Genomic DNA, 144,179 nt, shown 5'->3' with positions numbered 1-144,179 from the left:
CCTTTGCCTCGAGATCAAACCCAAGGTATTGTGTGTGCCAGGCAAGCACTCCATCTTTGCCACACCCCAACCTGCTGCAATTCAGTGCTATGCCTCTGAACTCCATACTTATGACCACACACCCAACACTAGCAAATGAGCACACCTATGCCCAACAGGCACTAGAAAGGTGACCCCTTAGGTCACTTGCTGCTGGGAAACACAGTGAGGTCCCAGAAGCTCTTCTGGATGCTCCCAAGGTTGAAGATTTGTTTGCTTCTGGGAAAGTATGTCTCTTTCAGACTCCAGCTCCACTCAGACACTGGGGCTCTTTAGCCTTGGTTTACCCACAGAGGGTCATTTGTGCTGTGTGGGCAAAGATGTTTGTAGTGCTTCCATCCCATTGCTGCAGCTGCCAGCCCTGCCCATGGAGTTCCCCGTCCTCTTCAAAACATTAGCTATGCCCAGAAAGGCAGAAGTTGCGGGTTATAATTAGAATTTCTGACTTCTTTCCCAAGGGCACTGGAAATGTGGTTTTGACGATCATTGCAGAAGCTTCATTTATACAGCTGGTAGATCAATGCAGAACACTGTATTCTCACTGCATCTGAAGGGTCAAAGTGTCTGCCTGGCCTGACTGCCCACAGAGGCCCACGGTGGTACCCATGGGATGGAAGGTTAAAGTTACTTGATGAGAAGAATTTGCTCGTGGTTGTGCTTCTCTGTCCCTACAGCCCACCCAGGCCCCCTCTCCAGCCCTGCCCCAGGCCCCCTCTCCCAGCCCTGCCCCGGGCCCCCTCCTCCCAGCCCTGCCCCGGGCCCCCTCTCCCAGTCCTTTGGACTAAAAGTTCTAATGGTTTGGGAGACACTAGTTTTCCAAAATACCAAGGCAACGAATATGACTTTCATCCAGGTGGTAGTGACACATGCCTTTAATCCTAGCACTCAAAATGCAGAGGCAGGTGGATCTCTGTGAATTTGTGGCCAGCCTGGTCTACAGAGCAAGTTCCAGGATAGCCAGGGATACACAAAGAAAACCTTTCTTGAAACAAAGAACAAACCAAACGGAAAAAAATGTCTTTCAATAATTATGATGGTTATTGTTATTGGTTTGTTGAGGCAGAGTCTCCTCTTGTAGCCCAGGCTGTCCTAGAACTCAGTCTCCCTGCCTCAGCCTCTCAGTACTGGTATTATAGGTGTGAGCCACCATGCCAGGCTAAAAGACAAGGCATTTTGCCGTCTGTGGCCGAATGGCCAGTCTGCCATCAAGCCAGGCATTGGCTGTTCCCTCCTGGGCCAACCCAGCACTCTTCCCCTTCAGAAGCACCTCGGCTGATGGCAGGAGCCTCTGTGTGGAGGGGCGCCAAGGGATACATCTGCAGACGTGGAAACTTTCCCAGTTGCATTCTCCCTAAACATTTGACAAGAATTAAAGTTTCCCCAGGGGCACCAATTTCACATATTGAAACCAAACTTTTTTCCTTCTTATAGTCTCTTTCTGTCCCAGTCTCGGAGTCCAAGGAATGCCTTGCTATGAAGTGAAGCCACGTGTGCTGCTGAGTGTGGTAAACACGGCCTGTGCTGCCGGCCCCCGGGTTAAATTAGGGGGCTGTGGCCAGCCCTGTGTTTACTGTTCTGAATGTCTTTCAGACCTGTCACAAGTCATATCCTACTATGGCACCAAGGCCGGCCAAGGCAAAACCTGTTTTCTCTGGAAAAATAATAAAATGGCGAGCTGGGCGCCTTTAAAATGGCTCTGGCTTCATAGTTCAAGCGCTCTGTGAGGAAATGATTAGCCATTAGGTCTTCAAAGTGGCAAGAGGCAGGCAAGGCAGAGGACAGGAAGGAGGAGGGAGGGAGGAGTAGGTCAGGAAGTGTGCTGTGTGCACACTGTCACTCACTGACAGGGGTCACCAGGCCTTCATCTTACTCCTCAGAGTCTGACAGCTTGAAAAACCCCAAGATATACCAAAACTTAGCTGTCAGCAAAGCACAGCCTTCACCTTCCACCTCCGTCAGTTCTGAAGCCACTTTACCAGTTCAGGACAGGGCTATATTCAAACAGGCACACAGGGGCCAGAATGAGCAGACTGAACCTATATCTGTAATGAAGCCACGCAGCCACTGGATGTCAGCAATTGGTGTCATTTTAAAACCATGCAACCAGGCCCAAGCAACAGCCCAGGCATCTCCAGGCAAGTCAGCCTTGGTGGGGGGACGAGGCACGATGCACTCACAGTATTGGAAATGAGGGGCCTGGGGCTGGAGCGAGGAAGGTCAAGAATGCTGCAATGAACACAAACACAAGAATATGAATGTCTGACAAGGCGGGATGCAAACCGCATGCTAGTGCCTGTGTTTGTAACTACCTCCGAAATAGTGGCGAGCCCAAAAACATATTTGAAATGTTCACTGCAAACACACTTAACAAAATAACAGTGTCTCTCTGAAGAATTAAACTTGTACCTTGGCAGTAAACAAGCTAGTTCGTTGGTATTTACTCGGTATTTTGGTGGACTGGCAGAAGTCTGAAGGTTTGCAGACACATTTGCTCCACAGCAGCTTTCCAGATCCAAGCCGAGTGTCCCTGCCCACGGTTCACCGTCACTCATGTCCTTTGTCTACGGTTCACCATCACTTGTGTCCCCGTCCACAGTTCACTGCCTCTAATGATCTTTTTCCCATAGTCACGTTTTTCTGGTCAATCAATGAAAATGATTTTTTTTCTCATCTTGCAAATTTGGGACAAAGTGAACCCACATCCTTAGTGCTGGACTGTGTTAGGCAATGAGTCTCCTGACTTGGCAAAACTCCCTGCTATGTTTCTACTCCAAACCCCTGAACTCAATTGGTGTCTTCCAGTCTCTTCCAACTTCTCTCATCCTCTCCCTGTCCACATCCCAGTGGCATCGGATTCATTATTTTACTCCGTGTATTGAAGGTCAACTGATGCAAGGATGGATCCCAGTCTTGCAAGTATTTAGCGCTCTAAAGGGAGGATAAGGGAAAACCCAAGGAACAAACACAGTGTATGGGTATAGCTTCAAAGGGAAGCACCGACTCCATCTAGAGAGCTCAGGGACACCTTCTTCCAGCAAGCTGAGTGGAAGCAGAGAGGAACACACACACTCAGAGTTGTCCAGGGTGAGTGGGGAGTGGATGGAGAGGAATGGAGTTCCAGGCAGTGAGCATGACAGCATGTCAGGGAGCATGTGGTAGAGCAGAGTTTCCTATTTCATGGTGACCAAGATGGAGAGAGAAGTGGAGAGGAAAAGGGAAAGAGGAACGGGATGGGTCATGGAGTCCTGATAGCTCTTCCGTGGGCACAATCTCAATGACTTAACTTCCTTACATTAGGTTCCACTTCCTCAAATTTCCACCATTTCCTAATCGCACCATGGACTAGGAACCAAGCCTACATCAAATGTGTGCCTTTGGGACCATGAAAGTTTCGAAAGGTCATTTACTAGGCAATGGGGTTGGGGGTTGGGGGTTGGGGCCTTGCTGGGATTGGGCTGAGAAACACCTGTCTTCTTATGCCCTGGGTAAGCTGTGCCCAGCATAGCTTGGGATGGTCCCTTTTCACACCTGTGCACGTGCATTTCTTTATTCTCAATCATGACTGCTGTGGGCAATGTATGCCAATCTATTTATTCCGTATCAAGAAACCTGAACTTAATCTCAACAGTTTAAGGAATGAGAGAAGGGCTTAGAAAAGGGAAGGCATCACATTTGCATTTTAGAAAGGTCACTTTGACCACAGTAGGAGACACACTTTGAAAATAGCAATACCAGAAGCTTAGAGAATTTTTTTTTGTGTGTGTGGCTATTGTACCGGTGAAGATGAAGGTCATCAGGAAAGATGTGTACAACAATGATTGTTAGGTTTTATATGCACAAGAAACTCCAAGATGGGAGCCAGGGGACTGGATGACTCTGACTGTCCATTCACCACTGTATACTGACTCCTAAGGTTTGAACATGGAACTCTGCTGGTGGCCATGAGAGCAGACCCCAGCTGGATGTCACTATCTTGAGCACAGAGCTCCACTGTGCTGAGCAGGTTCTCAGCAAACCGTCTAGGTTGAAGCCACGATCAGGACTGAACAGGGCACGGCTGGCTTGGGGAAGTAGGAACATCTTGGTGGCTGTCAGGTTCTTTGCTACCGCATTGCCTTTTTACTGGGGGAAAGATTTACATCCTGTAGGGCTGAGGAATGCTACAGGCTTGTGAATTACAGCCTCAGAAACTGTTTATCAACACCTCTAAAGTTGAAAAACTCCAGTCGAGACCACTTATGCCTCCCATGTGTGTTGGCACTGCAGATGCTGAGAGCATCTAAACAATTTAGTACTGAGCTTGTCAGAGCACAATCAAACACTCTACTAATGGCTGCAGCGTGAAACCCACCAGGTCCTCCCCCAACTACCAGAAGCAAGTCCAGCCCCAAGCCCCACCCTCAGTACCACCCACAGCAGCCACTTTCCCTGGTTTTGCGGACAAATGCAGAAGATTGCCTTTCACTGTAAGGTTTGCTAAGTTTCCATTAAGGCCTGTGATACTCACTAGGGTGCAGGGCTGGGAAAAGCACTACCGAAATCTACTCCAGCTTCAACGCCAGGGGAGGAGACAGCGATAGGAAGAACTTGTTCTGAGCCTTGGAGAAAGAATTAAGAAGTTTAGAATATACACAAAAAAAAAACATATTTGATTTTTAAAAAAGTAACCTTGATTGATTGATCTTCTTCACGTTTTGTTGATATAGGTTTTCTTTTTGGGTTGTTCTTGTTAGTGGGGAGACAAGGTAGAAATGGCTGGGATACAGTATATTATTATTGCAAAAAAGGAAAAAATTCTTTAGTTTGTGAAACAAATTCACTCCAAGCTTCCTTTAAATAACAGGCTGCTGATACATTTAATCAATCACACACACATGTAACATACACACACCGTACACCACACATCACACACACACACACACACACACCACACATACACACACATACCATACCGCACCACAGACATACATATATATACATATATACACACATACACATACATACACACATTCACATGCATACCACACACATATACAACACACATGCCACATACATACACACATACATATCACACCACATACACACCACACCACACACATACACCCACACCACACCACACACAAACACACACATACACACACAAACACACGTACATACACACACACATACACACCATACCATACCACACCACACCTTAAATAGCGTTTTAGGAATAAAGTCTGCTTTTTTTTTTTTTGGTCTTAGTTTTGGTTTTTCGAGACAGGGTTTCTCTGTAGCTTTGGAGCCTGTCCTGGAACTCACTTTGTACACCAGGCTGGCCTCAAACTCACAGAGATCTGCCTGCCTCTGCCTCCCAAGCACTGGAATTAAAGGCATATGCCACCACTGTCCGTCCAGCTTAAAGTCTGTGTTTTATGGTAGAAATATTTCAGCATTTTAAGATAAAAGCCTATTGGATGAATATTCAAACACATTTGTCTTTCTTGAATAAATTTTTAGTAGGCAAAAGTACAGAGACTTCAGACAGATGGTAAGGTCTGTGTTAGGAGCAAAGAGAGGGACAAATTGGAAGAAGAAAGGGACACTTACATTTAAAAATTGTAGGTGCTGGAGGGATAGAGGCTACAAACGATCATATTTCATTGTACACATGTATGAAGTTCTTAAGAATAAAGAAAACTTTAAAAAATTAATGCATTATTTGTATCTAGAGCTATAGATTATACTAGCAGAGTTGGGCGTTGGAAGGGAGGTAAAAGGCTGCTCAGCATTGTCTTTTGCATGAGGGAGGAGCTGTAGGGAGGACAGTGAATAATCACGGCTTTGCTTGATTGAGATCAGGAACATTTTTGCAGTACTGGGGATCAGACTCATGGTATCTTGCAGCCTCAGCAGTTCCTACCGGTCTTTGTGACAGGTGTTTATATGTAGCCCAGGCTGGCCTCCTGGAAACTGGTATTGTAGTAGTGTGCCACCATCCCTGGTTAGGCACGCTATTACCATGATGTCTAACGTGTGGATGTGTAAGTGTGAGCATGTTCACGTGGGTACAGATGTGTGTGTGCATTTGGAGACCAGAGGTCTGTCTCCAGTATCATTCTTCAAACACTGTCCACTTTGTTTTTGAGACAGGGTCTCTCATTTATGTGAATGAACTGAGTAAGTGAGACTAGCTGGTCAGTGAGTCTCTGAACCCTCCTGTTTCTCCCTCCATAGTTCTAAGATTACAAGCATGTGCAACCATTTATGGCTTTTTAAAATGAAAGTGCTCTAGGTGTAGGGTTGAACTCAAGTCCTAATGTTTGTGTGGCTAGCACTTTACAGATTCTTAAATATTATTGAAAGGCAGCCTACTAGAGAACAACCTAAAAAGTTGAGTGAGTGGAAGTCAGGTGAGCAAGAATAAACCGTTAGCATCAGCTCTTTTCTATGTAGAGATGAGTGAGAGGCATCCCGAAATTCAGTGGCAGGCACGGTAAGCATAAGGCCTAGCTAGAAAGTACATGTATCTTTTTTGGTATGTGGTGTTGATCAGATTTGGGGTGTCCACATGTGGGTAGAATTGGACAATGGGAGAGAGGTAAAATGAGGTCTGTGCAGAAATTGGGGTCCAACGAGAGAAAGCTAGCACTGGGATAAAGAGTTTAGTAAGTACCCAAGGATCACCAGAGAATACTCAAGGAGGCTTCAGTACTCTTGACTCACCTTTCCTGTGCTTTGGGTTCAGAGTTTCATCATGATGACAGGTCCTTGATCCAGCTTTGAAGAAGGCTTTGAAGAAGGTTTAGGGACAATGAAAAACTTGGTGTAAGGTGTAAGATTTGGGGTGATGTGCATGTTGCAGAGGGTTTTTTTTTTTTTAAAGAGAATTGTGAACACACCTGACTTGGTGTGTAGCTGCGGGTGTGAACACATCTGGCCTGGTGTGAAGCTGTGGGTGTAAGCATATCTGACCTGGTGTGAAGCTGTGTGCACACAGGACTTCGGAATCAAAACTCTCATGAAAACTTAAGAACCCCGAATTTGCCAGGAGCTTGGAGAAGAGTTTCCATTGAGTGTGGTAGCAGAGTTAATGGTTTTGCTGTTCTGTTGATGTCAGAGGATTGAATATATTGAACAGTTATACTATCATAGCTAAGATACAGATCTATTCAAATGCAAAATGAAAAATACCCATAAAGAATTAAACAAGACTTTGTTTTTTAAGTTAGATTAAACAGGGGGTGCAGAGGAGCTCAGACAGTAAAATGCTTGCTATGTAAGCCTAGGGACCTGAGTTTAGAACCCAGAAACTAAACAACAAGCCAGGTAATGGCAGCCATGCTTATAATCCTACAGATGAGAAGGCAGAGACAGGAAGATCATGGGCCTTGCTGGTCTAGCTGAATGAGGGACCTGCAGTCTTCTTAAAACATGAATCAGGTGGACAGTGCTTGAGAAAGTATCCAGAGTCAGCCTCTGGCCTCCATGCACATGTGTCCCTGGGTGCATCTACCCACACAGGCATACCTTCAAACAGAAACTCACATGCTCACACAAAGGAACATTTATATACATGCACCCTCCCAAGGTATACTCCAGCATGCGTGCGCGTGCGCGCGCGCACACACACACACACACACACACACACATACACACACACACGGGAATGTCTACCTACACACAAACTCTGCTTCAGTCTGAGCAGCAGAAAGAGAGACATACTCTTCCAGAGGCAAGCCACGACTGATTTTGGTGGGACATAAAGGCAGATGAGCCCAGGTGAGCCGACACAGAACAGCTGAGGTGCATCCTTCCAGGTCCAGAGCTTCCTGTGGGCTGGGCTGAGGTGATGAGCCCCGTGGTACCTTTATGACGACACCTTTCCATTCTACACAGGCATTGGTCCTGGATGCTAAGCTGTTTCAGAGGCAGCTTCAGTTCCTGTCTAAGTTCTGTCCAGGTTCACATGCAGTCACTTTGAGCAGAGATGGTAGCAGCTGTTGTCTTTTCCAAAGCTCAACTGGGCAGTGGCACTAGTTAAATCAAAACATCAAGACAAACACAAAAATAGACATGCCTGCTTTTCTGTCTTGAAAGAAGATGAAAAACGACTGCAATGGGTCCGCACTGCACCTCCAGGGTCCAGGGGACGCCTGGAGCTTTTTGACATGCACCATTGGTTTTCAATGGGAAATTACTTGAAATGTAATAAGGAAATATTTTGCTGAATACATAGATTCATTTACATTTTGTGGCCTGGATGACTAAAAAAGAGCCCCAGCCCCAGCTCCCTGGGCTGCTGTCCCTACTCAAAAAGAGGGATTTCTCTCTTCACCAGTATTTCTGTATCTCTGAGGGTGTTTTCCCTTCTCCTTTTGAAATTAGATATTTTAAGACACTTGGAATGCAGAAGAGGAAAAAGAAATTTTATTCTACTGTGATGGGAGAAAATCATTAATGCTCTGTGGTCCCAGCCCTTACTGCATTCTGCCTCTCTGAAGAGAAAGAATTCTGTTGTCTGGGACCCTGGGGTTTTGTAATGCAGACTTGGAGCAACTGCACCTCAAGATGCTGCTGGAGAAGTGAGGGAAGTGTTGACATTGGAGAGGACAAAGGTTTTCCCTGAGAATGCAGAGTGGAGAGGGCTAAGCCCACTGAGGGAGAGGAGAGAGGAGCAGCACCTGAGGAGCTTGAGCAGTGGAAGCTGAGAGAGGCAGGCTTTAGGCCAACGAGGGTTTCTGTGGTGAGTCTGGGCTAAAGGAGCCTCAGAGAGGATTTGCGATGATTGGCTTTGCTCTGGAAGGGTACTTCCTTCCACATTTCCTGGCAGTTTCCCCTCTTGTCTCAGTAAATGTTGGAACTGATTTCGTTTATGTTTTTCAGCACTGTGGTTCTTTGAGTTGAAACACGTGTGCTGAGGCCAGACAGGCGCTCTCCCGTCATCTCTGATTGCACCACAAGTACCAAAGGCTGGCTCAAGCTTGGCCCGCCTTTCCTGGCTCTTGCCTTGCCATGACAGTCTGACCTCGCATGAGAGACTGCCCCTTTGCTCATAACCCTGTTCTCTGCAACACGTGCTAACCCTCACTGATTCTGTGAATCCCAGCATAAGTGAGAAGGCATTTTGGAAGCATCCATCTAGGGGCTGGGAATATGGCTTAGATCGCTGCTTTCACAGAAGACTGAAGTTTGGTTCGCAGTGCCTGCATAGTTATGCGGTTTGTGACTGTGGCCTGTATGTCTGACTCCAGGGCGCTACCCTCCGCCCTCCTCAGACTGCTACACTACTTGGCGTGGGCATGTTTACAAACACACATGTAGAACGAAGATGAAGCTCTAAAACATCAGTTTAGTTTCCTCTCTTTTCTCTTTCTCGTCTTATTTCTTCTGTTGAAATGCACAGTCTTGCTAAATAGCCCAAGCTGAACTTGAATTCACCATCTTTCCAACTCAGTTTCTAAGGAGTCCTGGGATTACAGGCATGACAAAATACACATTTCAAATGTTCTGTCAATGTCCCCCCCTCTTTTTTCCTCACTTGTAGAGTCCTTGAAGAATGTTTTGAAATGAGTACTCCTTTCAAATGGCGAGGAGATCCTTTCTCAGCAGTCTGCGTAGAGATGTCAGGGCGCTCCTCCGGTTTACCAAGCCCAAATCCGCAGTTAAAACACTTACAGGGGTCCTTGCTTCCTTGCATACATTTTTATGGCCTCCAAGCTAATTGTCTCGTGGCACAGAGCAAAGCAGAGAGAAAAGGAAGCCTGCTGCCCGGTATTATCAATATGCCTTGCATGCGCATGCGCTGAAGTGGCTGACCTCAGGCAGATGAATTAGTGAGAACCCAAAAGCCAAAGTTGGTTTGAAGATGGGCGTGCTGACTGGAACTTGGAAGATTGCTGTGGTTGCTTCTGTTCTGGTGAAAAACGAAGGCTGTTCATTGTGAGCGGGGAGGAGAGGGAAGCATGGGAGCCATGGGGAAGTGAACAGACTGAGGAAAAACCCAGCAGCCATCAGAGAGCAGAGAGTCTGCTGGAGCTCAGGGGTCACAGAACAAAGCCTATGAATGTGGCTGTGCTTTTATACACATCCCAGGGCAGTGTGCTTGCTCACCTTCACCCTGACCCACTCCGTTCCTCAGCACTGGAGAATGGATGGCTTATTCCTTTGGGTTAACTATTTAGTTCCTTACTTATTTTTAAACAAGCTCTCTCTGTTTACAAAGCTCAGGCTGTCCTTGAACTCTTGATTCTTCCTCCTTCCTCCTCAGCCTCCTGAGTGCTGGGGCTTTAGACCTGTGCCACTATACCTGTTTGCTCCTCTCCCCTTTCGCCTCCTCCCCTCCTTTTTCCACCTCCTCCCCTCCTCTTTTCACCTCCTCCTCTGCACCTCCTCTATCGTGCTCTCTCTCTGCCATCCTTGCCCCTCCTGAGACTGTCGCAGTGCATGTACTGATGTCCTTGAAGATGTGCCATTATTTCCTTGGGCTCTGTTTTTATTTTTTTCCTTTGTATGCTTTCACTTACCACGTCAGTTGACTTGTGAATTCACTGATTATTTCACCTGTTCAGTCTGCCTCTGACCCATATGTTGAATGTTCTATTTCAGTCATGTGATCCCCAATTCCAAGGTCCCTTTTGTTTGTGGTTAAAATTTCTGTCTTTTTGCTGCACCATGTTCTTTACTTTGTCCATACCTTACTTTGCTCTTTTAAGAAAGTTGGTTTCAGATGTTTGCTTAGTGAATCCACCATCCGTTCATCCTCATACACAGTTACTTTCAATTCTTTCCCTTTGAGGGGCCATAGTCCTCTGCTCCTTGAAATGCCTTGTGATTTATTGTTTAAAACTGTACATTTGAATCTGATAGTATGGTCAGTCTAGAAATCAGAGTTGACTTACTCCTCAGAGTTTGCTGTTTTTCTAGCTGTTTTATTTTGTTTATTTTGTTTTTAATTATTAGTGTTTATCTGTGCTGGTAATCAACCCCCAGTGTAAATTTAGGGTTTCTCTGAACCTTGGTCATCCACTAGGCCTGTGCAATGACTTTCTAAAGGTCCCATTGTGTGCCTTAGAGTTTCCTGGTCCTTAAATATACAACTCCCAAAGGAAAGAAAGTAGGAAAGAAAAGGGGAAGCAGGTTCCTTTCCATCCCTGGAAGGCACTGCCCTGGCAGAAGGAGCATTCAACAGGGCTGTTAGTCTCTGTGTCTGTGCCTTTGCCACGAGGCATAGCAATCACTTAGCAAAACCCAGATTGAGACATTCAAGGAACAGATTTATCTTGGCTACCTGAGATACCACTAGCTATTCTAGAAACATTGGCAAAGCTGAGTAGCACAGGGCTGGAGACCAAGGCTTGGAGACTGGAGCTATCATGATGCTCGGTATTGGAATGGCCTGAATTAGTCATGATTTGACAGACTGTAACATCCGATTCTGTGTTATCCTCTCGGTATGGTTTGCGCGCAACTATACCTCACGCGAGTTTGGGCAAAGGCCTGGAGATTGAAATAAAGACACAAGAGACCATGGTCATTCGAAAGAGAACAGCCAAATGTCATTTTATTCAGCTTTTGGCAAAACTATTATACTCTGGCCCCAGTAAAGGAATTCCCTCCCAGCCAGGTGGGAACCTAGCGCTGTGTGGGGATTTCATCCCAGGCAGGGGGTTGGGGCCAGAGAGCAGCGGCAGCAGTGGAGAAAGAACCTGGAGCTGTATAGGAACTTCTCCTGGGCAGGTGGGAAATTACCATACCAAAGATGAAATAATGCCCTACAGCTAAATCACCAGGCTATGGCAGAGAGAACACAGGAACAGCAGGAAGCTTTAGCTGGCAGACCAAACTGTCCTCGAGACGCACCCCAGGGAGTAAGGGGAGACTGGGCCCTACAGGTCCCCTTTTTATATAAATTATATAACTAGGCCTGTCGTGGGTGGCATTGGAGTCAGGCAAAACCTCTTACCCGTCATGAGAAAGCATCCAGATCAAAATACATTTTCTGTCTTAGGTTGGGTTAGCTCCCCCAAAACCTTACCCGTCATTGGCTCACTAGTCACCCAGCACCAAGTTCAGCCAGATTTATGCTGAAAGATACTCCAGGGCAAAGGCTAAGAGGACTTACCACGTGGCAATATTGACCTGAGCTTGCCTTTGGCTCTGGAACCATGAAATCATGAAGATGATGCTCCAGCACATACAAGCACTCCAAAAGGAGACTGTGCCTGCTCAATCCTTAATAAGTCTGCCCAAAATGGAGCCCTTTAAGTAAGGTCTCAGCACTGGTGGAAGGAACCTTGGTATAGCTAACTAGAATAATAAATAATAGCCAATTAGTAAATCTTGTACTCCAGGGTCCATGAAAAACAGCAAAAAGCCTTTCCTGACCTAGCAGAGGTCAAAAACCACAACCAATTGTAAAATTAACTGCAGTATTCAATTGTAAATTTAGCTCAATTTGAATGGCCAAGGCATTTGTAACTTGCCCTGAGAGGGTATCCATAGTGTTAGCAGAAGCAACTAACTGATTAAGGGAAAAATCCAGCAGCATTAGCCGCTCTGGCAGCCACAGCAATAGCTGTCAATATCATGGGAAGTGTAGATGGGTAAAGGAAGGGTCCTTAGCACTCGGACCACCACAGCCAGCTTCTCAGGAACCCAGCAGCTCTTCAGTGGGCAGGTCAGTGTCTGCTGGATCTCTTGGTTCTGTCCTGTCTTCAGGCTTCTGGACAGGAAAATCCACAGCACGCACCAGACACTCAGGTACCCAAATTGGATTGTTAGCATCCTGTGGGAAGACACAGACAGCTCCTCTGCCCCAGATTAGTACAGGATCTGGACCATACCAGGTGCCATCTGCTAGATTCCTTCCATTTAACATGAGGCATCCCAGAAGAATTTGGCCGCCGGTGTTGCTCAGCAGCAGTCTGGGAATGAGTGTCAACAGTCAAAAAATTTAAAATGTATAAAATAAAAGAAAAATGGTCCCTGGGGGGTAGAACCATAATCCCCCTTTTTTGTTTTATGTAAATAAGTTTTGAGTGTACGATGCACTCGTTCTACTATGGCTTGTCCTTGGGGATTATAGGGTATACCTGATTTATGAGAAATAGAAAACTCAGAGCAAAATTTAGCAAAGTTTGGATAGCCAATAGCTGCATCTGGACTCGAGATACAGAGGCAATATAAGCTGCAGTTTTCAAAGGCGCAAGAATTTTGTTTATATACTGACTGTCAGTAAAAAGGTTAAATGGAATGTCAGCATATTTCTCTAAGGCCATTTGTACAGCAATCAATTCAGTCACCTGAGCAGATTTAGTATCAACAGGCTGAATGTCAAAATCAGAAGGGATTAGTGTATAAAAATAAGGTTTAATCTTCAGCGAAATTTTGCAGCCAAGTTATTTTTGCCTGGGTATAAGGTGTAATGACCTTATCAGGTAACATTTTAAAGGTTTGTAAACCAAGTTTATACCCTTTCTGAATAACACATAGCATAGCTGATGGGTACGAGATAACAATTTTCACAGGTGACATAAGTTTATGTACCCATAGGATGGGTCCTTCCAGCCAAAAAACTCCAGTAGGACAATGCCGAGAGGGAAAAATTATCAATTCATAAAAGGAAGTTGGATCTGAACTCCCCTGTAGAATGTTCATATAACCATTTACTGCTCTAAGATCTTACAGTAACCTCCATTTACCAGACTCTTTCTTAATAACAAAGATAGGAGTGTGCCAGGGAGAAGTGGATGCCATTACGCATCCTGCCTCTAGCTGTTCCAGGAACTTAATCTGTAGACCAGGCTGGCCTTGAACTCACAGAGATCTGTAGGTCTCTGCCTCCAAAGAACTGGGATTGAAGGCATGTGTCATAACACCTGGCTTTTTTTCTGGGCTGATTAACTGCCCCTTTACCTGCAGGGCAGTTCCTTTAGAAGTGTCCTGACCTTTCATAATGAAAACAATTTCTAGATTTAGCTCCGTCTTGACCTTCCTAAAGGCAGAAACAATTACCTGACCCAGCATGTGAGTGCCAGCAATGTTCCTGAATAACTGGATAAAGACATTTAGATCTCCATTTCTATGGGGGCATATAGCCTCGTGACACAATCTGTTAGCGTTTTTATTGGCTAATTGCTATTATGACCGGCATAGCTGAGTCCATATCCCCAAGGAGCAACAAGGCGGGCATGGCTCCCTGGCCGGCCGCTCGGTACAGCAGCATCGCCAGGGCCACCTGCGCCAAGTTGGCCAGCAGCAGCAGCATGCCCAGGGCGCAGCCGGCCCAGTGCCGCGTGGGTTTCAGGCGCTGTGCCGCCACGCGCTCCGCCTCCAAGCCGCTCTTGCACAGCACCTGCACCTCAGCCAGTGCGCTGAGCTGCAGGCTGCGCACCATGGCCGCTAGGGCCAGCAACCCTGCCACCCCCAGCCTCAATGCCCAGGGTGGCGCCGCCTCCTCGGCTGCCCCACCACAGCCGCAGTCGCCGCCGCCATGGCCTGCTACCACTTCTGGGCCTCAGGCTTTTAATGCTTTTAACTTTACCTGTTCCCAATCAGTAATATTAAAGCCCCCTGCATGTAGAAACCAGGGACTAAACTCAAAAAAAATTAGGCAATTAACTACCTTACACAAAAGAAAACCGTCTTAAGGAACTCTTGTGTTGTCTATACCTTAATACCAGTGCCTTACTTGCCTTGCTTCTCTAAAAGCACTATCAATTGGCCCTTTAACTGGCCCCTTAACACTGGAACAGAATTACTTGCACCCATAAGCCAATACACCCTCATCACTTACCGGCTGGCCAGCCTCCCGAGGGCGATCTCTCAGGGATCTCTATTTCCCAAATCTCGCAGATGGGTCTCCGCAGACGAGTCTCCGACTGTAGCTGCTGCTGATCCCAGCGGTGCCTCCAATTGTAACATCCGATTCTGTGTTACCCTCTCGGTATGGTTTGCGTGCAACTATACCTCACGCCAATTTGGGCAAAGGCCTGGAGATTGAAATAAAGACACAAGAGACCATGGTCATTCGAAAGAGAACAGCCAAATGTCATTTTATTTAGCTTTTGGCAAAACTATTATACTCTGGCCCCAGTAAAGGAATTCCTTCCCAGCCACGCGGGAACCTAGCACTGTGTGGGGATTCCTTCCCAGGCAGGGGGTTGGGGGTGGAGAGCAGTGGCAGCAGTGGAGAAAGAACCTGGCGCTTTATAGGAACTTCTCCTGGGCAGGTGGGAAATTACCATACCAAAGATGAAACAATTCCCTACAGCTAAATCACCAGGCTATGGCAGAGTGAGCACAGGGACAGGAGGAAGCTTTAGCTGGCAGACCAAATTGTCCTCTAGATGCACCCCAGGGAGTAAGGGGAGACCGGGCCCTACAACAGACAAGTCTCTCAGAATGTAACAATAGATTCCAGAGTTTCAAAGAATTCCACCAGAAAGATTTCACCAGTTGTCTAGAGGAATAGGTAGTTGGCACCACTCTCTGCTACCTGCCCTGCTTATTTTCCCCACTATTGATTTCATATAGCCACTGCCAGTGACAGTGTCATGACATAGTTTATGAATAAATGCTTGCATACTGTCTAATAGAGCAAAGTACATTCACATCACAAGACTTGTGGGCATTTCCATGTGTCTGGTTACAATGAAAATGAAGCCAAGAGAAAATGTTGATTCTTATCATTGCTGATTTGTCAGGAATGGGAAGAGTTTCTTTGCTGACTTGGATAAAAGCTCTTGGGTTCTGAGCAGCTATGCTATCAAGTCTGTCTGTTGTTCATAATACAACACTACAAGACACAGCACAGAGTGAACTTCATATGAGCAAGACTGAGCCAGTGACCTAGGCCAGAGCAGGTCTGAGGCAGCAAACTCCAAAAGAGCAGGAATGAGCCAACAACCTGGGCCTGAGCAGGCTTGGGACAGTGAACACCATGAGAGCAGGAGCAGATCCAGAGCAGGGTCATTAGTGGAAGTAGGACTGAACCAGTGATGTAGGCCAGAGCAGGCCCAAGACAGCGAACTGTACAGGAATGGGTGGAGTGGGCCTGAGAAAAGTGAACTCCACAGGAGCAGGAGTGGATCCAGACTAGAGACAGTTGCAGAAACAGGTCTGAGCTGACAACCTAGGCTAGAGTAGGCCTGAGACAGCAAATTCCACAGGTACAGAACAAAGCCTGGGAGCACTGAGTGACCTCCAGGAACATGGAGTGATCAACAGGGTAACTAGAACCATGGCACTGACTGTACCATGAGGAACAACCATCTGAGCCATGGATTTACTGGAACCTAGAAGATTCATTGCCAGAATCACAGACAGCCCCAACCATACCAATCAGATAAATAGATGAGTAGGCGAGGTAAGAACACACACAACAGCACAAAGAACAACACAACACCAGTAAAATCTAGAGACCCTACAACAGTTAGACTTGAACAACCAAATATAGATGAAACAGAAGAAAATGACCTAAAAAATAACTTCAGGAGAATGTTTGAAACTCTTAAAGAAGAAATGAAAAATTTCCTCAAATGGAGAAAAAGACTAACAAAAAATTGGAAGACATCAACAAATCCCTTAAAGAAAGCCAAGAAAAAACAATCAAATATATGAAAGAAACTATCCAAGACTTGAAAACTGAAATAGAGACAATAAAGAGAACACAAGCCAAGGCAACTGTAGAAACAGAAATCATGAGAAGACGATCAGGTACCACAAATGCAAGCATAAACAGCAGAATACAAGAGATGGAAGAGAGAATTTCAAGTGCTGATGATACAAGAGAGGAAATAGACTCATTAGTCAAAGAAAACATTGAATCTAGCAAAAGCTTAACTCAAAATATCCAGGAAATATTAGAAACCATAAAAAGATCAAACCTAAGAATAATAGGTATAGGAGAAGGAGAAGAAGTTCAACTCAAAAGCACAGAAAATAAATTTAACAAAATCATAGAAGAAAACTTTCCCAACCTAAAGAAAGATATGCCTATGAAGATACAGACACTTATATAACACCAAACAGACTGGATCAAAAGCAAAGCCCCTCACCACATAATAATTAAAACACTAAATATACAAAATAAAGAAAGAATATTAAGAGCTGAAAAGGAAAAAGGCCAAGTAACATATAAAGGTAAACTTATCAGAATTACACCTGACTTCTCATTGGAAACAATGAAAGCCAGAAGGTCATAGTCAAGAGGTATACAGACAGTAAGAGATTATGGAAGCCAGCCCAGAGTATTAAACCCAGCAAAACCTTCACTCACCATAGAAGCACACAACAAGATATTCCATGACAAAACCAGATTTAACCTAGCCATAAACCCAGCCCTACACAAAATACTAGAAGAAAAACTCCAACCCAAGAAAGTTGGTGACATCAACATAAACACATACAATTGATGGTCTCATAACAGCAAATCCCAAAGAAGGGAAATAATGCACACATCAACATCACTAACAATGAAAACTAAATTAACAGGAGACATCATTATATAAATGGAATCAACTCACCTATAAAAAGACATAGGCTAACAGATTGGATACAAAAAGAGAACTCATCCTTGTTCTGCATACCTCAACCTCAAAGACAGTCATCGCCTCAGAGTAAAGGGTTGGGAAAAATTTTTCCAATCAAATGGACCTAAGAAACAAGCTGGTATAGTTATCCAAATACCTAACAAAATAGACTTCAAACTAAAATCAATCAAAAGAGACGAAGAAGGACATTTCATATTAGTCACAGGAAAAATCCATCAAGAGGAAATCTCAATACTGAACATCTATGCCCCGAATATAAGGGCACCCTTATATGTAAAAGAAACACTTCTAAAGCTTAAATCATACATTAAACCCCACACACTAACAGTGGGAGACTTCAACATTCAACTCTTAGCACTGGGCAGATCAGTCAAACAACAAATAAACAGAGAAATAAGAGAACTAACAGATATTATGACACAAATGGACTTAACAGACACCTATAGAACATTTTATCAAAACATATAATACTATACCACCTTCTCAGCACCTCATGGAACCTTCCCCAAAATTGGCCACATATTCGATAACAAAACAAACCTTGAAAAATACAAAAAAAAATTGGAATAACCCGATGTATCTTATCAGATCTCCATGGATTAAAACTAGAATTCAACAGCAATACTAATTAATTTCAGAATGCCCACAAACTCATGGAAATTAAACAATGTTCACCTGAATCATCAATGGGTCAAGGAAGAAAAAGATGGAGAAATTAGAGACTTCCTACAAATCAATAAAAATGACCACACAACATACCCAAATTTATGGGACACAATGAAAGCAGTGTTAAGAGGAAAGTTCATAACACTAAATGCATACGTAAGAAAGCTGGAAAAATCTCACACTAGTGAATTAACAGAACATTTTAAAACTTTGGAACAAAAATAAACAAACTCACATAGGAGAACAAGATGGGATGAAGTAATCAAAGTGAGAGCTGAAATCAACAAAATAGAAACAAAGAAAACAATACAAAGAATCAATGAGACAAGAGTTGGTTCTTTGAGAAAATCAACAAAATAGACAAACCTTTATCCAATGTAACCAACAGGCAGAGATAGCCTATCCAAATTAACAAAATCAGAAATGAAAAGGGGGATATAACAACAGACATGGAGGAAATACAGAATCCATTAGGTCATATTTCAAAAACCTGTACTCCACAAAATTGGAAAACATAAAGGAAATGGACAACTTTTTGGATAAATGTCACTTATCAAAATTAAATCAAGACCAGATAAACAAGTTAAACAGACCTAGAAGTGCTGAAGAAATAGAAACAGCGATCAAAAAACTCCCAACCAAAAAAAGCCCAGGATCAGATGGTTTTAGCTCAGAATTCTATAAGATTTTCAAAGAAGAAAGATACCAATACTCCTCAAATTGTTCCACACAATAGAAACAGAAGGAACTTTGTCAAACTCTTTTGATGAGGCTGCAAATACACTGATACCAAAACCACATAAAGACATTACTAAGAAAGAGAATTACAGTCCTATCTCACTCATGAATATTGATTCAAAAATTCTCAATAAAATACTGGCACTTCAAATCCAATAACACATCAGAACCATCATCCACCATGTTCAAGTAAGCTTCATCTCAGAGATGCAGGGATGGTTAACATATGAAAATCTGTCAATGTAATCCACCATATAAACAAACTGAAAAATAAGATCCACATGATTGTCTCACTAGATGCTGAAAAAGCTTTCGACAAAGTACAATGTCCCTTCATGATAAAGGGTCTTGGCGAGAGCAGGGATACAAGGAACATACCTAAACATAATAAAGGCAATATACAGCAAGCCAACAGCCAACTCAGACTAAATGGAGAGAAACTCACAGTAATCACACTAAAATCAGGGACAAGACAAGGTTGTCCACTCTCTCCATATCTATTCAATATAGTTCTTGAAGACCTAGCTAGAGCAATAAGATACCAGAAGGAGATCAAGGAGATACAAATTGGAAAAAAAGAAGTCAAACACTCACTGTTTGCTAATGATATGATAGTTTACATAATTGATCCCAAAATTCTACCAAGGAACTTCTACAACTCATAAACCTTTTCAGTAATGTAGCAGGATACAAGATTAACTCAAAAAAATCAGTAGCCCTCCTTTACACAGATGATAAAAAGGCTGAGAAAGAAATCAGAAAAATATCATCCTTCACAACAGCCACAAATAGCATAAAATATCTCAGAGTTACTCTAACAAAACAAGTGGAAGACTTGTATGACAGGAACTTTAAATCTTTGAAGAAAGAAATTGAGGAGATACCAGAAAGTGGAAAGATCTCCCATGCTCTTGGGTAGGCAGAATTAACATAGTAAAAATGGCAATCTTACCAAAAGCAATCTACAGATTCAATGCAATGCCCATCAAACTCTCAGCAACATTCTTCACAGACTCAACTTCATATAGAAAAGCAAAAAAAAAAAAAAAAAAGATAGTCAAAACAATCCTGTACAATAAAAGAACTTCTGGAGGCATCACAACCCTTGACTTCAAACTCTATGGCAGAGCTACAGGACTGAAAACAGCCTGGTATTAGCATAAAAACAGACAGGAGGACCAATGGAACCAAATAAAAGACCCAGATATTAATTCACACACCTTTGAACACCTGATTTTTGACAAAGAAGCAAAAAATATCAAATGGAAAAAAGAAAGCGTATTTAACAGATGTTGCTGGCATAACTGGATATCACCATGTAGAAGAATGAAAATAGATCTGTATTTATCACCATGCACAAAACTCAAGTCCAAATAAATCAAAGACCTCAACATAAAACCAACAACACTAAACTTCATAGAAGAGAAAGTAGGAAGTATACTGGAACACATTGGCACAGGAGACCACTTCCTATATATAAATCTAGTAGCAAAGACACTGAGAGAAACAATTAATAAATAGAACCTCCTGAAACTAAAAAGCTTCTGTAAAGCAAAAGACATGGTCAACAAGACAAAACGACAGTCTACAAAATGGGAAAATTTCTTCGCTAACCTCACATCAGACAGAGGTCTGATCTCCAAAATATACAAAGAACTCAAGAAATTGGTCATCAAAAGAACAAATAATCCAATAAAAAATGGAGTACAGACCTAAAATGAGAACTCTCAACAGAGGAATCTAAAATGGCTGAAAGACACTTAAGGAAATGTTCAACATCATTAGTCATCAGAGAAATGCAAATCAAAATAACTCTGAGATTCCATCTTACACCTGTAAGAATGGCCAATAAATATCAAAAACACTAATGACAACTTATGCTGGAGAGGTTGTGGGGAAAAGGGAACACTTTTGCACTACTGGTGAAAATGCAAGCTGGTACAACCCCTTTGGATATCATTATGATGATTTCTCAGAAAATTAGGAAACAACCTTCCTTAAGAACCAGCAATACCATTTTTGGATATATACCCAAAGGATGCTCCATTGTACCACAAGGACATGTGCTCAACTTGTTCATAACAGCATTGTTTGTCATAGTCAGAACCTGGAAACAACCTAAATGCCCCTTGACCAAAGAATGGATAAGAAAAATGTGGCACATTTCCACAATTTCTACACAGCAGAAAAAAATAATGACATCTTGAATTTTGCAGAAAAATGAATGGAGCTAGAAAACATCATTTTGAGTGAGGTAACCCAGATACAGAAAGACAACTATCACATGTGCTCACTCATAAGTGGTTTTAAGAATAAAGCAAAGAAACCAGCCCACAAATCACAATTCCAGAGAACCTAGACAACAATGAGGACCCTAGGAATGACATACATAGATCTAATCAACATAGGAAATAGAAAAAGAGAAATCTTTGGAGTAAATTGGGAGCATGCGGACCTTGGGTGGGATGTAGGGGAGGAGAGAAGCAGGGAGGGGAGTAAAAATGTAGAGATCAGTGAAAATCAATAAAATTTTTTAAAAAACAAGACACAGCATACCTTTAATTTTGACATTTAAGAATCTTTTCATTCTTTGAATTTTTTTCTCATTTTCTTACATGTAGGCCAGATCAGAAAAACTATTTCTGTCTTAAGAACCACACAGTAAATATTTTGGCTTTGCAGACTATATGTCCCTGTTTACAACTACTTAAGGCTGCTGTTATAGAAGGAGACAATATGTTAGAATGGCCTTCATTTGATGGCTGGCGAGATGGTTCAGTAGGTAAAGGCACTTGCAACATAAGGCTAATGACCTGAGTTTGATCCTCAGATCCAAAGTAAAGGTGGCAGGAAAGAATTCACTATATAAAGTTGTTCTGTGACCGCTAAATGTAAGCAAAGGCATATGCTCTCAAGTAAACATACCATGTTTGTATATAGACACGAGAGACAGAGAGAGAGAGAGAGAGAGAGAGAGAGAGAGAGAGAGAGAGAGAGAGAGAAAGAAAGAGAGAGAGAAACCACACACAAATAATAACCAAGGACCTAGCTAGGGACATCCCCTTGGACACCTGGGAACCCCTCTAGAGCCAAGTCTCTTGCCAACCCTAAAATGACTCCCTTAATTAAGATATTTACTTCCCTGCCTGTAGGGGTCGTCCTTCCACGCCACCCACATCCCACGAGTTCCATATTGTCCTAGGGGTTAAAGCATAAGACGCACACACACAGATACAGAGTTCCAGTCATCCTCAAGAAGAGAATGCCCCTTTATTCAACTAAATCCAGGGTTAAAATACCTTTGGCCCCAGTAAAGGAAAACTCCTCCCACCCTGAGGGGGCTGGGGAAACTGGCCTCTGTGGGAGTTTTTCCCCAGGCAGGTGGTCGAAGGTTTAAGGCAATGTCAGACAGGTTAGATGGGCCTTGGCGCCTGAGCTTCTTTGAGGCAGGTTGAGAAATTACCATTTCAAAGTAAAATAGATCCCTCAGGCTAATGTACCAGGCTGTAGCAGAACCAAGGACAGAACTAGCAGGAAGTTTAGCTGGTTAGCGTAAACATTATTTGCATCCAGTATTTTGGTCTCAAGGATCAGGGAGAACAGGGTCCCACAAGTCCCCCTTTTATATAAAATATGATGACTAGCACCTTGTCTTAGGTGGTGATGGCCAGGCAGACTCTTTACCCATCGTGGAAAAAGTATTCCAGGTCAAAATACCTTTCTGTCTTAGGTCAGAGTCTCCTCCCATTCAATCCTTACCCGTCTTTGGTTACTAGTCATACATTGAGTCCAGCCAGATTATGCTGAAAGATATTTTGAGGCGAATGCCAAAAGGACTTGACCTGAGTAGTCCTGACTCCGGCTTCATGAGATCATGAATGTCATGCTCCAGCATATACAAGCATTCCCAAAGGAGATTGTGCTTTGGCACAATCCTGGAAACTCTGCTCAGAATAGAGCCCCTTTAAGTAAGGTCTCAATAGCACTGGTGTAAGGTCCCTGGAAAGCTAACTAGAATAAATGACAGCCAATTAGTAAATTTTGTATTTCAGGGACCATGAAAAACAGTAAAAATCCTATTCTGTGACCAGCAAAGGTCAAAAAACCATATCCAATCTGTCAAGATTAACCTCAGTATCCAATTCTTAATTTGAACAACCATGGCATTTTGCAACCTGCCTTGAAGATACCCATAGTGCTCAGCAGAAACAGCTGACAGGATAAGAAAAACTGATAGCAAGCAATAACTGACAAATAAGGGGGAAATCCAGCAGTACAGCAATTGTACAGCAATAACAATATAGCAATGTACAGCAATAACAGTACAGCACTAACTGATAGAACAAGGGTAGGAGCTGGATCACTTTTCAGGAACTCGCCAGCTCCGCAGCAATCAGGTCAGACAGCTCCATAGCAGAGGCTTTGTCCTCAGGCCTCTGGACAGATGAATCCACAGCATGAACAGTACCCAGATGCATGTCAGCATTCCTAGAAAAAACATAAACAAAACTCTTCTCCCAAATTAACATTTAAGAGTACTAAAAAACTCAGTGTAAAAATTCAGCACAGTCAGTACTGGAAATAGGCTGGTCTTGAACTTAGAGACCTGTAGGTCTCTGCTCCAAAGAGCAAATTCTATTGGCCTGTGCCATAGCAACCGGCATAAATATTGGCCTGAATTAGCCAACCTTAAAACATCATTTTTTATTGGCCTGCACCATCATAGCAGGTTTTGTACTGGGCTGAATGGTCAGCTCCAAAACATCTTTTAGAATCAGTTCCACCTGGAACTTTACCAGGGGCAGAAAATAATTATCTGATCCAGTACGTGAGCACTTACACAACTGGACAGAATTATAAAAATTATTACCTTTATGGGGGCACATTGCCTCCCGCCAACATTAGAGAAATAATTAATAGGATCGACATCTGGCTACAGATTTGGAAATCTTTGTCAGTCATCAATCCATATAAAAAATATAAGGACTCTATAAATAGTCCTCCAAAGAGCAATTAATAAAATAAAAATATATGCAACAACCCTAAACTGAAAACTCTCAATAGACAAACTTGAAATGACTGAAAGACATTTAAAAAATAACATTTTTAATCATAGGAGAAGTGTGAATCAAAATAACTCTTGACACTATCTTATCCCTAAAACATGATTAAGATCAAACATTGCTCATAACTTTTACTTAAGAGAAACTCCACCACCACTGGTGGAAATGCAAACTGGCATAGTTTGGATTTTTACAAAATTAGGCAACAAACCATCCCAAGATTTAGCTAACCTCTTTTGGGTCTGTAAAACCTTTGAATCTATCACAGTCTCCACTTAAAACTGCTGAAGCTGCGCTGCACAGCGGGGGGGGGGGGGGGGGGGGGGGGGGGGCGGACACAGACCCCTCCGCTCTGTTTGCAAACTGTCACCTGAGATTTGGCGGGCGGATTTTAACTATTCTTTGTACCATCAAGGCCTGACTATTGTCGCTTTTCCCGGCCGCCTAGCACTCTCTTTTTATCTGTCTGCTCGTGTGCAGCCACAACCGCCATTGTGCCCTGTCCTAGGTCCCTGTGGCCCGCCGCTCACTGGCCACCTTGGGCTAGGGAGCCAGCATATGTGACTGCCTTTTGCGTTGCCTTTCTGCGTCTGATCAGCGCAGCTGTGCCTCCGGACGAGTTTGCACCCGCGGCTGAATGTACTGGCACACCGCTGTGTTTACCCTCCTTGGCCTGTCTGAAATGGCCCCGCCACTCACAGGCAGGGCCTGGCGGCCGCCTGCACTCCCCCCTGCACCATCCAGCAGCCTGTTTCTCCTCAACCAAAATTAAAGCCCCGTGCTAGCAAAGCCAGGGATTGAATTCTCTCATAAAAATTAGGCAAAATATCACCTCAAGAAGCAAACTGTCTTAATGAACTCTCATGTGGTGCCGTCTACCTTAAAATATTGGTGCTTTTCCAAAAGCACTGTCAATTGACCTCAATAGGCCTCCCGGTTCCCAACAAGAACAGAGATACTTACATTTCAAAATCCCAATACACCCTTCTGGCTAACCTTTTTCCTTTCAGGGTGACCCCATAGGTTTACCTTTCCAGAAACTCGTGGCTGCTTCTTCTTCGTATCTTGCTGGGGCCTCCATCTGTTGGGGTCATCCTTCCACGCCACCCACATCCCACGAGTTCCATATTGTCCTAGGGGTTAAAGCATAAGACGCACACACACAGATACAGAGTTCCAGTCATCCTCAAGAAGAGAATGCCCCTTTATTCAACTAAATCCAGGGTTAAAATACCTTTGGCCCCAGTAAAGGAAAACTCCTCCCACCCAGAGGGGGCTGGGGAAACTGGCCTCTGTGGGAGTTTTTCCCCAGGCAGGTGGTCGAGGGTTTAAGGCAATGTCAGACAGGTTAGATGGGCCTTGGCGCCTGAGCTTCTTTGAGGCAGGTTGAGAAATTACCATTTCAAAGTAAAATAGATCCCTCAGGCTAATGTACCAGGCTGTAGCAGAACCAAGGACAGAACTAGCAGGAAGCTTAGCTGGTTAGCGTAAACATTATTTGCATCCAGTATTTTGGTCTCAAGAATCAGGGAGGACAGGGTCCCACACCTGCCCCCATATCCACCCTTCCTCCATCTCAACCATTCCATTCCCCCAAGGTCTCCCCAATCCTCCCCTCCCCCCTTCTCTATCTCCATCTCATTTTCTCCCACCCCACCCCAAACCCCAAGTTCTCAGGTTTTGCCTAGCAGTCTTGTCTGCTTCCAATATCCAGGAGGATAAATATGTTTTTCTTTAGGTTCACTTTATTATTTAGGTTCTCTAGGATCATGATCTATAGGCTCAATGTCCTTTGTTTATGGCTAGAATCCACTAATGAGTGAGTACATATCATATTCATCATTTTGGTCTGGGTTATCTCACTTAGTAAAGAGTTTTCTGTTTCCATCCGTTTGCAAGCAAAATTCAAGATGTTATTGTTTTTTTTTTTTACCACTGAGTAGAACTCTAATGTGTATATGTACCACACCTTCTTTATCCATTCTTCCATTGAGGGGCACCTCGGTTGTTTCCAGGTTCTGGCTATTACAAATAGTGATGCTATGAACATAGTTGAATAAATGCCTTTGTAGTATGATTGGGCATCTCTTAGGTATATTCCCAAGAGTGGAATTGCTGGATCCTGAGATATGTTGACTCCCAGTTTCCTGAGAAACTGCCACACTGATTTCCAAAGTTTGCATTCCCACCAGCAATGGATGAGTATTCCCCTTACTACACATCCTCTCCAGCATAGGTTATCATTGGTGTTTTTGATTTTAGTCATTCTGACAAATGTAAGATGGTATCTCAAAGTTGTTTTGATTTGCATTTCCCTGATTGATAAGGAAGTTGAACATGACCTTAAGTATCTTTTGGCCATTTGAACTTCTTTTGTTGAGAAATCTCTGTTCAGTTCAGTAACCCATTATTTAATTGGGTTACTCAGAATTTTAATGTCTAGTTTCTTGAGTTCTTTATATATTTTGGTGATCAGACCTTTGTCTGATGCGGGGTTGGTGAAGATGTTCTCCCATTCAGTAGCTCACCTTTTTGTCTTAATGACAGTGTCCTTTGCTTTACAGAAGCTTCTCAGTTTCAGGAGGTCCCATTTATTCATTCTTGCTCTTATTGTCTTTTCTACTGGGGTTATACATAGGAAGTGGTCTCCTGTGTCAATGTGTTGCAGAATACTTCCCACTTTCTCTTCTATCAGGTTCAGTGTGGACAGATTTATATTGAGGTCATTGATCCATTTGGACTTGAGTTTTGTGCATGGTGATAGATATAGATCTATTTTCATTCTACAGGTTGACATCCAGTTATGCAAGCACCATTTGTTAAAGATGTTTTCTTTCTTCCATTGTATAATTTTAGCTCCTTTGTCGAAAATCAGGTATTCATAGGTTTGCAGATTAATATCTGGGTCTTTGATTCAATTTCATTGGTCAATGTCTCTGTTTTTTATGTCAATACAAAGCTGTTTTCATTACTGTAGCTCTGTAACAGAGTTTGAAGTCAGGGATGGTAATACCTCCAGAAGCACTTTTATTGTATAGGATTGTTTTGGCTATCCTGGGTTTTTTGTTTTTCCAAATAAAGTTGATTATTGGTCTCTCAAGGACTGTGAAGAATTTTGTTGGGATTTTGATGGGAATTGCATTGAATCTATAGATTGCTTTTGGTAGAATTGCCATTTTTACTATGTTGATCCTCCCAATCCAAGAGCATGAGAGATCCTTCCATTTTCTGGTATCTTCTTCAATTTCTTTCTTCAAAGGCTTAAATTCTTGTAAAATAGATCTTTTACTTCCTTGGTTAGAGATACTTCATGCTATTTGTGACTATCATGAAAGGTGATGTTCCTCTGATTTTAATTTCTTTATTTCTTTCTTGACCCAGGGGTTGTTCAGTAGTTGACTGTTCAGTTTCCATGGGTTTGTAGGCTTTTTGGGGGTAGAATTCTAACTGCATCCCATGGTGATCCGAGAGTACACAGGTGGTTACTACATTTTTTTTTTTTTGCATCTGTGAATGTTTGCTTTGTTACCGATTATGTGATCAATTTTTGAAAAGGTTCCATGAGATGCTGAGAAGAAGGTATATTCTTTTCTGTTTGGGTGGAATGTTCTATAGATGTCTGTTAAGTCCATTTGGTTCATTACATTTGTTATTTCTCTTATTTCTCTCTTAAGATTCTGTCTGGTTGACCTGTCCATTGATGAGAGAGGAGTGTTGAAATCTCCTGCTGTTAGAGTGTGGGGTTTGATGTATGCTTTGAGTTCTAGTAATATTTCTTTTACGTATGTGGGTGCTTTCATATTAGGGGCATAAATATTCAGGATTGACACTTCCTCCTGAAGAATTGTTCTTGTTATGAGTATAAAGTGTCCTTCATCTCTTCTGGTTGATTTTAGATTGAAATCAATTTTGTTAGATATTATATAGCCATGGCCACTTGTTTCTTAGGTCCGTTTAATTGAAAAACCTTTTCCCAACCTTTTACTCTGAGGTAGTATCTGTCTTTATGGTTGAGGTGTGTTTCTTGTAAACAGCAGAATGTTGGATCATGTTTTTGTTTCCATTCTCTTAACCTGTGCCTATTTATAGATGAATTGAGTCCATTGATTTTAAGTGATATTAATAACCAGTGGTTGTTAACTCCAGTTATTTTTTTTTGGTGGTAGTGTTTGTGTGTTTTCCTTGTTTAATTTTGCTGATGGAGGTTTGTCAGATGCCTGTGTTATTCTGGGTGTTGTTGGCTTCCTTGGTTTGTGGTTTTCCTTCTAGTACTTTCTGTAAGACTGAGTTTGTGGCAGCATATTGTTTAAAATCTATTTTTGTCTTAGAGTATCTTGTTTTCTCCATTGATTGTGAATGCAAGCTTTGCTGGGTATAGTAGTCTGGCTTGCATCCATGGTCCCTTAGTGTCTGCAGCACATCTATCCAAGACCTTCTGGCTTTCATGCTTTCCATAGAGAAGTCAGGTGTAATTCTGATAGGTTTACCTTTGTATGTTACTTGACCTTTTTCCTTTGTAGCTCTTAATACTATTTCTTTATTTTGTATGTTTTGTGTTTTGATTATTATATGGTGAGGGGATTTTTATTTTTATCCAGTCTATTTGGTGTTCTGTATGATTCTTGTACCTTCATAGGAATAGCCTTCTTTAGGTTGGGAAAGTTTTCTTCTATAATTTTGTTGAATATATTTTCTGGGCCTTTGAGCTGTAATTCTTCTCCTTCTTCTACCCTTATTATTCTTAGGTTTGGTCCTTTCACTGTGTCCCAGATTTCCTGGATGTTTTGTGATGAGAATTTGTTGGATTTGTTTTCTTTAATCAATGAGTTTATTTCCTCTATAGTATTTTCAGTGTTGGATATTCTTTCTTCTATCTCTTGTATTCTGTTGGTTACACTTGTCTCTGTAGTTTCTGTTTGTTCACCCAGGTTTTCCATATCCTGCCATCTCTCAGTTTTTGTTTTATTCCTTGCCTCCATTTCATCTTTCAAGTCTTGAACTGTTTCAATTGCCTGCTTGATTGCTTTTTCTTGGTTTTCTTGGGTATCTTTGAGAGATTTATTTGTTTCTTCTACCTTTTTGTTTGTCTTCTCCATTTTTTTAAGGGAGTTTTTCGCATCCTGTTTAAGGGTCTCTATCACTTTCATAATGTTATGTTTAAAGTTGATTTCTTCTACTTCTTCTGGAATGGGGTGTTCAAGTCTTCTTGTTGCATGATCCCTGGATTCTGGTGTTGCCAAGTTGCCTTTCAGGTTGTTGGAGAAATTCTTGCGTTTGTGACTGCCCATCTCTTTCTTCAAATGCAGCCAGGAGAGTCTTGGTCCAATCTTTGCTGTGACTGACTGTGTTCTTGGGTAATTTTGTTGGTCTGGTCTCTCTTAGGGCCCCTAGACACTGGAGCCAGTTGTGCTTGTGAATCTAAGGACCCCACAGATGGAAAGGAGTGCCCTCTGGCTGGATCTCCTCAGTGCCGAAGCAGGATCTGCTCCTGGGTCAAGGACTTCACAGACAATAGGGCAGGCTTGGGGGAGGCAGGATCGTTTGGAACAAAGAAGCCCCTGCAGCAGGAGCTTCTTTCCCAGACCATCGGCCCCAGGTGGGCACACACTCACCTGTCTGGATGGATCTCCTCAGCATAGGAAAAGGAACACCTGGTAGTCCAAGGACCCCACAGACAAAAGGGCGAACTTGGGGGGGGGCAGGGTCGTGTGGAACAAAAAAGCCACTGCAGCAGGAGCTGGAAGTGCCCTGCACTCCCTTCCGGGGACCTTCCGGCCGGGCGGGTACACACTCAGCCCCCTGGGTGAATCACCTCAATGTAGGAGCAGGAGCTGTTCCTGGGCAAGGACCTCGCAGACCCAGTACATCATTTTATATGATGGGTTTTTTGTTTCTGGAAGCAGTTTTCTAAACTACCTTCATCTTAATATAATTTCCAGTTATGGATTTGTAGAGTTTACTCTTTAGCGATGGCTATGTTTATCGAGTGTCTCACTTTTTTTTTTGAAATCTAGCTATTGGTTCTTAATAAATGAGTATGACACTACCTTGTACATACCCTGGGTATTGGGACTGCAAGCAAGTCTATTGGCAGAATACAGTCCTGCATGAAACCTGCTAGCAGATTGTAGTCCTACACAAGGTTGGTCTTATTCTAGCACACTGACAATCTCTGAGACCCAAGACACTTTCTCTTCTTCCCTCATATCTTCAGCAGCACCTTCTGACTTCTGACCATTTTCTTGGCATGCCTTTTCTGTCCCAAATAAAGTATGAATTTCTTTCCAACAAGTTCTTGGAATTCAAGATGAGAGATGACCAGTTATTGTCAGCTGTGGTTACAATTATAAAATATGTATTTTGAAGACTCTGGAGGGAGTGAAACAGAAAATGTAGCCTGAAACATAAGAGAAGAGCCTATCAGATGTTCATGGATAGTAATGGGTTTGTGTAGTACTGAAGTTGAGGAATTTCTTTAGTTTGCTGAGTCCCACCTCAGGGGCTTATAATGCCCAGTTGCCCTTTAATTTCTTAGGTATATTCTGGAGTCAACTCTCTTATTGTAAGCTCCTATGATACCTACCTTTTGTGACTTTTATAAAAAGATACTTACCTAATGAGTCCTTCAAAGCACACAACCTGCTCTTTCTAGAACCTCCTCCCCTTGCTTTAGCTGGCATTCTATCCTTTACACCTCATATTACAGTAGTTTTTTTTTTACATATTACATATTTTATGTCTTCAATGTTTGCTGAAGGCATCCTGTTAGTTTGTGGAACACTTTCCCTGGTGTTGGTGGAACAAGGTCAAGTGGAGGAAAATACAACTTAGAGACACGTAAGTTCAGGACACTGCCTCCTTTACACCCCTAGAAAGGCTAAGCACCTGGTGAACCTTCTATAATTGTTTGTGGAAGAAAGGAAGAGCTTGGGAGTCAGAAGACATCTCCTCTTTTGGTGACAGAAAGATACAGCGACACATGGTTACAGTGATAACCTGAGTGACATCCAAGGACCACACAAACTCCTTTAGATCCACACAGGGACAAGCTTCTTTTTGCTCATTATGGCTCAGGTAATACTCTCAACCTTCAGAAGATGACACTGATTCAATTCATGCAACAATATTATGGGACACATGCTACAAGTCAATATCTTACACCCAAAACAGTTTGGTCAAGTGCTTGAGTTTGGTGGGCTTTTAAAACTATTTTGGAATCCTTCCCTACCTCCCTCTTCTTAGAGTGTATGTGTGAGAATATCTTGGGAATGTGATGATCAATATTGATTGTCAGTTTGACAGGACCTAGAATCCCATGGAAATGCCTGTGAGAGATTATCTAAATAAAAGCAATTGAGGTGGAAAGACCTACTGTTATCTAGGCAGCAACATCCCATGGTCTGGGGTCCTAGACTGAAGCCACCTAAACAGTAACACTCATCTCTCTCTGCCTCCTGGCTGCAGATGCTCTAGTACCTGATACTTCAACTCCTACTGCCATGGCTTCTCCACCATAATGTCTGCACCCTCAAACTTTGAAGCAAACAAAGTTCCTTCTTCCTCAAGTTGCTATTGTCAGGTATTTTTATCAGAGTAACAAATATATACATAAATATATATGTATATATTTTACATGATTTACATGTAATATATATATATTACATGATGTAAGTCTAAGCATGAAATTCATTTATGCTTAATGTACACCGGGTAATGGTTTGAATAAAAATGTTTTCATAGTCTCTTGTATTTGAACACTTGGTACCCAAATGCTTTTGTGCAGCAGTTTCTTCTGTGATTGGAACTGGAAGGGAATATGCAGGAAGAAACTAGGTTGCTGCTGAGCAGGCTGATATTAGACCCACCAGGCTGTACTCAGGGTGGGAAGAGAATGGAGCCCCAGGAGACTTACTGTAGTGCTTTATAGGAGGTAGGATAGGTGCAACCTTAGGGTTAGGTGATCAAGCCCTGATTGTGGTGGAGGACTCAATGTTTCCAAATAAGGGTTTGGGAGCTTGCTATCTAATGTGACCTGGTAGAAAGTTGTGAATTCAGAGATGATGGTTTTGTCTTCCCAAAAGGAATGCACCTGTGTGAGGAATCAAAACGTATCACCATCTTGTAAGTAAGTTGTCAGGGTGCTGAGACAAAATGGTATCACTGATGCTAAGCCCCACCAGAAGTATTTCACCTTGAAGAAAAGCTTTTTAAAACAGGAAACCTTTGAAACTGACCAAATTCCCTTGGTTCCTTCGTTCCCAAAAGTCTAAGCAGTAAGATTGCTGAGAGTCACTCTCGAAAAACCAGGCTGAAAAGAAGACTCGAAGGCTTAGCCGCAAACACTTCCAGACCAGCTGAGCTTCCTGGAAGAAGCAGACTAGCTAGCTTTCTGGAGGTTTAGATCAGAGTCACTTGGAAAGAACACTCTCTAACCTCTTGAGCTGCCTATAGCTGTGTAGTGTGCTCCAGGGTCCTAGTCTTGGGTGGCCCTTTAGTGATATAGCTACCTTTGAGTCATTTCTGCTCCCATGAATATCCCTTCATCCTTGTTCCTGTAACTCCATTAAAACTCTTTGGTTCACCATACCAATTCCCTATCTGGCGTGAGTAGAAGTTTGCTCAAGTCTGTCCAGGAATGGTATCACACAGCACCACTTGGTGCTGCCACTGGGGCAGGCCATGGAACCTTTAGGAGATGTGACCTTGCCATAGGAAGTACAACTCTGGGCTTTGAGGGTTTATACCTTCAGTCCATTTCCTGTGCTCTCTGCTTCCTGTGTGGTTGAGATGTGAGTTCTCAGTTTCTCTCGCTCTTTGCTGTCATGCCTTCTCCATCATGGTGGACTCTAAACTTCTAGAATTATAAGCGACAATAGACTCTTCTATAAATTGCTTTTGGTTATTGTTTGGTTGGAAGTGTCACCCCAGCCCTTGGCCTCCATATACCCAAAGAGTCTGGAATGTTTGGGTTAAGGCTTCACCTCAGCCCCTGGCATCCATATATCCCAAGAGTCTGGAATGTTTGAGTGGAAAGTTTCATCCAAAGCCCCCTTCCCTGGGAGTTCCCTCAGTTCAGACTCCACTTTTGAGAAAGCCTGCCAAACGATGACCCCTCCCCAGAGATGCTCAAGACCAGTCCCACAGGGTATTTGAATTGCCCCCCAGAGAACAAACACACCGTTTTCCAATCATCCTTCCTTTTCTCCTCTCTGGGGGCTGGAATGCCACCCGGGAGCGCTGGTATCCAGTAAACCTGGGCTTTTCTAATCTGATTTGATTTAGTCTGATTCAGATTATTGCATTGGTAGAGAGATTTATTGGAATACAAAAACTTTTCATCTGGAGGTTCCACAAAGGGGTTGTTTTTCCCACTAGCCCAGCTCCATGTGTTGGGAAAACATCCTTCTCCCTAACACCTGCTCTCTGCCAGGCTAAGATTGGCTTTGTCTGGGTACATTCTGAGTTCCAAGTCATTGCATTTAGAGGCTCAGGGCCTCATATGATTTTCAGGCTTGACCTGTGCCAGGCGGCCAACCTTACCTGGACAAGGACCTTCCTTCTTCCAGGGGAGAAGGGTCTGCCTTGTGTCTGAGGGTTCCTTCCTCAGGAGATGTCCAGTTAAGGAATTTCTTACTCTCCTCTGTTTTTTTGACCCAAAGTCTATCACACTGGATGCATTGTGCTTGGCTTTGAGTCCCAAGTCCCAGCATGGACACTTACAATTCGAGACCTGATCTCCCAATGCCCTTTTACAAAATCCTTTTAAAATGGGACTATCAGACACCTTATGTTCCTTAGTGTCATTTTTCCCCCGCTGGTATAAAAAAAAACAAATCCCTCAAATGCCCATAGTTTCTGGATGCTGTTCTCCCACTCCCCCTCCCCAACTCTCATCCCACTTCTCTAGCTGTTTGCTGGGATTCTCTCCAGTGGCTCGGTTCCCCTTGTCCTTCTACTCTAAAACTGCATGGTTGTTCCATCCTTATCCTTCTGTGTCTGCTTTGCTTCCTTTATACTAGGCCCATTTCTTGACCCCCTTTGTGATCATATATAAGACAGTTATAAACATACTAGTTTGTAAATAATCTAAAAAATCATGAAACAATTTCAATAATACCTAGAAGGTATTATTTACCATTGTACATTAGTATAGAAATCAATAATAAAAAGTTACCAAGTAGACCTGTGGTGAGAACTAAGAACTAAGAATCTAAATGGTATATATCCTAAAATAGTTGCTAAAACCCGAGAAATTGTTCTGGGAATAGAGATAAGAGAGAAAATTAAATTAAACTCAGTTTCAGTCAAAGAAAATAAAACAACAACACAAACAACCATCAGAGTCAAGAGGGCACAAATGGTTTTAAACACACACATTTTTTCAGCAAAACTAAGTATGTGCCTGACCTCTGCAGCATAGACCAGGATTTTTAAGTTGGTCAGCTGACACAGTTTCCCTAAAAAGTTTTGTTTGTCTGTTTGTTAATATATATGTATAAATAATGTGGCTACTGTATGCTTGTTTTATGTCTCTGTGTGTATGTAAATTTGTTTTAAAATCTGTAAAATTTGTAACTCCAGATTACAACAGCTCTGGAAAAACACAAACATATGGATAGCCACCATTTTTGATCTCACTACCATCTTTGGTAAGAGTACCCATGTGTGCTGGTCCTACCAAGGAGACATTCTGCCTCCAATATACTTTGGTACTAAAATATTCCTCCTAATCTTCTTGCCTCTTCTAGCATTAGTAAGATGTAAATGTTTGGGTAAACTATATGTCTAAATTTAACTTATGTCTAATTTAGATATACCTGACAGGTACCCTGATTCTTAAGTGCCTTTACAGATCTGAGAGTATGGCATTTAACAAAAGAGCTTATGAAAGAGACATGCCAGTTCCTGCAGCATCCTATAGCTCCTCCAAGAAGATGCATGATTGCAGAAGACCTCTGCCTTTAGACTTGCCTTCAGATGTGGCAAAGCCATCCACACAACAAAAAGCTGCCTTCCACCTCACAGCTTCCTGGACACTACACTGGGGGATCAATTGTCTCATATTGTCAAGACAGGTAGATTGAACCCTACCCCAACAGGAAAATCTTCAGGCCTCCTGGGCTCAACAGCTAAAAGAAAGTACTGCTTCTAAGACTAGTATTTACCAAAGACTATGGAAAGACCTGAGATTGCCTGCATAACTAAAGAAAGCTGTCTCATTTCTGCTCATTTATCCCTCTCAGATCTGTCTGATGACATTTGATGACTTAAGGTACTGCTAGTTCATTACTTCATTTGTTAAGTTTCCTGCTAAAAATACAGAGAGGAGTGCCTCTTTCATTAGCTTCATATTCCAGGATTCAGGTGTATCTTCAGAGGTTTAGAGTTTCCAATTTCCTTTATCTGGTCTGGTAAAAACTAGCAGTCACCAGAGCCTATTTTAACCCCACCCATTTTCAAACATGTTTTATAGGTTGCTCCTGCTGTCTAGGCCAAGACAAAGGGCCTTCTAGAAAATGCCAGCATCTGCACTAGCTCCTGGAACTTCACCATTGGTACCACCTCTCCAGGCTCAAATGGGCATATACCCAGCAACTAAAATCCATTTTAAAGGGCATATCTGCTTTTATGTCTCACTCATTCACCCTTGCCTCTCCTGTACCAGGGAATTTCTCTGTCCCATTCTCTCTGGCAGTTAATCATCCTTCCCATGGCTAGCCCCATTCGTAGGGCTGATATAATAATCTATTTTTTCTCCTAGCAACCTGTCTTCTCATCTCCCTCAAGGAACAGATGCCCGAGGTCTCCAGGATGGCAGTTAACCAGATGCCTCTCCAGTCATACCTCCTGCTGAGTGTGAGCCCACCAACTTTCTACTCTCCCCTCTCCCACATTGCCTCATGCCTGCAGGAAGTAGCCAGACTTGAGTCAACACACCTCAACCCAAAGAGTCTGGGATATTTGGTTGGAAGCATTTTCCCAGCCCCTGGTCTTCATATGCCCAAAGAGTCTGGAATGCTTGGGTTAAGGCTTCACCTCAGCCCCTGGCATCCATATATCCCATGAGTTTGGAATGCTTGAGTGGAAAGCTCCATCCCAAGCCCCCTTCCCTTGGAGTTCCCTCAGTCCAGTCTCCACCTTCGAGAAAGCCCGCCAAATGATAACCCCTCCCCAGAGATTCTCAAGACCTCTCCCAAAGGGTAATTAAACAGCCCCCCAGAGAACAAACACGTGATTTTCTGGTCTTCCTTCCCCATCTCCTCTCTCAGGGCTAGAATGCCACCCAGGAGCACTGCTATCCATTAAACCTGGGCTTGCTCTAATTTGGTTTGATTTGGATTATTGCATCAGCAGAGAGGTTTATCAGAGCACAAAACCTTTTCAGTCAGAACATTTTATCATGGCAACAGAAAAGGAACGAATTCACACAGTCTGAAGGGGGAAGTAAATGCAATATTTGTAACAATCTTCTACATAAAATATTGTCATGGTGTGGAATTTTTTAAATTATGCCAGCGGTCAAAGAGTTCGACATTATGAAGCACTTTATACTTCAGATTCCAGGTGTCCCACCTGCATTGTTATCAACTATTTGAAATGGTAGAGTGTGTGGTAAAGCACTGTGGGTGTGAGGTACACCTTTACTCATCACGCCATAGGGAACAGGTAAAGAATTACATGTGGGTGGACTAGGATATTTGAAGAGTCAATGAAATTAGCTGGAAGGATGGTACAGATCAAGATCATAAAATGACCCATCATATCATATGAATACTACTTTCAACAATATCACAGCTCTCCCAAGACCAAACCTAGAAAAGTTCCTGTAAACTTATATTTCTGACCTATTTTAAAGACACTATTCTTGTTTAATAAGTATCTAGATCAATTGTAGATACCACTAATTGTCACAGAATACTAAATATTTATTTCCAAGAAAAAAAATCACACTTGTTGTAACACAAGTGTAAGCTTGTGTTTCCACCACATTTTCCTTACCCAGGAACCTTGGTGTTTAGGTACTGGAAATGGAATGGATGGGTGTTAGTGAATGTTTTCCCTGTGGCCTGTTACTGTTTGGTAAAAGATGCTCTACAGGGACATTTGAGCCAAGTCATTTTCCCTTCCACACAGTCTCAAAATCACATCTCTGCCAAATCCTGGCCTTGGAGACAGGACCATTAGAGACTCCATTATGTGACTTCCCTCTGCTCTGACTTTTGTTGGGCTCATCCAAAGGAAGGCAGTAGAAGGAGTTAAGAGAGTAGGAAAGAGTGATAACAAGGCGACCCTCCTCTCCCCCACACATCAGGGTAATCCCTGGCGGCATCCTTTAACAGTGACTGGACTGAGTGGTTTCTCTTCCTTCACTGATTCTCCTTGGCCTTCTTCCTAAGAGTTTTGTTTTTCAAAGAATCTGAACCCTAAACCATCCACACTGGTTCTCTTAACTTGCTTTGTCAGCAATTACTTTGTTACATGCTTTTCAAAAGGGACCTTGTCTCCTGTGGGACTTTGGCCAACACAGCCGTCATCACCAAACAAAGTTTGCTAGATCTGGATCCAGTTGTCCTGACTGTGGCTACAATAGATAGGTGTTCCAATCTCGAACATCCCTACAACCCCACATCTCTCCTATCTGTACGTGTGCACAATGTGTAGGCAGGACTGCTGTGTCACTGTGACCAACAGAAACAACCTAAAGCGTGAATGGTTATGAATTATGGCTTCACAGGGTTTAGTCTACAGTTAGGGTGCATGGCCCGTGTACTTGGGTAGGACACAATGGTGGTGGAAATGTGTGGCCCAGGAAATTCTTAATGGGCAATAAACAGCAAGATGGAGAAAGAATGCAAGTACTCATCTGCCTTTCTTGTTCTAGGTTTGCCTTTGATCCTCTCTGGGCCTCTAGTCAGTGGGACAAAGGGGTTCACCTCCAGTGAAGGTCTTTGGCCACAGCCTCTGATACACTTCACCAATTTCCTGGGTGATTCTGAGTGACGATGAAGCATTACATCACATCTTAACTGGCTCTTCCTTTTGGTTCCTGGAACACACACCAGCTTGAGCACTTGTCGGAACTCTGTCTGTATCAAGTCTCCCTTCAGCTTTCACATGATTGTCTTTTCTTGTCATATGGGTCTCATTCAAACATTTCTTCAGAGACATATCACATTGGAATTCAATATACCTGACAATTCTGCTTCAAACTTATGATGTCCACATCTCATTACAGCCTTCCCATCTCAAGCCAGTTCTCTGTATCACTCAACACATGTGGAAATCACTTTAATTGCTTTCTGCTCATATTTTTCACATGTGAAGGTCAGCCTGATGAGGGCAAGAGCAGCCCCATCACTCAGCTTCTTATTCCCATCCTCTGTGGTCCTGTAGCAGAACCTGTGGCATCTAAAGATGACATTTTAAAGAAAAAACTTAAATTCCAGCAGTCAACCCATACTCACCTTATCATTCCTATCATTCTAGAAAGCATTTTTGTAGAAAAGAGCCAAAGAGTATTTCACACAACCAATGGATGCTGAGAATTCACATTTCATTTTGTTCCTTGAAAAAGGTTCATCATGCTCACGTCTGTCTGCCAGACACCTTGCAGCTCCCGGACGAGTGAGAACAGTGTTTCACTGGGGAGACTGCCCAAGTCAGTGCTCTGTTGGAGGTTTGTTAGAGATGTTTGTGAAAAAAATGTTTTCTTTAGTGTACACAGCTTGATGAAAAATCTGTTTAAAGGCGCCTGGAACAGGGCCTTTGTGAAACAGCTGAAGTGTGTTTCAGGTGCTCTGGAGACTTTCTGATAGAGACCGAACCTCATAGCTCCCGACTTGGCCACATTTGCTCAGGGAAAGTTGTGTTTGTTCTGCTGGTGGCTCTGAGCAGGGCTTCCTATTCCATGAAGCACATGACCGCTGCGGCAGCCATGCCCACCTGATGTTTAAATTGCTCCCTGACACCAGGGTACCCTACTTGCTACTGAAGCTTTGCCTTGGTATCATTGTGAGGCACATTCCATTCACAATGGTCCTTTCAAGAGAAGACCTGCCACACTCTTAGAAATAACAACAGTAAGGAATTCTAGGGTGTGTTTCAGGCTTCTTGGCCTCTTGTTTCTTGTGATACCAAGTTTATGTAACAGTGGAGAATGCAGTTACAGGTGCCTCCCTGGGAGTGGTGAATGGCACTGAACATGATAAAATGCATCAGGTAGATGTGTCAGGAAGAGATTTAAGCAGAAGCATGTAGCTGGGCTGAAAGTCCTACCAAGATGGCTGAACCATATAGGTGCCACCGTCATCCATTTTTTATACTCAGTAAGAAAGATATGGGTGGTGATGGAGTAGCCCAGACTGAGGAAGAGGGTCAGATAGAGAGAGGAAGGCTTACATGCTGTCCTCATACTGTGAGAGTGGTTCCCATTAGCCTAGTCTCTACAACATCTTTGGAAGAGCATTCCAGGGGAGCCTTTGTTAATTTCAAAAATATTGTAAACAACCATAAACAGTTGGAAATCACACAAAAATTAACTATACTTAGTAACTACACAACCCAAGACACTTTTATGCAATTGGAGTAGCAATTCAGAACAGGAGCTGTGGAGCTTTACATTGAATTTTACTTTCACTATCAAATATATATAAGGTTGAGGAACATTAAAAGATAGTCTTGGTAATGCAAGTTAGAAGAGAAAATAAATTAGGTTCAACTCTTTGGACTCACCAAGATAGCATAGATATGCAGTATTTTCTCTGAATTATCAATTTCTAATGGACTAGACATTGTTGATGTATATTATTGATGTTTATTGCCTGCATATATTATATATAGTTATTGTACTTACTGTATACAGTTTTTCTTATTAGTTATAACTGTTTTTGAAATTTTAGACATAAAGGGGAAATGTGGTGATATTTTATTTGTACTCTACAAATAAAGGTTGCCAGAGAGGGGCTAACCATTAGTTAACCATAAAAGTCTGGAGGTCTGTACAGACAGACAGGAAGTGATATGGCTGGGTGGAGAGAGGAAATGATAGGGTGGGGTGGAAAGAGGAGCTCACTCTTTTTGGGGGCTGAGAGTTGTAGAGGTAAGATCTCTAGAAACTGGCTGCTCTACTTCCTTGATCTTTCCACTTCATCCCCTAATCTCTATCTCCAGAGTTTTTATTATTAATACCAATTAGAACGTGTGCAACAATTGGTGCCCAACTTTATGGCATGAATTCACAAAAAAACTGCTTGCCTGTGTCTTTGCAGCCACTGGCACATGTGGGGGCTCCCACCAGGATCACCACCCCCACCTGCTAGGTTTTCGTTTCTTTCCTTCCAAGCCTCTGAGCGAGTTTGGGATGTCCCTGCTGTAAACTCTCTAAAACAGTCTCCAGCTGCCACCCAAACTTCAGAAGCACCTGGGCTCCTAGCCCACCCTACACTGGCTGCCCTGCATTCATGGAGCTCCTTGCCACACACTCTCAGCTCACAAGCCCAGACTAGCAGCTGCCCTCAGTCAGCCTGTGCATTGCCTGTGTCCTCTGCTCAGATGTCACAGCAGCTGTCCCACTCCACCATCAGCCATTTTGTTAGACAATTGGGAATTCTTAAAGGAGGAATTAGTTTTTAGAAAAGTTTTTCCCATGTTAAAAAATGGAAAACACAATTATAATAAAGTTAGGAATGATTACACAATATATGATTTAAAATTGGAACAATTAAATCTATTAAATGAAGGGATAATTAACTTACCTGGGATTGATATAATGTTAATTATCTTGATAATTCTTGATTTACCTCTAAAAGCTGGTTATTATTTCAGTGTTGCATTATAAGGTTAGAGAGGAACAGCTTAAGGTCTTTGAACAACCAACTGCCAAATGATAGATATCCTCAAATCCATGTGCTAAATTGGTGTGGGAGAATTGTCTGTATTCTGTCAATCATATTTTAATAAAATGCTAATTGGCCAGGCAGGCAGTATAGGCGGGAAACCCAGACAGGAAGTAGGGGTGGAGCAAAGAGACTGGGAGTATTCTGGGAAGCAGGAAGCTCCCTGCATTTCCTGTGCAGACCACCGAAGAGGTAGCATGTAACCTGTCCGGCTGAGAAAGGTACTGAGCCGTGTGGCTAATGTAGATAAGGATAGTGGGGTAACAAAAGTTATAAGAGTTAACAAGATGCCTGAGCTAATGGGCCAATCAGCTTTTAACTTATAGAGATCTCTGTGTGATTGATTCTCTGGGACTTGCTGGCTGTGGGGTACTGGGCGGGACAGAAACCCCAACAAACTGGCCCTTATGTTACACTAAATGGACTCCTATGTCAATGTTAGATTTAAGAAGATCCAAGGAAGCAATCCTCTCATATGGTATGCACTCACCTTTTGTGAAGCAGATGTTAAACTCGTGGCCAACTTGTAATAGAATTATCACTAAAGACTGGAGAGACTTGGTTACAGCAATTTTGGGGTCTGGTCCTCAACTGAAATGGAGGACTTGGTGGAAAGATGAGGCTAAGATCATTGAACAACAGAGTAGGGCTAGAGGAAATCTCCCAAGATCAACTTCTTACAGAGGGAGATTATGCTGATTTACTTCAGCAATAAATAAAATGATACCCAATTCAGAAGCTAGACAAATAATAATTGAATCTCTGGGTTTTGAAAATGCTAATGTACAATGCAATTGGGTAATTAGGCAATTAAAGGTAAGATCAGCACCCTTGTAGGAATGGATTTGAGATATAATCAATATTGAATCTCATGACCATGATGATGATTGGATAGGAGAGGTGATTTCTAGAGGTTTGAAGAAAAATCAAAATGTCAAGTTATTTCAATTGTGGCAAACAAGATCACTTTAAAAGGGATTGTAAGCAGGATGTTCCTAGAAACAATGTTTTTTCTAAGCATAATTCAAACAGAACATCCCTCCCTTCTGGATTATACAGAAGGTGTGGTAAAGGCATGCAATGAACTACTGAATGTAGATCAAGAAGGGGCGGTCAAGTTAACCTTTTGCCATTGGAAAATGCCGTAAGGAGTCTCTCACAAACCCTCATACCAAATTTGGTTCAGTCATTTCCTGTCACTGTGGAGGAAACTCCTCCTGCCCAGAGTAATTAAAGAACCTAATGCCTATTTTGAGAAACCATACTGCTCTGGATGATAGAAAAGCTATAGAAGAGAGAACAAAAATTTCAGGAGAAGTCATAAAGTAAGTATTTTTGGCAAACTTCTATAAATGAACAAAGACCAAATTTAAAAATATGATGTTGTTATTGAAGGGTTGATAGACACAGGTTCAAATGTAACAATAATTGCACCAGAATCTTGACCTCCAAATTGTCCTCTTCAAGAGGTAAATGTTCAGCACTAAGACATTGGAATTGTATCTCAGGTAAAACAGTGTGAGAGGGTAAATGTACAGGGCCAGAAACACAGAGAGAAAAACTAAAGCCATACATGGCTAATATAGCAATGAATTTGTGGGTGCAAGATTTGTTACAAAAGCATAATACTCAGATTAGCATTCCTGCAATCCCAGAAACATATGTTGATTTATGATTTGTTTCTGAGTAGCTTGCATAACACTTGAAGTATTATGGGAGGTAGATATCAGGGAGGAATCCTCGGGTTAAGGGAAGGATAACTAATTATTAGGATGTTTGAAACAGCAATATAGAAATTTATAAACTTTGTATATGTGTGTGTTTACTCATATTAAATAATTTAATTGGAGTTACCCTACATAGAGTATGATGCTCCTCTCAGAAGCTATAGGTTGCCAAATAAAAAGCCCCATGCTGGGTGCTGGAAACTCCCTTTGAGTTATTGATCAAAGATGTTCCAGAGACCCCACCCCAAACAATATAAACTATTGCCATTGCTCTTGGTTACCCACCAAAACTTGATGATAAGACCCTATTGCTGAAGATATTATGCACATTGGTTGTAGGACACAGAGGAATCAAGTTGATATTGACCAAAGACAGTTGGATTTTTAGCAATGCCTAAATATGTGTTTATAGTAAGAATGTTGATGATCAGATGTAACCCACACTTACCTAAAATTATTAAACAAACATTTAATGAATTCAATCCTCAAAAAATTTATTGAGTAAGTCTGGGACAAAGGCCAAGAATCTGTATTTGAAAAATGAGCTCAGTTCATTTTGACATGGGTCAGAGATAGGTTTTATTTATTTATTTATATAACTGTAATTGGTTTATTAATCATTGTTACTCTCTTACTGTGCTTAATTTATAAATTAAACTTTTTGTATACAGGAGATGAAGTTCAAATAAGGCTATCCAGTATTTAATATTCCCTTTGAAAATATTGGAATACATTCCCATTGATAAAAAAGAAATTATGCGTCAATCTTTTATATTTTTGTCTTTTTTGTTTCTTTTTCGAGAAAGGGTTTCATTTTTTTTATTGATTTTATTGAGCTCTACATCATTTTTCTCTGCTGTCCTCCCTGCCTCTCCCATTCCCTTCAACCCTCTTCCAAGGTCTCCATGCTCCCAATTTACTTAGGAGATCTTGTCTTTTTTCACTACCCATGTAGATTAGATCTATGTATGTCACTCTTAGGGTCCTCATTGTTGTCTGGGTTCTCTGGGATTGTGATTTTTGGGCCGCTTTTCTTTGCTTTATGTTTAAAAACCACTTATGAGTGAGCACATGTGATAATTGTTTTTCTGGGTCTGGGTTACTTCACTGAAATGATGTTTTATAGCTCCATCCATTTGCCTGCAACATTAAATACGTGGTTATTTTTTTCTGCTGTGTAATACTCCACTGTGTAAATGTACATTTTCCTTATCCATTCTTTGGTTGAAGGGCATTTAGGTTGTATTCAGGTTTTGGGTATGACAAACAATGCTGCTATGAACATAGTTGAGCACATGTTTTTGTGGCACAATGGAGCATCCTTTGGATATATACACAAAAGTAGTATTACTAGGTCTTGAGGAAGGTTGTTTCTTAATTTTCTGAGAAATCGCCACACTGACATCCAAAGGGGCTGTACCATCTTGCATCCCCACCAGCAATACAGGAGTGTTCCCTTTTCCCCACAACCTCTCCAGCATAAGTTTTCATCAGTGTTTTTGATCTCAGCCATTCTTACAGGTGTAAGATGGAATCTCAGAGTTGTTTTGATTTGCATTCAGAGATAGGTTTGTAAACTACTAATTTAACATCAGAGTCACAGGACTGACTGAAAAATCTAGTGGCAGTGAACCCTACTTGTAGCTCTGTGTGTGTTGGGGCAAGGTGGGCTGAGGGAGGTTGCTGGTTAGAATAGCACCCAATTTCTTTTTTACTGAGTCCATTCTATTGAGAAAAAAACTAGTAACTAATTACACATGTTTGGTAAGGAAAAATGACGCCAGTAAGTGAATTGGGCAAGAAAAGGCAAAAGAAATTCTTACTTCTCAAGTGAATGTTGCCCAATACCTTAGCATGGGAACAGGTTCTCCAGTCTAGAGCAACCCCAATTTTGTGTTTCCCAGAATTCTTCCTTTTTAGGTCATGCTGGTCCCAAGGACTCACTCTAAACTTATACATATAGCATGATAAAATTTTTTTTCTTTGACTCTTTGAGAAAAAATTTCTTTATTCATAGATCTGGAGGTATATGCAGAAAATTGAGGTCACCTGCCAGGTAATTTGTGATTCAAAGGTTCTAGCCCAATGTAGCACTCTGGTGTTCAATTGAATTGCTCCATGTGTCGTAGGCATCAACAAGGAGTGATCTCAGTGTAGTCTCCTTCATATTAGGCCTTGTGATGCTCAGGCCAAGAAAAGTACAACATTCTCTCAATTTAACCATAAAAGTGAATCTTGATTGTCTACTTTGTAAGATTGAGAGATGCCAGCCTCTGGGATTAAAGGAACATATCTCTTGGTGCATCTGTGTGGGTATTTCCAGAGACTATTTGATTATGAGGGTTGTATCTAATTTGAGAGTTTAATTCATTGTCAGATCAGATGTGAGTAGACTTATGGATGTCATGGGGCCATGGAAGGCCCAGTTGGAAGAAATAGGTCATAAGGTGTGGCTTTAAAGGGAGAATAGCTTAGCCTTGATCCCTTTCAATTAGTTTTCTATGTTTCCTGGCCACCACGAGGTTGAGTGACTATCTTATACCATGTCCCTGTTGCCATGATATTCTGTCTCACCTCAAGCTCAGATTCACTGAGTGAGCCAACCATTGGCTGAGATATCTGAAACTGTGACCTAGAATAAATAGTGTGCGTGTCAGGGTGGGGTGTTGGGGGTTGTGGTATGAGTGTGCCACAGCACAAGTGTGGAGGTCAGAAGAAAACTTGTGGGAGTTGGTTCTCTCCCTTCCCCATGTGGGTTCAAGGGATCAAACTCAGGTCTCTGGTGTTGACAGTGTCATCTGGTTGGTCCTATTTCTTCTTTGGAAATTACTCTTAGATATTTGTCACAATGTACATAAAGTAAACTTATAAAATAATGTTTCCCTGTGGCTTTTAAAGCTTCTTTTGTGTTATACATCCCTCAACCCTGCTGCTCTCTCTTCCCTCGTGTTCACTTACCTCATTCCCTAAGAAAGTCCTCCCACTTCATTTTTCCCTTTCATAGCACCTGTGTCCCGCTATTCCCATCTCTAAAGCTCTGTCTTCTCTCCACCCCCACATTGTCCTTTTCTATTTTTCTTGGTTCTTCAGTTACTTTAAGTTATATACCTTTCTTAGTTTATGTTTCTATTGTTGTAATGAAACACCATGACCAAAAACAACTTGGGGAGGAAAGGATTTATTTTGCTTATACTGACATCAAAGGAAGTGAGGACAAAAATTCAAACTGGGCAGGAACCTAGAGGCAGAAGCTGATGATGAAGAGGGGTGTTGCTTATTCACTTGAGTCACATGGTTTGTTCAGCCTGCTTTCTTACAGAACCGAGGACCACCAGTGTGATACTACCCACAGTGGGCTGGGACCTCCCACATCAACCACTAATTGACAAAATGTTCTATAGGCTTGTATACAGCTTGATCTAATGGAGACATTTTTCTCAGTTGAAGTACCCTCCTCTTAGATGACTCTAGTTTGTGTCAACTTAACATAAAATCTGTCATTACAATACAGAAATCTAAAGATTCAGAACTAGGATCCACAAATAGGAAAGAACATGGGATATTTCTCTGTCTGGGCTGCCTCACTTGGTAAATTATTTTCCAGTTTTATCTGTTTTCCTAAAAAATCTCATTATTTCATTTTTCTCCATAGTTGAGTAGAATTCCACTGTATATATGTACATTTTCCTTACTCGTTTAATACCCAGTGCTTACATTTCCTGGGTATTGTGAATTAAACAGCAATGGACATGAAAAAGCAAATATCGCTCTACTAGGATATGGAGTCATTTGGGAATATGCTAAGGAATGATATAGCTGGGTCATATGTTAGATCTATTTTGAGCAGTTTGAGGATTCTCCACACTGATTTCCATAATGGTTGCATAAGTTTGCAATCTCACCAACAGTGAATGAAAATTCCTCTTTTCCTGCATCTTTCCCAGCATCTGTCAGTTATTTTCTCAATCTTAACTATTCTGATCAGAATAAGGCTCTGAGTAGTTTAATTTCCATCTCTCTAATTACTAAGAATGATGAGTACTTTTTCAGACACTTTGTTGCCATTTTTATTTCTTTTTCTAACGACCCTTTTCAGATATATAGCCTGTTTAAAAGTTTTATTTTTTGGTTTGTAAGTTCTTTGTATATCCTGAATACTAATTAATTGATTATCAGATGTATAGCTGGGAAGATTCCCTCCCACTCCATGGGCTTCCTCTTAACTAGATTGATTGCTTTCTTTGATATACTTAAGCCTTTTAGTTTAAAAAAGTCCCATTTTCCAATTGTTGACTTTAATTCCTGAAGAGTGAGTCCTAATCAGAAAGTCTTTCCGGCACTTATATCTTGTAGGCATTGTCCACATTTATTCTAGCAATTTCAGGTTTCACCTTGAGGTTTTTGATCCATTTGGAGTTGAATTTTGAACAGGGTGATAGATATGAGTCTAATTTCATTCACCTGCATGTAAATATTCAGTCTTCCTAACACTATTTGTTGAAGATGTTTTTCCTCCAGTGTGTCTTTTTGCCATCCCTGTCAAAGATCAGGTTGCTATAATTTTGTGATGTTAAGCTTGAGTCTTCCATTCTGTTCAATTGATCCACATGTGTGTTGTTGTGTCAGTACCATGATGTTTTTATTACTATAGATCTGCATGCAACATGAAGGCTGGCTTGTCGGGGTTTATGTCCTGCCCAGTTCCCCACAGCCAACAAGCCCCAAAGAAAATCACACAGAGATTTCCATAAGTTATAAAACTGATTGGCCCATTAGCTCAGGCTACTTATTAGCTCTTGTAGTTTATATTAACCCATTATTCTTATCTATGTTAGCCACATGGCTCGGTACCTTTCTCAACAGGGCAGTTCAATCTTGCTTCTTCAGTGATCTGGGCACACGACAGATGGCACCCAACGTGGGACTCAAACCCACGACCCTGAGATTAAGAGTCTCATGCTCTACCGACTGAACAAGCCGGCCCATCATGTTACAGATGGCACCCATGTGGATAACTGAATCCACAGAAAGCTTGAGAAAACCTGGAAAAGAATAGAGTAAAGCATGTTTTCTTGGTAGCAGCAATTTCTCAGGTCTGCTCTGCTTACTAGAGGTAAGCAAGGCTCTCATCTAAGAGAGGCTTCCTGACTCAGCTTTAGCTGCAAAACCCTGCAGCTCATTAAGAGGTCCTGCTACGAAACACTTAAATAGTGTTGATGAAAAGCTGACTGCATGCTTTTCAGTTTTCAGCCATAGCAGGAAAAAAGCTGTGCCATTTTAAAATGCTGACTTTCTGGGACGTACTGCCAGGACAAACTCTGACTCTTTCAGGCAGGCAGTCCGACTGAGTGTGGTCTGTGAGCAGAATGATGCAGCTTTCTTGCTGGCAGGGACCTTGAGACGCCATAGAGTTGTGGTAATAAAAATGGCTATAGCTGGTACCTCTGCCATGAGACTGGAAAGCTAAGGAATGGACTGTATCCAGTGGTCAAAGCCACGGCTCTCCATATTGCTTAGTAAATTAAAGGCTCATGTGGTCAAAAAAGAGAGATATACAGTAAAGAGAGATTCAAAGAGGAAGAAAACCTATAAATGGTTTACAGTGTGTTAAAAGTATATGCAGGCTAAAGATTGAAAGTCATTAAAAATAAAAAAGAAAGAAAGAGAGAAGTAGGGTGTGGTGGTACACACCTTTAATCCCAATGCCTGGGAGGCAGAGACAGACAGACCTCTGAGTTCCAGATGTGGTTGCACACACCTTTAATCCTAGCACTGGGGAGGCAGAGACAGGTGGATCTCTGTGAGTTCAAGGACAGCCTGGTCTACAGAGTTATTCAAGGACAAAGATATATAGAGAACCTGTCTCAAAAAGTAAAAGTAAAAATAAAAGAAATAGAAGTTAAAATAAAGCCACATAAAGATGGAAAATACACAGAGAATCTTGAAACTATATGCTATTATGCTTTCTTTGAATTGTTTGAATGTTGAGGAAGGAGCAACAGGTGCTAAAAGACTTTTGTTTATAAATGCTGTTGAACTAATCCAAGATAGGTATTTTGAAAATACCTTGGCTTCAAAACTGAAGTCAAAGGTATGTTACTTTGGAGAAGAGATTTTGATTTTGTTTCCACAGAAAATGAGAGGCTGTGGATTCATTCTGAGTTAAGAAAAATCCAGTTTGACCAAGGGAGACCACCTGAGAAATCTCTAGTAGGAACAGATGGCCTAGATATCTGAGTTCTTCATCTAGAACAGGTTCAAGACTGCTGCCTGAGATGATCAAGACTCACAGGATACTCCAGTCAGGACTTGATTATAATTCTAAATTTTCTTTAGGTCCCCATAAGATCATCAGTGCCCCCAACCAGCAGGAAGTAGTCTGGAATACTACACCCACATTCCCAAATAAGGGACTATGGATATTTTCCTTTGTGTTTTTCTTTTTTAAAGAGGGGGAAGTGGTGCGGGAGAATTATCTGTATTCTGTCAATCATGTATTTTAATAAAACACTGATTGGCCAGGCAGGAAGTATAGGCAGGTCAACCAGACAGGAAGTAGATGTGGGGCGATAAGAACAGGAGAAGTCTAGGAAGGAGGAAGCCCACTCCTCCATTTCTACTCAAATCACAGAGAAACACAGATATAACCTGCCACACTGGAAAAGATACTGAGCCACATGACTAACACAGACAAAAATTATGGGTTACCGTAAGATGTAAGAATTAGTTAATACAAAGACTGAGCTAATGGGCCAATCAGTTTATAACCTAATGTAGACTCTGTGATTTTCTTTGGGACTTGCTGGTTGTGGGGTACTGGGTGGGACAGAAACCCCAACAAGCAAGCCCTTCATGATACTGTATCAATGTATCTTGATATGGTGATCCCTTCAGCATCATTCTGTTTGCTCAGGATAGCTTTGGTTACTGGGGGTCTTTTGTGCTTCTGTGAAAATTTTAGGATGTTTCCCCCTATTTTTGTGAAGAATATCATGGAGATTTTGATTGAGATTTCAGTGACTGTAAATTGCTTTGGGTAGAATTGTTTTTTTGCAATCCATGAAAATAGGAGAATTTGCATCTTCTCATATCTTCCTTAATTTCTTTCTTCAGAGATTTAAAGTTTTCATTGTAGATGTCTTTTACCTCCTTAGTTAGGTTTATACTTGAAGTTTTTTGTTTTCTGAGGCTATTATGAATGGGTGTGTGCTCACAATCTCTTTCTGAGCATTAGTGTATTTATAGGCTACTGATTTCTATAAGTTGTTTTTTTATTCTGCTACTTAGATGAAAGTACCCACAATTTCTAGAAGCTTTATGGTGGAGGTTCTGGGATCTCTCCTATGTAATGGCTTGTCATCTACAAAGGAGTCCTGTGACGTCTTCTTTTCCTATTTGTCAGGATGTCTCATCTCAGCAACACGAACTAGAAGAGTGGTAAAAAAAATCATTTCCCCTGTATTTGCCTCAGCCATACACAGCATACTCCCAAGTGATGTGCCAGTACTGTCCCGCGAGGGATGTCGGGATTAACATACAACACAACTTCAAGTTCTGCAGACAAGCCTTTATTTCACTTTCTCACACAGTATATACAGCCCTCAGCAGGGGAGGCCAAGCCTGCAAAAGCAGGAAGCTCATCACCATAACTCAATGGCTTAGGGGTAAACATTCTTAGAAACATTGCTAAAAACAACAGATTGTTTCTGTTTTTGTTCCTGTTTTCAACCAACCGCAAGAGTGCAAAACAGATCAAATGGGGGTGTGAAGGCCTGTTCTCTAGGGACCCAACACCAAGGGCCAGGTCTGGGAAAGCATCCTTCCTAATAATGTTTCCTTTTCCTTTTACTTAAATGCAAGTTTAAAAGATTACTTATTTATGTATGTGTGTGTATGTGTTCATGCTTGCATGCACACATTGTTTCAGATGGTCAAAGAGGCCAGAAGAGGGTTTCAGATCTTCTGGAGTTGGGGGTTACAGGTGGTTGTTGGACACCTAAACATGAGAGTGCTTCAAAATAACTCAGATCTTTTGCAAGAGCTAACTACATAACCCTCTCTTCAGACCATAATGATGTTTCCTTAGGTTGATAAAGCAAGTCCAGTTGTTGCTTCATTCAGTCTGGCCACATCTTGGCTCTTCCTTTGTCACAAGTAGCTTCACCTGCTTCTGTGAGAGTCCTCACATGAACCTGAATGATGCTAAGATAAATGTAATGAAAACCAACATCTACAGGAGTCATAGAGTACAACTCTGGGTCCTGACATATGCATATTTTGAAAACTCAGAACTAGGTAGACAATGTCACACATATTGTCATACCAGGGTTTTCCTCTTCCATCTGTGTAACACTTGCCAGATTTTGAGAATACTTAAAATAAGCTGGTGAACTGGCACAGGTCCCTGTACCACAGACTGTTGAGTAGTTTCAAACCTTTTTCCTGAAAGCATTTTTCACCACTAATCAATTTCCCAGATGCTCAGTTTCCTGGATGACTGAGGCATTCTCCCAGCTTCTACCTACTGCCTTTCCTACCTTGGCAGACTTCATTCCTGCCCTGGCATTGGTCTTCCAGTCATCCCTACCTTTTCATGCATAGTGTTTTAGGAAAAAATAATTTGAGAAAACTGGACTACCCCAATCCTGCTGTCTGCCCAGCATTTCCTACCCAGCCCAACTCTCACAACATCTGATTCCTGTCTTCACCTGTGAAAATGGAGTAAAAGCAAACTCTTCATTTTGTTTTAAATGTTTGAGGCTGGGCTAGAGGTCTACTGTCACCACTTGTTGATTTGACTTGTCTGGTCCCATGATCAAATGCCCTTACCTAGCAGGTGTGGGGTCATGGCTGTGGCCTTTCAAGGCCAAGGTCAGTCAGGAAGCTAGCGAGCTTCCTACTCCTATTTCCATGAAGGTTGTGTGTGTGTATGTGTGTGTGTGTGTGTGTGTGTGTGTGTGTGTGTGTACACAAGCACTCACGTGCCAACACTGTTAGGTGCCAGAAAGATGGCGTGCTATAGCCATCAGCCTGTGAGTCTTGATCAGTCCCAGAAGGGGGTAACTCTATTGACATGCCATATTTATGTCATTACACTGATGTGTGATGCCTTTCTATATTTTATGTGTTGCTTTTATTAGTTAATGAATAGAGCTGTTTTGCCCAATAGCTTGGCAGAGTAAAGCCAAGAGGGAAATACAAACAGAGAGAGAGAGAGAGAAAGAGAGTAGACAGAGTCAAGGAGATGCCATATAGCTGCCAAAGGAGACAGGTGCTGGACCCTTACCATTAAGACACAGCCTCTTGCCGATTCACGGATTAATAGAAACGGGTTAATTTAAGATATAAGAGGGAGGTAGGAATACACCTATGTTATTGGCCAATCAGTGTTGTAATTATTTTAGTTTCTGTGTGATTATTTGGGTCTGAGCAGCCCGATAATGAAGGAGCAGTCTCCACTTACTAATGGCGCCAATGTGGACCAACTACATCCACATAAAACCTGAGAATGCTTGTGAAGAAATTCTAGACACAAAAGAACAGAGTTAAACATGGCTTTTTGGTAGTAGTAATATCTCTGGTGGGCTCTGTTTGCTAGAGGCAAGCAGAGGTGTGATTCCTTTAAAAGAAGGCTTCCTGACTCAGCAGCAGCAGAAAAAAACTGCATGACTCTTTTAAGAGCCAGCTTCCTGGTTCATGCTGGCAGTACAAATGGCTTTGACTTTTTGGGGGAAGTCCTGTTACTGAGCACTTAAATGGGGTCTGTGAGCAGCACAAATTGCTTAGTGGTGACCCTGGAGCTTGGTCAGTGAGCATGTCTTACAGAGGCAGTGGACATACCTCCACCATGGTGGATGGGGCAAAGCCAACAGGCAGGGCTGTGGAGTTGGTCTTATCCATGTCCATTTACCATTAAAAAAAAACTGCTCCTAGTCAGAAAATGATTACAGATACGCAATAAAGAAAGATTCATGCTGTGGGAACTCCCTCAGCCAATAGCCTTTAAGATACCAGCCCACTTGGGCATGGTTTAATACCATAAATGTAGCCGTAAAGCTTGCGTGCTTTCTCTCCTGTCTGCTGTTTTCGGTTCTCGTTCATGCAGAGGACTGTGATCTGTGAGTCTACTCCTAAATAAATAGCTCTTTATCACACTCACTTCTGAGCTCGTGTGAAATTACTTTATATGTGAATCCCAACATGGATGCCTACTGGAATTGGACCAAAAAGGCCCAAATGGTCTGCAGCACAGGTCTCCCACCCCTGCCTGCTGGCTTAATTTCACCTACTAAGTAGCTTTTTTTCCAAAACCCCACCACAGTGGAAGCACTGTGTAGTGACTTGGTAATTTTCTGGGCTTGCACATGCTCCCCCACCTTGCCTCTTTCCCTGCCACAGGGCAACTTGCATAGCTTCTGGTTTGTGTACGATGCATGTTCTGGGCTCCTTCATATTCTGGCCACAAAAATCTCTCACCATGTACAGAATTGCTTTAATTGTTCTAAATTTTTCAAGCAAAGCATATTTGTCAGTATTTAACCAGGCACCAATGCACTAAACCAAAGCAGTGCAAACAGCCCTGTACTGCCATTGGTTACATCTCTCTTCCAAGTCACTGCAACTGCGACACCTGCTGGCAATAGAGATTATTACATCTATAACAATTTACTGAAATGTAGCGAAGGTAAGTAAATTAATAAATTTGAAAGTTATACAATGGCAGACAATATTACTCAGAAATTTAATAACATTTTTGCTTATACCTGGATGGTATTCTGTGAGGCTTATATGGTTTTTCTGATATCCATTTGTTGGTTATTGGTACTTAGCTTTGTTTTTCATATTGTATTCTTAGAAAAATGGTTTGATAACAAGAGTCAAAAGTCAAGAAGGAAGCACTTTTGGAAATGATACAACTTACAGACTAATAATGAATAGCTATCTGACAAGATTAATACCATCAAAAATCAAAAGTTAGCTGAAAAAATTAATACTAATGAAAAGGACAACATTAATTTGACAGACAAAATTCAATTTATGTCAAAGAGTGCTGAGAAATAATCTGAAAGAATTTATAATGTTGAATTTGATAATCAAAATCTATTAAAAAGTTATGATAGGTTAGTAGATAGAGTATCTCTCTAGGATGGCAATCTGCATGCTACCCAAACAATCTCCAATGATGAGATGTTATCTTTAAAACAAAAACTTCACATTTTGGAATCACATGTGCAGAATTAGGACCAGAGGCGAGGTGCATTAGTGAGATGACTAGAAACATATACAGGCCAAGAGATTCAGATTTTATAAAAGACAGTAGAAAAAAAATTGAAATGATTGAGGAAATTATCAGAGCTGATGAACAGGGAGAGAAGGCACAAGGACAGGATTCAACATTGCCAGTATGTGTCAGCATCAGAGATGGCTTACTTACCCAGGGTTTTAGCTTCCTACCCTGTAATCACCTCTGAAAAGGCATCAAGGACTAATGCCCAAAAGGATCCAAAGAATTTAGATGGAAACCTATAGGTATGAGTGATCTAAAAGAAATTAAGCAAACAGTTGTATCTTATAGCTTGCATTCACTATTTATTATGGAGGTGGTAAAGACATGGGCTTCCATCAATATAAGGCTACCCCACATAACTTGCTTTGATTAGTTTCTACAGTTCTAGAAGACAGGTCAAAACTACCATAGAAATGCTATTAGAGAGAAGAGACAAAATTTTAGAACAACGGGGAGAGACAAAAGGATTTGAGACTTCCCAAGATCAAATTGTTGGCAAGGGCACCTATGCTGACACATGGGTTCAAGTTCTTTAAGATGAAAACATCTCGTCCCTATACCACACAGTACACTTAAATGCTTGGGACAGGATTCAAGAACTAGGAAAAAAAATTGAATCATATATTATGGTTAAACAGGGCCAAAGAGAACCTTTTGGTGACTTTTTACAAAGATTAACTAAGAATGTACCAATAGGAGTAACAGACTCAGAAGCTAGATGAGTACTTATTGAATCTCTGGGTTTTGATAATGCCAACTTAGAATGCAAAAATATACTTGGACCTTTAAAGGTTAGATCTGCATCTATGGATGAATGGATCCTGCATACAATGAACATTGAGACATTTGACTATAATACTGGGGCTTGGGTGGGAGAAGCAATTTCTAAAGCTATGAGGAGACATCAAAATGCCAAATGTTTTAATTATGGTAAAGTAGGACATCTGAGAAGGGATTATAGACAAGGAATTTCTAGAAATAATGTCTTCTCTGGGAATGACAAAAATAGTAGGTCTCAATCTTATGGATTATGTAGGAGATGTGACAAAGGCCAACACTGGACCAACGAATTTAGATCAACAAAAGACAGACAAGGAAACCTGTTACTATCAGGAAACTCTTTGGAGGGGTACATGCAGGCCCCAAGTCAAACGTGGTCCAGTCATTTCCAGTCACTGTGGAGGACATGTTTCACCAGGAAAATTAAAAAATACATTGCCTACTGTAAAAAACCAAAAATTTCAATAGGAAATAGAAAACATATTTTGGCAAATTTTTATAAATGATCAAAGATCAAAGCTAAGAGTACATATAAACAACACTGTAACTGAGGGATTACTGGACACAGGTGTGGATGTGACTATCATTACTCCAGAATCTTGATATCCAAATTGGTCTCTTCAAGAGGCAGATGTTCAGTTCTTAGAAATTGGAACCCTATCTCAAGTGAAATCCATGAGATGGATTAAATGCATATGGCCAGAAGGAAAGAGAGTAGGCTGAAGCCATATGTGGCTAACATCACAGTGAATTTATGGGGTCATGATCTGCAGCAGCAAAGGAATACCAAGATTAACATTCCTGCAGTTCCAGAGACTCATGTTTCTGGGATGGTATTATAAGGTACTATAAACAAAAGATACCATACATTCTGGATGTACAAAAATATGAAGCAACTAGCAAACCTTTAGAAGTACCAATGGCCTTTAAAATGGCTAACTGAAAAAGCAATATGGGTTAAACAGTGACCTTTAACAGAAGAGAAACTACAGGCTTTAGAACAGTTGGTACAGGAGCAACTAGATGCTCACTATATTGAGGAATCAACCAGTTCCTGGAATTCTCCTGTATTTGTTGTTAAAAAGAAATCTGAAAAATGGAGAATAGTGACAGATCTAAAAGCTGTCAGCAAGGTAATTCAACCTATGGGTTCTCTACAATCTGAAATTCCTTTGTCATCATGAGTATACCTGCACAAATAAGGACAGATAATGGTCCAATATATGACTCTAAGAAAATTAAGCAGTTTTTTGCTTATTATAAAATAAAGCATATTATAGGTATATCAAACAATCCTACAGGTTAGACAGTTATATGAAGATAAAATCAAACTATAAAGGATATGTTAAAAAACATAAAAAGATGAAAAATACCCTCATAATTAGATTTCATAATGCTTTATTAACCTTGAATTTTCTTAACACTTCTGAGAAAAAAAACAATGCAGCAGAGAGACACTGAATAATAGAAAAAATTCTGAATTAAATCAACCAGTGTATTTCAAGGATATGTTGACCTTACAATGGAAACCACAAGATGTGCTACATTGGGGAAAGGGTTTTGCTCTAGTTTCCTCAGAAGAAAAGCTATGGATACTTTCAAAATTAATAAAGATTCAGTTTGTAAAACAGAAACCTCTGAGAAAGAGAAATGACAGCTCATCCACAGAGATGATAATCATACAGGTGACAGTTTTCTGTTCTTGTTTTTGCAGGAAAATATTCATCTTCAAAAAGTTGAGAGACCTTAAACATCTAGATGGCTAAAGAAGAAAAGACAGCTATCTAGAAAGGATCACCAAGAAAAAAGAAATCTGATTAATGATGCCTTTTCATCTGCATGGTAAAATTTGATTATCTGAACATGCATATAGCTCTACTTAAAAATTATAGTAGGCTTTGAAGTTGAACAATGGCTTTCCTTCTCTAAATTCAAGTATGTTGTTTAAAGAAAAAAAACAGAGTTTCTGTCTCATGTCAAGAGCCATCTGGTATGGAACCAAAAGAAGAAAGAATTTATGAAAAAAATTACTTTTCTCCATACCTATCTTTGGCTCTATCATACCTTTCATTAAATATATGTCTATATAAATAATGTTTAAGTTTTCCACAATGATTTTTCCTAAAGTAATCTTTGAAGTATTCAGGAGGAAGATGGGTTTCCACAACAATGACTCCACCTGGTTGATATGACATTATGATGTGGATAGCTCTGCTTTAAGACTGGTATTGGGTACCAGCTGCTCAAGATGGTTCCAACTTGGTTAGCTGAAATGATGCACCTTATTATAACATTCTGGACAGAACTTCAAATAGGAACCTCAAAAAAACCCCTATTGATTACTCAGAGACTATTTGTAATTATACCAGACAGTAATCTTGAAATTTAGCCATCATTTTACTTTTACAGGATCCCATAGAAAAAACATCACCCCCATCACAACTGGAAGTAATTCTAGAAGATGATGTCTCCTCTCTCAAAAAAGTTTGTCCTCAGGTTTAGGGGCATCAATTAGAGGTTGATGGTAACTGCTATTAGGATGGGGTTTGGAGCAGAAATTATGTAGGCTCAGGGTTCTTTTTGATTAAATAAGGAAAATTGGATGGGATAATTGGTAGATTAGCATTAGCTTATTCACACTTATAATAACAGTGAGTTGTTAATATATAATAACAGTGAGTGAATACTTGTGAGCTACTATTTACAAGCAATTTATATTGGTACAGATTCTTGTGTATCGTTACAAATTCAAATTTTATTGAATATGCTCCTATATCTGTTTACAATATTTGTATACCTAGGCAAAGTTATATTGTCAGATTGTATGCATGCATGCTTCTACCTCTGCTTAAGACATTTTGTATATTGATACAATTTTAGGATATATTTATCATATTCCACTATACATTTCGACCTCTGATCAAGATGCTTGTACATTCATTACATTTTGAAGTCATTGTCCTCATTTGCTGCACAGTTGTTTAAAAATTGTTTAATATTATAATATAAAGTCTTAGTCTTTAAACTATATAGGTAGTAAGAATTATAGGTCAATGGTCATCCATGTTTGTCCTACTTTTAGTTAGACTAATCACGTTCTTTAGATACATAGAAGTTGTATTTCACATAGATAGCTAATCTTCAATCATTTAAAAGAACTGTAGAATATGGCATTTAAATATATTAGGATTCTGTTAATGTGAACACTCCACTTAGAATTTGTTTTCTACTTGGTAAAACTAGCCTTTGGGCAAAGAACTGCACATGCCTTGACCACTAACAAAATTTATGGTGTCCCGACAGTATAAACATGATACAAGAAAAAAAAAAGACTGTCAAACCTTACCAAGACAGGGTAAAATGGTTTTAAAAATTTTTTATGCCTCTGAAAATGCTCTGTCAGTTACTCTAGCTGGTTGTTCCAATTTTACAAATGAGACTTTGGGCGATTGCCCAGGTGGCCAGTTGTATCTGTCATTTATTGCACATTTTGGAAGTTACTTGATTGCACTTCCAGCTTACTCAAGTAATACTATTTTCCTTCTCAAGTCTTTGATGGGGCTGAAGACTAGGTAGTTGTAGTTATTTTCCTCTCATGACTTGGCCAAGCTATTTCTAATACAAGACAAACTTCTCCAGATAAAATAATTATTGAAACATTTAGCATATGTTTCTTGCTTGATATTGTTTATGCTGATTATAATCTAATTTTTGAACTTGATATTTGTTCTTCTTGTACATAGCTTTATATTAGGCTTAGAACTCTCTTATTTTGATAAAAGGGGGAGGTGCTGTGGGAACTCTTTTAGCCAATAGCCTTTAAAATAGCAGCCCCACTTGGATGTGGTCTTTTATACTATAAATGCAACCATATAGCTTGTATGTTTTCTCTCCTGGCTGCTGGATTTGGTTCCTGTTCCCCATTTGTTCAGAGGACTATGATCTGTGAGTCTACCCCTAAATAAATGACCCTTTATTATACTCAATTCTGATTCTTTATTATACTCAATTCTAGTATGGGATTACTTCCATCTTCAGATTCAGACAGAAATAAATGTCTGAATAGGTCATAGTATGTTTTAAAAATGTGTGTAGGCTTGGGAAAGAGAGGAAAATGAGTATAGAAAAATAAAACAAAGCCTTGGAAGAGACAGTAAAAGTAATATAAAAGAGTATAAACAGTCATAGATTAAAGGAGTAAAGGTATTAAATAATAAAAAGAAATAGAGTAAAAAAGCCATGTAAAGATGAAATATACACAGAGAGTCTGAATTATGTATATTATGTGTTTTCTTTGATTTTTTTTACTGTAGAGAGATATTTGATTCTAGGTGCTGCTATGTTAAATCAACATATACATTTTAAAGGTATATTTAATTTCAAAATTTGAGTCTAAGGATATTATTTTGGAAAAGAGGTTCTGCTTTTGTTCCCACAGATGAGAACCTGTGGATTTCTTCCAGGTTAAAATGACTTGATGGAACAAGACTCCTCCCCTCAAAAGGTCTCTGTAAACACTAGAAATATATCACCCAACAAGTAGTAGGAAGCAGTTTGGAGAAAACTATGCACAAATTTTCCCAATGATTGTTTATAAATATTTTCATTTTAAAAGTGTTGGTTATAAATGATTAATGGTCAAAGTCAATTTTAAAATAAAATAAGGGAGATACAATATAGAGATGAATATTTTGCATTGGTATTGTTCATGGTCTATTGATATAAATTTTTTATTGATTTTTTTGACCTGTACATTTTTATTTGCTCCCCGCTTGCCTCTCCTTCCCCTTCAACTATCTCCCAAGGTCCCTATGCTCTCAGGAGATCTTTTCTTTTTCTACTTCCCATGTAGATCTATGTATGTCTCTCTTAGAGACCTCATTGTTATCTAAGTTCTCTGGGATTGTAGTTTGTAGGCTGGTTTTCTTTGCGTTATGTTTAAAAACTACTTATGAGTGAGCACATGTGATAACTGACTTTCTGGTTCTGGGTTACCTCACTCAAAATGATGTTTTATAGCTCCATCCATTTGCCTGCAACATTCAAATGTAGTTGGTTTTTTCTGCTGTGTAGTACTCCATAGTGTGAATGTACCATTTTCCTTATCCATTCTTTGGTTGAAGGGCATTTAGGTTATATCTAGGTTATGGCTATGACAAACAATGCTGCTATGACCATAGTTGAGCACATGTCCTCATGGCACAATTGAGCATTCTTTGTCTATATACACAAAAATGGTATTATTGGGTCTTGAGGAAGATTGTTTACTAATTTTCTGAGAAATCACCACACTGACATCCAAAGGGGCTATACCAGCTTGCATTCCCACCAGCAATGCAGGATTATTCCCTTTATCCCACAAACTCTCCAGCACATGTTGTCATCAGCGTTTTTGATCTCAGTCATTCTTACAGGTGTAAGATGGAATCCCAGAGTTGTTTTTGATTTGGTTTTCTATGATGGCAAAGGAAGTCGAGCATTTCCTTAAGTGTCTTTCAGCCATTTTATATTCCTCTGTTGAGAGTTCTCTTTTTAGGTCTGTACTCCTTTTTGTAAATTGAATTATTTGTTCCTTTGATGACCAATTTCCTGAGTTCTTTGTATATTTTGGAGATCAGACCTCTGTCTGATAAGGGGTTGGTGAAGATCTTTTCCCATTCTGTAGGCTGTCATTTTGTCTTGTTGACCGTGTCTTTTGCTTTACAGAAAAATTTCAGTTTCAGGGAGTCCCATTTATTAATTATTTTTCTCAGTGTCTGTGGTCCTGGGATTATATTTAGTAAGTGGTCTCCTGTGCCAATGCATTCAAGTGTACTTCCCACTATCTCTTCTATGAGATTCAGTGTTGTTGGCTTTATGTTGAGGTCTTTGATCCATTTGGACTTGAGTTTTGTGCCTGGTGATAGATACAGATCTATTTTCATTTTTCTAATGTTGATATCCAGTTATGCCATCACCATTTGTTAAATATGCTTTTGTTTTTCCATTTAATATTTTTTGCTTCTTTGTCAAAGAAGGTGCGAAGGTGTGTGAATTAGTAACTGGGTCTTTGATTTGATTCCATTGGTCCTCCTGTCTGTTTTTATGCTAATACCAGGCTGTTTTCAGTCCTGTAGCTCTGTCATAGAGTTTGAAGTCAAGGGTTGTGATGCCTCCAGAAGTTCTTTAATTGTACAGGATTGTTTTGACTATCCTGAGTTGTTGTTGTTGTTGTTGTTGTTGTTGTTGTTGTTGTTGTTTTGCTTTTCTATATGAAGTTGAGTACTGTTCTTTTCAGGTCTGTGAAGAATGTTGTTGGGATTTTGATGGGCATTACATTGAATCTGTAGATTGCTTTTGGTAAGACTGCCATTTTTATTATGTTAATTCTGCTTACCCAAGAGCATAGGAGATCTTTCCACTTTCTGGTGTCTTCTTCAATTTCTTTCTTCAGAGATTTAAAGTTCTTGTCATACAAGTCTTCCACTTGTTTAGTTAGAGTTACTCTGAGATATTTTATGCTATCTGTGACTGTTGTGGAGGATGATGTTTCTCTGATTTCTTTCTCAGCCCTTTTATCATCTGTGTAAAGGAGGGCTACTGATTTTTTTGAGTTAATCTTGTATCCTGCTACATTACTGAAAAGGTTTATGAGTTGTAGAAGTTCCTTGGTAGAATTTTTGGGATCAATTATGTAAACTATCATATCATCAGCAAACAGTGAGTGTTTGACTTCTTCTTTTCCAATTTGTATCCCCTTGATCTCCTTCTGGTATCTTATTGCTCTAGCTAGGTCTTCAAGAACTATATTGAATAGATATGGAGAGAGTGGACAACCTTGTCTTGTTCCTGATTTTAGTGTGATCCCTGTGAGTTTCTCTTCATTTAGTTTGGGTTGGGTGTTGACTTGCTGTATATTGCCTTTATTATGTTTAGGTATGTTCCTTGTATCCCTGCTCTCGCCAAGACCCTTTATCATGAAGGGACATTGTACTTTGTCGAAAACTTTTTCAGCATCTAGTGAGATAATCATGTAGATCTTTTTTTTTCAGTTTGTTTATATGGTGTATTACATTGACAGATTTTCATATGTTGAACCTCCCTGCATCTCTGAGATGAAGCTTACTTGAACATGGTGGATGATGGTTCTGATGTGTTCTTGGATTGAAAGTGCCAGTATTTTATTGAGTATTTTTGCATCAATATTCATGAGTGAGATAGGACTGTAATTCTCTTTCTTTGTAATGTCTTTATGTGGTTTGGGTATCAGAATAATTGTAGCCTCATAAAAGAGTTTGGCAAAGTTCCTTCTGTTTCTATTGTGTAGAATAATTTGAGGACTATTGGTATTCGTTCTTTGAAAATCTTATAGAATTCTGAGCTAAAACCTTCTGATCCTGGACTTTTTTTTTTGGGTTGGGTGTTTTTTGATGGCTGCTTCTATTTCTGCAGCACGTATAGGTCTGTTTAACTTGCTTATCTGGTCTTGATTTAATTTTGGTAAGTGATATGTATCCAGACAGCTGTCCATTTCCTTTAAGTTTTCCAATTTTTTGGAGTACAGGTTTTTGAAATATGACTTGATGGTTTGTGTATTTCCTCCATATCTGTTGTTATGTCCTCCTTTTCATTTCTGATTTTGTTAATTTGGATAGACTATCTTTGCCTTTTGGTTAGTTTGGATAAAGTTTTATTTGTTTTGTTGATTTTCTTGAAGAATCACCTCTTTGTCATTGATTCTCTGTATTGTTTTCTTTGCTTCTATTTTGTTGATTTCATCTCTCAATTTAATTATTTCCTACCATCTAATTCTCTTGAGTGAACCTGCTTCTTTTTGTTCTAACATTTTCAAATGTTCTGTTAATTCACTAGTGTGGAATTTTCCCAGCTTCTTTATGTAGGCATTTAGTGCTATGAACTTTCCTCTTAACACTGCTTTCATTGTGTCCCATAAATTTGGATATGTTGTGTGGTCATTTTCATTGAATTTTAGGAAGTCTTTAATTTCTTCTTTGATCCATTGATGATTCAGGTGTGGATTGTTTAATTTCCATGTGTTTGTGGGCTTTCTGAAATTAGTATTGCTGTTGAATTCTAGTAAAACTAGAATTCATGGTGATCTGATAAGATACATCAGGTTATTCCAATTTTTTGTTTTTGTTGAGGTTTGTTTTGTTACCAAGTATGTGATAAATTTTTGAGAGGGTTCCATGAGGTGCTGAGAAGAAGGTATAGTCTTTTATGTTTGGATGGAATGTTCTATAGATGTCTGTAAAGTCCATTTGAATCATCACATCTGTTAGTTCTCTTATTTCTCTGTTCATGTTTTGTCTGACTGACCTATCCAGTGGTGAGAGAGGAGTGTTGAAGTCTCCCATTATTAGTGTGTGGGGTTTAATGTATGATTTAAGCTTTATTAGTGTTTCTTTTACATATGAGAGTGCCCTTGTATTTGGGGCGTAGATGTTTAGTATTGCAATTCCCTCTTAATGGATTTTTTTCCTGTGATTATTAGGAAATATCCTTTTTGCCTCTTTTGATTAATTTTAGTTTGAAGTCTATTTTGTTAGATATTAGGATAGCTACACCACATGTTTCTTAGGTCCATTTGATTGAAAAATTTTTCCCAACCCTTTACTCTGATGTAATATATGTCTTTAAGTTTGAGGTGTGATTCTTTTATGCAGAAAAAGGATGGATTTTGTTTTCAAATTACATCTGTTAGCCTGTGTCTTTTTATAGGTGAATTGAATCCATTTATATTAAGGAATATTAATGACCAGTGATTGCTCTCTCCTATTAATTTAGTTTTCATTGTTGGTGCTATTAATTTGTGCGTTTTCCCCTTGTTTGGGATTTGCTGTGATGAGACCATCAATTGTCTGTGTTTGTGTTGGTGTAGCCAACTTCCTTGGGTTGGACTTCTTTGGGTTCCTTCTAGTATTTTGTGTAGGGCCAGGTTTGTTGCTAGTATTGGTGAAATCTGGTTTATCATGGAATATCTTGTTTTGTCCTTCTATGGTGATTAAAAGTTTTGTTGGGTATAGTTGTCTGGGCTGGCATTTGTGGTCTCTTAATGTCTGCATAATGCTTGACCACAACCATCTGGCTTTCATTGTCTCCAATGAGACGTTAGTTGTAATTCTTATAGGTCTGCCTTCATGTTACTTGGCCTTTTTCACTTTCAGCTCTTAATATTCTTTCTTTATTCTGTATGTTTAGTGTTTTGATTATTATATGGTAAAAGGGCATTGTTTTTGATCCAGTCTGTTTGGTTTTCTGTAAGCGTTTTGTGTCTTCATAGGCATATCTTTCTTTAGGTTGGGAAAGTTTTCTTCTATGATTTTGTTAAATTTGTTTTTCTGTGCTTTTGACTTGAACTTCTCCTTCTATACCTATTATTCTTAGGTTTGGTCTTTTTATGGTGTCTTATATTCCCTGGATATTTTTGGTTAAGCTTTTGTTAGTTTTAATATTTTCTTTGACTGATGAGTCTATTTCCTCTATTGTACCTTCTGCACTTGAGAGTCTCTCTTCCATCTCTTGTTTTCTGCTGTTTGTGCTTGCACTAGTAGTTCCTGATAGTCGTCTCATAATTTCTGTTTCTATAATTCTCTTGGTTTCTGTTTTCTTTATTGTCCCTATTTCAGCTATAAAGTCTTGAATAGTTTCTTTCATATATTTGATTGCTTTGTCTTGGTTTTCTTTAAGGGATTTGTTGATGTCTTCCAAATTTTTTTTAGTCTTTTCCTCCATTTCTTTGAGGGAATTTCTCATTTCTTCTTTAAAAGTTTCAGACATTCTCCTGAAGTTATTTTTTAGGTCATTTTCTTCTGTTTCATCAATATTTGGTTGTTCAAGTCTTGCTGGTGTAGGGCCTTTAGATTTTACTGGTGTTGTGTTGTTCTTTGTGATGTTGTGTGTTTTCTTACCTTTTCTACTCATCTTTTCTTCTAATTGTTTTGGTTGGGGCTATCTGTGATTCTGATCATTAATCTTCTAGATGCCAGTGAATCCAAGGCTCAGATGATTGTTCCTCATGGTATAGTCAATGCCACAGTTTCAGTTACCCCATTGGTCACTCTGTGTTCCTGGAGGGCACTCAGCACTTCCAGGGTTTGCTCCACCCCCTTAGAATTTGTATCTCAAGCCTGGGCTAGCCTAGGTTGTCAGCTCAGACCTCTTTCTGTAAATGCCCCTGATCTGGATCCATTCCTGCACAGTTCCCTGGCTTGGGGTTGGTCCTACAAAGATCTCTGGATCCAGTCCACTCCCTTGGAGTTCTCAGGCTCGGGTATGCCCAGATCTGCCCAGGACTTGGCTTAGGCCTACTCTCTCTGAGGTCCTAGAGTCACACCTGGATGTGCATAGATCTCTGTCTAGTTCCGTCCTAATCCCTCAGAAGTCCCAGATTCACCCCCAGACTCGCAGAGGTACTGACTCAGGCTTAGTTCCTCAGAAGTTCTAGACTCATGCCCAGACCCACAGGGGTCCTAGCTTAGGTCTATTCCCTTTAAGGTCCCAGATTCACATTCTACCAGCTGTGGGGTCCATCTCTTGCCCACTCACTCAGTGGTTGCTTCACTGTACATGTTCTCTGGAGCTCACTGCCTCAGGCCTGCTCTGGCCTAGGTCTCTGTCCCAGTCTTGCTTTGCCATTGACTCTGGTCTGGATAAGCTCCTGCTGTCATGGAGCTGACTGTCTGAGGCCTGCCCTGGTCCAGGTCATTTCCAAGCCATTTCTAAGTATATCGTTCAGTCTCCCCATCTTTGACTTGTATCATTATCTTACCTACATGTCTCCCACTTACTCCTTTCCCTTTCATAAGAGTATGTGGACAAGCACTGCTTTGGATTTTTGAGACAGGGTCACCTGTAGCCCAGACAAGCATCACACTTGGCCCTTCAACCTCCCCCTCTCGAGTTCTGGGATTATGGGCCTGCACTGCCCCAAGGAACAGCAGCAGCAAAAAGTCTTAGTGAGTAATTTTTGTGGGGGTGACTAATTTTTGGGAAATCACCAATGTAATTTACCTATTAACCCTCCTCCACCCTTTCCAAGGTGCTGGGGGTGAACTGAGAACTGAGAACTGAGAACTTGTGACTCATTCTCATGTGAGGGATAGGCATGTGACCCCTGGCTGCTCAGCACATCCAGGGAGATGGATCTATTGATATAAATTTAAGATCAATTTGTTACAATGTATATATATATATATACACATATATATATATATATGCTCTTGTTTAAGGTATTATGTTTATATAGCTCATTTTAAAATATAATGTATAATTAAAATTATGGATTAATAGATAGTTACCTATAATAGTCAAACTTGTAGTGATGTTAGATATGTTTTGTGGATATTTCAGATAGATAATCTTCCACACTTTAAAGACCTACAGGATATGACATTTAAAATGTTTTAAGAACTTAGACTTTTCTTGACAATGAGACATGTCTGCTTCTGGCAGCACCAATTACTGCAAGAGGATGATGGGCATCAAAAGGCCTCCTTATGGAGTTTGCCTTCAGTGTAACAAGGCTAGCCATTTGGGCAAGAAACTGCTCTTGCCTGGACTGCTTGATGGTATATTATATAATCTGGACATTCAGGACCCACAGAAAAATGACTGCTGAACTTGCCTTAAGAAGGTGAGACACACACACACACACACACACACACACACACACACAAGGTAAGACAGTCCTTCAGAGTTCCTGGTTTATGAAAGTGTCTGCCAAACATCCTGCAGGACACAAAAGAAAGACAGAATATAGGTAAAACAGCCTTTCAAATTTCCTGCTTCATGGAAAAGTCTGCAAGATACTATGGGCCTATAGGCTGAAGATGGATGCCCCAATGTTACAGAAGAACTCTGGGTGTGATGTTTCTGTCATTTCAAGAACTTTGGAAGTTGCTTACAGTGCACTTCCTTTTTACTTAGGTAATATTATATCCTTGTGAGGTCATTGAGGAGTTGAAGGTAGATAGTTACAGTTATTGTTTTTCTTAGTTATGATAAAGTAGAAGTTATATATATATATATATAAATATATATAAAATATATATATATAATATATATATATAATATATATATAAAATATATATATAAATAATATATATAAAACACTTTAGACTCACAAAGATAGGAAAGATGATAGAGTATTTTTCTTAATTTGCCAAATGTAAATGGACTAAATATTGTAACTATGGTTCTTGCTTGTATATGTAATTTTACTATGTTAAGTTAAAGCCTTCTCTTTTACTTAGACAGAAAAGGGGAGATGATGTGGTATATTCTTCTGTATATGTGTTACTTTCATTTAATAATGAATAAATTTGTTTTGGTCAATGGTTTAGCAGAGTAAAGCTAAATGGGAAATCTGAACACACACACACACACAGGGAGAGAGAGAGAGAGAGAGAGAGAGAGAGAGAGAGAGAGAGAGAGAGTTGGTGGAGTTGAAGAGATGTCACTTGATGTCACTTAGCTGCTGAAGGAGATAGACTCTGGGTCCTTATTAGTAAGTCACAGCCTCATGCCTATAAACAGATTAATATAAATGGTCTAATTTAAGATGTAAGAGTTAATTAATAAGATGCCTGAGTTAATAATCCAAGCAGTGTTGTAATTAATATAGTTTCTGTGTGGTTATTCGGGTCTGGGTGTCCTGGAAATGAAGGAGAAGTCTCCTTTTACATTACACCTCATAAAGAAAGCAGGCTCTGAGAACAATGGGGACCTGCAACTAACTAACCCAGGGTCTTGATAAGGCCATTGACACATCCATGGCATTGTGTACCTCACCTGACAGTCTGAGTTTTTTCAAAGGTATTCAAAGTAGGAAGATTAAATTGCTGGGAGCAAAAAAGGTTGAATATTAGGTAGGCCTCCAAAAAAGAAAATCTAGCATAAAGGAGAGCAAGAATGAAGCTTGGAGAGGCTGGAGATGTCCTTGAAGTTAAGAAGGCTTGCTGCTTTTTGCAGTCAGCTACTTTCTTATACCTCTCAGAGGAATAAGAGGACTGAAGTTTGGTCCCCTCCACCCTGCCCGCCTATTTGAGCAGCTTATAACTGTCTGTAGCTCCAGCTCCAGGAGATTCAATGACCTCTCCTGGCCTCTGCCGTCAGGACTTATTTCCTAAAATCTCTGTTCACCTCTTGAGAGCTGACCTTATTTTACCTGTATGGTTTGGGCAAACATGGCAGAATAAGCAGGCAGTGAACTAACCATGTGGAGAAAGATGACATGGTGATATTTGCCCATGCTTTGAAGAAAATGATTCGTGGTCACTTACAGCACAATGATCAAATGCCATGAAATGCCAATAATTTTTAAAATCAGCATTAAATAGCTGAACTCTCAACCGCGGCTCGTAAAGTCTGGCTTGGCAGTTGTTAGGTAGTTATGGTTAAATTGACAGTCCTTTAGGGAGTTAGGAGATCCAAAATGCAGAGGCCATTAAGGCTTTAGTAATTAATGGTTGGGCTTGTTGGTTGAAGAGATTTTATAGTGCACATTTAAGTTTAACTGCCTGTGAGAAGGTGAACATGAAATAGAGGTTATCAGTTCTCCATGGCTACTCCATCTTTATGACCTGGGAGTATTACAGCTCTATAGCAGTCAAGCCTGAAGCTCTGTGAAGAAGGGACCATGATACTGTTGGGCTACATAAATTTGAAACTAGACAGATCATTACAAAGTAGCACAACTCCACCAAAGATACAAAAAGAATTTAAGAATGAGAGGGAACTACTGAATTTGAAGTGAGGGGACAATAAAGAAAAAGTGTAAGAACATATTTTTTCTGAGACCTCTGTAGAAGAGGGGAATTCACAGTTACTCTTATCTCTACATGATGCATCCACAAGTACTATACTGGTTAGTTTCTGTCAACTTGACACAAGCAAGGGTCATCTAGGAAGAGGGGACCTCAATTGAGAAAGCCCACTGTGGGCATTAATGCTCCTGTGTAGGTGGTTCTGGGAGCTACAAGAAAGGTAACTGAATGTGAACCTGAGACCAAGGACTGATAAGTATCATGCTAAAAGTGAAACAAGTGTCCTGAAATATCCTACATGTAATCCCTTCCTTAAAAGACAAGGACTCGAGTCACAGTGTATCATGGAAGGGAATTAGTTCCAGGAGAGGTTAATATTATAACAGAAAAAAAAGGGAAGTGAGGCTGAATATTTCATTTTTTCTTACCACGGCCTAGATGTGAAAGAGGTCTGAGAAGAAGCAAGGTGTTTCCAAGGTACTGATATGATTCTCAGCTGCATAGAGAGATTATCTGAGAGACTGAGTCCCTCAGTGTTGCCCAGGAGACCTGCCAAGCCTGGAGGGGGCATTTCACTCTCTCACAGATGAGGCTCTATGAACTGTTGACAAGTGATGGATTCTGACCAGGGAGGGGTGGTGAACATCTTCAGCTGTGCACCTGTGGTTGAGTCCATCAGACTCCACTGGACAGCTTCAAACCCATAGTTACACAGATGGCTCTGGTTAATATCAGCAAGTTCCAAAGCAAAACAAAGCTAGATGCTGAATCCCAAGACTCCACAACCCTGAAACAATGCAACTAACTGGGAGCAAGAGTTTGAATACATGAGCCTGTGGGGACAATTTACATTCAGACCATGCCATCATTCCCCTCATGAACAGCTCCTGCTATGATCTGTATGTCACAGATGGATGCACAGGTACAACCCGGCTGTCAAGTCTAAGACTATTGTGTCAGGGAGCAGGAGAGGCTATCAGCAGGGTGGCTTTGCATTTTGTGCTCTGAATGCTGAGGGCAGAGCTGTGTGGGACCACCCCATACAAACTAGATGTGTGATGTGAGGGCGATCTGGCTGTGACATCTGTGACTCTATTGATTGCCAAGGTTGATTCGGCTGATCTGGCTGGCTGGGTGAGTGTCCCCTTCCTCCATTACCGCTCCATGTGTGTCCTTCCTGAAGTTGCATACTCGGTTGAAGAGGATGGTCTTCCCCAAATAGAGGAGGACTGGTCTTCAGTCAAGGGTATACAAGTAGCCGCACTTCTCTGCTAGAACCTCCAAACACACTAGATGTGTATGTGGGTGCTATTCAAAGTTTAAAACTTAAAACAACAGAAAAACACTCCCATCTCATTTTAGACAAGGTACTTACTATATATCTATACCTATAAATATGCAAAAAAAGAGAAACCGTGAGCAAATGGTCCACAGAAAATAAATGCCAATAACCTTATTTAGGGTCACCCATCTTCAAAAATACAAGGGAAGACAAGACGATGACCCACTGCCTGTTAAGTCTGGGAAAGTCTATTCCCTGCAATGTTCTGGTCATATAGAAGCCATCAGAAATACCTAATCACTGGAAATACAAATTTCAAACTGGCAGAATTTTAAAATGATAATTTGAAATAACTTCTCAAGAAACTCAAAGCCCCTATCCTGGCCCATTACTCACCATCTGAGTATCTAATCCAAAGGCACTAATTACTTGGAGATGCAGAAACACAAGGCTGTCCACATGACAGTGTTATGACAGCCTCATTCAGTGTGAACAAGACACCTTAAGGGCACTGAGTTTTCCTAACTTTTTTGCCATAGGAATGTTTTTTTTTTTGATAGAGAAAACAGTGTATTATTGATTTATCTTTTGGTGTGAACTCCTTATTCTCAATGAGGTGTGGAGCTTTCTATCCCCTGAAACTATATAATTATCTCTACAACTAATACAAAGTTATACCTACAATTTTGTAAAGCACTAAATTTTAAGCTTTTATTCAAAGTCAACAAACCAATCATTGAATCTCTGACAATATGTAAAAACCAACTAAAAGTAGTTTTTAAAAATTGAGCATAAGACCTCAAACCATGGAGCTAGTAGAAAAATCACTTCAAGACACTGGACTAGGTAAAGGTGTTTTTCAGACAGCAATCCCCAAAATCAGGCTTTAAAAAAAACAGTAAAGAAAGTATGAGATTACATCAAGCTAAAAAGTCAGCCCCATGTCAACTGATCAATAGAAGGAAGAGATGATCTACAGATTTGGAGATTCATGCAAACTGCCCCTGACCAGATATTAATATATAGGAGGTACAGGATACAGGAACTCCACTCCGTGAAAGGAAAATACAAACTGTGGATGTTTGTTTCTAGAAGGAGGGGACTAGGAGGATCACTAGGTGCTCACATCCATATCAAGTCACTCCCCCTAACACATTTTGATGAACTTGTTCCCTATTTGGACATGATCACTGGGTAGGGGTGAGAGATTAGAGTAAAAGACTAGGTAAGAATAAGAGAAAATGGGCTCCATCTATGAGGTATGGAGAGGCTATTATCCATGCTGGGTGAAGACCTTCTAGTGCAGCTTTGGGATCATCCATGCTCTGGTCAGTAACCCCTCACCTACTTTCTGTAAGAAAGCTCGATAACACCATTGGCTCCCAGGGTGAGTGGAGGTAGATCTGGACTTTGGTTTATTGTGAGGATCTTAGGAGGAGAAAGTAGAAGTTCAAATCTTCCCAGGGAAGGAATTTTAGCAACATAGACATTTCTCAAGAGAACACATCATAATGAAAAAAAAAGTGTTTGACATTAATTACTAGGGGATACCCTGGGAGACATCACCTCAATCCAGTAGAGATTGCTATTGTAGAAAACAGAACATAGCAAGAGCTGGCAAGCGTGTGAAAGAAAAGGACCCATCCATATTGTTGGAAGGTAAATTAGGATAGTTATACAAATTAGGATGGAATCTCCTCAAACAAAATAGATTAAAACAAATAGTATATACTTCAGAATAGCTATCCAATATTATGTAAGTATGACCTCTGGATACACATCTAAGTGAAATGAAATTGGTGCATTGAAGATATATGTGTTCCCATGTTTGTTTCATTGTGAAATATTTGTTTAAGGCGTTACATTTGTTTATGCTGTAGAACATTTGTTTAATGATGCAAACAAGTGTTGCATTCTTTTGTGCTGCATTTGTTTAACTCTGTAGAACTGTGTTACTTTGGCTGCCTAAAACACCTGATTGGTCTGATAAAGGACTGAATGGCCAATGGTGAAGCAGAAGAGGTGGGGCTGGTGGGCAAAGAATAAATAGGAGAAGAAATCTGGGCTCAAGAAGATCAAAGAGAGAAAAGGAGAAGAGGACACGGGGGCAGTGTAGATGGAAGGTTTTCTGTCTTTCTGTGTTCCTGGATCTGTTTCTCTCTGCCTGCCTGTTTCCAAATAACTACTCAGAGGCTTAATACCAGTTGCAATTGTCTGGCTGATGGCATAGGCTCTTAATGGCTAGCCATTTCTCTAAATTAACCCATTACTGTTAGTATATTATTTTACCTTGAGGCTTGTGACTTGTTACCTCATATCTTGCTTCTTGAGTGGCTACATGATGTCTCTCAGATTCTACCTACTCTCTCTCTATATATCTTTGTTTGGACTTACTGTCTAGTTTTATTCTGCTAAGCCACTGGCCAAAACAGCTTTATTCATTAACCAAAAAAAGTAACATATATACAGAAGGACATCCCACACCAGGGCAGGCAGCCAGCCAGCCACAGAGTAAGAAGGAAAGAAAGATATATAGAATAAAGAAAGGTTAAAAAAAGCCCAGAGGGAAAACATAGTTAAAGAGATTATTTAACTTAGAAAAGCTGGCTAGAAACAAGCCAAGCTAAGCCTGGGCGTTCATAAGTAAGAATAAGTTTCTGTGTATTTATTTGGGAGCTAGGAGGCAGGCCTCCTAAGAATAAAAAAAAAACCCAACTACATTGTTTCATGATTATTATTTTAGCATTGAAGGTGTGGAGGAAGCAGAGAGATAATAGAGGTAGGGTTCAAAGACAGAATATACAACAAGGATGTGCTCTAGGGATCCCCATAGTTGGTAATAATATCCTTATTGTAAACTTCAAAATGCTTAAATACTTTAAAATATCTAGAGGAGAGGACTGGGAGTGTTTGCCACAAAGAAATGAAATTTCAGAGGGATATGCTAGTTGCCCTGACTTGATTATTGTACAACATATCAGTAGATAAATATCACACTCTACTGATGAGCTATTGTATATCAATTAGATTAAAGCCAAAACCAAACAACTATATTTGATGTGTTACAGGCCAAATATGCAGAAACTGGACTATTATTTGTTTTCTAAGCCCTACACTCTTTGCATGCGATGGGTTCCTATACAATGTGAGAACACATTGTTTTCCCCGAATCCTGACAATCTTTTCACCTTAGAAAATATAGGACTTTGCTATCATTTTGTTTTTTTCCCCAAACCCAGACAGGTTTTGTTACTATAGGATCCTTATGGGATGGCAAGCATCTGTCATACTCTGGTTCTTTTGTCAAAAAGAAGTCCAAGCCAAGAAACTCTTTGTTTCTTAAGGACCCGAATGGTGGTACATTATGTGTCTAGTAAAACAAGGGACTCTGTACGCTCCATGGAAACCATGGCCTCCATTGTCAGGAAGGATGGTTCTCTTGACCATGGGGTCCTGTGGCACACACTTTACACACACTTGTGAGCTTGCAAAGCATTTCACCCACTGTCTCAGTGAACTGCACAGACTTGATTTCCCTGATGGAATGCTGGCCTTGGTGGGTGATACTTCTTTCCCAGTTGCTAGTTCCTGTAGCCCCACCCCTGCCCCACGATGCTGCCTTCCAGGACACTTCCTAGCCCCCAAGGGAGTCTGCTTTGGCTCATTCCTATTCTCTGTTATTAGTCTCTGTTTGCTATCATTGAGCTGGATGAATTTAAAAAGAGGATTGTGGCCAGTGGCGTTGCGTGTTAAACACTGTTATTTAGAGCATGTAGGGAACACAGGCATGAGGTTGAGTTTGGTCATCCTGAGCAGTGTGGAGAGGGACAAAAGAAAAAGCAATCCTTGTCACCCCAATGAAAGACACCAGTAAGTGCACTTGTCTTTGGTTTCACGCCTTGGTGCAGCAGTTCAAAGTGAGTACATCTAACACTGGTACCAACGTCACCACTGCCGTCTTTCAAGTCAGAAATTTTCCACGCTTCGAGATTTCTGTCAAGGTATTTGTATCTCCTATTCCACGTACGCTTTGATCCTCTACACAAAACTTCACATGGACAAATTATGTGATAGTGTTTTCAACTTACTGAGCATTGATTTACCAGCTGCTATAGTAGGCATTTTAATAATTCATATTTGTTTATTTCACTTCATGACTGTGGAGATCAAAGGACAACTTACAGGAGTAAATTTTATCCTTCTACTATATGGGTTCTGGAGAGCAAAATCTTGTTAGACTTGGTAGCAAAGTCTTTACCCATTGAGATATCTTGCTGGTTCCTGTATTCTATGTATCATCCATTCTTTCAACTTTTTTCACAAAGTCTACAAGGGCTATCTTCTTCCTCATACTTTGCATATAAGAACTCTGAAGATTGAGTCTGAAATTTGCAGTTGTGTGTGTGTGGAGGGGGCAGAGCTAGCATGGCAATGCAGATCTGTCTGGCTTCCAAGCTAAGCTTCCTTCCTGTATAGAACACATAAGTAATGAATGGAGGTGCTGTTGAACATGTATTGAACATGTAAGTATGAAAATGCCATGATGAAGCCCATTGTATTATATGCTAATAAGATTTTTTATGAGGTATTTAAAATCCACTAATGAACAAATACAGAAAAAGAATGCTATTGTATTATCTATGGAAAGAAAGAATACAGTACAATTCAGTATTTGAGCAGTCTGTGTTGTGCTCTTGTCCTTGGGTCTTAACAGGTGGGTTGGTGGCCTCAAGTGATAGAATTCAAACTTGATCCAACCATAGCACTCCCCATTCCATGACCCACACGCGAGCCGCTCCTGCCTATGCTTCCTCCCACTGGCCAGCTTTCAAAGGCAAACAAAACCCATATGATCACTAAAGTCTAGAAATGAACTTTTATTTTAAATCTGTCAAGAACTCCCGACAGTTAGTAATTTTATTAAAATACAATTGTAAAATAAAGAGAAGGCGAGTCTCTCTCTTCAATATAAATTACGTGTTAGCCTTTTGGCTGCTGGCTCAGTGTTGTTTAAGGTGCTTTTAAGGGGTGAAGGGGTCTCTGAGTTCCAGACAATTCAGACAACAGCAATGAAAGAAAAATAATAAATTAAAAGTAACTGTAATTGGAGACATTGCTGGGGATATGCTAATAATATGTTTTTTTTTAAAGTGTGTACAGGCTGGACTCCAAGCTTTGGCACTTGAAAGAAGTCATGTGTCCTGTCATTGGTTTGTGTTCATAATACAGATCAAATTCACTGATTTTTCCCCAAAAGATGGAAAAAATAAAACATGACAATTTCAAATAAAATACAACCAGCATTCGTTTTTATAATTGCAACATAGTAAAACAAGAACACTTTTATTAAAATATTTAATACCAGAATAACTTATAATAGTATGAAAAAGAGTGAAGTATTTGTCCTTGTCTTTCACTGCCACACTCACGTCTGGGCAGAGGCGTTGTGGTGACTTCCACTTTGCATCCTGGGTCTCAGAGTACTGAGGACGCAGTAGCAGAAGCCAGTACTTCATCATACAATACTTCACTCATACGGTCATCACATACACACCTCACCTTGGGCTTCCTGCTACTGCAAACTGCGCTTAAGAAAACAGGAATAATAGACATATAAAATATTTTCATATCAAATTATCTTCATTACACTAGACACCCCACCCCACAAGGCTATGACACAAGAAAAAGTGTCTCACAGCGGCCATCATGGCCATCGTGCCCACCCCGCAGCGAAGAGCGGCCTTTGACTTTTAAAAGCTTTTTGTAAAATAAAGAAAAAATCAGCACGTGCCATGTTACTGAATGTCATTCACACTTGGCAAAAGTGCTTTCCAGTCAAAAAAAATTTAAGAAGTAGATTACATACCCAGAAAAAAAAGTCCCACTCTAAAATAGGCGTCTTTTCACTTTGTTCAACATTTGCTTTGCTTTGTTTGGCGTCTCCAAATTTCTGTAGGTTTCGAGCGTTCCCAAGCTGGTTAGGATGTTTAAAGGCAAGGATGCTCTTTTTCTTTGATAGTGATTGTTTCCACTCAGTGGTAGTGTCAGTTAGAAACAAAATGTTCTTTCTTTTAATGCAAAATTTCATTTACATTTTACTTGAATGTCCTACTTGGCACAAACCAGAGACTGTTCCTGTTTTATTTCCCATATGTTTTAAATTCTAAAAAATCAATTTTCTGCATATATGTATATCCACATACAGATATTTTCCTTCATTTTCTTGTTCTCGTTGCAATACAAATTGTCCATTAGAATCGTGACTTGAAATGAACCAAATGAAAAGCTTAGTTACTCCATATGAAAGCCAGTTTCCATTACAAAGGAACACTGACCAATGCAAGCAAGATCATGTCTTAAAACTAAACTATAGGTTTAGTTTTGCACAGGAACAAAATTCAGCGATTTATATAATAAGGCTCTTTGCAAAATTAAATTAATTTTAAAGGGCATTGGAATGCTTTCCACAGTGATCGGGAAAATAATTTCTGGTTACAGCATACCGTAATTACTAGTTTGAAAGTGTCTCTTCTTAAACATATACATCATGTGAGTCATTCACATCAAGTGAGCTGGCTGCACCTTTTATTTTGGAAGCTGTTCATGGATCAGATACACTAACAAAACCCACACATAAAGTTCTCACTGTCACCCTGGAAAGTACAAAGAACAATTTCTAGCCCTATCAGCATTCCTGGGAGAAGGAAAAAAAAAGAAAAGAAAAAAACACTTCACCTGGGTTGAACAGATTTCCAAGTTTCAATGTGTGAGTAACTGGATTTATTTCAAGGGCTTTCAGCGATTCTGGCTTCGGTCCTGCACCAGTTTGGAATGATGTGGTCTAGCAAGTGTCGACGTCGGCTGTTTGAGGCTCAGCTCTTCACTGTGCCCACGTTGGAGCTTATCTCAGGGAAGCAAGGCACTTACTGTAATGCTAACGCAGATGCATAGTTTCAGTAACATAAAATAAGTTAATATTTTTGATTAAAATGATTTTTTATAATTTATGTGTCTTTTTATAGAAGCAACTGGTATATTTAGGATAGCTGAACTTAGGAGGTTTGGCTGGGAGTCCTCTTCACACCTGCTTTGGCTCTTAAGATGAGGATTTTAGGTAAAAAAACAAAGAAAACACTGACATGCTCAGCAGCACCCCTGGCCACACTAGAAGCGCTGTGCCAGAGGCAGCTTGACTGTCTTTACTTCTGCGATGTGGGAAGACTTCTGGATGATGCAGCTCGTGGTCCCTGGTACTTCGTCTTTTCCCTGGGCGAGGTTTGTTAGGGCCATAGCTGCATTGATCTCTTTCCAGTACGTGTCATCCTTGCTCGGGCCCCTTCTGTTAGCTGCACTGCATGTGTGCAAAAGAGAAGAGAAAGGATCAAACCCACTGCAGTGTGCACTGGAGACAGCATCACAGCAAAGCACCAATGGCCAAGGAAACTTGTTTTGCTCACCTGCCACCTTTATTCGAGCCATTGTCCAGAGTGTCTATAAAGAGAAGCACACATTCAGAAGTTCAGTTACTTGTCTCTGGGACTTCTTAAAAAAGATTTATTGTATCTTTAGCTCTCTTGCTTGTGTGTGTGTATGTGTGTGTGTGAGAGAGAGACAGAGAGAGAGAGAGAGAGAGAGAGAGAGAGAGAGAGACAGACAGACAGACAGACAGACAGACAGACAGACAGAGACGTGTGCAGTTGCCCTTGGAGGCCAGAAGAGGGTATCAGATCTCCACACCCTCCCCCGTCCCCGCCCCCGAGCTGGAGTTGCAGGCGGTTGTGGGTCACCAGTAGTGGGTCCTGGGAACCAAATGCAGGTACTCTGGAAGAACAAAAACTGTTCTTGAACACTGAGTCATCCCACCAGTTCTGTTTAATCTTAGGATTGGTTCATTAATTGCCAAGAATAAAATTTAGTCAGAAAGATGGCTGAAAATTAGTTTTCTTTCTTTCTTTCTTTCTTTTTTTTAAAAAACAGATTCCAGTAGTTATCAAGGCAAGAAAGGTTAATTTGCTGCAGGAGGCTGAGTTGCCGTGGGGAAGGGCTGTACAGAGAGGAGCACTGACCACAGTGGGCCGCTCGATGGCCTTGCTCAGTTTTCGCCTATTAGTAACTACCACACATTACCCCACTACATAAGGCAGATATATTTTCTTCTACTAAAGAAGCTGTTGAGGCTTCCCTAACCTTAATTTCCTGCATTTTGCATTTCAAGCTTGAGGGGTGAGACTGACAAACCTGGATAGTCAGCAAGTGAGCAGCATTTCACAGGGCTTGGGGAGAACGCTTGGGTCTGGAGGACAGTCAGTCTGGGATCTTCTGACCCTGCTGGGTTGGCCTGGACAGCTAAGAGCCTCACCCTACCTTGTTGGATAATTTGGGGTTAGAAAGTCACTCATGTACATGAAATAAAACAGCAATATTTTTTTAGCCTGCAGAACTCAATAATCTTGATTTATAGAAACTTTCTATGAGTCAAGCCTCTTTGGTTGTTGTTTTAATTTTTTTATAAAAATCACATTTATATATTAATGTGGGTGAGAGTATGTGTCAGCCACATCATAGGCACAGATCAGAGGACAGGAATCTGTCCTTTCCTTCCACCATGTGAGTCCCAGGATCAAAGCCATCTTGTGAGGTAAGGTGGCAGGTGCTTTCAGCCACTGAGCCCTCTTGGGGGTCTCCATTCTAAACTCTTCAGCTTTAGTGACTTTGTGCCGGGTTGTATATCTATCTGGTGACAACAAAGCTCTTCTGGTATCTGCTTTCACTCACTAATGACGGTTCAAGATGAATCAGAGCAGAGAATAAGTCAAGGCCTCTGGGCAGGAAAATTGGCAACATTGGGCATTTTACAGTGAGAGGGGAGAGAGCTGAGGACTGGGAGAGGGGAGAGAAGAGAGACAGAGAGAAAGAGAAAATTAATCGTTTGGTTTTTGCTCAATTTTTCCCACAACTGTTGCCAAAAGTGAAGCAATTGGTTATGGGATGTTTAGTCAATGGAAAGATTTGTCAAAAGCAGAGTAAGTTTCATGAACTTACAAACATCGGAGAAATAAGAAAAGACCACATTCTGATGCTCAGGTTCACAGCTGAACCAGTTCCCACGGGTGAAGGGACCGGAACAGTGGAGCTTGGTGACTGCAGAAAAGCAGAAAGCTTGCAGCTGACAGACATGTAGTGTGATGCAGAATCCTGAAATGATGTCGCCTGCCTGTAGAGGGACACGGGGTTCCTCCAGATAAGGAGGAAGCTTAACGTTCTGCAGCCCCAAAGTGGCTAGATGTTGCTGGCACCCACTGTGGCTGCTCCTTAGTCATGCCATGGGGAATGGAGATTCCAGCAGCAGACTGTGAAATTATGAAATTCTACTTACTTGGAAATGAATGTGTTTTACACTTCGGTGCCTCTAAAAATATCTCCTATGTGTAAAACTCACACTCAAATCCTTGTTTGGACATTCTAATTAGTTATTAGTTTCTCAGCTCTCTCTCTCTCTCTCTCTCTCTCTCTCTCTCTCTCTCTCTCTCTCTCTCTCTCATGTGTGTATGCATGTGTGTACAATGAGTCTGTACACATGTGCACATTTGTAGGTGTGAATGTGTGTGTTCATGGTGCATAGAGCACAGGGAGCGATCACAGGGTAACTTCAGTTGCTGGTTCTGCCTTGTTCAAAGCAGAATCGCTTGTTTGCTGTCCTGTATAGCTGACTAGCTGGTTCCTCCAGTTTCCAAGGTTTCTTCTGTCTCTATCTCCTATCTCCCCAGGGAAGCACTGGTTTTACAGATGCTCCTATAAGTGCCTAGCTTTTACATGAGTCCTGAAGATTTGAACTTATGTCCTTTGGCTTGCATGGCAAATGCTTTTATCCAATAAGCCATTTCACTAGCCCCCCCCTTTTTTTAAGAGACCTCACAATGCTATTCTATGCACGAGTCTCAAGCGTGAACTTCACACTTTCTTTAAGGCATGTGGGTATACTCGGTGTCCTAAGGTAGGCCTGGGTCTGAAGACAGAGCTGCATACAATGGTACAGCTGGGAGACAGCTTGCATTTCTATCAAGGCTAAAACTGTCCTAAAGTGAACTCTTGGGGATTTCAGACCAGTTGCAAAAGCTGACTGTCAACACTTGGAAGCTTCTCTGCATCTAGGGTCGCTTAAGTTTAAAGCATAGATGCTTTTGTGTGGATATTCCTGGGGCTTCCTAGTGTGAAAAGGCTTTTTTGATCAAGACCCACCCCTGAGGAGTCGAGTTCGCAGATGAACAACAGAAGGAAATTCACAAACAACCTCCTTCTTGGAAACATTTGTATATTTTCTGGAAAGCGAGAACTCTAAAGATCTGCTAGTTTGGGGACTTCTATTTTTTTGTGCTGAGCTGGGATTTGGGGACATCCCAGCTATTTTAGAGACTGACACCATCTGAGGACTATAATCCCCAGCTAACCCTGGATGGTGCTATGAAATGCTGTGACTTCCTTCCTGCATTTTTTTTTCCCTTTTTCATTTGAACTAGTTGTCCTTTCAGTCCATGCTCAGCATTTCAGGAACCTCGGGGACGTTGTCCCCCATCACCAGCAGTCATGATGCTCAGGTCACTTTTGCTCACACATGACAGTTGATCTTTCGGACTCCCTTCTGGTAGGAGTGCCAGGGGTTCCAGGCAGGAGAAGTAAAGGTGCAGAATGCATAGTGCTGAAAGTCAGAAGAAGCAGAGGCCCAGGCTACAGATATGCTACAGGCTCCTGGGTGGAGCATATGAGCACGCACACAGATCAGGCCCTGACCGACAGCCTTTGCTCAGCGGTACCTCATTCTGCAAGTAGCTTGGCTCAGCTTCCCTAAAGTCTAAGCTAAAATGCCCTTTTAGATTCTAAGACTCTAAAATCAGCTATGCTGTCAATTACCATAAAAGCAACTGGTTGGCAGGAACTGCTTATTGAATCAGCCAAAAGAGCCTGTTTTAAACCAAAAAAAGAAAAGGAAAGAAAAAAAGAGTTGGGCAGTTAGGAAAATCTTAAATGCTGTAAAACTCAACGCATGTTGGAACTTAAGGTAGGGCTGTCCTGTTTGGATGAGTGTTTCCTTAGAAAATTAAGCAAAGAAACAATTACATGAAAAACTCAGTTGCATGGTAATTCAGGCTGTCTAAGCACAAGGCTCAGTAGTCAAGGACCCTTTCAGCGTTCATGAAAGCCACTTAGAAGCATACTAATTTCTAACATCTGCAGGTCTAGAAAGTGAGAAAAGTATGGCCAAATATTTCTCTTCTGTGATATATTTTTTCAAGTTTAATGAATAAATTCTCAAATTAGAAATGTTTTGTTCAGTGTTTCATGCAAGAGTACTTGTGCCACTGCAGTGTAAATAAAGGGAAGGAAAATTAATCTTATGACTATTTTTCAAATTAAGTAATGTGAAAGTCACATAAGAGACATTTCTTTAAATTAAAATGGAAAGAGTGAAAGATATTCCTGGGGAATATAGGAAGCAGGGAGAACGAAAGAGAAACATGAAAATTGTTCTGCCCAGAGGACAGCAACACAGGCCACTTGGACTAGGTAAGTGGAGAGGAAGCCAGAGTTTATAGTCCAAGATAATGGAAGACAGTATCTACCTCACCTATCACAGCTGCCCCATGTCCTTGCAGGGAAACTAAAACCTTGGGGTGTATGTCAAGGGTCTAAAGTGAGCCAAAAACGTCCAGTGTCTGAATACCAGGCTTCCACCAGCAGTGAGGTTGGCAGCCGTCTCTCATGAGAGTTGTTGAAAACAGCCAAGGTTTAGTTAAGTCTGTGCATCCCAGAGACATGGGACACCAGGCCAGCTTCTGGCTTTCATAGGGTTGGGGCTATGGGTGAAAAGAACAAGATCCAACAAGCAGGATGAAAAGTAAACCACCTTGAGGATACGCAACACTGACTGCTCAACACAACAGGACATTATAGAGAGAGCAGCAGCACCCATTTGTCTCATCCCATTGTAATGCTTAGGATGTCTATTTCCCCACATACACACACACACACAGATGGCCTCCATGGTGACTTTGGGCCAGCAACATGACTCAGGTGGTAAAGATGCTTACCATCAAGTTTAACAGTCTGACGTAGAACCCAGAACTCATAGGGGGAAGGAGAACAGACTCTTGGGGGTTTTCCTCCAACCTTCACAACATTGTACTGTGGCACTGATGCTCCCCACCCCCAACTGAATACACATAAATAAATACATATAAGTTTTAAAAAATAGCTATTCTTATTTTTACCTAATAAGAAAGTAATGCAATAGGGAAAGGCTATGCCATAATATTTATTGATCCCTAAAACTAAAAGGTTCTGGATCATAAGACTATACAATTAGCGTGTATGAGCACTGGTGTAGAATGCATGCCCCTCTAATTGTGACTATTCCTTTTCACAATTTGAGATCTTTCCAGATTTAGTCTCCCACTGATTAGGTTTCATTCTGAGTAATTTCTAGAGAAAGAAAAGCATTTAGTATACATAAATTGCACATTAATGCTTTTGCTTTAGTTATGGAGGAGGGTCATCTGTCTATGTGTTACTTTCATTGGTTAATAAAGAAAACTGCTTGGCCTGATATGGTGGGCTGCGTTTGCACCGCCCGGCTAGCTTTACCCCCGAAATAATTACACGGAACTGTATTCTTTTAAACACTGCCAGGCCCATTAGTTATAACCTCTTATTGGCTAGCTCTTACATATTGATTCCACCCATTTCTATTAATGCATATTGCTACTTGACTGTGGCTTACCAGGATGAATTCTAACCTGTGTCCATCTCAGAGAGGAGCTCCAGCGTCTGCCTCATTGCCTCCTTCCCAGCATTCTGTTCTCTCTACTCTGCCTACTTATGTTCTGACCTATCAGACCAAACAGTTTTCTTTATTAACCAATGAAAGTAACACATAGACAGATGACCCTCCTCCATCACTTTTGCTCTCACTGCTAATCGATCAAATCACATGGTGATTTTTATTCCAATTATTTGTAGACAAAATTGAAAGAATTTAGTATTTACATATTCTTTAAAAAGAAAGTAATAAAGAGTCACCATAGAAAACCTGGGAAACAGAATTAAGATAGGATATTTAGGCCGAATAGTAACATTTGTGCACTGGTTAGTTTTGTCAACTTGACACAAACTAGAGTCAGCTGAGGAACTGCCTGTATCAGACTGCCTTGTGGGTGTGCACACCCAATGGGCATTTTCTTGGCTAATGATTGATGTGGGAGTGCCCAGTCAGCTGTGAGTGGTGCCACCCTTAGTTAGGTGATCTGGGGGTATATGAGGAAACAAGTTGAGCAAATTGGACAGCAAGGTAGGAACCAGTTCTCCTTTATGGTGTCTGCTTCAGTTCCTGCCTCTAGGAAACTTTCATTTCCTACTTTGTCTACCGTTGGTGATGGACTGTATATTGATCTGTAAGATAAAATAAATCCTTTCCTTCCCAGACTGCTTTTGGTCATGATGTTTACCACAGAAACCAAACTAGGACAGGGCAGACGGCCTTCTAAAGGATTACCGCTTATCTGTTTTAAACAGGATATTTTGGACATGTATTTTTTTTAAAAAGTAATTTATTTTGTGTGTATTTGTGTTTTCCTTGCATTCATGCCTCTGTGTGTGTGTGTGTGTGTGTGTGTGTGTGTGTGTGTGTGTGTGTGCCTGGCACCTGAAGAGACCAGAAGAAGGTCTCAGATCCTCTGGAGCTGGAGTTCTAGGTGCACTACCTAGAACACATGTTCATGGTGTGCCACCATGTATATGCTGGAAATCAAAACTAGGTCCTCTGTAAGATCAGTCAGTGCTCTTAACCACTGGGCCATCACTCCTGCCTCATCAGCACCTGTCTTGAGGACCTCTTCTGTTTTTTCTTATCCTTAACTATTCTAAAGAATAGTTTACTGTTAGAATTTCCCTAATGTGTAAAACATGGGAGAAACACAAGTATCTTAGATGAGCTCAAAAGCCTCCTCCATTCAATGTAAACCTGAATATGAAGAAAGAGAACCCAAGTGTTGGAGACGTGATTAGAACAAGAGCTAATGTTTACTGACTGCTATGCTTATGTCAACCATTATTTCAGGAACTCTCCAAATGTTCTCTGTTAACAATAACCTTGTGAGTCAGGGCACTAACACCTTTATTCACAAATAACACTAGGGCCTAAAGAGGTCCAACAACTTGCAAGGGACTCAGGAAGTGGGGACTACGAGACACATCTCTGAGTCAGCTAACACTGAAGGTCATGGTTTGCAGCTACAAAATTCCATTATGCCAGTTCTTTGGATCAAATGACCTTTAGAGACTCTGGTGAGCCTAATGCATCGCTAGCCAGAATGATTATGGAACAGACATGAGTTAAACACAAGTTCACCTGCCATGCATGAGGCCCTGGCTTCTATCTGCAGCACTATTGAAACCTAAGTATACCAAACATAAGTGAACACACACACACACACACACACACACACACACACACACACACACACGCACTATTCAAGTCTTTTTCTGTACTTTTTGCTAGGCCTGTAGGCTAAGGACACAAGAACAACAAAAGCTTTCTTTCTGTCCCTATGGTTTAGTCTGTGATCAAGGCACCTGTCCAAATCTCAGAAAAGAAAATCTAAACAAGCTCCCACAGCTTCCCCAGGCTTTAATTGGACGATGTTTTAGGAACTATGCTAGCCTTGTGATCACTTTCCTCTAAGCTGGACAGAATCACTGCTAAATCACCGCAGGAGAGTCATTGTCCCAGCACTTGCAGAAGAAATTGTGGTTATCCTCTCTCGGGGACAGATGGAGTTTTTGCAGAGTCAAAGGAAATAATTTGAAATGATATCCGACCAAAAAGGAAGTGAAAGAATGAAAACACCTACCAGTCTAAGACTCATCCCTCAGGACTAAGCTGCTCTAACAGTTTTGAGAGAGCTTTCCCTTAAAACTTGGGTTTTTCCCCTAAAAAGGCGAGTGACAGTGCGCCACTAGCAAGTCTGCTGCCTCTGGAAGAGTCATGAGTGTCTGGATTGTGTGAGCCAGCAGTGGGGTGGGGCGCACTGGAAACATAATTAGTGAAAATTAGAAAATGAAACCAATCTCATCTTTATGGATGGATTCTCCAACCCTCCCCCACCCCGCCTTGCAATATTCTAGCTAAATTATTCATCTCAGGGCCATTATTAGGTGGCTTCCAAAATCATTTAAGAGTTTGAGGAAAAATCTTTCCAAAAATTGAGCCAGTGTTTCCCTTAGCATGGCTTCCACATCTGGCCCAACATTCTTTTCCTTCCTGCTACCTCTCATGTGGGCTGGCTCCAGCTAAGGCTAATGATGCCCAGATGTCCTGGATCTGTAGTATCCCCACCTCAGCAGCCTTTCTGTCAATGCATCATCCCCTTTGGGTCACATCAGAATATAAAAATTAGAAGCTGCACTCCTCTATTCAGGGCCAATAGGAAAGCTCTTTATCTGGACGGGGAAGCATGCTTGTCAAAACTCCCAGGGATCACAGTATTGTCATTAACAGAAATGGACAGCATCCTTTTTCTTGCAGGAGCACCAGTGCTGTGGTAGCCCTACAGATGTTCTTCTCAGCCCCTTACTGTGGAACACTAGCCATCATAGATTTTCATCGATTTTCACTCCAGAAGAGTACATGGGATTTTGCTGGAAGATCTTTGTTCGGTTCCCTGTGCTACTGTGCTGGTAGGATGCACAACTACTCTTATTCCATTATTCCTGGTTGTCTTTTTTTTTTTTCTAGGATGCATGTCCTTTATGCTCTTACCTATCTGGACGGGTGCATTAAAAGTGCAGGGAACAGGATTTGTGACTTCAAAGTAACCTAAACTATACAGAGTGTCACCCAATGATACAGTTTCTGTTCACTCTCAGTCTTCCACTAACCATTTTGAATGTTCTTGATGCACAGTTGTCTCTTCCAAAGTTGTTCCACCCTTGCTAAGTTAAAAGCTTCCAGTCTGAAACTTTGCTTTGAAGATTAGCACACAGTCTGTGGGAGGGAGGAGCTGGTGGGTGATCAGACAGAAGGTCTGAGATGGTGGATACTCACTTTGCTGGCTTCTTGTATTAGCTATGAGGGTGGTCTAGAGGAGGTCACAGAGACACTAGGTAACATAGGGGCAGAGCCCGGGCTCACCTGATAGCACAGCTGTCTGAGGACTCACCAGCTGTGTAACTTTCTGTGTCTCTACATTTTCATTTAGAAAATGGATCACAGATTCATAGGGTGGTTATGAAGATCACACGACAATATTTGTAAAACATCAGAGGAGATTTGAATATATGTACATATATTGCTCTAAGGGTTCTTATTTTTAATATGCTAACTTCCTATCTCACTTTATTATTTTCCATCTATAAGCAGCGTTTAATGTAGTCACTGAGAAAATCAGCACTATTTAGAGATTAAAATGAAAACCACTGTGTAAAGAGAGAATATTTAACTCCAGGCAAAGCCCATCAACTCAGATTAATGAACTAAGTGTGTGGAATCTATCATCTTCAAAGACAAAAATGGCGTTGCTCTTGCTTTTTTTTGTGCCAGGACACCACAGCACGCCAGGACAAAGAGCCCTGGAGCCACATTAAAGAGCTGCTGACCTCGGGTGTCTGATGGGTTTTGTTACTTCATTTTCTCAAGGGGAATATTGGAGATGCTACCCAAAATGCTTCATGTATGAAAGCTAGGATTCCAGCCAAGTCTCAGAAAATGACTTCCTAGCTCTGCATGAATTGCTTCTGTGTGCTTGCATGCTACAGGAACACTCACTGTCTATAAAAGCACCCACTCTACATACAAATGGGGCAACAGGTTCTGAAACTGGTATGCTCTTAATTTCATTCCCTTCTATTAACATTGCTCCTCATCCCCTGTGCTCTTCCATAGCACAAGGGCTGTTCCCTGCAGGAGCAAAGCTTACAGCTGTTGCAGTTCTAGAAGGGTAATGTCGTTTACTAAATATACACCTGAATGGCATTAGGCTACAAACTTCTAATATGGCTTTCTTTAGCAAAATAAAAACCTTTTAAATGGAAAAATATTCACTTGTAATGATCTGAAAATGGACTGGAACGTCTGGCTCCCTCAGTGCATTTGCAGACTCTTCAGTATCTCTGAAAAGCTATCAAAAAGTATTTTTCCTCTGATATATGAACTGCAGTGTATCTTGAGTTGGCTCAGCCTGCTGCCAGGGTGTTCAAATTCCTCGCATCACCATCTCCAGAAACAATATTTCAGACTGCAGGATCATGGGGTTAAACCTGTCTGATTGTATTAATACCAGAAACGGCACAATAAAAAGACAGCATTCACAATCATCTTGGCTTTTTCAGAAAAATAGCAAATGACAGTTGTGCTATATTTACAGTTCAACTGCTATATTTATTACAAAAGAAAAAATACATTTTTGACACAAGATGGACTCTATCACCAATCTTTCTACATTCCAAATGCATGTGAACATTCTGGATAAACTTGAATCTTAAAGCTGAATTTACCCTATCATTTTGTTCCTGCATTTTGACCTTTAGGGTCTCGTCTTTTCAGTTTTTAAATTGGAAACAGTATGTAAAGTCTGAACAAGAGTGAAGATACACATGAAATGAAAAATGGAGGACAGTATGTAAAGTCTGAACAAGAGTGAAGATACACATGAAATGAAAAATGGAGGACTATACAAAAAAAAAACATTTGCCATGCAAACACAAAGGTTGGAATTAGGATTCTCAGGTAAATATGGGTGCAATAGCACACATCTGTAATCCTACCACACCTACGGCTAGAAGGGAGGTATGGAGACAGAAGAATTCCCAGGATCTCAAGAGCCAGTCAGTCTGTTATACAGAACAGCAAACACAGAAACCCTGTCTCAAACAGAAAATGAGGACTGATCCCTGAGGCTGTCTTTTGACCTTCATGCTCACACTGTGCTGTGTATATACCCTTCCCAGAATTGTTTCTGGTAACTCTGAAGGATGGATGTGAAAAGAAGTCATGCATAAAGGTGAGGCCACTGTCATGTGATAGCTGTGGCTAGAGGTCAGACAGCCTCTATCAAGTGGTCTTCTATGACCTATTTTGACCAAAAGAACAACTGGAAAATCCTTCCTACCTTGAGTCTGTCTTGCTAGAGGGATCCATTATAAATTTTGCCCAGGACTGCACATCCCAAGCCAGGCAGAAACGAAAGCCCCTAGAAAAAAATGGATGAGCATCCACATGCAAATGAGAGCCACTCCTGTTGTTGGATTCCCCTCTGGATGCTATGAATACCATTGGTTAATAAAGAAACTGGCTTTGCCTGATAGGGTAGAACAGAGCTAGGTAGGAAAACTAAACTGAATGCTGGGAGAAGGAAGGCAGAGTCAGAAAGAAGCCATGTAGCCTGCTGGAGACAGACACTGGGAACTTTACGCAGGAAGCCACTCATGTGGCAATACACAGATTAATGGAGATGGGGTAAATTAATATGTAAGAGTTAGCAAATAAGAAGCTAGAGCTAATGGGCCAAGCAGTGTTTTAAATAATATACTTTCTGTGTGATTATTTCAGGTTTGAGCTGCCGAGCAGCCAGGAAATAAACAAGCAACCTCCTTACAATGAATTGGTGCCTACATGGACAACTAAAATCCACTTAAAACCTGAGTGACTTTGGGAAGGAATTCTAGGCACACACACACACACACACACACACACACAGACAGACACACACACCCAAAGAAAGAAAAAGAAAATGAAAAAAAGAAAACAGTTAAGTACAGTTTAATTTCATGGCTCCTTTAAGAGAGGTTTTCCTGATTCAGTGGTAGCAGAAAAAAAAGTTGCACTCCTTTGAAATTGCGGCTTCCTGAGTCATGCTGCCAGCACAAACTCTGATTCTTTCAGGAGGCTGAGCATTTAAATGCAGTTTGTGAACAGACTGCTACAACTTGCTTAATGGCAACATAGACTGGCTGTGTGCCTAGAAATGGGGCTGTGATCATGGCTCTCAGAGGCAACAAACAGCTCTGCCATGCTGGACTGGGCAGGGAGAGCAGGCAGTGTCATATTTCCCCTAGCAATGGTGCCACTTAAGTTCATAAGAAGGGCTTAGTATTTTTAGAAGCACTTCTGGTCAGAAAATAATTAAAGATATGCAATAAAGACAAATCCAGATGAAAAAGACCTCTAAATGAGACACAGTGTATTTAAAAAAATGTACATAGGCTTGGGAGGGAGTAAAAGAGGAGTATAAAGAGTTATAAAATAAGTAAATGGTTTTTAAAAAAGGTAAAGTCTTTAAAGAGACAGAGTACACACAGTCATAGATTAAAGGAGTAAAGACAATAAAATAAATATTAAAAAGTAATAGAGTAAAAACAAGCCATGTAAAGATGATACACGTACGGAGTCTGGATTATGTATATAATTGTGTAATTGTGTTTTCTTTAAATTTTTTGACTGTGAAGGAGCTAAGTACAGAGAGACATTTCATTGTATAGGCTGTTAAACTAAACCAACATATATACTTTAAAGGTATCTTGATTTCAGAATTTGAGTCTAAGGATATGCTGTTTTGGAAAAGAGGTTCTTCTTTTGTTTCTACAGAAGATGAGAACCTGTGGAATCATTCCAGACTATCATGGTTTGATGGACCAAGACCCCCTGACATGTTGCCACAAACACCCCCAAAAGAAAATACTTTGCCCAACAAAAAACAGGAAGAAGTTTAGAGAGAACTATACCCATGTTCCAAAATATTGTTTATAAATGTCTGTTTACATTTAAAGGGGAATATGCTATAGAGATTGGCATTTGTATGGATCTTTGTTTATTGATACAAATTTAAGGTCAATTTGATTAAGGTATTGTGTTTGCCCAGCTCATTTAAAAATGTAATGTATAATTAAGAAATATAGGTAAATAGAGAGTCATCTATAATAGTCAAGCTTGTAGTCATGTTAGTTAGATTTTCTAGATGTACAGGAATATATTTCAGATGGATAGATATTCTTCAAATCTTTCAGAGATCTTCAGAATATGACATTTAAAATGTTTTAAGAACTTAGGACTTTTCATGACAGTGAAACACATCAGTTCCTGGCAACACCACGCTACTTCAAGAGGAAGATGGGCATTGAAGAGGTTCCTTATGGAGTTGGTTAGCCATTTGGGCAAGAAACTGCTCTTGCCCAGACTGCTTGGTAAACTGGAAATGCAGGACTCACAAAGAAATTGGTGAAAATGTCTTTGAAATTTCCTGCTTCGTGGAAAAGTCTGTTGGATACTATGGGCCTGTAGGCTGAAGATGGATGCCCCAATGGTACAGAAGAACTTTGGGTGACTGTCCAGGCAGCAAGATGTCTCTATCAGTTCTAGAGTTTTGGAAATTGCTTACAATAAACTTATTGTTTACTTAGGCAATATTATATTCTTCTGGAGTCTTTGATGGGGTTGAAGAATTGGTAGTTATAGTTTTCCTTAGTTATGATAAAAGATAAATTAGGTATAAATGTTGTAACTGTAATTCTTGCTTGATACCTGTTTTGTTGTGTGTAAATTTTCTATATTAAGGTTAAAACATTTCTTATTTAAATAGAAAAAAGGTGATGTGGGATTCCCCTCTATACGCTATGAATACAATTGGTTAAAAAGAAACTGGCTTGGCCTGATAGGGCAGAACAGAGCTAGGTGGGAAAAACCAAACTAAATTCTGGGAGAAGGAAGGCAGAGTCAGAGAGAAGCCATGTAGCCCCACCAGAGACAGACACTGGGAACTTTACCCGGTAAGCCACTGTCATGTGGCAATACACAGATTAATGGAGGTGGTTAAAATAATATGTAAGCCAATAAGAAGCTAGAGCTAATGGGCCAAGCAGTGTTTTAAATAATATAGTTTCTGTGTGATTATTTCAGGCCTGAGCTGCCAGGAGGCCGGGAAACAAACAAGTGGTCTTCCTGCAACACACTCTGCACTCCTATGACAGATATCTTGTACTGGCTGCACCTGGCAGTTGGTGGCAGATGATGCAGCTGCATTTGACTGTGTTCCTTCCTACTCACCTTGTAAATAACACAACCAGTGTGTGTGGTACACCCTAAAAAGATACAATTGTTATGTCTTTGTGTGCCAGTTAAAAAATAAAAATGAATTTTAACTAAAATAGACACTGACTTCATTCTAAATGTACAATTATCACCTTGTACCCTATGTGTACAATTTTTATTTTACAAATAAATTAAATATGAATTTGAATAAAAGTAATACCTACTGAATACACTGGCATACAGAGCTCACTTCACTATAACCATCTAAATTTAGAATACAGAGAATTTCTACAGGAAAAAAAAAAGAAGGGTAGGAAGTAAGTTGCTTCAACGCAGCAATCTGGTCTTGAAGAGACAAAACATTTTTTTAATGTTATTGTGTGTGTGTGTGTGTGTGTGTGTGTGTGTGTGTGTGTGTTTACATGCAAACATGTGGAGGTCAGAGTAGTACTTGTAGCAGACAGTTCTTTCCTTCTATCATGTGTGTCCTGGAGACTGAACTCAGGTCATCAGCTTTGAAGCCAACACCTTTACTTTACATCCTGGTGACACAGCAAAAGCACCTCATACGAAACAAACCATATTCTTTGCAATAATTTGTGTAAGGCACAGGATTTGATGTGGGATCACATGAAAATGATGAGCAGACTCACCAAGCAAGTGATATCAGGTGAGTTACTTATACACACTGTGCTTGCATTTCTCACCTGTAAAATGGGAGATGATAGCATCTCATTCCTAGGACTGCCTGTCCATCGTGGACAATGTACCGGAAACAGAGCTTCCTGGCCAGGTGAGATATGGAGTTGGGACTGTGGTGTTTTGACTCCTGCCCTTATAAACTCCACTGTTGCTGGCTTTGTGAGGCTGCCCCACATCCATGAGGTACCAAGACTGCTCTTGAGTCTCTCTGTCACTCTTTAGGGCTGTAGTCCATTTTCATGGAATTTTATAAAGAAGAGAATTAAACTCCAGCAGCAGGGGTTGGGTGGGGAGTGCCTCCAAAGGACAGACCCCTGGTTCCTATCTCTGGGACTGATGGCTCTGACAGGAAGAAATACCTCAGAAGCCCTGACATGGAAATCAGAGAGTGACCCAGTGAGAAATCAATGTAGCAATCAGAAGCTGCTGCTTTTAGTCAAACTATGCAGAGATTTCTGGGCCTTCTCTCGAGTGTGGAAACACACGGCAGCATTTCTTTGGTATTTTTAAAAACCATTATTGGGTTCTCAATCTAAGGCTGAGCACAACACATTGTGTCCATGATTTTGCCTTAGTGTGTGGTTGCAATTCTTGTAAGGTTTAAGATTGTACATTCAAGAAAGGTAAAGACACCTGTTCACATTTGCCTTTGCTTAGACATGGACAGATTGGGAACAGGAAAAATGTTCCCTGGGTGGCAAACAATCTACCCTCTTTGTATAACTTATGATCTATTATTATAATTTTTCTATGCCATGATATTTTATACAAGAAATAATTAGTAATATAAATTTAAGGATCAAAGAATTCAAGCTATCATTAGACTACAGAATACTTACTCAACAGGTCTTCTAACTGGTGAAGTCATGGTAATAGACTATTGCAATGTCTACATTCGTGTTTTGAACACAAACCTATTTGGCCCATTCTATCTATCTATCTATCTATCTATCTATCTATCTATCTATCTATCTATCTATCTATCTACCTATCTATCTATAGTGTTGGTGGGGATTTTATTTTTATAGGTCTTTTATTTTATTATCTTATATTTTCTATGGGAAAATAAGGTAACAGAGAGTAATCCACATGGGACCTTCAAGCACAAATTCTTTCTAGGAAGGATAATCAGCTTTTGTAAACCAAAGTAAACTGTTTTTGCTGCCCTCTGTTGGATATTTTATTTGGTTCTTTCTCCAAAGAATAAAGCATGGCTTCCCTCTCTACTGACATGAAGAAAAGGCTCTGTAAATATTTTTTTAAAACAAAATGTTTGCAATTTTTATTTTTGTGATATATATACCACTCATGGGTACACATGCCCACATAGGTGTGTGAAGGCCAGAGGACATCAGCAGTCCTGATCTATTGCTTTCTGTCCTCTTCTCTTGGGGCAGTATTTTTCTGAACCCCTGGAGCTAGGCAAGTGGTCAACAAGCCTCAAAGATGCTCCTGTCTCCGGATCCCACAGCCCTGGAGTTACAGGCACACTCATCAACGTCAGGCTTTTTAATGTGAGTCCTGGAGATTAAAACTCAGGCATTCACACTTGTGCAGCAAGCGTTCTTACCCACTGAGTGATCTCCCAAACAGGGTTACTTTCAATCTGTCTTGTCTACGGCATCCCTGAGAAGTAGCTGGGTCTATCAGGTCTCTGAAGAGGGGAAGAGGCTAGAGCTGCCCTCTGTTGTAGAACATTGTCCTCTAAACATGTCAGGCTTTGCATGGCAATCAGAACGGCTCCAATCACTCTGAAAGACTTTCAATAACCAAACCGCTGATATTCTTTATAAAAGGAGGGGTTAGGGGTGTCCCTTAATCCCCTTTTTTGGAGGGGAGATTTAAGCCATTCCTTCCTATGTTTCCCTTCCAACTGTCTGTGGTGCAGGAGAATTGTCTGTATTCTGTCAATCATGTTTTAAATAAACGCTGATTGGCCAGGCAGGAGGTGTAGGCGGGGAAAACCAGACAGGAAGTGGAAATGATACAAGGAGAGCGGGAGAATTCTGGGGAGGAGGAAGTTGATTCCTTCCACTCCTGCCCAGATCACTGAAGCAGCAGGATGTGAGCTGCCCAACTGAAAAAAGTACTGAGCCACATGGCTAACATAGATCAGAAAAATGGGTTAATCAAGATGTGAGAGTTAGCCAATAAGAAGCCTGACCTAATGGGCCAATCAGCATTATAACTTAAAGAGATCTCTTGTATGATTTTACTCTGGGACTAAACCGCTGGGGGGGGGGCAGAACAGAAACCCCAACAAGCAGGCCCCCTCTTGTTACATGTCTGTCTGCGTATGATCCTGTGTTCTTGGGAGGTGACAGAAATATAGAGCGTGAGTTCAAAGGAAGGAGGAGCTATAGAGTTATGCAACTACAGGGAAGTCATCATCCATGCTAGGGTGAGACTTTTTGATGATGCAGTTGATTTTAGGGTCATCCAACACTTTTAAGTCACCCCTAATATTTGCTATTTGGAGCTAATAAATTCACTGATTCACTGAGTTGGACTTTGGTGAAACTGTTACTTTGGTTTGTTGGTACCCTGGGATGAGTAAACCTTTGTTCATGTCTTTCCCCGGGAACATTCATACAGAATTATGAAACCAACTTGGCAGCTGTTGACTTTAAAGACATGTGCATGGAGCAGAGGGACTGAGATACTAGATTTAGCTGTGAAGGAGGACTGAGTAGTTCCTATACAGGCTGCTGCTCAGTTTTGAAAAGAGTAAGTTATTATTATCTGGAGCCAAAGGAATGAGTACTTCAGTGGTTGGAATGATCCCTCAGGTTCCTACAATGGAAGATTATGCAATACTGCTGGGTGGGAGACTTTAAGTAGTGATTAGATCTCAAGGACTCTATTCTGGATGAATGAGTGGGCTTCAGAAAATGTGTGTCCATCCCTTAATTCTGCTCTCTCTTAATCTCTTGCCCTCCTGGACTCTGTCATGGGATGGTGCACCAAGACAGTCCTCACTAGATGCCAGTGCCTGGATACTGAACATTCCCAGCCAGTGGAACTTTAAAAAATACTCTTGTTTTCTTTGCAATCTGCAACCAAATTGTTAGAATGAATCTAGGAAAGTCACTAGTCTCACTTTATAAGCACAGAGGTAGTAAGAAGAGTAAACATCTGGGATGGTTGTGAAAATCAGAAATAATGTCTGTGAGCCACCCAGCACCCAGGAATGATAAAAAGTGATTCTACACTTGCCTTTGCTAGTTTTTGTAGCAAAAATTGAGGCCTGTTGAAGACTTACCTTGAAATGGAACAGATAATAAAAAACACAACAGTTCTTCATAGTTTGTGTTTGAATAGTCTAAGCCATGTTATGTCTAGGCAGCTGCAGTGTGGAAAATTCTCAAAAGGGCACGATGCATAATTATGGCAGCTTCAGTTTTGCAACAGCCTGGAGAAGGTCACTTCAGTTGTTGAACAGCCACAATATGCAACACATTAGGAAGGAATCTTCAGTGACAGAATCAGTGTGTTAAATAACACACTGTGGCAGTGGCCAATCTGCTGTTCACTATCTGGTTTCACGCCTGAAGCAGTCTTTTGCACCAGCAGCTTGCATACACATCATTCAATCAGTATGTTAGAAAACTGTACTTTAACAAAACAAAACAAAACACTAGAGGTTGGACAAAGGGCGCCTCGAATGCTGGCCAACTCTACTACTGAGTTATACCCCAATATGTGTCCTATTCTGGATGATTTGGCGAAAGTTTCAATTATGAAGACTTTACCTAAGATAGGAGTATGAGATTTGAGAATGCTCACCTTTATAAGCTGCAGTTTAGAATTCTTATGAGGATCCAATTCAGTACTGTACTTTCCTTTCACAAGATGCAAAATTCATACGCAAAGCTAAACAGCTTTAATTGCGCCATTGTTTTATGCTAAGCCAGTTCTCAGGAGCTTTCTGGCTGCAGTAGAAGTGCACGGAGCATCAGATATACCTGACAGTCCACAATGTTTGACCTCTCTTGGATTTTTTCCCCATCTTTGGAAGTTTGGTGTTTTGGTAGAAAATATATAACTATAGTCTAATAATTTTGAACTTTCCTGAGTGAAAATCAAATTATCTTTTATTGAGTGTCTGGTGTGGTAAGTCCTTCTATGTGTTGCTTTTATTGGTTAATAAATAAAGCTGTTTTAGCCAGTGGCTTAGCAGAATAGGACTAGGTGGAAATTCCAAGCAGAAGAGGAGGAAAGAGTAGGCAGAGTCAAGGAGAAGACATGGAGCCGCTTCAATTGACAGATGTAGGAGACAGATACCGGATGGAACCTTACTGGTAGGCCACAACTATGTGGCGATACACAGATTAATAGAAGTGGGTTAACTTAAGATATAAGGCTAGCTAGCAATATGCTTAAGCTATTGGTTAAAGAGTATTGTAAATAATATAGTTTCTGTGTGATTGTTTAGTTATTGTTTAGTTATTGCTTTGTGTGCAATACAAGGTACCAGGAGACACCATGGATATTTAAGTGGGATCAGGTTTGGACGTTTGGAAGATTCCTCTTGCTGTGTTGTAAGACCAAGGAATCAGGGAGGATCCTGGCAGGGAACTAAGGGAGATAGAGCGCGGGATTGGATGTACCTGGAAGTAGCAGTGTAGCTGGAAAGGAAGGGTGGAGACAGACTGGGGACTGTTAAATGACTGAACGGAACTGGGATTTAGATTGTTTCTCAAGACCCTGCCTGGGGAGAATGGATTATTGGTAACAGCATTCTCTGAGTTCAAGAGGAGAGGAAAATGACTAGGGTTCCCTCCACAGCAGGAGCAGTGTTTGATTCCTGAATATACAGAGTATGATGTGTCTTGATTTGCAAGTGCAGGTATAGATGGACCATTAGAAATCGATGACAATGTGAAGGCAAACTGATGTTGCTCTACTTAGCAACATATTTGAAAATAATCTTCTTAAGGCTTTTCTTTGTGGAAATTCAGGAAAAGGTGGATGGATAGATTAATGAATAATTAATAAAGGGTTTAACTGTAGAATAATACATTAACACAAAGAACTGAACAGTTATCCATATGCTCATCTACTATTACTCAACATGTGATTTTAAGTATAAAATATCAACATCTTGAATACTGAATTATTTTAAATCTGTATTAGCCACATACCCTTCATACATACTACATTTATTCTCAGGAGGAAACACACTCAAAGGGTAAAGAGAAAAGAAACCATTGCCCTAAAGGAAGGAAAGACAGAGAAGGCCATCTGGCTGACATCCAGGCCAGAAGTTTTGAGACAAATCCCAGAGAATCCACTCTTTACCTCAATTCTCATTCAAATCCCACATTTGACATGAGCAACTTTACTTCCACCACAAAGGGCCCTTACATTTTTTCAATACTGGATTTCATTCTATGTGAAAAGATGGCTATCTTTGGCAATTGTAAAGAGATATGTATTATTGTTTTAAAGACGCACAAAAGAAAACCATAGAAAGTGTATAAGAATGATGGGAATTTCTGCTGGGAACAAGAGTTTCCTTTGCTGCCGAGTCCAGGTACTGCTTAGAGAAAACAAGGCAGGCATGACAGTGCAACAAGGCTGATGACCTGAGTTCCAGCCCCAGGATCTACCTGATTGATGGAGAAAACCAACTTTGAAAGTTGTTCTCTGACCTCAAAAAGCATGTTGTAGCATGTGCATGGATGAACACGAACACACACACACACACACACACACACACACACACACACACACACCTTATTTGCTAGTGCCCCTTGGAAAACACAATTTTAATCTGTTGAAATGGCACAAAGACTTTAAGGAAACAAGTGAAAATGAATCCTCTCCCATTTTTCTTCTCAGATAAACTCTTTTTGGCTGGCTAGTTATCCAGGCTACATTCTGCTTCCTGACTAGAGACAGCTTTCCGCAGGAGGGTGGCTCTGCTCGGTGCATCTACCCAATGTTCACTTGACTTGCATCTAAAAATTAGAACGCAATAAGCTTCTAACCATTACTTGTTAGTTTGAAGCAAAAAGAATTTTTTTTCATTGAAAGCAGACTGTAATTAAAAAAACCCAACATTCTCCAAGGTCATATGCTATTGGCGAAGCATAAGAAATCCTTGCAGTCCAACTTGCTGTGTTCAGCTGTGTTTACTTAGACTTAACTTGACGAAGTCTGCCACTGGTTATCCAGAGCAGTCATCTGCCCTCAGATAAATAGGTATTGCACAAACTTTTGGAGAGAATGGCATTGGCCCCCATAATTTTGGAATAATTTAGTATGTACCCTCAACCTAAACACAACAAAATAATTCACAGTGTGTTTTTGCAAAAGAAACATAAATATTTCATATTACAAAGGGAGCTGTCTCCGTGACCTTTATGGATGTTAGATGATTTACTAGCAAGGCATGGGATCATTTTGGAAGGTGTGGTGAAGCTCTGCTACAGGCAGCTGCAGGCAACATTTATTTCAGTCTTTTCAATAACCATCCAGATTTCAAGGAATTTCTGTAAACAAGCTGTCACTTAAAGAAAATAACTTTCCATCAAGTTCTGCACCAAGCCCCAGAACAGAGCATGCATATGAAATAAGAACTGAGTAAATGACTTCCAGAGGCGTCTTGGAGTCATGTTTACACTAGGGGCAGAAGGCAAATGCTCCAGGTCTTACCAATGTATCTGACACTAAAGGCACATTTTTGCTTTTACAGTAACATAAACCATTTCCTTTGCATAGGTTCTGTTCCTAATTAGATGAGGTTTTTTTCTGGCCTATCATATTTTCATTGCCCGTTGTCAGATTTGCACACCAAAAGATACACACATGCTTTCCTCTCCAAACTGAGACGGAAGCAAAGATGGAAGCACTTCTATTCCCCAGTGCTCAATCAGCAAATCTGTCAATCAACAGACGTGTCACACTGCTATTGTTAACAGCTAGCTCCATGAACAGAGGACGACAGGGAGTGTCTGACATGTGACAGATGAGAGAAATCACAAACTGAACACAGACCATCATTTCCTTGATTGCTTATTTTAATTATAAAATTATAAAGAGGATCCTCCTGCCACCTCAGAAAGTACTCTCTTTCCTGACACTTGCTGTACTATTGAGTTTACAAAGCCCTCTCTGGGAAGTGGGGTTCATAATCACTCCAGCTTTCTAGTAAACCATTTGTGAAGCTGTGAGTTGAGGACAACTGCTTTTCAATGATTTATTTTGATGGCTTTGACTTTAACCCTAACTTGCAAGCTTTGCTTAGATAAGCATTCTGTAAATTAAGTTAATGAAGCAATAACCTTGCTACTTGGGAGCATTTGTTACTGCACTTAACCCATAGAGGCTTTTCAAAAGACTCACGATGGTACATTCCCACATTGTCTTCCCCCAAGCTTTTGCTCTGAGGTTCACAATAGATGTATTTACATATATGATGATATGTAAAGATGATATATATATATAAGATCTATAAGATGATAGCAATATAAAATATTGTATATATGTATATAAGGTTATAAAAGATCATACATGCCTATGTACAAAAAAAGGGATGTGTCTTTCTATGTGCTTGCCTTTAATATCAGCAAACAAATCTGCAACATGTGTGGAAGACAAGAACATCATCCCTATGCCATTTCCACGAGAGAATGCAGTGAGTTCTCATTAGATTTTAATGTAAAACTTATCCTCACTCTTCCCAGATCAAGAAGATTCTTCAGATTCTAACTATAATCATAGAACCAGATTTAGGAAAATGAGGGCATGTGGATTCCTCTCCTGAAGCCTGGCCATGGCAGGAAGGCACTCGCAGGGCAGCCAGATTAAGGCTGCTTCTGTAGAAAACCTCAATTTTACAGCTCTGCTGGATACTGGGAGCCCTCTCAAGGGAGTGTGGTGAGTGGGAAGGACACATGGAGACTGGCAAAGGTGAAGTCACTCACCTTGCTGGGAGGGCTGAGGAGGCAATAAAAAAGAAAACTCAAAGTAACTACGTTCTTTAAAAAGTAAAGAATCCTTTTGCTGGCTGATTGCTTATAAGGAAAAGTCAGTTGTCAAACTGAACCAGGCCATGTAACTCCAGACAGAAACCTGACATGGATACTTACTCACAACCGAAAACACAAAAATCCTGTGTATGCAAATTATTTTCCATTCATTAAGATTGTCCTGAGTCAGCATTGCATCTCAGACAGGAAATAGACTCAAATCCATTATTTAAAACCATTAATTCAGAAGAAAAAGCCATGAATCAGTAACTTGAATTAGTTTGCCGAATATCTGCGTGCAACTGGAGGTCTAGGACTTTCACAGTATTAAGCAATGCTTTAGCAGACACCATAAAACAAAACAAAATCAAAGAAAAGGAAAAAGAAGAAAGAAGAAAAAGAAAAACTTCCCAAAAATTTGAAAAATCTCCTCTATTTTCTGATTTCCTTTTTTCCAGAATTGAAACACCACAAAGTGACAACCCCAGGATGCTTGCCTCCTGCCCATTTTATTTCCCTTTTTTACAAGAAGGTGACCAACATTTTTTTTTTTAACCTCACAAAAAGCTTCAGTTTTGGACTATGTTTTTGGTTGAATGTCAGCAAAGGAATTCACTCATCATTGAAAACACACATTTTTTTTCCTTCCAAACTTGGAGTGTATGTAGAGACTGTGTGGTGAGTGGAAAGGCTCAGAGCCACAGAGGGGAATCCAGCTTTTACAATTCCGGAAAGAGAAGTCTCCAAGGGGGGCAGCGGGGAGGGGGACACGTGACACGTACACAGCTCAGTGTCGCTCTGGTTGTCAAGGTCTTGACCATGTGTGCCTGTCGTGATAACTTTATGAGATATTTTTATTTTATTCATTTTATATGCATATATAAAAACAAACTAGCAGAGTCAGATGAGCCTGCTAATGTTTTGAAGTTAACAAACAATAATGGAAAAACTGGAACCCAGTTCTTCAAAACTAAAACCCACAATCTTAGTGGGAGTAGACTGGGATTGAAGTTCCAAGGTCACCATTGTATATGCTGTGGAAAAGGTAATTATTTTATTCTAGACATCGAGACACAATACAAACTGTGATCAACATTCTTTTTTTTTACCTCTGAATATGCGTATGAAGTGGGATCCGAGGGGGGGCTCCAGCTTTGTCACACTGCGCAGAGAGCTGATGAAAGTTCCCCTACCCCACAGCATTTATTGTTGTAGCCATTTTTAACCATTTTGAAGAGTCCAAGTCAGGTCACTGAGCACACTGGCGTAACCCCACCTCCACCATCCATTTCAGGGAGTTTTTCAATTTCCCAAACTAAATGTTCACGCTTATCAACTATCTCACCATAGCTCCATGTCCCCAGGCCCCGCAACAGTTTTCTTGTCTCTATGGATTTGACTGCTCCAGACACTTTATACCTCCAGAACTGCACAAGAGTTGTCTAATGAAGCAGAAACTATAGGAAGGGCTGTCATCTTCTACATACAGCATCTCTGTAAAATCACTGGACACAATGTACAGCAGAAAAATTGAAGACCTAAATCAAGTTTACCTTGATTTGTGGCATGTATTTAGCCTCCCACTCCTAAAACGGGGTTTTAAACTACATTTTCATTTATTTATTGTGGGAGAGGGTGACATGTGCCATGGTGAGCATGAGGAGGTCAGAGGACAGCTTGCAGGAGTTGGTTCTGAGGGACAACAGGAGTTAGATAGTTGGGGAAAGAGTTTCGGTGTGGGATCAGCCTGACCTCTAACCACTGAATGCTTCCACCTTAGATGGGAGATGCTAGGAATACTTACTCCATCCTCTCTTTCTTCAGTTGTCTCCTCTCCAGCAGGCTTTTGGGCTAACTCCCAGGCAGTAGGTTAACCCCCTACTCCTACCCCCATCCCTACTGTGCTGCGGGCTTGGCAGGATTTCTTCGCAGTGGGAATTTCAAAGGTTCCCCACTCTTGTCTTTCATGAAGTTGGGTCCCTGCTGTCATTTAACATGACCTAAATGCATTCTGGAAAATAATGCTCTGCTCCAGATACACAGACAGACAGACAGACACACATGCACATGTACATTCCCCCACATGCACACATGTACACACACCACACACCATACATCACACACAGTGCATGCACACACCACACACACATACACACACACATCTGGACCTCAGCCTGGGCTACTCAGGGGCTCTGACTTTGTGTGTGTGCTGTGTGCAATGCAGCTGCTGCATCAAATTCTGTGTAGGAAATTGTAGTCAGGAGACTGCAAACTTCTCATCCTATAATTTTTTCACTTAGTGAAACAGACTCAAAGAAAAGTTAGCACGCAACAGTTCTCTGCTTCTACTATGTGGGGCGAGGGTCTGAACTCAGGTTTTCAGACTTGGTGACAAGTGTGAGCCATTTTGTCAGCCCTTAGCTTTTCTTTTTTCTTTCTTTTTTTTTTTTTTTTTTGATCTAGGTCTTGAAAGAATTTATTTCAGGTTCATGGTGACTGGATTACCTACCTGTTTCCCAGCAGTGTCAGCTCAAGGCATGCCTCAACAATATTCCCCTTTTCTATACTTTGTGCATAGACTCTGGAAGAAGACTGGATGATACTTACAAACAAGTGTACCCAATAAAAATAGCATTAAAGCAAAGTACTGTATCTATTATACATACATATAGAGATACATTATAGTGCGGTACAGTAGAGAATCCTGCTAAAGGACTAGCCCAGAACTACTCAGCATGGGATCTGCAGTTCCTCCAAATGCTCATTCAACCCTATTTCTCAATGGATACTTCCTTGTACTTTAATGAGCTGATCCTTAGCAATTCCTAAAGTCTCTTTTTCTCAGGTTCCCATTTCCTCCTTTCTCCACTACTTTATTCCTTTAATCAAGTCAACTCTTCAAATGTATCTTTCTCTATCCCACTAAGAGGCTGCAACTTTTACCACCTCTGGATTTTTTCCCATTATGTTTCTTCTGTCTTTCTATTTCTGAGCTACCATCATGTATTACAACAGTAGGTATACTGTGGGACAATGATCTTGTACTCTGTAAAGATTCGTCACTTGTATTAGTTTAATAAAATGCTGACTGGCCAGTAGCCAGGCAGGAAGTATAGGCAGGGTGACCAGAACAGGAGAATTCTGGGAAGAGGAATGACTCAGTCTACAGTCATCACCCAGATGCAGAGGAAGCAAGATGAGAATGCCTCACTGATAAAAGTACCAAGCTACGTGACTAACACAGACAAGAATTATGAATTAAGATGTAAGTGTTAGTTAATAAGAAGCCTGAGCTACTAGGCCATCTAGTTTATAATTAATGTAGGCTGCTTTGTGTTTCTTTGGGACTGAACAGCTATGGGATGGGGTGGGATAAAAACTTCTGTCAACACAGGCGATTGTATTTACCTCTTGTGTTTTGTTCTCACTCATTTAGTCTCAAACTCAGGTCTTCCAACTTTTCTGTTAGAGTTTTTCAGAGAAGGTCTGATGTCATAACCCAGACTGGTCTTGAACTGTCAGCCCTCCTACTTCAGTTTCCTGAATGCCAAGATTACAGGCATGCACCACTACACTGGGCCAGATCTTCTAATTCCTGTATCAAGGCAGACTGATATGACATATAACACAACTATGAAAACACCCCATATTTTCCAGGAAATAAAATGACACACACTTTTCCTAAATTATAAATGCAAATGCTCAATGGTATTTGAGCAGTATAAAAAGACAATTCAGTGCCCTTGACCCTGTTGAGTTTTCCTAAGAAGAAAAGAAAGAAATCTGATCTTGGTCACTAGAGCAGACAAAGTATATTGTAAATCACCAGGGTGATTTAGCATCTAAAAGCACACCCAGGGCACACAGTAAAGCCCCAAGGGCTTCAAAGCACACTCCAAAGCCTCTCTGCCTCTTTCCTTCCTTCTTTCCCTTTGCTGACTTTGAAAATTTTAAATTCTGGATTAGCATGACTTATTGACTCTGGGATGCTCAGTTCATGCTTTGACTTGGCTTGACCCCCGGCTTGTTGTTCTACTTTGAAGGCTATGGGGCCTTTAGGAGCTGGTGCCCAGCTAGCAGAGATAGATCACCAGGGTTGGGCCTTGGGATGTTATATGTACACTTGGTTCTAGCTAACTTCTTTGCCTCCTTTTAGCTTCATGTGAACATGTCACTGTTCCACAGACGTTCAACCCCACCTTCTTCAACAATGCACTGACATACCCTGAGAGCACAATCCAAACTTAATCCTTCCTCCATCAAACTGTGTTCATCAGGTGTTTTGTCAATGCCAAGAGCAGTAACTGACATGGTGTATGTAAGTAATGACTGTATTCATTTACAGGGTGGGGCAATATATCGACACACACATTTAGCATGTTCCGATCAAACTGGATAATTATTATTTGTTTCCTTTCCATTGCTTTATTTTCAGAGTTTTTTAAATTCTTTATAAATCCTCACTGGGTCATTGTGAACTATGCTGCCCCAGTGTGCTGTAACAGCAGAACAAAGTCCTCTAACTTTATTTTATTCCCCTTATTATAGGGGCTGGGAAGACAGAGGTGGAAATAGAAGGTTAGACAACGAGTCACAATGCTCTGGAAATAGAAGGTTAGAAAACGAGTCACAATGCTCTTAAGATGCATTTGAACCTTTAGAAGAACTTCATTTGCACTTAAAACAAATGTGATTAAAACCCATATCTACCTCAGAGGGTGTGCAATATTCACCATGAAGGGTGTGAAATGGGGAAGGAAAGTAATGAGGAGCGATGGGGGCATAAGATGGAGCAGGCCCAGCACTTTGAAAAGCAACCTGGAAACCCAATAGAAGGCATGAGTGCTCTCAGATAAGCACTGGAGAAACCAGGAGTGCTAGTCACGCAGGGTTGTCACCTCAACGGAAGAAACAAATACCTGTTTCCTGCCAGAAAGTTTGGAGCGGATGACTTGGTGACCTTTGCTGTCTGTAGAGCCAGACCTCACCCAAATCCCCCAAAATGTTCATCCCAGATTTTCTCTCCCTAGACCTTTAGTTTTATGTTTATTTCTCAGTGAATTAACTCATTCGACAATGTCATGTGTACTTCATAGCCTGCTGATCTCTACACTGTCTCCATCAGAGACCACGCCAGATCCTAGGCCTTTAAGCTACAGAACCCATCTTCATGGTAGAGGTCACATATCGTGCACACGAATTGGCATATTTGTTACCAGGAAACTTTTTTCCAAGATTATACTGTATTTAAATATGTCTAAATGTCAGATTCCAGAAGTTTGATCCAGCCTGGCTAACTAGGTTGAGATGAACAGAGATTTTCTTCTTGCCTCTTTGCAGATCAGATTGTTTCACTGCCAGCAATAAAGCTTGCAGGCCCCCCACAAAAACCTTCTCTTTTATAAGCTTCATATACATGTATGTGTATGTGTGCGTGTACCCGTGTGTGTATATGTGTGTATTTATATAAAGAACCTTCATTGGAATTACTGTACACAGGGCATGATATTCCTCACAGAAGGCATACATTGCCAAATAAAAACTGCACTGCAGGTATGGGATACCTGCCCTTGAAGTATTTTTTTTCTTTTTTTGGTCAAGGGTGTTCAAGAGGTCCACCACCAAAGAATATAGGCTATTGTCATTGCTCCTGGCTGCTCACCGGAACTTGATTATCACACCTTATTTCTGAAGATACCATGTAAGTTGGTCACAGGACAAAGAGAAATCAACTTGGTACTTACTAGAAGTATTTTTCCTGCTGGCTAGCTTCCACAGTACCTGATGGTGCTACTCAACTGTGAATCTTGTGAACTGCAATAATGACCAGGCTGGCAAAATATGCCCATGTGTGCAATAGTGGCACAAATACAACGGAGGTAACCAATTCCTTTCTTAATGGATTTAAGTCCTACTCAGGAAGAAGCACTGGCACTATAGATCTGCCCATGGTTGGGGAGCTCATAGCAGCCAGGGATGTACCTACTACTATTATTTTCATAATTCTAACTTCTTTTCTCTATTATCCATATATTAATGCAGCTCTCAGACCTCATTATAAAAGTTTTTGTGTTATGGATGGGAAAGACTGAAGTGAAATAATGTCTTCTAGATGTTGTCTTCAAAAGAAGTCAATCAACATACCAGCAAGGAGATAAGAAGGGCTTATGTATTGGCCCCTACTCCTAAATTAGTAGCTATTGACAGTTAATGGCAACTAGAGGAGGGAGAATCAATTTTCCTTAGGGGTGTGGTCTCTGGTAGGTCACCTATGATCCAGTGGATGGCCCCACAACCCATGAGCATATGCAACACAAATTAGACTCAATGGGCTATTAACAAACCAAGGAGACAAGAAGTAGGGAGGGTATGTAGGAAAGTGGGGCTCGAAGGAGTCAGAGGGAAGAGTGTGGTGAGGTAAATATAATAAAAATACATTTTATGAAGGGTATAAAATTTTCAAATAATTAAAATATTATATTTAACTTAAAAAATAAATATCAAAAATAAAGCCACTGTATACCATTCTCTACTGCTATAACATAGTTTCACTTTTCTTTATAGTGCATATTTCATTTTTTTAAATAAAAGATAAGGATCAGATAGACTGGTAAGGATAAATCAAAGTTATTTCTGCCTGGTCTAAGTAATTTTCCATTTTTTTTTAACCTGGAGTTTTAAAACTACCTCTAGCTCTTGATTAGCCAGTTGAAGAGAATTGTCCACATTTGTGAACACTCACAGGCTTCTGGACCATCTGTTCTGAGTCTACCACGCTCTTGGAGTGGGCAATAGAGTCGAAAGGGGAAGGAAGGAGTGAAGAGTAGGCTTATGAGATGCTGTGAGGTTATGTGGGGCCAGCAAGATGAGACAAGGACAGGGTTGGAGTGCAGCTCACTGACAGAGCATGTGCTTAGGCTGTGGGAGACTGCAGAATCCTAGGCACAGGGGGAAGTCGGTGGACAGGAGGAGGAAGTGATGTGATGAAAGACCCTTATTCATGTGCTCCATATTTTCCATCCAGTCCACTATACTGTGTGCATGCCTCGGAGAGTAGGGGCTCCTGGAACTTGGAGACAGAGACTCATTTTTTTGTCTGGATCAACATGCTACAGAACAGGAGCATATGTATAGAGCAGCCACAACCCACGAGGTAAGTGCACTTAAGGAAATCCAGGTGCCACTGGCTGTGACAAGAGCACTCAACCCTGCTATGCCAGGAGCTGCCACGGAGACATTTACATCATACAAGCTGTAAAGGGGGTGGGGCAGGAGGTAGCTGTGCATTTTTCTGGAACATCTTACACAACTTTCAAAGCAGTCTGTTATCCAAAAAAATAATAGCTCCAGATAAACTCCCAGTCATTGTTTTCAAGAGTTCTCTGTAAAGTATTATTAATTTTTAGTCCATTTAACCAGCATGGAAAACACCGTAAAATTGGATGGAAAGAGCCTGAATCAGGTGCTGAGAAAGTTCACATCTCTTTCTGACTCTGCCATTAAGTAGCTGTGGCAAGTCACTCCCTCCCACCCTGCAGGAGTGGGAATCATTATCTGTACTTTTACCTCATAGAGTCCTGATGAGGATGTTCATGCGCCCTGCAGTACACAGAGCAGCACAATGTAAGATATTATTAGACCTAATCTGGCATGGGATTCGCTAATCAAATACCAGAATAGTAAGGATAAAAATGAATTTTGTAAAAAATATTTCTACAGTTCAATCATGGACTTTTCCCTGCCATGGTAAGCAAGTGCCTTCTCTATAAATGGTATTTTTTTTTTTATCACATATCTAAGGCTTAGAGTTTCAGTGTGTTCTGGCCTTACTTTACAACTTCTTTCTGGTAACTTTCTCCACATGACTTCTTCTCTTGGAGGTGAGCACATTGTGAGGAGCAAAGGAGGTTCCACATGCCTCTCCACATGGCAAAGGGCTTGCCGCTGGATCTCAGGCAAAGATCCAGTCGTCCGTGGGTACTACCCAAAGGCAGGGATGACTCCAGAAGTCCCAACCAGCCCCACTGGTCCTACTGAATCCAGAAGTTCACTCATTTCTGACCTGCCCACAGTTCTAATTTGCAGTCTGTCTGGCACTGAGGAATCTAACTGCAGTCTCTGTGGTTTAAATGAAATGTATCTACAGCTGCTTGGAGCACTGTTTCAAAATGTTCCATGTTATTTTAGTTCAAGGACAAGCTTTTACAATTAAAACAAAATGGTGGTTTTAATTCTAGATTAAGAGTGAAAGTGTTTCAAAGGAATGCTATTGAGTCACACCATTGGAGCCAGCATCAGAATTTTAAAAGGATAATCCTCTTAAGGTAAACATCTCCATTGCTATCGGAGGCCTAGGTCTAGAGCACACAGCACACACGGAGACAGCACTGTTGCTGCCCTTCAGCTCCAGCAGTCATCCTTCATCCTTTAGTATTATATGATTGACATACTTTAAGCCCGGGAAGCAAAGCTTTAGCAAGCGTTACCATTGACACGGTGACAGACCTAATAGGAGACAGCTGACCGTGCGGCTTTACCATAAACTTAAGAAAAGTCCCAAATCTAAGAGTTGAAGTTTACGAAACACTCAAGTTGAGATAAACTGTGTGTAGGACAAAGGGCTTCATTGCAGGGTTCTCTGGAAATACTGTTTGTACTGTCTTTGAAATTTGACCTCATTTCAGCTTTTTAAAAATTGGGACTCTATTTTGAAAATTAAGCCATGACTTCATGGACTGTAGATTTGTAGAAAAGTGCATGGGAGTTTTAAATTGAACCTAAAAGCAAGGCAAGAAGCAAAATTCTTGGTCTCAGACCTGGTCCCCTGTGGCCCCCTGAGAAGGAGGAAATACCCCTGCAGGCCTGTCCCCCCACAGACTCGCTGTCCCTTGCAGATGAGCAGTTGCCCTTCTAAGGAGCCTGTACTTTGATCTCATATGACCATTGCTGAAGGCAGTTGTCTCCCTCTGCTACCCCATGTCTCCAGAATACTAGTCCTGTCTGCGAAGGTTCTTGAGTCTTCCCACCGACGTTTGCCGTTCTAAGGACTGAAGGCCACCATCTGCCCAAAGTCGACCCGATCTCATTGTCTCAGTCTCAGAAGCTCACAAAGGGCTCTCAACAGTCAGAGGAAGAAGGGGTGGAGTAAATTCTAAAAACTAAAGGTGATTGGCAAAAATGAAGGAGCTCTAGGGCTGAGCCTAATCTTCAAGAATGATGCTTGCACTAGGCAAGGAGTCCAATGAAGCACTCTCAATCTCCTGGAAATTCACAGGTTTCTGTGGGAAATGAGGACTGTAACAAGGCCTACTTCATGGAGCAGTGAGAGTTGAGTAAGGAAATCAATGGAGGAAAAGTCAATGAGGGACTCTTGTGAGTTTTCGGCGACACTGCCATTTCTGTCACTCCAGTGCCCTCGTGTAAGCCCTTAGGCAGTGCTCTCAGCTATGCCATTATCAGCTGTCCCCAGAATTGGCATCTGTAGGTTTCAATGGAGACACAGAAGATCACTCTGATGGCGGAGGGTTGAGAAACTCATAAGGACACATAATCTTTAGTGGTGATAGGAAAAAGATACAGGAGGCACAGGTAGCCTTAGAAAAGGAGAGTGAAAAAATTTCACAAAGATAAACCTCCATCTTGGTGATGTTTTCATGTCAAGCAGCCCAACTTAGATCCTGACTCTGCAGCCACAGCTCTTACATGCACATTCTGCTAACTTACGTCTGCTCTCATCCTAAAAAGGAGGACAGTGATACTGTTGTTAACAACAGAGGTATTGTGAGGACTAAAGGCAGTGTAACCACACACATGGCCAGGCACTGACTGTGTGACACACAGCAGCTTTGATCACCATGCAGGAGCATCTTCGGTACTCCTCCTGCCACTCAACATCCCCAGGCCACTGCCATTACCAAGTCAGCTTGCTCAGAAGTACACTGCAAATGGCCCAATGCTCAACTGCATGTTCAGTTGCCTACTTTGTAATAAATAAATAAATATGGTAATATATAACTTTTAAAAAAGTAAAATGAGCTAGATATATAGAGAACACATGACAATGAGAGATGGGGACCCTTATGCAGATAAATGAGCACAGATGAGTAAAATACAAATTTAAACTTACTTCTCTATATGGGTTCTCGTTACTCAGTTTGTAGACTGTCCAAAGCATTTAAGGCATTTAAGCGGCATACTTTTTGATAACTTATAATTAAAAGGTTTCAGTTACTATTAATCCTATATTTATTATCTATACATTGAAGGATGAGACAAACCTTTCAAAATTACCTTGTTATGTGGACATCAGGGGAGGCAAAATATTGCCCGACTGAACTTTTGTTCTTGGTGCTACATGAGTACATTACATTATATGAGGGAATGGACTTTGTAGATTTAATTAAGATCAGTAGCTAGTTGACCCCAGAATAAAAAGATTATTCTTGATCATATAGGTGGGCTCAGTAGAGTGGCATCAACTTTTAAATGTAAAGGTTTTGATGGTTAAAGGTGAAGGGGGAGTCAGAGAAATTCACACTTGGCATGGAGTCCATGTGATGATGCTGTCTGCAAGCAGCACAAAGTCAAAGAACACTCTAGAATCAGAAAGGATAGGAAATAGTTATCTCAGTCCCATAACCACCAGGAGTGAATTCTGTCAGTGGTTGGGTAAATCTGCGTGTGAGTTCTTTGCTTGTGCTGAAGGACTAACATCCTGATGTTAGCCTATAAGACCCCAAGTTTAGACTCCAGCAATTCTGCTCCGGGTTTCTTTCTAACAGATTTGAGACATCATGTAATGGTACTGAGTTATAAGATTTATGGCAACTTCCTATGTGAAGTAGAAACTAACACACAGTCACAAAATCGTTATTTAATTTGTATATAGACTCACAAACCCCACATTGTTGTTGAGATAACACTCAATGCCTCATGTACTACCTCATGCCCTCAGCTGATGAGAGCCAGCGATTTCTTCACAGTGGTGTGTGTGTGTGATGATCAGAAGCCAGCTTCTGGCATCTGCCTTGCTCTTCTTGGTTTAGAAGTATCTTTTTCTATTCTTTTAGGATTAAGTTGGAATGCATCACTGCCAGGCAGCATTGCCAACATGGGGTGTTTGGGACTACTGGAAAAAAAAAACCCTTTAGGACTAAAGACCAGAAACCATAAAACCATGAGAAGAAAAAATAGGGGGAAGGCTCCCTGACACAACGAGGGTATGATTCTTGGATATGACCCTCAGAGCACAGGCAATGAAAGAAAAACTAAACAGGTGGAATTTTTAGCAAATTAAAACAGTTACACAGAGTGAAGGATACAAAAGAGGGAAGAGACAGGTTATAAGTAGGGAGAAAAACCCCAACAAATCTCATTTCAGATAAAATTCTGATACCCAAAGTATGGAAAGAATGCTAACTACTCAACAACAACAACTACAATAAAACAACAACAACAAAACAAACAACAACAAAAGCTTGTATAGTTATTTCTCAAAAGAAGACGCACAAATGGTCAAAGATATATTAAGAAATATTCATTGTCTCTTAAGTATAAGATTAAAGCCATGAAAAATCCCTTCATATCCTTTTGGTGGCAAATGCACACACACACACACACACATGCACACACACACGCGCGCGCGCACGCATACACACACACACACACACACAAACACACACTCAAAAAAAAACCACCAAGCATTAGAAACAGCATGGACAAAGGGAGCTCTTTGTACATTGTTGATAGGAATGTAAATTACTACAGTCATTGAGAAAAACAGCAAGAGAGTCCAGAAAAAGCCTGGTTGGAATTACCATGAGATCCAGCCATTCCAAGATAGAGAATCAACTGTGGTTAATAATAAATGTGATGTATATGCCAGAAGAGTTGAGGTTTTTAACTGCTTTTGCCACAATGAAATGATAAATTCTTGGGGTGATATGTGTGTTAGTGAACATGGTTTGATTGTACCATGTGTATACATGCATCAACTTTACATTGTACCCCAGAAATGTGTGGAACTACTATTTGTCAATCAGTTAAAGGAAATAAAAATAAAGAAAACAACTACTTCAGATCCCCACCCTTCCAGAAAAAGCTTAGTACAGGAGGAGGCTGCATTTACTGACTCAGACTGGATCTGGTATTGCTTATGCTTTTTTCCCAGGGGTGGAACTAGTTGGTGGAAGGATGCAAAGTCTTTGAGCTCCTTAGTCTTCAAGGAAGAACCAAAGCAATAGCTATGTAATTCAGGGACTCACTTAGTAAGACACATGCCACTCAATGACAATAATTTACTGCAAAGCAAAGGATGTGAGAAATGTCAGTTGTTCAAATGAAAGAAAGGACCAGTCTTAGAAAGACCTAGGGACAGTGGTCTATTTAGTATGGTACTGTGTAGGCGCTGCTGCAGCTGTGTGTGTTAACAGAGGAGAATCAAAACGCACAGAAAAATACCCTGGGGCCAGTTTAGCACTGCCAATAGACTCAGAATTACTATGAAATATTTCCTTGGGCCAGTCACAGTCAAACCAACACTGGGAGATCTAAGCAGGAACGCTCTGCAAAGACACAATGCATTTTATTGTCAGGGGAAAAAAAGGGAGAAAGAGAAAAAGTGATAGAAGTCTTAAGTGAAAGCAAATCTATTCTTGACATTTTCAAAACAAATCAAGCACACATGCCACATTTAGAATGTCTTTTAGTTAACACAATGCCTTTCAAATATGGTGATGCTTTGCCTCCTATTGCTTCCTCTGTGCCATTTTCAACTGCCCTCATAGCACTAGCTAAAACCATAAAAGTAGCTCCAGTACAAAAGGGTAGAAAAACATTTTGAAGCGTGTGATATTTAAGGCTCCATTTACTGATCATTTTGCTTCAAAGAAATGTTAGCAAAAAGTAGTGGAATTCATAGTTCCTTGTTTTCACTTAGAAAATTCCCACCAGTTTCCCCAAAGAACTCAAAGGTTTCCATGGAAGTGGTGAGTTTCTAGCATGTTCTGTCACGTGTGTAACTACAGAGTAAACAGTGCATCCAAGTTCAGTAGCATTTTAAGGAGTGTACTTCTAAGGGGCACATCTCCAAGTAGCCCCACATCACATTGCTATAACTATAGGCACGTTTATTTAATTCAATTAGATGTAAAGTTTTTCTAGAAACAATGTCAGGAAGTCTTTGCTATCAGAACAAGTCATGTTTATACAGATGAAACCTATCAGTAACATTTTTAAAGATTAAAAAATGGTTTTATCTGTGCCACGTGTATATGGCTGCTCACAGAGATCAAACCAAAGTGTGTTGATTCTCTAAACTTAGAGTTGCATGTAGTTGTGAGCAGAACTTGGGTGCTGGGAATGTAACTTGGGTCTTCTGGAAGAGCAGCAAACATTTATAAACAGCTAAGCCATCTCTCCAGGAAATTTTTAAATTAAAAAGTTATTATTATTCATGTGTATAAGTTGTGCCACAGTGCATGTGTACCATGCTGTGCATATAGAGGTCGGAGGACCTTGGAGAGTCATTTCTCTCCTAAGTCTGTTGCAGTAGGGTCTCTCCTGTTTTTGTGCTGCATTCCCCGGGCTAGCCTACCTAAAGCTTCCAGATTTTCTTGTTTCCATCTCGTCTCATCATACATGTGCTGGCATTACAGACCTGATCTCCCACAGCCAGTAACTTCACCTCAACTCATCATACATGTGCTGGCATTACAGACGTGACCTCCCATAATCAGTGACATGCATTAATTCTATGATTGACACACCATGTCAGGCTTGCTCGGGACGAGCTTTCACAAGCACCCCCATTAGAGCACATAATATACTGCAGATTAGCAGTTCTCAAATATAACTGAGGGTACCTAAGTGGAATCAGGAGAGTCACCAGTTAAAGTTCACTCACCAAAAAAGTTCATGCCTTTTCTGCCTTCTTGACTCAATGAGGCTTAATGGGTCACCTGATCGCAAACATTCTTTAAACAAATCAGTAGACTTGTCGAAAAGGCAAGGAGGACTCTTAACGAAGGCTTTAAAACTACCGAGACATTCACATGGACTGTGCATTGTGGTAGAGCGTGTGCTTAGCTTGTGTGAAGGCCTGAGCTCAGTCAACAGACAGAAAAGGAAAGGGGGAGGCAGGAAGGGAAGGAGGATGGGGGAGAGAGATAAAAAATATTTTCAAGTAACTTCTGCTCTCTCAACTGCTATGAAAAATAAGTGATGCTCTCTGGTTGTCTTTGTCATTAAAACACATGAAGAAAACTAGTTCAATGGCTGAAAACTTTGTGATACTCACTCGGTTTCACTAGAGCTTGCTTGGCTCTATGATTTTGGAGTCTGGAAAGGGAGACGTCACAGCAGGGAACACATCATGGAACAAATTTGTTCACTTCATGGAGGAAAGGAACAAGAGAAAGAGAAGGAGAAGGGCCAACATCCCAAAAGACCCTTTCCAGGCAATCCCCTACTGGCCTAACTTCCTTCCCCTGTGCCTCATCTCTTAAAAGTCCCACAATTTCCCCTAGGCTGCTGAGGTTTGAGGGAAATTTAAGGTTCACACTGTAACAGAAGATAAAAAGATGATGACATTCTTGGAGAATAAAAATAAGATACTAAAATTAAAAACACCAACTTCAGTATAAAGCTGGATAATAAATGGGATGGGATTAAAGCCAAATCAGTAATTTGAAAGATAAAGTTATAAAACTGTTTGTGACAATCAGGAGAGAGATGGCTAGTGAATGAGGAAAAGCAGAGAAGCAATGACTTGCAGCTCAATTTTTCTCATTGACTCAAGGCCAAGGCCAACCCAACAGATCACAGCCCAAGGCCATCTCAATGGCTCACAAAACAATGTCATCTCATAGGCAAATTCTAACAAACTTTTACGACAAGAAGACCTAACATCATTTAAAAGTCTCCAAAATAAAAAAGGGCAAAATAGTTTCTAGTTCTTTCCACCTAATGAGTATAACTCTTTTACAAGAGCTTTAGTAAAAGAGTTATACTCATTAGGTGACATAAAATCATAGGCAAATCTCACTGGAGGTTTTTGATACAAAATCACTAACTGGAATGTTTATTAATAGAATGTACGCTGGATTCAGAAATATATTGAAATAATAATATATTATGAAGTGAAAAATTCCCCAAGAATTCAAGAACATTTAAATATAGGAATTTTTTTAAAATAACAACACAAATAGATTAAAAAAATAACTGGAGAATGATCTTAAAAACTGTAGAGATAACCCTCTGTAAATACAACATACATCACTGTAGGTGCCCTTACTAGCCATTCTAGGAATGGCTAAAGAATACCTTTATTCAATAATTTCCTTATTCTTGGTTTCTGATAATCTAAAACCTTCTTCAAGTATATACTTAATGGTAAAATATAAGAAAAATTACAGTTAATGTTTACTATGGTATTTTGTAGAACCACCAATATGGCACAATAAAAGGAGGAGAAGGGAGAGAAGAGGATACATACAAAATGATATCTGAACAAGACTTACAGGGTGTTTTGAAAATCTACTTGGCTATAAGAAAATTATACAAAGTGCAGTAGCTTTTCTATATATCAGTGTTAATTTACTATTATATCATATAACTGGCAAAAATTACATACAATGAAACAATTAAGAACACATAAAATATCTGGTAATTAACTTTATAAGAAATACGCAAATTACATGTAAAGGGTAAAACTGTATTGAATGTCATAAAAGTTGAACAGAATGAAAATTCCTTCTGGGAAGACTTGATATATTAAAGACAAAAATATTCCCCAAAGTAATAATGCTAATAGACTGATATTCAAAGTGATACCAAATTAATTTCTGCAAATTAATTTCTACTTTTCAATAGAACTTGCCAAATTTACTTAAAAGCTGGAAATTGAACTTCTCAAAACCTAGATGACAATATCTGGAGGAAAAATGAAAATGGACATATGCTGCTAAATGTCAAAAGGTCTATATGACCAAAGTTGGGAGGGTGGTCTGCTCTTATACAATGAATATATTAAGTCTGATCAAATGTAATAATATCTAGAAATAGGCACTCTACTAAAGTTGGTGTATAACGAAGGCAGCCTTTCCAGTCAGGAACTGTTGCTGCATTCAGTCAATCGTGTGGAGAAAAAAAACTACAAGTTAAATCCCAGGACTTGGGAGCAAAAGTCAGGAGGACCAAGAGTTCAAGGTTATTCTTGGTTTGGGATTACTTGAGACCCTATCTAAAAATATCTATAATAAAACCTATTTATTTATCTATAATAAAATCCCAGTAAATAAATAAATGAGTAAACACAGAAGTCAGGTCATTACCTCATGTAATTTACAAAAATAAATTCTAAGAATAGATTATAAACTGTGCTATACAATTTAAATATTTAAAATATTAGAGAAAGCAAAAGCAGTGGCTATAAACTTGGGCTAGATCCTTCTAAAATGACATATCACACAAACCCCACCATGATAGACACAACTGAGACCTCGGAGCCCCCTAAGCCCAATGTAGTCTAAGGGTGGGTAATGTGGTAGGCCTCTACCTGGTCGATTCTCTGAGCTGTGTTTCCTCAGTATGGGTAACGTGGTAGGCCTCTACCTGGTCAATTCTCTGAGCTCTGTATTTCCTCAGGGTGGGTAACTGGTACGCCTCTACCCAGTTATTTCTCTGAGCTGTGTTTCCTCAGGGTGGGTAACATGGTAGGCCTCTACCTGGTCGATTCTCAGAGTTCTGTGTTTCCTTCTCCCTGATGGTTCCCAAAGAGTCACAGATTTTTGGGGATGTGTCACTTACAGATTACATCATCATGTTCCTTCATTTCACAGCAAAAGGAACTTGGGCTGATAAAGGGACCTACCTCAGAACACAAACCCACAGCTAGCAGTTCTGGCTCAGCTGGACTTCTAGCCCAGGACCTGGCCTCTGCCTCTGCTCTGTCTGTGACCTCCCATTGCTTCATGTAAAGAAATGAGACTTTGGTATGGGAGAAAATCTGGGCCCAGCTCCCTACTGGAGTTGTTTTCCAAACTCCAGTAGGGGCTACAGGTGTTTTAACTACAATAAAAATATTGACTCGACTTAGAATGTGCCGATGGAGCCCCTCTTTGGGTCTTGTGCAAACAAGTTCAGGCCAAGCCTGTTCCCTGGGCTCCTGTTGCTCCTGGAATACTTTCCACTCATGTGTTTCCAGGTAGGGTAGGAATGGTCTTCTGAGTAGTTAAGATGTCATGAAATCACAACAATGAGCTTTGGTATTTTTTTCTCTAGTGCGAGGAAAGTTACTGTATGTACAAAAGAAACTTCAGAGCTTCAACTACAGTAATGGTGAAACAGTCCTCAAATACTTTTTAGCACAGTTAACCATTACTATTCCAGATGATTTTTTCTTTACATTTTCTAAGCAGAGTGTAAGTCTACTTTAAGAAAAATCTTCTGAAGGAGAAAGGACACAGGTTAGAGAAACTATGGTCTCCATGAGATGTGAAAACAAGCCAAACTGGAGCCATATTTCTTAAGATGTCTAAAATAAAGGAGGCAGGAGGCTCAACAAGTGAAAAAAGACCAGCTACCCTCCTGAGGCGGCGGTGACAGACACAGCAGCTCACAGGAGAACTATGGGTGGGAAGGAACCAGAACAGTGAGTGACCATGGAAAACAACAACATCCACAGGCTTGGCTTCAGATGCAACTCAAGAAGGCCATGTGGACCACAAGCAGCCACAACAGCACAGCTGTCAGTCCCACACTAGGCTGAGACACCACAGAAAGGGTCCTTGGCACCCAACAACTTCTGGCCCGGGATTTTACATTTAGAAATGCAGGACATAGTAACACTTAAGGAATTCTTTCTCTGGCCAGATAGCCATTCCTTTTTTTTTTTTTTTTGCCGTGAAGAAATATGACAAATGATTCTAAATTCCACATTGCCTTTTAATGCATCTGCTGTCTAAATCAGTGTGGAAACTGGAGGGACAGCCTCTGAATTCTGGCCCTTTGAAAAAGGGCACATTTCAGGGTCATAATGACAGTCTTGGCAGAACAGGGCATTCCTACTCCAAACAGCCCTACATACTGAGCCTTGTCCACCACCGCCTGAGTCTGGCTCGGCTGAAGGGACAATGCGTTCTTAGTGAGCAGGTGGTTGTGTGAAGTGTATGAGCAGTCTGTCCCTTGGAACACTCACTGGACAGACAGTTGTCTCCCACCACTTTCCAGTGGTTTAAAGGTTTCATTTTCATCCAAGTTCTGTGTGTTTTCAGTTTTCGCTTTACATTCCCAGTGTACTCCTGAATGAAAACTACTCAAAGGCAAAATTTACTCTATCACACACGTCTATACACACGTACACTTGCACACACACACACACACACACACACACACACACACACACACACACATTGTTTCCACCAGAGATGTTTATTTATGCTCCAAATGTCAGCAGTGAGGTAGTTTTTAATACTGTGTGCAGTCCAGCAGTTCTGGAAGATACTGGAGATCACCCAGGCTATAGGGCCAGTGTGTTAAGATGCTCCCTAGTGTCCTGAGCCAGTGAAGTTTAAACTTCATTCTGGTTATCTTAGACCCCGACCTTAGGAAGTGCTGATGGAGTGCTCTCAGTCTGGCTCTAGGAAGTACTCAGAAGGAATTCCTTCACAGAAGCTCAGGTGCCACGAACTGTTTGTCCTGCTGGACCAGCTCAGGATTCTCTTACCTGGCTGAGAAGTCTCAGGATTGCCTGAGGCAGAAGGGCAGTGCTCATGCTTACACCTGAGACTAAGCCTCATCTAATTGGGATGCTATTAGTACGGGAGCTGTTCCTGGTGGTGACTTCAGGCTCCCTTGCTGTAAAGGTAGACAGAAGATGGTACTGCTCACTTTCAAAAGCTAATATAATGTCCCATGTGCTCAACATCTGTTGCCACTACAAGCAAGAGTATGCATGTAGCCCACAGAGACTTCCAGCCACCACTGTTAATGACTGGTGATCGTCTACAAACCATTCCTTATTCTCTTTTATAACTGAAGCCAATCTGCAATTTCTAATGTGAACAAGAAAGAAACTGGACCTGCAAAAAGGCTCCATGAATAAAGCACTTGCCACTAATCTTGACAAGCTGAGTTTGAGCCCCAGAATGCACATAAACATGAAAAGTGAGAATCCAGTCTGCAGAACTGTCCTCTAACCTACACACACACACACACACACACACACACACACACACCTTCGAGTACACATGCACACTCCATTACACACAATAATAATATGTGATTTTTTTAAAAAAAATTTCAATGAAATTGATAGAAATGTACACACAACCATTTTAAGTTCTCAAAAGTTCAACACTAATGATTCAAGAATTCTTCATTAAACACCAATTAAGTACCTGGAATTACCCAAAGCAATTAGACTAAGCAATTCATGTCTAAAAAGCACCTTCTTTTTGTTCCTATGGTACACACAAAGCCATTTACTCATCATGAAGTAAGATATGGGATCTGAGAGTCCCTCAGGAAAGTCCATGGCCACCTGCCCCTTTAGTGAACCACACTGAGAGCAACAAAAACAAAGCTGCCAATGGGGAGGGCCGGTTCAGTACAAAACTGCTATTTAAACATGCTATCCTCCACCAACCTGCAAAAACAAGAAAAAAGTTCTGAGAAACAAACAAACAAATAAAAGCCCCAACTTCTTAGGATACACAAGTTTATTATCTTCCTTTTCTTCCTGAAAATTCATAGTTATCGACAATCTAATAAGTCATAGAAAACAAATACATGAGGCCTTAAAACTTCAAAGGACCAAAATATTTAGGGTTGGCAGAAAGTACATATTTACCCAGAATAAAACCTCTGTAAGAGCAACGCTACACAGAAAAATTTAGACAGAAAAATACCTGTTGAATTCTAGAAACAAAGTAGAGAAGCAGAAGTGGGGGAACTAATCAGAGGTTGTGGGGGGAGAGACAGACACAGATACAGAGACAGACAGACATGGGGAGACAGAGAGGGGGTAGAGTACACACATCCATGTTCATTAAACAGAAAAAATGTCTTATTTTCAGAAGCAGTAAACATTTTTTTACATCGTCTTCAGTCTTGGGCTACACAGAGGTGTCAATATTTCTTTTTCAGTCTCATCCGTGTTTAAGCACAAAACTAAACTTAGCATTAGTGAGGGGTTATTGGCTTATATTTATTATGCATGGAGAAAGGGGGAAAAGACACTTTTACACCAGGGTTTGAATTTGGCTCAAATTTTAATGACATTAAGGAACTCCAGGGAATGAAAAAGTCTCTTAATGGAAACACTGACACAGCCTTAAACACAGTAATGCGAATGGACAAGCACATCCGAAGAACTGCCCAGGAGGTGATTTGCCTCTGCGGCAAGTCTGAGCATCAGAAAACAGACATGGTGGATCTGCTGACATATGCCAGCAGAATAATCAGAACAGAATATCGAGAATGCCTTTACAGGATCAAAGCTTCCTGCTCATAAACATGTCTTCAGTAGGAAAACTGTTAATTCTTACACAGAAGAGAGGGGATATGTAAGGTGTCTGCTATTCTAAAGTGTAAGGTGGAGCGAGGAAGGAGCAGACCTGAGTCTTTATTACCCTTAGGAGGCATGAACTCTAACTACATCCTCAACTCCAAACAGTCATTCTTAAGAAGGCAAAACTTTGTCCTGGCTTCTTGCTAACTCCCAAAGAGACAGAAGAGTCCTGATGGATGGGTCTAAATCTCACTTTGTTTCTGAAGGCTCTCCTCCAAGACTATGCTCTCGGTGACAAACCCACCTGCTTGATGTTTCCTTCATTGATGGATTTTCTTCAGACTAGCTTATCTTCCCCACTTATTACCAATGAATTTCCTGGAAGTTCCTCTTTTACTTAAAATTGAATTTCTTTCATTTACAATCTCTTTTGAGCTTGATTTTATCTAAGTTTTGCCTGGTTTCAAAAATTTATATTTTATTATCTGTAACTTATTCAGGATCTTTTTCTTTCTCTTGGCGTGGTAATAAATAAAGACCACTTGTGCACATTTGAATGTCTGTCAAGATCTTAAGAGCAGTAACACTAAAACATTAAAACACCAATTCACTCACTTAAGAAATATTTATGTAACAAATATATTACTATTTGAAGTGCTAGGGAGTCTATGAAAACTCAATCAATACATCACCAATTTAGGGCCACTGAGAACTTGTAATGCGTGAAAGGCAATGGAAATCACTACCTAGTGGACAGACAGAATGTGCCTGCATTTCAAAATACACTTTGTGGAAGCAAGATGGCTCAACTGGTAAAAGTGCTTGAGTTTCACCCTTAGCGACCTTAGTTCAATCTCCAGGACCCACATAAAGGTAGAAGGAGAGAATCAAATTTCACTAAATTACTCTCTGGTCACCATATGTGTGTTTCCTACCATGTACATGAGTAGGTACATGTACATGAGTGTGTATGTATACACATGTACATGTATACATGTACATGAGTGTGTATGTGTGTATGTACACATACACACATACACACACACACGTATGTAAACACAGAGAAATGGTTTTGAAAAAGAATCAGTTTCTTGCATTCAGACAATTAGTAAATTAGTATTGCTGTCTGTCTTAAGTATTGCTATGTAATAAAGGACAGATATGTCTGGATCAAACCCATCTCTGACAAAATCTATGCATTCTCCAAGCTAAGATGTCACTTTGGGTTCACTGGCAAGTCATGTGGTTACTGAGGCTGGGAGTCTCAGATCTTCATTTTGGCTTTCTTACTACCAAAGAATGAGTCACTCAGGGAGCGAGTGACTGTCAGTCTCTGTTTTTCTATCCCTTGCTCCCTCCCTCCCTCCCTCCATCTCTCCTTCTCCAGCCTGTGCCTCTTTAAGTTCTTCACTGAGGGAGACACTTAGTGTAGCTTCATTCATATTTTTCAAGTGAATCTATAAATTCAAACATCACTTTGCTTGAAATTCCCCACATAAGCTCTGTGAGTGGGCTCGGCCATCACGGCCATTACTGAATGTTTACTGAGAACCTACAGATTGTCTAATGTTGTCATAATCTTACCCAATCCCCAGAATGTCTATAAATCTCATTTGAAATATTACTGCTTTAAAATTAGCGACTAGGAAAGTTCTGAATCTCAAAATCCCTCAAAAAACATTGATCTTTACCCAGAGAAGTTAGGGTGCAGTTAGGGTTGTGGCAAATCTGAGGGTTCTGAATAGAAAAGTTAGACTTTTTAAAGCACTGGGGGATGAGAGTGTGGCTTCGGGGCGGGACCATTGTCTCACTGTCAAAGGCCCTGTTTGATCCCAGCCTTAAGTAATGACTTACTGAAACTCTCCAAGAAGGCAGGAAACACAAGAAGAGTCCCCAAAACATCCTGAAAGCAGTGTTTAAAATTATGATGTCAGAAGAGCATATACCCCTGTATTTTTACATTTATACTTAAATTTCTGCTGTCTTGGAATTTCCATATTGACTACCTCCTTCCAAGATGGTGTTTGACCGGTAAAGTACAAGGCCAAAACCAACTGGGTAAACTTTTATATATCCTTCAAATGCCACTCGTTGAACCAGATATAGGTGGTCTCATTATTTTCTGCTGCAGTCTATCAACTGTTGTTGTCTTATTAGGAAAACATTGCTTTAAGTAATCCAACAAAGTTCAACAAGGAGCAGGCAAGTCAGAATATAAAAATAATAAATAAATAAATGATAGAACAAAAAATGCCTCCAGAGCAGAAATTCTGACCTAAAGATCTGAAGACAAATCTCACGAGCACACAAATCCACATGCACTGTCCTTCACAAAACCCTACCACTGCCTTTATAGCCATATGCTCTGGTACCGATCTTGAAGTTACTGCTACAGAAGAATTGATTCTCACCATTAAAAAAAATGTCTGCTAAAGCATCTTCTAAAAATCTTACCTCTGGGTCATTTATGCAAGTTTCATTAAGAAGTGGCTGGCCAAATCATGGGTTCCTGGTCTTCAAACCTTGAGGGAATGAGTCTATGCACAGGAGAACCTCAGACAGGATGGACTAAGTTCTGAAGAGCAGCTCCAAAGACTTGAAGCCAGGAGTGAGGTGATATCCCAGGTTTATCCAGTGGTTTTCTGGATTTAGCACACCTGGAGCTTACTACAGACATCAGTTTAAATTCTAACATACATGAGCATGTGGGAAATGAGAGAGAAAAGAACATCTTATCCCTCCAAGGGCCACCTTCAGCTAAGACAAAGACACTCAGACATGGCAGCTGGTCTTTGTCCTCCACCATCTTTTGTGCGTGTCTTCAGCAACTCCACTGCCTCTCATTTGGCTTTGATTCTGCAACAATGGCAGGCAGTCCAAATAGTTCCTATATCTTAAAGTGTTGGTCCCATGTACCAAAAATATGGTTCTTTTTGCTCACCATCAAAACTTACTCTTTACTGGGGACATTCATCTCAGTCAAGCATGGGAAAAGCTAAACATGATTAATTTACATCACACAGCAGTCCTAGAGGCCTGTATATTTTGTCTAGGACACGTGACTAATTAAGTCAGTTTAACAAGATGAACTTGAAATACTCAGCCTCTTGGGAGGTTACACTGATGAATTATATACTGACGGTGGGTTCAGAGAAATGTCTAAATGACCCAGTTACTTATAAAGAGGTTCATTTGCGATCTGTGAATATGTGCACAGACACATACAGACAGACATACACAGCCCTTGTTTTCCAGCCAAGTAGAAAGCAGAAATCCTTAAGTATTATTTCCAGGCTTTCCTGATATCCTCTAATCACCACACTTAGAAACTTCTTCCTCCCACGAGAGAGAAGAAAATTCAATAGATTTGGTTTTGAAGCAAAAGGCAGACTTAAATCCTCTAGGCAAGGCCCTAATAAGGACTTGTTTTTATAAGGTGGCATAGTTAGTTGCTTTTGTGGGAGAACATAAGGAAGAGAGAGGACAGAGGGATAAAGCCTCAGACCCACCTCAGCACCAGAGGCTTGGGTGTCAGTTTGTGACAAGAGACTCATTCCAGCAAGTATCTGAAAATGCCCATTCATTAGCCTAACAGGAGGAAAATGGTTTGCTGCTTTAACTCACAAGATCTTCCCATGGACATACTAAGTGACTGCTTGCCTGCAATGCCACTTTACTGTATTAAAAACATTGGGAATTCTGATCAGTTGTATTGGAAATGTCTCAGTGAATATTTATTGAGGATTTATTATGGCTTTGGCATAATGCCCAAGGCTTCAAAATACAGAGAAATAGTGTTTATGTAAAAACTAACAAAACACTCATGCATCGATGGCTTCTGTTTCATAACCCACAGACTATCTCCTCCCTCTGATGAATTAATAAGAAAGGACAAAGGCAGGTGCAGTGGTGCACACCTTTAATCTCAGCACTCAGAAGGCAGGCAGGCAGGCAGATTTCTGTGAGTTCTAGGCCACTCTGATCTACACAAAGAGCAAGAAATATAATTGCTTAGCATAGCCAATTGAACAAATCACACTTACAGTGTTCTTTTAAAATGGAGTTAATGCCTTTGTATACATCAATGAAGGGATCTGGAGTAGGCTCAGGAACCAAGGAAAGCCACAGTGCCGACTCAGAAAGCATTCAGAGTGCCCTGTGCTTCTGTTGACACACATAGAAACCTGGCTATGACAGTGTTATCTCTCAGTCCCCCTGAAGACAGCCATTTATTGTTTGGCCTGAAACTTAGCACAGTGCGTTTAGGCCGTTGGCCTCTCTCTCTTAATTTTCCAAGCTTGGACATTAAGGAAAAAAATCAAACTGTTCTTTTTAAGTTTACACACATGCATGAAAAAGTTTACATGTGTAGGTTGCTTTCTCACTGGCTGGATAACTGAAAAATGGGCTTTATTTCTACAGGGAGCCGGCAGATGAGTGGTACTCAGTATGCACCAAGTGCTCTCAGGATGGCCAAGAAAAACAAGCAGCTAATAAACTATCTAAGTCTGAAAATCATCAAGTGCAGGCACAGCCCCCTCCTGAGCGTGCGTTTCATCCCCTCTGAAAAGAGCGCATGTTCTCAAGAGTCAGCACAAGGGGCGTTTTACAGGCGATGGCCTTGTTTTCACTGGGTAGCATAAATGTGTTTATAAGGAACACCATTTTCTAAATAAACAGTTGCTACCTAATGCACCTCATTAATTGTAATTTTTCTTCCAAGAAATCTTTGCTATACCTCTCTATGTAAATTTTATGCCTAGTTGTATTCCATGCTTCTGTTGAACTGTAAAAAAAATCTCTCAACATGTTTTTTTTTTTTTTTAAAAAAAAGCTTTCTCTATTATCTGAATCTTGTCTGGGATTAGGATTACATCTACATTTTTAAGAAATGAAGAACTTCTTATAATTTTAAATGTTCCAGAAAATATATAAAACTGAAGACTTATTTACTCTAAGTTTGAAAAAACAAAAACAGTTCAATGGATTAATAAATTTATAATTTTGGGGCACTGGATTTACTGAAAACCTGAATTTCTCCTGAGTTATTGGTTACTTATAAAATTTTCTTACTTATGAATTTATCTTTTATTTTCAAGGCTAATATCAATCTATTGCATATACACAGTTGCAGATGTGTAGGGATGTTTGTGCATATATTTCCACATGTTGTATGTACTGTATCTATGTGCATATGTTTGCACATGTTGTATGTACTGTATCTATGTGCATATGTTTGCACATGTTGTATGTACTGTATCTATGTGCATATGTTAGCCCCAGGTTGACATTTGGAGTCTTCCTCAACCACTTGCCTCCTTGTCCACTGAGGATGGGCCTCTCGACTGAACCAGAGCCTGCTGGTCAAGTTGGTCTCACTAGTTGGCTTTCTCCGGAGAGCCTCTGGCTTCCTTTCAAGTGCTGGGATTACAGACTTTCATGAGGGGCTGGTGATCTCAACTGTGGTCCTGAGGCCTGCTGCTTGTGTGACAGATGCTTTAGCCACAGAGCCATTCCCCAGTCCCTTCATGATAATTTAAAAAAGTCTTCTTGATAACTATACATTTGTCTATAAACCTAGTTTGTCATCTCCAATGTTAATTTGTGACTATTTTTGTTTATTTATTATTGCTTTCAAACTTTTGGTTAATTTATTTTATGACTTTCATTTTACCCCCATTTTCCTTTTGTTTTTCTTTTAAACACCTGCATTTGGAATTTCTTAATTTATTTTTCTTTCTCTGAAAACATTTCTAAAACTCGAAATTAACTCCAATCTCTACTCAGATAATAATACAGATTTTCTTTGTTTTCATTATTGGATAAATGGCTTTTTATTTTCAACTTTTTATTTTTAACTTTACCCAATCCTTCCTTCTGAGGCTGTCTTTATATTGTGTGTGTTTGGAATTACTTTATGATGTGGAAGATAGAGATGCAAACTGAAAAATGTCAACTCATTTCTTTAAGGATGTCCTGACACTTCTGGAATGATAACACTGTTCACATCTGTAGATAATTGAGGAGATTTCAGGCTAACCCCTCTGAAGGCTGCACTTGGTGTTCTAATGTGGATTTCTTCCTAATGCTCTACTGTTGCCATGGCAGGCTCTTCATGTAGAAGTTATGCAGAAATGTGTGGTCCCCAAGGCAGGGCCAAGTGTATCATCACTACTCAGTAAATGACAGGGGTGTGGGCTAACTACTCAGTAAGAATTAAACAAATATCATTACTTCAAAGAGAGGTGCTCAATAGTCAGAGAAGAGCCTGTCGTATATAAGCCATATCATTATCAGGGGAGCTGATGGGTAAGTAGCACCTCCAGACCCCATCTTCTCTTTGTGCCATCACATGCTTGCTGATCTCTAAGAAGACTTCTTAGGTCATTCACTTCAGCCACAGGTTTCACCATCTACTCTTTCTCACTTGGTCCTTGTTGTACAACATAACTTGAAAAATGAGTTTCATCCCAGGATAGCCAAACCAATTCTGTACAATAAAGGAACTTCTGGAGGCATCACAACCCCTGACTTCAAACTCTACTACAGAAAAAACAGCCTGGTTTTCAGCATAAAAACAGACAAGAGGACTAATGGAACCAAATCGAAGACCCAAATATCAATCCACATATCTACGAACACCTGATTTTTGATAAAGAAGCAAAAAATATAAAATGGAAAAAAGACAATAAGAGCAACAATGAATAAATGGGACCTCCTGAAACTCAGAAGCTTCTGTAAAGCAAAGGACATGGTCAACGAGACAAAATGGTAGCCTACAAACTGGGAAAAGATCTTCACCAACCCCATATTGGACAGAGGTCTGATTTCCAAAATATACAAAGAACTCAAGAAATTGATCATCAAAAGAACAAATAATCCAATAAAAAATGGGGTACATGCATAAACAGAGAAATCTAAAATGGCTGAAAAACACTTAAGGAAATGCTCAACATCCTTAGCCACCAGAGAAATGCAAATCAAAAGTACTCTGAGATTCCATCTTACACCTGTATGAAAGGCCAAGATCAAAAACACTGATGACAACTTATGATGGAGAGGATATGGGGTAAAGGGAACACTCCTTCATTGCTGGTGGGAGTGCAAACTGGTACAGATCCTTTGGAAATTAGTATGGCAATTTCTCAGAAAATTAGTTAACAATCTACCTCAAGACCCAGCAATATCACTTTGGGATATATACCCAAAGTATGCTCAACCATATCACAAGGACATGTGCTCAACTGTGTTCATAGCAGCATTATTTTGTCATAGCCAGAACCTGGAAACAACCTAAATGCCCCTTGACCAAAGAATGGATAAGGAAAATGTGGTACATTTACACTATGGAGTACTACACAGCAGAAAAAAGAATGACTTCTTGAAATTTGCGGGCAAATGGATGGATCTAGAAAACATCATATTGAGTGAGATAACCCAGATCCAGAAAGACAAATATCATATGTACTCACTCTCAAATGTCTTTTAGATATAAAGCAAAAAAAAAAACCCAAACAAAACCAAACTAGCCTACAATTTACAATCCCAGAGAACCTAGACAACAAACAAAAAAGAGGACCCTAAGAGAGTTATACATGGATCTAATGTACATGGGAATTAGCAAAAGACAAGATCTCCTGAGTAAATGTGGAGCATTGGAACCATGGGAGAGGGTATAAGGGGAGGGAAGAGAAAGGGAGAGGAGCAGAGAAAAATGTATAGCTCGATAAAATCAATAAAGAAAGATAAATGAGTTTCATAAAACAAAAAAATGAACTAAATCTTACTGGAAAAGTTTTCAGTGACAGGAAATTATCTACCTCATTCTTCTTTAAGAATACAATTTAGATATCACTTCTGCTATGATGTTGGACACATGGTACTTAATAAATTCTGAGGGAATAACATCATTGTCAATGGCAGTAGCATAACCATAGAACATGATTGTTAGTGGTAAGATAACTACAGGCAATGTCTGATGGTGGTAGGTGAACTACAGGCAATGACTGGTGGTGGTAGGTTAGTTAACTATAGGCATTGATTGGCAATAGGATAAATAAAGACAGTAGTATAGCTACAGACATTGATTAGTGTTGGGTAACTATGGGCAATGATTGGTGGTAGTAGATACAAGAGGTGCCCCTCCTGAAACTTCTTGTGCAGGTTCAGCTGTGCTGTGCTGTTCAGTCAATGCTTAACTATTGTGTGTGCTTGGCTGGCTTTCTCATCCGTGGTGTAAATGGCTAGGCTAAGTGCTTTACTGTCTCCAGATCTAACATTAGACTCATTCATTGGTGTTTTTAGGAGCCAGGCTGCATCAGTACCAGATGTAAATCTCACCTATCCCTTATTCCAAAGTAACTCTGCTCAAAGACTCCTTAAAAGCAAGTCCTGCTGAGCTAAAATCAAGATAGAAATTTTTACCAACCTGCTACTCCATCTGAATGCTTTGGACATGTAGAAATCAGCTCAATATTTCTGGAATGAATATGAAATCTTCAAAGCTACTTATCAGCCCAACTTGTACCTTCCAGGTATAAAAGTTAAGCTTCCAAAGTAAGTGGATCTAGGTTTGTGTTTCTCCTTCTGAAAATGCTGGCAGGTGTGTTAATTTGTATTAATTTCCTATCACTTCTAGCAATCAAAGTATGTAAAAGAATAGATGGAACATAAAACATTTGCATGGCTAGCCACAGTCCAGCACAATTCTTTTATGATTACTTATAAAGGAAGCATAGGCATCTTTTAAATATTGTTATTGTCAGGCAAGCAAAATAACTCAGAGGGAAAGCAAATTTGTTGCATGGACATGAGGACCTGAATTCAGACCCCCAGCACTCACATAAAAAAGCTAAGCATGATGGGCCATGTGCCTGTAACCCCAGTGTTGGTGTGTCAGAGACCAACGAGATGGTGGATCCAATGAGAGAACAAATCTCGAGGAATAAAGCTGAGAACGATAGAGGAAGGTGTCTGGCACACATGGGCCCATACACAGATGCACACACAAAATACACAGCAAAGAAATCACTACTGTTATCACATCATCATGATTAAAATTATCTGTAAGAATGAATATTTTCAGCCTTACTATTAAAGAGCAAAGTATCTCAGGCTCTCTGAGACCATGATTGACTGACAAATACAGCCATTGCCAGTTTAAAAAATTTAAAAGCTTTACACCAGAATTAATTATGGCAATCCATAATTATCTTATGCTAATTATGCAAATCAAGTATCTTCTGGCTTTCTTATATCTGTTATAATAAATCCCTCTGCCACAGATTTCTATCTGTCTTACACAGGTTACCATAATTACAACAAAGCCTGGACTTACCTGTGCGATAGACAAAGTTGCCTTCAGTTTCTGATGATGATGGAGACACCAACTCTTCCTCAAATTCATTGGAGCTAAAAGATCCTGAATGGTTCCTTTGCCTTGTTTTTCCCATCATGGCAGTGCTTGTGGCCATGACATGTCTCAAAGAGTCATTAAGGTAACGGTTCAACAAGCTGCTTTTGTACTTGGGAGGTGACACGTAGTCCTCGGCTGCCCTTGACTCTGGCCTCACCGGTCTCACTCCGGCTTTTATCACTGAGTTCTCCCCTTTAATGACAGTGTGATGGGCAGGGGTGCTGTAGCCCACTTCGTTTGTGTGATTTCTGGGGGGATTTTCTCCATCTAAGGGGAAAAACATCACCAACTAGTGTTTGCACATACTTCCCCTAGCTGCTCAACTGTCACAGTCATTAAAAATATGCAAAATTAAAGAATATATGCCATATGCAGAATTATTTTTAATATATATATATAATATATAATTAATATATAAGATTAATTTTTAGGTAAAAGAAAACAGGAGCCTATGTAATTGTTCCATAGGGTATTTAATTTTAAGGAAAATGCTTTCTCCTATAAACAGAGGGAATGGTTATAATTACTGTTGCTTTATATACTGTAAGGATGAAGTTGCCTCATTAAAAAATAAATCTGTGGCACTACAATATTTGTGGCCAGCCATTAAGACAACACCTAGGTGGACTTATGTAATGGCAAAGCAAAGACAGGAGCAGAACGTCGGAACGAACCTTCGGAGCAGGAGTCGCCGCTACTCACGCTGAGCCGCTCGGCGTTGCCTTGCACGTACTTGTTGTATAGCTTTATTCTTAAGGCCCAGCTCAAATCTGGCTGGCGAACAGTGTTCTTCAGCCTACGTCTAGCATTAGCAAACCAATTGGACACCTAAAACAGCATCAGTTTTTCAATTAACAAAGCATTAAAACAAGGCGATTATGCAATTACTTTCTTTTAAAGGATCCAAGACCAGTGTTGCTGCTATATACCTGTGATCTTAGCTACTTGGGAGGCTGAGGAAGGAGAGTCACTTAAGGCCAGGATTTGGGGTCAGCTTGGGAAAAAGTGGGAGGCATCATCTCAAAAGAAAGGGCAAGGAGAAAAAGGAGGGAGGATAAATGATATAAAAATCCACAAACACGATGAGTGGAAAGTTAATGGTGACATTGAGTCAACCAACCTGTGTTACCCTGAAATTTTAAAAAATAAGAAATCTTTCTGAGGATGTGCCAGTGTCCTATTGGAAGAATGTCTAAGCTAAGGTACTAGAGAAGCACACAGAAGAAAGTCCAACAGGAAAACAAAAGGTGAACATAAGACTTAAAGAAAGAGAGGGTCCGATTTGAGAGTTATAGGTTTAGAGGTTCACCTTCAGGTTAAGTTGTGAGTAGGCAAACTGAAGAGAGTCCAGGACCAAGCTCTGGAAGCCAATTAAGGAAACTAGACACTTAACAGAGAAAGTAGAAAATGATCAAAAGTGAAGCCATTAGAGAAGTGGGGAAGGGAGGTCAGAACACCTGCTAGAAACTAAAAGTCTGCTGTTAGAAACATCAGTGAAGACAAAGAAATGACTTTTGAATTACTTTCAGTTTTCCTTTAAGCCATTGAGTTCCTAGAGGATAAAATGTGCTATCACATTTTAAAAGCATATAGCTTTTAAAAAAATTAAAAGGACAAAATTTGCTTTTAAAAATATGAACTATATAAATATAATTTTTCTGTGAATTTGCTCCAGAACACAAACTTCTATTACTATAATAGTTTATGTGGCAATGTTTTGGGTAGAAGATTCTTCTTTGTTGTTGTTTCTTAGTCATACTATAAATTTATTTAGGGCATTTATAGTAGAGTATAAGTATTATAAATACAAAATAAGTATTTTTGTAAATTGGTCAATATCTAATTATTATTAAAACTATAGTGATTACTGTTTAAAAAAGAAAAATACATTTTTCTCCTTGTCTAGCATGTATTTTTTTTTATATAAAGTCAACATTGACTACATTCGCATTGCCCCCTTCTACCTTGAAAAGCTGTCCTTTCACAGTGTGTATCAGATCACTTCAAAAGTCTTAGTCATCAACTTCTATACCGGTCAAGCTGAACCGTTATGACTATGGTTCAGTGCTTCAAATTCTCAGCCTCTCCATCCTCCACACATAGGCAACCCAGGAGTATTCATTTTTCAAATATACAGTGAGTAGCTATTGCATACTAGCTATGGTGTAAAGTGCAGGTCTTGTAAAGGATATATCAACATGCATACATGCACATGCACACACACACATGAATCTACAAATGTCACACCTGAACCGCTATGACAACAGTGATAATCTGAGACAAAGGTCAGTCATTCACCGTGGAAGCAAAGAGCCCCTGGTCACTACCTTTCCCTCCCTCCCCTCTGGTTCTGTCACTCACTGCCCAAATTTTCATGAAATCCTCATGATTATTAGTTGGGAACTTTAAAAACATTCTTTCAAACTTCCCTAGTTTCCATTCTGTTTTCTTAAATGGATCTTAAAATGAACATCAAATTCAAATGTGATGCATTGTTTTGACTTAATTTACTTCTTCAAGTTATCACTAATGTCCTAATTACTAATGTGACTGTGGTGTAATGAAAAGTAGCCTGTTTTTCTGTTCTGAATTATCTCAAAACATGTCATGTCATGTAAATTTGGTTCATTCATTCCAACTTTTCCTGACCTTCGCATACTTCATCCAGGGCTGGGATATGACACAGTGGTAGGGCATTTGCCTAGCATGTGCAAAGCTCTGGGTTTGCTCCTTGGTGTGAAACAAACAAACAAACAGACAGACAGACAGACAGAGAGCCCTTCACCTGCTGTAAAATGGATCAGATGTTTCCTAGCATTTTCATCTTCTCTTAGAGTAGAGAGTCGTGGAGCAGCCGTCACTGTCCACCGCCTCTCTGCAGCTTACTTTCCCATCACTGTTTCTTTGAAATCAGTTGTGTGTGAGTAGGCCTGTCTTTATACCTCTCACACAGAGGAGCCAGCCTGCAACTTCTCCTATGTTTATAGCACATTTCATAGGACTCAACACCAAACCTTTTTGTGTTACTTTCTTTACTAAACAACATTTAATTCAGACTGCATTAGCTAGATCTTAACCAATCCTCATGACACTTCATATAATAAAAGTGAAATGGACTTCTCGTTAAAAAACAAACAAAATAATGCACTAATTATGTTTAATATAATAACTATAATCATAGTGTACCATAATTCTAATGCATAAAAATGGAAGAACATTTAAATGTCCCAGGAAATTAATTGGCTTTTCACAATTGGAGATCATCTACTTTTAAATGTGTTAAATATTCCTAGTTCTCAACCTATTATAAAGACATTACATGATTTTTCAGAAAGGTCAGTGATCTTTAACATAGGGTTTTTCTAAACTTGTTTCACAAATTTGACCAACACCAAGTCTGCTAGCATACATATGTGGTCTGGATTTTATCACCAGAAATGTATAGTACAACTTAACAGCTAAGCGTAGCCTGGGGGTGTTTAATATTGACTTCTGTGAACAACAGATGTAGCAATGGTTGGTGAATTTGCATATTTTGCATTTTTTTCTAATTGATTAAATGTACATTTCTTGTGTCACTGACAATAAAAATATAGACTCCCATTTTCGACATTTTACACTTACTTTGGATTTCTTCATGTGGTCGTACATATTCTCTTACCCAAGGTAGATTCTGGAACAGCACTTCAATGTCAGAAGTTCTTTTAAAAATGCATATTTTATAGCAAAGGCTTAAAGAGCCAAGTATCTAGAAGCTGGAAGAGAAAGTGGTTTTCCACACATCTTTACTAAAAGTGCTTAGGTGTGTTGTATGGACAGAGCAATTGCAGTGTGAACCCAAAGGAATGAGCTGGAGTCTCTCCAGTTTTGAACATATTAAACTAACAAATATAGTCTGAATTATTATGTAAATACTGGGGATCTTCTCTCTGTACCAATAGCACTTGGAATGACGTATAAGGCCTCGTCTAAGATTTTTTTGAATATATAACAAGTATTTTCTCAGAATAAATACTCAGCAACCAGCAAAAACAGCTATGCCAATGTTGGAAACAATTTTTTGTAACACTATGATTTTGTCAAATGTCCACGAGCACATCACAGGGATGCGAAGTTATATTAGTGAAAGAAGCAGTCTCAATACCCAAGCGTTATTCTATGGAAGTTACATATCTTGTGATGATACTAACTTTCCATCTCATACTATTTGTTATTGATCTGCAACAGCACAAGCTATTCCTATTTTAGGAATACATAGCACATTTTTATAATATATGAACAGTGTTATTGATATGAACCAAATCAAGTATAAGATTTTGTTTGGTTGACACCAAAGCATGTCATAAAGGAATACTCTCCTTTTTATTCTCTCATAAAGATGATATGTGCAAATAAAAGTTAAGCACAGTGATAGCAAATTAGGACCAAAATGTTAAGGTGAATGAATAACAAACAATAAGCGAGAGTCACATGATCATTAGTTAATTCATTTTCTCGGGGATAAAAAACTGTAGGTACTAACCAGTGTCCTCCAGGATTCTATGTATCAGAAAACGTACTAAAACATATTTCCATCTTTTTACTTCTGTGCTTCAAGGGAGATTGCTGACCAGGTTTCACACCTTCCCTCGGCAGTTCAAGAGGAGCAAAGGAAAGGAGAATTACAGTACAGGAAAAGTTTGACACACACTCAGAGGAAAATGTTAAATGTAAAATAAATCCTCAAACTTAAGATATTCTGTTGAGGAATAAAATAGTTACAGTCACAGCCTGTTGTAACAAGCCACTAGGAAGAAGCAAAAGCAGGCCCTGTAGTCAACAAGAATCATGAGTTCAGACAGAAGCAAGGGCAGCTTTCACATCTGCCTGTAGGCATGCATGTGCAGTATATTTGTAGACATTTTGAAATCAAAGTGAGTCATACTTGTCCTTGTTCTAAAGACTTCACCCTGTAGGATGAAGTTAATAAGCTGTGTGTTCTCTGCTGTGTTCTGAAACTAAAACAAGAGTTCCAGCTTTCCTGTAATTGTCAGAAAGACATTCTGGAAAGCTATGTGTTTCGAATGCCATTTCCCAGAAGAAAGCTATTTGATCTACAAGCACGTAGGGATAGTGTGCTGCCCGGAGAGAGCCATGCTACGGTGTGAACCCCATGAGTAAGACATGACCACTCTTCTGAAGAAACCTCACTCCACAGGAGAAAGTGACTCATAGGGAGAGACTGACTCAGGACAAGAGTCTAATTTGCAAGGACCAAAAGCTTGACTCAGATCATAGCTCTACGTTTTTCCTCTAGAAGTGTAAAGTATTTGTATAATTTAAACAGTTTCCATAAAGCTGGAATATACTTTGGATGTCTAATTCATGCTTGACTCAAATAAATTCCTATATAAGTAGATGTGTGGGTATACATCGCATATTACATACATCTTTTGCATGTGCCATTGTGCATGGTGAAAATAACTGAGCCTAAGGTGGATTATAAATAAGATCCCTGAGTGAAAATTTTATGCATTTCAAATTTTTCCACTTATCATTTTAAAGTTTAAGAAATTTATCTTTCTGAAAATAATAAAAATCATTGTGTACATGTATCATCTAATGACAAATAATCTTTTCCTTACTTAAGAATTACATATTTTATGTTCTGAACTGTATAAAAGAATAAATAATTTTTGAATGAAAATTTCACATAAATTAGAAAAATGTAGTCGTGTTACCAAGATATAAGTGTGAAAGCAGTTATTTGTATTGAAGCTATCATTGCAAGTTTCAAGTAACTATATTACTAAATTAAGAGTATAATTTCAGTTCATTCAAGCTAACAATTAAAGTATAAAATTTCTCTCATAACTACAAATGCTACTTTTTAATCACTAAACACTATTTTTAAAAACATGTCAAATAAACCTGCCTTACATATGAACAGCAGTGAAGCCAAGTCCAGAATAATGTAGTTGATTGTAGAACTTTCTGCTAGAATTCATGCTTCTCTGTAAGTGGGCATATGTCCAGAATAAGTGACAGGCATGTTCAAGTTAATATTGAAGCATATGCATTTGTTTTCATAAGTCAAATTTTTCTTATTGTAATAACTATTTAGAAACTGCTTTCGCAAGGTTCACAGTTTTGTGTTAAACAGATCTCAAGCCAAGACTGAGGAGTTAGTTTCTGCCTCCAGTGCTGTGGCAAATCACCATTATTACAATTTCCTGTTGATAGGAAAGAAAGCAGATGTTTTTCTCTAAAACTGTTTTCTGAAAATAAGCAGAAAAATACATGTTGGAATTTTGTGGAGACTTGTTACAAGCCAGCACAAATGCTTTGTCAAACTTTCCAGTAATTCTTAAATGAAACTGTAAATACTCTGGAAAGAGATTTTTATGTTATCGAGTGCAGCTTTATTTTGGATCTCACAGCTCTTATCATATGTTTGATGAGATGCCCAAATTTTTTCACTTGTGCTCCTATAATATATGGAGTTTCCCGCTCACCCTGCGGCCTCCTCTTCTTAAATCTGTTGTTTACACCGAAGTTTACATCACTATGTTGATAGGGGAGTTCAGCCAAAAGAAAATTGCAGTGTAATGGGAAAGCATTTGATCCAGGATTTGTTCCTCTATCCTTTACCCGCAGTTCCCCTGCACCTTGGTAAAAATGGGAGTAACTGCTCTATACGGACAGTTTGGGGGAATAGCAAATAAGATTGTGCTCAGAAAAGCTAATTAAACACAAAGCAGTGTTTGTTCACAAGGGAAAAAAAACACGCTGGCATGTTTGTTGATTTCTCTACAACTGACAAAGTGAACCGGCCACTCACAATCTGAAATCTCTCCTCAGCCCAGGAGTGTGTGCCAAGATGAGGCTGCCTTCTTCCCAGCTTTCCTGCTTTCTGGCTTACCTCTGAATAATGGTTGTTCTTACTTAATCTGAATCTGTAGTGTGCTTTAACTTGGGTTCCAATATGCACCCACAGGCCCCAGGGTGCTCAAAGCTGAACAAGCATCTTCAGCACCACCTAGAAACTTGTTAGACATACATTTTATGGCTCCACCCCAGAACTACATGATCAGGAACGATGAGCAAAGCAGGATGCAACAATCTGTGCTCTAAGCAGACTTCCTAGTACCTGACAAACACTAAAGACTGAAAACCACGGTGGGTTGCACCACCCTTATCCATTGTGGCTCCTGAATCCAGATTCATACCCATCACCTTCTTACCACATTCCAGCAGGCCTTCTCTTCTCGCCATCCGCAACAATGCATCACACAAATTCCTTCTGGACCCAATCATTCGCACCGAGGTGATTGTTAGGGGTGAAATCTCTTTTCTATGATAGGACCTGGCACCTGTGCCTAGCCCTCATCCTCCTCTGCAACAGAAATCAGGGTATCTGGACCCGCCTGGTCACCATCCTTCCTAGAGAGAGGCGCAACCCCAGTAGCACTGCATTTCTGCTCCTCAGCCGCTGGTGAGGAGGGAAGACCCCGGTTTGAGGGGTCTGGATTACCTGCACTAGTGTCATCTGCGAACCGAGGGCCAACAATATCTTCTCGGTCTTCGTGGGGTAAGGGTTGTCACGGTGCTTATAAAGCCACTGCTTAAGAGGCCTCGCCATATCTTGCAGGGCCTGTCGCTTGTGCCTCACCTTCCCTCCATTCTGTCGGACCCTGGCACATGAGGAGAGGAGAGGGACGTGTTAGTGGCACCTTTTTGGTGGCCCTAAGAACTACATGGTAGGTCGAATTTCTATGATGTCAGCACCAAGCCTGGGCTTAACTGAACTTCACCCCCCCCCCCAGCAATCCTGGCTCTCTATCCTTATGCATCACAACTCTAAGAGCCCCCACAGTTGGGGCAAAACAAGAAAAGGAAACCCACACTTTTCACTTCTCGGTGGGAGCACTGGCATCTCTCTAAATAGCCTGTTTGACCATAGGGTTCTGTGCCAGTGCAAGGCCTTACATTTATATTGAAAAGGGGGAGCTATCGTGATACCAGCAAGGCAGGATTGCAGGGGTAGGGGCGAATGCCACGTGAAAACTATCCTCTAGACTGCAGAACTGGATCCAGAGCTAACTGATTCTTTCTTCGCCTGCTTCTATAGACCATTGAGAGGCTCTGGCCTCAGGGGGAGGGCCGAGTCCTCTTGCTAAGGTCCCGGGACTGCTGGTCAAGGTCAGGGAACATGTACTCCGAAGGCGGAGACAACTGCCTAGACTCCCTATTTCATTTGATGCTCTGGAAATGCGGGAAGCTGGGAAAACAGCAGACCCTACAAAGCAGTCTAGGGCCTCTTTCCCTCTTAGAAAGAGTGGAACGTGTGAAATGTCGTTTCAATAGGTGAAGGTTTGTAGAAGACCCCAGGAAAGCAGACTTCCAAGAGGAGCAAACAAAGCAACCACCATTCTAGAGTTGGTATGGTATGATGCGCTCCCGAGAGGCTCCGGGAGGTGTCGCCGCACAACTGCGAGCGCTCCCAGCCCCAGTCCCCGCTCGAGCGTCTGTGCCCCTGCCTCCGGACGTCAGCTTCTAACTCTTTGAAATGCAATTCCATCCTCTTTGACTGGTTGTAACAGTTTGAAACAACCTAATCTCTTTTACTAAGCATCAGTGCGGCCAAAGAAGCAGCCGGTGTTGTGGTTTAGGAGGAGGCCGGCCGCTTTAGGAACTGCCAAAACCTGGCCAGGCACACACTACCCTGCTGCCACTCTGCAGATGGCTCATCCCAAAGCTCCCAGACGACGACAACCGGCTTAACTCTAGAAACCGAAAGCCGGCAGGTCTGCAGCCTCCTTCTCCGGGCTCGCGGCGGACTTCGCCGAGCTGTGAGCGCCAGGGACGCCTTATGGGAACCGACCTAGTCCCAGTATGGAAACCAACCTAGTCCCGGTATGGGAACCGACCTAGTCCCAGGCCAAGGGAACCTTGAGGCCAAGGTGACATCCCCGGGTGACCGAGGCCTTACCTGGGACCAACCGTCTGTTTGAAGGTTGGGTCTCCCCAGTCAAAGAGTACAGCACTCAGTCTACTCCCTCGATATGCAGAGAAAGCAAGAAACTATGCCAGGTCCCAGATTGTCAGGGACCTCTAGGTGTGGGAGGACTGGGCATCAGCTCAATTTCCACCAAGTCTCTTTTGAACTGTTCTACGGAATTAGTCCCTCCAGTTTTGAGGAGGTAAATCCTTAAGAATAGGGTGTTTGAGTCCAGGAGGGAAGCTGCAGACTCCCTATTCCCAAATTTTAGATTGTGCTTCACACACCCTCCCCGCAACTCGCCGCTCCTACCCTCCGGACTCGCGGGTCAGCACAGGCCGATGAGCTTACCCAGTCCTCCGGTGTCTCAGGCCGAGGTTGTCCTTGAGGGGCGGGCCATCTGGAATGCCCACCTCCGGGCGTGCGTGTGGATTGTCCAAAATGCCACCGTATGGTCTGCTCCCACGTTCCCGCTCTGGGGTACCTCGGTCCTCAAAAAGCACCGCTCCCCCGAGCTTGTTGAAGACGATGGTGTTCATGGTGCGGGCTGGCAGGGATTCCAGGCCTCGCCGCAGAGCCTTGGAGCCGGGCCGCCAGGAACTCCGCAGTAGGGCTCCGGTTCTAGAAGATCAAGGCGCATCACGTTACTCCCGACTGTGCTCAGCTTTCCACAGCTCAGGAGCCCTGAACTTGATGAGGGCTCCGGGGCCGCTGAGCTGAAGGCCAGGGCTGTATTGCTGCTGGTATGCTACTGAACGGCCTTCAGCACCAGGCTATCTGCACAGCACTCCTGGGACAGGTCCCCGCCCTTCTTCTCCGGACAATCAAGCTCCCACACCTCTAGGAACTTCAAACAGAAATAATTTACCTACCGAGGCAAAGAACGCAATTTCCAAACGAACTTTTCGGTCTCTAATAGACATACAATTAGGACAGCAAAACAGAATTAGAATAAAAAGAAAAAGGAGGAGGAGGAGGAGGAGGAGGAGAAGGAGGAGGAGGAAGAGATATTCGTTAAGCACCACACACAGAATAAAGCCTCTTCTAGGTTAAGCAGGAGTTGGAGGGATGAGACGCTTTTGGGTAACATGAATAATTGCATTCATAAGGGCGGGTCAGTGCGTCCTAGTTCTTGGTGTCAAGGGATGTCCATATTTTCTAGATCTTGGACCATATAGCTGAGTCCCTGCTTCTTTCGGTTGAAGTTTCCCGCTGAAATAAGGACAGCGGAGAAAGTTAGGCGTAGAGTCCCAAACCAGAAAATTAAATGGTCTCAGGACAAATGTATCACAAATTCCCGAATTTTTCTGGGGCGCTCAAAGCGAAGGCGCCAGGACCTGGGTTTCTGAGGATTTCAATCCTCAGGAATTTGAGCCCAATTCAGAAGTCTGAAGCCTCCTAGCAGGCAGTGATTCCCGCACTTTTCAGATTGTGGCCACCGGCCTTCGGGACAGCCTGCAGTTCACCTCTGGAGTTGGAACGTTTTGGAGGCCTCAGCCCACCAGGTGCGGGCATCCGGAGCAAGGCCACACCACCGCAGAAAAACTGCAATATTGCTGCGAGATCTGGACCATGCCCAGCGGTCAGATCTTCCCCCTTGGCAACCCCTGGTATCTCGGTCTACTCCGAGTCGTTCACATAGAGCTGCCAGCACCCCCTCAACACACATCCTGCTTCTCGAGTTTGCAGCGCCTACAACCGCCAACGCCCCCTGCCCCGCCCTCTAGTCACTGCAGTGGCGGCCACACGCAACACTTAGGAAAAGCCACAGCGACTAAGCGACGGCCACTGTCAGTGTTGGTATGGAAAGAGAAGTCAGATCTCTGGTGGCCGCAGCGTTACACCGTAGGGCTGAATCCTGAGCAGATAGGTACCGGTCGGGGTGCGCATACAGCCTTGGCGATAAGTGTCAAAGCAAGTTTGTGAGCCGTAAGCCCCTGTTTCGACGATTGGCGATCACGTCTCTTCGCTGGTGCTGGCGTCCTTCCCCGACACTTCACCTCTTTCCACACAGACCAGTCCTAGACACAACAGCGCCTTTTCTCTAGCAAAGTCATGGTGAGGTTTGCTATCTAGGACCTTTCCCACAGACTGCAAACACAGCCATGGTCCAGGACTGTAACTGCGGGCGCGGTGGCAGGAGGTTGGCACAAGTCCTAGAGATCCAAACCATTACAACGGGTCGGCGTGGGGGCGTAGGGGCAGTTAAGACCTATAATTCCTAATTCTTCCTTGGTCCCGCGAAAGGTCCCTTACAACCCCCTTCTGCTCTTGTGCTCTGCACTTACCCAGATTTTCTCCTAGCTGTACTGGGAGCGCGCTCCCTGCGGAACTGGCCCGTGGAAAATTAGAAAGCAAAGCAAAGGCGGCCAGGTGGGCTGCCAGCTGGTTCCCAGATCCTCCCTCCAGCCTTGACCAACACCCAGGAGCGCCCCTCACTCGACCTCAGACAGAGGTGGGGGGAGGGGAGGGCAGAGCCCGGGCTTGCTGATTGCTGGGGAGCAGCTGCGACTCAGCCTGGGCGAGCCTGGGGCTGGGCGCAGGGGAGGGGACCCAGGGCCGTACCTGTGGCCGCGGAGCCCTCAGCCAGTGGCTGGCTGTCCCTCCTTGGATCTAGGCACACTCCCATCCCCGACGCATGCTCTCGGCAAAAGCTTCGACGAGCTCAACGCCGCCACCGCCGTCGTCTCGGCTTTATTTACCCAAACGGACGCGCGCGGCCCGGGACCCGGAATATCGAGGCCTTCTCATGTTTCCTGACTGCCTGGTTCAGCTCGCGAACATCTCGTGGGCGCAGTATCCATGTTCCGGGGCAGCGGGAGAGGAAGCGATCGCGCCCGCCTGGCCGCAGGAGCTGCAGTTAACCCCTCGCAAAGAAGCTGCGACTGGCCGCGCCCCGAGTCCCCGGCAGCAGCATTCTCCCGGCGGGGCGCCGCTCCGGTAGCTCTCGCCTCGCAGCGCCAGGAAAGCAGGCTTTTTCCTTCCTGCTCAGGGGATTAATCCAAGAAGCTGCCCGAAGCCTGGGTCTCCAGAGGTCGCGGTGGTGCAAATCCTGTGTCTTAGCTGCTCCCTGCGCTGGAAATGTCACCAAGCGTGACTGGACGCGAAAAGGTCGCGGAGATGCACCAGGTGTTTCCCTTCTGATTAGCTGGAGGTTAGAGTTTCTGGCACCCGGCAATCTCTCTTGGTGTCGTTGGGCTGGCTAGCGAAGTCCAGGCTATGGAGGTCAAGGCCAGGAAAGCGCGTGCTTCTCAGGACAAGCACTAAAGAGGTAGGGATGTGGAAAGGCAGAGATGGGGCGAGGTGAGCTCAGGTGTCCCTGCTGCTGTAGTCCAGGTGTGCAGGAGATCAAGCTTGGGACTTTGGATCTTCAGGTTGGAACCTGAAGGCATCTGGAGTAAGGAGAAAAAGCAACTACCACAAGTTCTATGCAGTGTTTTGTAATCCACCGAAGATTGAGCAGAATTTGTGGCAGTTTAGAGAGTCCTCGAAGTGGAGCACCAAGCCGCCTGCTAGGATGGCTGGACTCTGCTGCTCTTGCTACCGTCCATTTATTTTAAGAGCTAAAGCAGACTTTTGAAAACCTAACAGAATCAGCATCATTTGAACCTTTCTCCCTGAACATGGCCATGCAGAGCTGAGCCTCACCTAAGAGTCCACATTTTTTTTTTTTGTGCTCTAGAAGCGGCTAAAGTATATAATAAAGCGGTTATTTCCAAGACTGATTGCACTCTCTATTCTTCTATCTCCTCAATTATTGGCCAGAAACCCAGTATGGCACAATTTAAATCAGAAAGGAGGGTGGTTTTTCATTTTTGTGCGCCAGGCAGATGCGCACTATGGTTTGATCGCATTTTGTGCTGTTCCCGGATTTCTGTTATATAAGGTTCCTTGGTCGCATTCGCTGTCTTTCATGCTGCACTTGTGCAGTATGTTGAGGACAGGCTCTCCAGTTCACAGAGGCCACCGCAGCGGCTTGAACAGCAGGGACACGTCTTAACAGTTTCAACCACCCCTTCTCTGCCAGCAAGTTTCTCAGCAGAGACAGGCACAGCTGACAATCCATAGAAAGAAAGAGCCCATTCTCTTCCGTGGTCTCTGTGTGAAGATGGTCGGTAAGGCACTGGGATGAACTCAGTTCCAACCTTCCCTTCTGACTTCCATTCCCGTCAACTGCCTTTTCTTGGGGCGAAGCAGCGATGGCGAATGTGATCATAATTTCATAATATCCTGCTGGTTTACGGAGCTGTGTGCTACAGTAATGCTACTGTAGTGCAGAACAAAGCAATTTTGTGAATTTTTCTTAGTATTTCAATGTATTTACATGCATTAAAAAATCCATTGGCTAGTTAGTCCTCCCCATTAGATATACAGACTTTTTTTTAAAACAACAACAACAACAACAAAAAACAACAACAACTTTTATTTGTCACAGACACACACACCTTCATCTTAGGTGAGGTCACTGAAAATATCACATCTCCTTTCTATCGGGGCTTAATGGTTAGGATATATTTTTCAATGGAGGGACAGTAGAGGGCTCTTGTTAAAAATGAAAGTGTCTTCTGAATAGTTCCAGACTGCAGCCTGTGTGCAAGTTCGAAGCCTATTCCTTCACAACAGCCCAGACACTTTTATCGAATCATATGAAATTCTACCTTTTCCTAAATTGATTTTTACTCAGACTCTCGCATTGTTTCCCCATTCCTATCTGTGATGTGCTTGCTGTATTGCCAACCCCAGATGTGAAACTTGCCTTTTTAGGCAGCCGTTGCGAGAGTGAAGGGCATGTGGAAGGTGCCCTATGCTCTAGGGAAGGAGGAAACCAAGCCCCAGCTCAGAAGGCAGAAAACTAGAGACCTAAACTTAATTCTGGTTAATTTGATGTTGGTTTAGCCTGAATTTACTAAAGTGTAAAACAATAATGATAAGTTTATTATAAATTTTTCTTACAGTATTTCTATGGTGTTTTTTTTAAATGTGGAAGTAACATTGCCATTTCTGAAATTAAAAAGATGTTAAAGGACATTGGGCAATTTTTAACTGTTTTATTTAACTTAGGATATAATTATAGATATATGTTATTTTCACCTTACAGTGTATGTGTGTGTGGAGGTGTTGCTTTTGGTGTTTTGAGATTTATACCAAGGTACCTTGACATTTCAGAATTATCGTTGGTCTAAGTGCTTGGGGAGAAAAAACTGTTTTTAAACTCACTTTCCCACTTTAAAATGTACTGGAAGAGAATGAACAAATGCTATAAAAGACTCCATTTCTACTCAAATGTTTTAAGATAGCAAGGACATGAACAATGACCAGGCTCACTTCACAGTTGGCCAAGCTGACTGGAGAATCCAGAAGTTGGTGCTCTGGAAGAGTAGTCCACTGGGAAAGGTGGGAATATGAGTAGGGCTCCAAAAGGTGTCCCTCAATGCATGTGGCTCATTTCCAATTTAATTGCATAAATAACAACGGCTAGAAGAGTGGGGCCTTTTCCATAAGTTATTCTTAAGAATAGTAGATAGCTCAAGTATACCTTGGCCTTGCATTCTTCAAAGGAACCACCAAAATGTGAGTACTGCCCTTTACACACATCCTTTTGACCTCTCTCAGTGCCTTCACATACAGAATTAGAAACACATTAGTTTTCCTTTCAGTCTGTAAATAAATTAGACCATGTTGTATACAAGAACATGCACTCTCACACCAATTCTAAACAAAATAGCTTGCTATTAAACTGAAATACT

General features: G+C 40.9%; 1 protein-coding gene across 4 annotated transcripts; it reads right to left on the bottom strand.

The window, feature by feature from the left end:
• Window positions 1–75,064: 75,064 nt before the first annotated feature.
• Window positions 75,065–141,125, bottom strand: Mkx (mohawk homeobox). Of its 4 annotated transcripts, none has more exons than XM_048461132.3 (7): window positions 140,998–141,125; window positions 138,784–139,053; window positions 136,966–137,125; window positions 130,127–130,280; window positions 129,375–129,719; window positions 77,235–77,268; window positions 75,065–77,128 (listed from the first exon to the last, which is right to left on the bottom strand). In XM_048461132.3, exons 2-7 carry the CDS (start codon window positions 138,969–138,971, stop codon window positions 76,942–76,944), a joined length of 1,068 nt encoding a protein of 355 aa, XP_048317089.3. In that variant the 5' UTR covers window positions 138,972–139,053; window positions 140,998–141,125; the 3' UTR covers window positions 75,065–76,941. The 4 variants fall into 4 exon arrangements, with proteins under 4 accessions (XP_048317089.3, XP_085555035.2, XP_085555037.2 ...); XM_085698909.2 differs by lacking the exon at window positions 140,998–141,125 and adding an exon at window positions 140,721–140,857; XM_085698911.2 differs by having other exon boundaries at window positions 76,990–77,123.
• Between the last annotated feature and the right edge of the window lie 3,054 nt (window positions 141,126–144,179).

The sequence above is a fragment of the Myodes glareolus genome, chromosome 14 (assembly GCF_982192425.1).
Source record: "Myodes glareolus chromosome 14, mMyoGla1.1, whole genome shotgun sequence".
In the NCBI taxonomy this organism is placed as follows: domain Eukaryota; kingdom Metazoa; phylum Chordata; class Mammalia; order Rodentia; family Cricetidae; genus Myodes; species Myodes glareolus.
Note: the sequence above shows the minus strand (reverse complement) of the source record. Positions and strands in the feature narration are given on the sequence as shown.

Coding starts and splice junctions, on each gene's coding strand:
- Mkx (XM_048461132.3), bottom strand. CDS start 138,971: ATGAACACCATCGTCTTCAACAAGCTCGGGGGAGCGGTGCTTTTTGAG. Junction 130,281..136,965: donor CGCAGATGACACTAGTGCAG/GTAATCCAGACC, acceptor ATGCTGTTTTAG/GTGTCCAATTGGTTTGCTAA. Junction 77,129..77,234: donor GGCTCGAATAAAGGTGGCAG/GTGAGCAAAACA, acceptor GCACACATGCAG/TGCAGCTAACAGAAGGGGCC.